The 144,179-nt window shown below is 42.8% G+C and overlaps 1 protein-coding gene across 1 annotated transcript; it reads left to right on the plus strand.

Moving 5' to 3' along the window:
- Positions 1-3,249: 3,249 nt before the first annotated feature.
- Positions 3,250-74,396, plus strand: PAH (phenylalanine hydroxylase; the record flags this gene model as incomplete). The annotated part of the gene is made up of 13 exons (XM_079714131.1): positions 3,250-3,309; positions 10,705-10,812; positions 23,932-24,115; positions 39,196-39,284; positions 51,434-51,501; positions 58,753-58,949; positions 61,069-61,204; positions 62,270-62,339; positions 65,849-65,905; positions 68,262-68,357; positions 68,844-68,977; positions 72,182-72,297; positions 74,353-74,396. 13 exons carry the CDS (start codon positions 3,250-3,252, stop codon positions 74,394-74,396), a joined length of 1,359 nt encoding a protein of 452 aa, XP_079570257.1.
- Between the last annotated feature and the right edge of the window lie 69,783 nt (positions 74,397-144,179).

The following is a 144,179-nucleotide window of genomic DNA, read 5'->3' on the forward strand; positions in this document are numbered from 1 at the left end:
AGGACGTTTACTGCAGTATTGTTTGGAGTGGTGGAAAATTAGAGATAGCCTAGGTGTCCATCACTGGGGAATGGAGAAATCAAATGTGGTGGACACACACTGTGGAATACTCTCCTCCAGTTAAAAGTACAAAGAACCAGTACATTCATCAGCATGGCTACATCCTAAGAACATAGTGGAAAGAAAAAAGTTAGAAACCATGAAATCTATAGTACATGTATATACTATAGTAAATCTATACCACAACATCACTCATATCCATGAAAAATACATACACACTCCAATATTTCCCTGCACTTAACAAATCCATGGCTAAATATTAAAACATGTTAAGGATGTTGCCTCTGGGGGAAGGGAATGGGAGTGGGGAATGAAGATAAAAGAGAATGAATAAATAAAACAAGAGGGGGTCCTTGGAGGCTTTGATTTTTTGCCATGAACTCAGAGATTATGATTAACTTACATCTCTACCTTTGAGGTTAAATGAAAAGCGATTGGTAACATGCAGTGATTGGGAAATCTTCAACTTCCAAATCAGTGAAGGTCAACCCTAAGTTTACCAGGTACACAACTGCACATCTTGCGACATGGTGCCCACCTCTTTCTGGCCATTCACAATATCTCAGTGGTCTATCGGCTGAATTCTTGGATGTTCCTTCTACATCAATTTTCTTAGGACTCAGCACTGCCCTTGTTCATAACAGCAACACATTATATTCCATCCCAATTAAAATGATAATTTGAAAATCATCTACAAAATTCATGTCACCATCAGTCTCATCTTAAGTGAGGTTTTTTTTTTTTTTTTTTTTTTTGCGGCACGCGGGCCTCTCACTGCTGTGGCCTCTCCCGTTGCGGAGCACAGGCTCCGGATGCGCAGGCCCAGCGGCCATGGCTCACGGGCCCAGCCGCTCCGCGGCATGTGGGATCTTCCCAGACCAGGGCACGAACCCGCGTCCCCTGCATCGGCAGGCGGACTGTCAACCACTGCGCCACCAGGGAAGCCCTTAAGTGAGTTTTTATCTTATTTCATGGATACATGTTCCCTTTTTGCCAGAATAATTTTTAAAAGAAGCTATTAAGTGATTTTCTCTGAAGTAGCAGACAACTAGTTGCGCTCTCCTCCCAACACAGATCCGGGGCATTTTTATGTGAGAGAAAATTAAGAATTCCATTTTTAGTAGGTGTGAAAAGAAAAGAGAAGTGCTATTATTTTGTTGTCCTAAAAGTCACTGTTGTTCTTATTTTAAAAAGGGAAGGAAGAGTATTTATGAGCCAGTGTCTTGGAATTGGGTGAAATGTAGTTTGACTTTGAACTACTTATCTAAACTTTCTGTCTCAGTTTCCTTATTTATAAAGTGGGGATGCATGGTTCAAGTTTCTGAGGGAAGAAATGAAATCATGCATGGGGAGAGCTTGGCAGTGTCTAACATACAATGTACATGTAAGTAAGTAGCTGTTACTGCTGTTTCCATTCATTGCATGCCTGTTATATGGCAATACAACAGGCGCTGTCACACTCATTGCTCTCCTTAGTGTGCCAGCAACATCAAGGGATGACGTGATGTTTGCAAGGCAATCCTAGGGTGGAGTAAAACTCTTCGTTTCATGTCTACCTCACTAGAAAACCACTGGAGTCAGATAAAGGATACCGATTCTCCTGAGGGTGGAAGTCAAGGTCTTGCCCTTCCATGTTCAACAACACTGATCTTCCAACTTACCATAGAGAATATTAATCACACACCCAAGGACTCCTTTTGGACAGAAATTACACCTAACGTATGTCTGTCTTCTTAGCAGCCAGTAGAAAGCCTGGCACATCATACAGGCTCAAAGAATCCTAAACAACAACACTTAAAGTCCCATTTTAAAGACAAAGAAACTGAGGCATGGACTTGACCAAAGTGAATCAGTGGTGGAATCAGGAGTTCACCTGTTTGTTTTGAATCCTGAATCTGAGATTTTTTTTCTCTTTTGGCAGGTGCTTGGTCATTCCGTCAAAGAATTATGGGAGGGGAGGGGGCGGATTTCTAGCAACCTCTATTATTGGCTTATTTTCTCTTAGCCCATTGCCCTCTCCTGGCTAAATATTAGGCAGGCGCTCAAGGTCTTGATGCCTTTGATATTTTTCACATCCTTTCTGAACTTCTGACTTTGCGGTGCTCTTTTATATTTTGTTTTGCCTGGTGGCAATGAATGCCTCGTCTCAGTTTCTGGGTCTGAAAAAACGGAGGTGAATGACATTTTCCTGCCTACTAGCCCATCTCCCTATTTTATTTTCTTCAGAAGGCTTAGCTCTGCCTAAACTTATTTATTTGTTTGTTTTCTGTCTCCCTCCCAGAATGGCAGCATGGGTGGGGGCAGGAGGCAGGGTCCTCCACTTCATTCACTGCTGTATCCCCAGTACCACCTGGCATGCAACACAGGTCCGCAGTAAGCATTTGTTGTTGCATACTTTTAAGCAATAACTTCTAGTTATAGAGTGTTTAACTATATGGCATGAACTGTACTAAGTGTTAAATGCATCACCTCATTCTTTCTCTTATCCACATTCTTAAAACATTCTGGCAAGACTGAGCTTCCATCCTCTTCTGGGTGCTCCCAGCGGTGATGTAAGCAGCTCCGGGACACATGGCTGCATTTCAACCCAGGTCGTTTCTCTTATTATTATCTTTGCTCCTTAGCAACTGTGCCCAGCGTTCACAACATCACCTATATGTAGTTTTCTGAAGTCAGAGCACAAAAAAGGCAGTTTCCTTAGTGTTAGCATAGAAAGGAATCCCGCCTCCCCCATCTCAGTCAAGATCTCGGCTGTTTCTTATAATGGGTATCATCAGGCTGTCACAAGTTTACATCAGACGCAGAGAACCCGTGTCCAGGCTTCTGAGAGTCCCAGAAGTGCCAAACCTGTCTAATCGCCAGGGCACATGTAGCCCTGCGTTCTCTTGTTGGCCTTCCTCCGTCCAAGGCAGGCAAGCCAAATCCGTACTCCCGTCACCAGCCACACCCTCCCCGGCCCGCTCCCCCTGCCCCTCCCCTCCGAGCGGTCCAGGCCGGGGTGACCCGCGTCAGGACAACGCCCACCGGGGGCGTGACTGTGGCGGGTAGGCGTGGCCGGAGACACCTTGGAATCTCTCCTCCCTAACGCCAGGTTAAAAACCTCAGCACCACGTGCTGTTTGCACTGTTTGCAAACCCCCCTGCGACTGACGCCCCAGAGCTCCGGAGACCACACGCGCTGGGAGCTAGCATGTCAGCCGTGGTCCTGGAGAACGGAGGCTCGGTCAAGAAACCCAGCGACTTTGCACAGGTGAGCCAGGGCGGGCCTTAGCTGCGCAGGGAGGGGAGTTTGGCCCCCGGTGGAAAGAGGTCTGAGGAGTGTTGGGTTTTCCTACTCCCGTGAGCTCACCAGGAAGGCTGAATTCATATGAAGATGATGAAAATGTCTAGGAAGTTGACAGATAACACATGTGCTCAACAAATGTTTCCCAGTGAGAGGACATCTGTCCTGTGTGGCTTTCAGGGAAAGAGCACGGCTGGAGGAGTCAGGGATCTGGCTTCCAGAGCTGCCACCAGCTAGTTGCCTGTCTTTGGACAAATCACTGCCTGTGTGGCCTCCTTCTTCTTCTGTAAACTGGTCCTTGACATCTGGAGTGGCAGTTGGGGTCCATCCAGATCTGCTCTGCTTTGATGTTTATAAGTGTTCTCAGCCAGGTATCAAAATGGCAAAATTATTAGAAATTGTAGCTTTTTTGCACCTTTGGGAGAAAATGGGGTATGAAGACATCTCAGACTTACTCAGACCTGAGGAAGAAGAAAATTAAAAAGAGAGGAAAATGCACAAGAGTTAGCCTTGGGCTTGGAATGTAAGAGAGCCCTAAATGTGGCAGGGATAATGTCCAGGGTGTATTCCGTTCGCTAGAATTTTTGCCTTTCCGTTGAGGTGAACAACTGCAGAATACACTCTTTAATCGACTGATCACACTCCCAGATTCTGGGGTCCAGACTTAAAGCCCAGCCCTGGGAGATAACGTGGGTCTAAGGCATCTGTCAGCTGTAGGATTAGTGAGAACAATCTAGAGAACAGGGAGCCGGGACAGCAGAGGATGATTGATGTTTTAGTATAACTAGAGACTGCAGAACTTTGGACTAACTTTTTCTGAGTCCTGAAAGAAAGACTTCCTTTGAAAATGGTACGTAGGGCTTGGGAGACAGAACTTCATGTTGAAGAGGGACAGCATGGGCGTCAGACAGATCCCAGAACAGATGCCAGCTGTGCCATCATGTAGCTTCTGTGCTGCTGGCCGTGGGGCCCCCGTGACTATGGCGGGAGGTTAGGGGCAGCGATCTGGTTAGGGAGCTCTGGGGACTAAAGTTCACAGGCTCCGGACGCGCAGGTTCAGCGGCCATGGCTCACGGGCCCAGCCGCTCCGCGGCATGTGGGATCTTCCCGGACCGGGGCACAAACCCGCGTCTGCTGCATCGGCAGGCGGACTCTCAACCACTGCGCCACCAGGGAAGCCGGGACTAAAGTTTTATTTGTAGAGCGCTTAGAAGATGGAGAACCACAAATCGTCACTGTCGATGACTGGGGGTAAAGAGGAGGGTTTAGCGAGTGCTCGGTAACACCCGTGTGTTGAAAGCAAGGGATTTAACTTTGCAGATCCTCAGGTCTATTCATATGAAAAACTGGAATAAAAATATCCACATTCTAGAGTTAGTATGAGAATCAAGTGAAATAATGTCTATAAAGGTCTTAGCACACTTCCTGGAGCATAGGCAAGTGCCAGGGGTGTCTAGCCAGAAATGATTTGTTTGTTCAACAAAATGTAACAGAACATTGGCAGGAGGAACACACACTGAGTCAAGCACAGTGGCTGGTGGAGCTTTGCAGTGGAAAGATTTCGGACCTGGAATTAGGAGTTGTGGGCTCTCGTGTTGCTTTACTGAAGCTATGTACTGGGAAGTCACCTAATCGGGGTGGAGAGGCTCAGTTTGGTATCTGTAAAGTTGGGGCGGGGGGGTGGATTTTGAACTAGAATAGTCTTCAGGACTCCTTCCAGCTCTGACAATCTGCAAAAAAGACACATTTATGCCTTCTTGAAGCTCCAACCCAGATGAACAGAACACACTAGATGTAATCCTGACATAAGGCTGGTCTCCACCTGCAAGCACAACAATCCTGTGAAAGGTGTTCAGCTCGTTCATCCACTCCACAAAGACTTACTGAGCACTTACTCTGAGCCAGGCACAGTAGAACCTCTGCCCTGATGAAAATGACATTTTTGTGGGGGAGACAGACAGTAAAAAAAATTAACCACATGAACATATACTGTCATGAAGAGATAAGTGCTGTAAAGAACATAGAACAGGGGGATGGATTAAAAGATTAAGGGAACTCAGAAATCACAGCTCTGAATGGCACAAAGCCAGGGTTCAAACCCAGATGTGACCCCAGCACCCTGTGTACTCCTCCACCACACTGCTTCCTCCTGTAGATAAATTCTGGAATACAGAGGCAGAGTATGTCCAAGGCAGGATGTCTGCATCTTGGTTTTGGGTGTCTTACACTGTAGATGTGTGTATGTATAATCACACATGTGAATACACACCTCCTCCCATGACCCCAAAAAGCACCACGATTGAAAGTCAGTGCCACTGGAATATCCTTGCTGCAGATTAATTGTTGGTAATTGTGAAAACTGCTCTTTTCCAAAGATAACAGAATGTGTTTATTAGACACAACCGAAGAGAATGTATTTCTATTGTTAAGGGTGTTGCTCAGTGATCAAAATCCTTTCCTTCTTGGTTGCTAGTAAAGTTTTTTCTCCCTGTCCTCTTCCTTCTTTTCTAGTTTTGGAGCTTCTTTTCTCTACCTTTATGCATCCTGAGTGTACATGTCTTTCAAAGTCAACTCATATGTCTATTGGAAACAAATAAAGTATAGATTATGAGCCATTATAAACATGTTCTGGAAGAGGTTTGTCCAAGATCTCATGCTGATCTGCATAACAATGCTGGAATCAGAATCCACTCAAGGCCACACCATTTCACAAAATTCCATGAGCTTCCTTTCGTTTCAAGTCCCTCAAGCTTTGAAAAGGGGAGCTATTGTCCCAGTTGGGTCACTGGGAGGTGGATTAAGGATTTTGGAGTTGTTGGACCCGGGTTCACATACGGACTCTGCCACTCATTAGCTGAGTGTCCTTGGACATGCCACTTAATCTTGCTGAGTCTATTCCTTTATTTTCAAAATAACAGCACCCATCTCATGGGGCGATTGTGAGGACTGAATAAGCTATTATATGTAAAGTCTTTTTTTTCTGCCAGTGCTAGTTTCTACCAATGGTCATGTTTATTAACTGTAAAAAGTACCAGATATGGCTCCGGGCACATGGTGGGTATTCAGTCATGGCCAGCTCTACTTTCAATATGAATAGCAATAAAGAGTAGTGCCTTATGGTAAATGTGAATTTGCAGACACAGATGAGAAAAGTCATAATTTAAAACAATAGGCTATATATTTATCAGTGGTTTCAAAATCTTCCATGGTTAAGAGTCCTCTGCGATGCTTTTGAAAATGCAGATTCTAAGATCCTACACCAAAATTCTGATTTGGTAGGTTTGGGTGGGGCCCAGGAATCTGCACTCAAACAAGGAATCACGAGGTGATTTTGGAGTGGAGACCCAAGGAACTCCCACCTAGAAACCCTGATCTAGAAAGTATATGGGAGAATGACGAAAGTGAAAGGGGACAGACGTGGGTAAGGTATAGGCTGTTAGGAGTGGTATTGAGTAAACTTCTGGTGATTGGACCAGAGTACAGCCCTTACTATGCAAGAAACAGAGGCTTTAATATGGACATTGTGTCCATAGCAGAGGGAATTGTATAGAATGAATGACATTTAGGAGCCTGGGTTCTCTTTTTGTTAATTAATTAATTTTATTGAAGTATAGTTGATTCACAATGCTGTGCTAGTTCCTGCTGCACAGCAAAGTGATTCAGCCATACATGTACATATATACTCTTTTCCATTATGGTTTATTACAGGATACTGAATATAGTTCCCTGTGCTACACAGTAAGACATTGTTTGTCCATTCCATATATAATAGTTTGCATCTGCCAATCCCAAACTCTCAATCCATCCCTCCCCCACCCCCCCCTCCCCCTTGGCAACCACAAGTCTGTTCTCTATGTCTGTGAGTCTATTTCTATTTCTTGGAAGTTCATTTATGTCATATTTTAGATTCCACATATAAGTGATATCATATAGTATTTGTCTTTTTCTGTCTGACTTACTTCACTTAGTATGATAATCTCTAGGTCCATCCATGTTGCTGCAAATGGCATTATTTCATTCTTTTCATGGCTGAGTAGTATTCCATTGTATACATATACCACATCTTCTTTTTTTTCCCTCCGTCATAACACTTCTTTTTTATTTCACTTTTTATTTTATATGGGACTATAGTTGATTAACAATGTTGTGTTAGTTTCAAGTGTACAACAAAGTGATTCAGTTAGACATATACAAGTATCTATTCTTTTCCAAATTCTTTTCCTAATTAGGTTGTTACAGAGTATTGAGCAGAGTTCCCTGTGCTATACTGTAGGTCCATGTTGGTTATACATTTTAAATACAGCAGTATGTACATGTCAATCCCAAACTCCCTAACTATCCCTTCCCCTCACAATTCCCCCACTGGCAACCATAAGTTCATTCTCTAAGTCTGTGAGTCTGAAATAAGTTCTTTTTTTTTTTAAGATTCCACATATAAGCGTTATCATATGATATTTCTCTTTCCCTGTCTGAATTTCTTCACTTAATATGACACTCTGTAGCTCCCATCCATGTTGCTGCAAATGGCATTATTTCATTCTTTTTAATGGCTGAGTAATATTCCATTGTATATATGTACCACATCTTCTTTATCCATTCATCTGTTGATGTACATTTAGGGTGTTTCCCTGTCTTGGCTATTGTGAATAGTGCTGCTATGAACATTGGAGTGCATGTATCTTTTCGAATTAGAGTTTTGTCTGGATATATGCCCAGCAGTGGGATTGCTGGATCATATGGCAATTCTATTTTTAGTTTTTTGAGGAAACTCCATACTGTTTTTCATAGCAGGAGCCTGAGTTCTTAATCTGCCACTCACTGCCTGTGTGATGATCTCAGGTGGCCCATAGTTTCCCCATCTGAAAAATGAGAGTGTGGAACTAGATGAACTCTTAAGACAAATCCACCTCTTTGAGTCAATTACCAAGTCCCATGTGGGTATCAGAGGCCAAATGGAACAAACAGATCAAGGAAGGATTGTTCACCTTGGCTGAGGAGTACATAGGTTTTCTGAGAGAAGTGAGACCCAAGAGGGCTTTTGAGGAAAGATGATGTATTTGAAAGGGAGAGAGGGAGGGATGCAGTGCATTTACTCTAATGAGGAATTGAAAGGGCAAAAGGAGGAACCAGTTTTCTGGAGGGGAGCTTTCTGTGGGTGAAGCTCAGGAGGTGGGGTACTAAGGGGACTTTTGAATATCAGAAAGAGGTCTTGTATCCTGTTGGCCATGGGGAGCCCCTAAAGAATTCTGAGTAGAATAAAGACACGAGCAAAATTCTGCTAGGAGGGCTCAATCACTGCAGATCACTAAGAGCTGGATTATCGTGGTGGCAGTGGGAAGCAAAGAAGGACCTGACCCCGAGAATCATTTCTGGAGAAGGTCAGACTGGACTTGGTGATTGGCTAGACACACACAGGAGTGGGAAAGTGGTGGATGACAGAGTTTCGAGCACGGTGCATTCACGTCTGAATTGCCGCAGTCATAGGTGACATCCATTGAGGTGTGTCAGAAATATGCTCCCTTTCTTGGAGGCCAACAGGAGAGGAGAATGTTGCCAAGTGAACTAGAAATGGAAATCTTTTGTCATTTCAAGGAAACTGTAAAGTACTGAGGGCTCAGTGTCCTCTCCTAGGAAGAAGATTGACATCAGAGACTGCTCTGCGTGTCTCTGGCAGTGTTTACTAGAGACGGAAGGTAGAGCAGAGCCTGCAGGAAGCTGTGATTCATGGACAGCATGCTGGGATCCTGTGGCATGGGTTCCACTGCTAACCGTCCAACTCTGGACAAGTTACTTAACTTCTCTAAACCTTCATTTTGCCATCAATAAAAGGGGCACCTGGAAAATAATAAAACCTACTTTCTAGATTGTTATCACAATTAAATGAGATTATCCAAATCAAGTGCTTATTATAATATCTGGGACATTATAGGGGATTTTAATGTATGGTAGATTAAAAAAATTTTAGAAAGATAATATTATGGTCCATATAAGGATATATAACAGTTCAGTTTTGCAATTCATGTAAGGCTTCCTCTAATTACACTTGCTGATAATTCTGGTTCTTCCCCTGCACCTCTGTTTCAGGTGAGGTTCTGGGAAAATCTGAATTAAAGGAATTTCATCCTGAGGGTCATCCGTGTTCATACAGGGCTTATGATACCAAGTCACTGAGACACTGCCCAGCACAGCCTTCTCATGGAGATGATGCAACAGCCATTCCACTAATTTCATTAACTTGCTTACAAGAGAGTAATTGTTCTGCATGGGGTTGTTTTTTTCCGCAGTTTTAGGTATATGCTGTTTATTTGAAAGCACGCATGGAACTCTATGTATTATTGTAAAACTTAATTTAACACTTAACTTTAAAATTTTAAAAGATTTTGGCAAACCCTTTCTGGAATGGCAACCCTAGTCCCACCTTAATTTGCTGTCACGTGCATGTAGAAAGTTGCGAGGTCCTTGACATTCTTTGCTGTTTTAAGGCATCCATCTTCCAATAAGTTATATATGTGCTCTTATGTACTTAGTGACTCTTTTTCAACAACTGGTGTCTCAGATCCCAGCATCTGGGAACAAATTTAATGTTCCCGTGACATCTTTGCCAAAGGCCAAGAAGTCATTCGTGGGTATTCTTAATATTTCCATCATTTTTACATATTTCTCTTAATATTATATTTAAACTATTTTAGCTTTATCTTTTTCATCATCTAAATACTGTTTTGACAGGGTTTGTCATGATTACAGATTAGCCTGCTTTCACACATGAGGAAGTTAAGAAGCCTAAGCTATCCCAAAGTGTTCTGGTTGGTAAATGGAAGAGAGAGGATTCCAACCCATGTCTTTGGACTCAAAAGCCTGTGTGTGTTCTATTTTTAGTATTTTCCACCCTGTATTTCTCAATGTTTTCCAGGAACAATTATTGCACCGTATTATACCACCTCTAAGATCTTTTAAAATTTATCTCGTTTGTTGTGTATGTGTCTACTAAGTCAGAATTTGAACTTCTGATGAATGGGGCATTCTCTTATTCATCTTTATTTCTCTCAGAGCCCTAACTGTACCTAGCACTTGGTAGGTGCTCATTAAAAAGGTAGTGAATCTATAGTGTAACTGGTGACATTTGTGAATAATTAGAGCTTTCTAAAATTGAAATCTGATCTAAGAGCACCACTGAACATTTTACTTCCCTTGATTTACTTATTTTCCACCACACATATACTTCTGTATAGAATATATGTAGCTCATTGTATTCCAAGACTAACTAGAAGAGAAAGTTCATGCTCGCCTCTTCCTTGGAGGTTTCACAGGAATGAACTGCTGAGCTGTGAAAAACATTTTACCCAAATGCATTTAATCCTGTAGGAAACAAGCTATATTGAAGACAACTCCAATCAAAATGGTGCCATATCACTGATCTTCTCACTCAAAGAAGAAGTTGGTGCACTGGCCAAAGTCTTACGTTTATTTGAGGTAAGTGCTTTATTCATTTCTGCCTTGAATAACAGCATAGCAGACTTCTGTGTTATCTTCTAGCTTGATGTAGTGAAAAGGACATAGGATCTGGAATTGGAAGACTTGATTTTCAGCTTAGGCTCATACATGACTCATCTGTGTGAACTTAGTTAAGTCTTTCATTCTCTCTGAGCTAAGGCTTCTCCATTTCATAATTAGGATCATTCAAAATCACTGGCTGCACACCAGGAAGCCAGTGTTGGACTCACTCTTCTTTCATCAAACTTTCCTTGAATTAATTACAGTCAAGCCTTCATGTTTGCAAGCCCTACATCCCTCGGATTCAACCAAAATTTCGATCTGGGTTTGGCTGAATCCGCAGGTATGCAACCCATTGGTAGGGAGGGCAGACTGTATTCATTGTACCACTATTACCATTTTCTATAAGGGTCTTGAGCATCCCAGGATTTTGGTACCCATGGGGCCCTGGAACTGTTTCTGCATGGGTACAGAAGGACACCTGTACTATCCTCTCAGTGTTCCCGAAGCACTCTTTAACTTTTAACTGCAGCACTTATTTGCCTTGTGAAATGTATATATTTCTGTCTGACCCTGAGGATAGTTTCTTCAGGCAAGGAGCCTTGTGTGAGTCATCTTTGTGTCAGACTCAGTTTTTGTTTCTTTGTTTGTTTTTCTTTTAACATCTTTATTAGAGTATAATTGCTTTACAGTGTTGTGTTAGTTTCTGCTGTATAACAAAGTGAATCAGATATATGCATACGTATATCCCCCTACCCCCTCCCTCTTGTGTCTCCCTCCCACCCTCCTTATCTCCCCACCAGGTAGTCGCAAAGCACTGAGCTGATCTCCCTGTGCCCTGCAGCTGCTTCCCACTACCTATCTATTTTACATTTGGTAGTGTATATATGTCCATGCCACTCTCTCACTTCATCCCAGCTTACCCTTCACCCTCCCCATGTCCTCAAGTCCATTCTCTACGTCTGCGTCTTTATTCCTGTCCTGCCCCTAGGTTCATCAGTACCGTTTTTTTTTTTTTTGGATTCCATATATATGTGTTAGCATGTGGTATTTGTTTTTGTCTTTCTGACTTACTTCACTCTGTATGACAGACTCTAGGTCCATCCACCTCACTACAAATAACTCAGTTTCATTTCTTTTTATGGCTGAGTAATATTCCATTGTATATGTGTGCCACATCTTCTTTATCCCTTCATCTGTCGATGGACACGTAGGTTGCTTCCACATCCTGACTATTGTAAATAGTGCTGAAATGAACATTGTGGTACATGACTCTTTTTGAATTATGGTTTTCTCAGGGTATATGCCCAGTAGTGGGACTGCTGGCAGACTCAGTTTCAATATATATATTAAATGTTCAATTAAGAATGAAATTTAATTTAAATATGAGCAAAGGAAATTAGACTTTTCAAAAACACTTTTGGGGGCTTCCATGGTAGCGCAGTGGTTAAGAATCCGCCTGCCAATGCAGGGGACATGGGTTCGAGCCCGCGTCCGGGAAGATCCCGCATGCCGCGGAGCAACTAAACCCACGTGCCACAACTGCTAAGCCTGCGCTCTAGAGCGCACGAGCCACAACTACTGAAGCCCGCACACCTAGAGCCCGTGCTCCGCAGCAAGAGAAGCCACCGCAATGAGACGCCCATGCACCGCAACGAAGAGTAGCCCCTGCTCGCCGCAACTAGAGAAAGCCTGTGTGCAGCAATAAAGACCCAATGCAGCCAAAATTAAATAAATTATTTTTTTAAAAAAGGTCTTTAAAAACAAACAAACAAAAAACAACACTTTTGCCCTGGATTTTAAGAAGGAATATTTTTTTTTTTTTTTTTTTTTTTTGCAGTATGTGGGCCTCTCACTGTTGTGGCCTCTCCCGTTGCGGAGCACAGGCTCCGGACACGCAGGCTCAATGGCCATGGCTCATGGGCCAAGCCGCTCCGCGGCATGTGGGATCCTCCCAGACCGGGGCACGAACCCGTGTCCCCTGCATCGGCAGGCGGACTCTCAACCACTGCGCCACCAGGGAAGCCCAAGAAGGAATATTTTTGAAGCAAGTAATTTTTTACCCCTAGTACTTTAATTAAATTCTACCTGGTGACTACATACATAAATAGATGGAGAAGAGACAAATCTCCCAGACAGAGGAATGCCAAATAATTTAAGTAGATCCTCTGGAGTCAAAGAAGGAGAGCATAACTCCCCACTCCCTAGATCTGGGCCATGAAGAGTGACTTGATGAAATGGCCCTTTACCTCTGTGGCCTTCCTCCCCCAAACCCATAACCGCAGTCTAACCATGAGGAAAACATCAGGCAAACTCCAATTAAGGGACAGAATACAAAATACTTGACAGTACTCTTCAAAACTGTCAAGGTCATCAAAAACAAGAAGTGTCTGAGAAGTTGTCACAGTGAAAAGGAACCTAAAGGGATATGACAACTAAACATAATGTAGTGTCCTGAGTGGGACTGTAGAGCAGAAAAACGACATGAGATATAAACTAAAGAAATTCAAATAAAGTATGGTCTTTAGTTTGTGGTAAGGTATCAACATTGGTTCATTAATTGTAACACTTGTTCCATACTAATACAAGACATTAATATTAGGGGAAACTGGATATAGAGTATATGGGGATTCTCTGTACTATCCTCTCAATTTTTTCTATAAATCTAAAATTGATCTAAAAAAATAGTCTACTTTAAAGAAATTAAACTTGGTTATCCAAAAGGAGGAAGAAAATGTCTGCCTGAATGAGAGCAAGAAATGAGTGTAGAAAAGAGAGACGGAGTGCTGTCTGAATGACAAGCTGGTTGTAAGAAAGAATATATCTGTAAAATATAGGAGTGTCACATTCTAGTCTTTGTGTTATACAGTTCATCATCATTTTCCTCTTAAGAGGTCAGGCCTTAGTCAGGGTTAATAAATTAAATAATGGTAAATTAACAGGATGTTTTCAACCTAATAAATAAGCCACAAGTAACTAAATTACTAGGATGAATGCACCCAAGGAGCATGGACTGTATGTGGGATGGTTGAAGCCCAGAGTTCATGACCTTGACAGGTTGTTTAACATGTGTGCCTTTGTTTACTCATCTATAAAGTAAGGCTAATGATCCATACCGCCCTGGGGCCATGAGACTTTATGTGCTATGTGAAATGCATGGTATGACTGAGCCCACAGATGATGCTCATACGATATCTATTCCTTTACTCTTTTCACATGTGTTCTATGAAACCTATCAGAAATCTCTGAGAACATGTGAAGAGGAGAAAGATGACTAGAGACAGTCAAAAGCCTTGATTTAAAATTTTTTTTCCCAAAAAAGTAAAAAAAAAAACCCAAACTTAGAATGAATTACTTAGTATATTTTGTGAACATTTATAGCAAATGGCAATGACCAAGAGTCAGGGCAGCCCCGTTAAAGAAAAGCAGAGTAGCTTAGTAGAACCAAGGGATTATGGTGGCCACAGTGTATTTGTGTACTTCATGTCTTTCATGGTATCTTGAATGAGATGGAGAAGTAAGTGCTAGATAAAATTACAGACAAACCCTTTAAACTGTGTAGTTGACACTAAACTTCTAGACCATATAAAATGAAATCAAAGGTAATAAATGGCAAAAAAAGAAAGAAAAAGAAACAGGAAAAATCTAAACTACACTTTTGGGCAGTGTTGCCTAAGCAATATTCTATTGAATGCCACAAGTTAGTAGATGTTTTACTAGAGAGTTACAGGGGAAAATATGGCTGGAAAATTCTGCGTCTAGATTTTGGAGAGCCATCATGCCTGTGAAAATATTAAAGACTATGGAAAGCCCTGCAGAGTGGAAACCTATTCAATGCTATCTTACTCAGAATTTCCCAAACATTTTTGGTCATGGAACCTTGTTCAAGAAAGACCTATTACCATTTTGCAGGCACTCGTATTCCACTGAACTTATGCTATTTTAGAGTTAGGAGCTCCAGACTATCAGTTATAACCTAGGTCTGGGACCCCGAGGAGTAGAACAGCATTGGGATTAAGACTATATTGTCTGGAACAAAACTGTTTCGGTTGAAAAACCAGTTGTGCCACCTATGAGCTGGGTCGCCTTAGGAAAGTTATTTATCCTCTTGGTGGCTTAGTTTCCTCATTTTTAAAATGAAGGTAATAATAAGCTTGCTTTATAGGGCTGTTGCGAAAATTAAATGAATTAATACATGCAAAGTACTTATTATAGTATCTGGCACATAGTAAGAGCTCAATAAATGTTTGCTCTCATTATTTCTATGCACCATAATTTTGGAGAGTCGTGGAGCATCAGAGACTCTTAAATTCTTAGCTCTATGAGAAATAGTTAAAGGATTAATGGGACTTCCCTGGTTGTCCAGTGGGTAAGACGCCACACTCCCAATGCAGGGGGCCCAAGTTTGATCCCTGGTCGGGGAACGAGATCCTGCACGCATGCCGCAACTAAGAAGCCCGCATGCCTCAAGTAAGACCTGGTGCAGCCAAAATAAATAAATAATAAATAAATTATTTAATTATTTTTTTTTAAAAAAAGATTAAGTTTAATTGGCTTGAAGAGGGAAGATGGGGTGAGGAAACAATAGGTTCATTCACATATTTGAAGGGCCATTGTGGAAGGAGAATATTAGTTATTTTTTATTACTTCAGTGGCAAAAGGCCAAAGCATAGAAATTATAGGAAGCATATTTCAAATCACTTGAAGGAAACATCTCTACTGTAGAAGGGTGCTGGAAGCCATTGATTTCAAGCATTATTACTATCAAAACAGCTAATAAAAGGCAGGGCAGAATCAAAGCAAAAATTATGGTATAAATAAACTTACCTTTCCTTAATAAAGACAGAAGATAAAAATCTATTCCAAGGATTCCCTGGTTGTCTAGTGGTTAGGATTTGGGCTTTCACTGCCGTGGCCCAGGTTCAATCCCTGGGGGGGAACTGAGATCCCGCAAGCTACACAGTATGGCCAAGATAAAAAAAAACAAACATTCCAGCTCCTCCAAGATTGGCAATGGAGGAGAAACATGCCATATGGGAGAATCACCTGCTCCCTGTGAGTCCCTTGCTAAGTACTCCTGCAGTCACCTCCATGCTTAATGAGCACTGCTGTCTTTTCCCTAGATGATCAACACCAAAGTCATCATCCCATTAAGGGATGATGTTGCCTTCCAATGGGCTTGTGGTCTATTAGACTTCAGCTAGTAACAACATCAGAATGCAACACAATAGGCTTGATTATTATAATGAAGATACAGATGTATAGTGTTTACATGTATTGGGTGGGTGGTAGGGACAGTGAAGCAGATGGTTTAGTGAATTGGGGCCAAACGATGAGAAACATACCCAACCCTCTATCTGCCAACCCACAAACATCCCACTGTCCTCAGCAGATTGATCTCTCAATTCTCTGCATTTTCCATACCTCTCTATATTTTTAGCCTCTACGCGCTCACATCCCACGCCTTCTTAGAACAGTAGTCTCCTGAGAGCCTTTACTGCGAGTGGCTTAGTAATGGGCTATAAAATTAGAAGCAGGCTCCTGGGGGAAGTTGCAAAGAAGTCTCCCTTCCCCTGCCAGCACTCTGCTAATCGTTTTACCGTGAATTCGCCAGGGGAGGGAACAAGCAAACAGACAGATATACAGAGATCTAAAGTATCAATACATGGGTGTGTTCAGTTGTCATCACTTAATTGATGGAGACACACAGGTTCAGACTAAGCAAGCTGCCCAAGGCCAGACACTTAGAGGTAAAAACTGCTTCCAAGTTCACCTTCCATTTTCATGGTAGATTGGTCTTTTGAAAACAAATCTATATATTTGTTTATAGTCTAAATATGACATATACAGTCTATATTTGTCACATTCACTTTCTATGTGTGACCTCTGCCCAGATGACCCACGCCTTCCCCTCATCAGATAGTCAATGAGCTCTTATTTTCTCATTTATTCATTCAATTAATGTACTTTGAGTATCGGCTGGGTTTATCTGTTTGTTTACTTGTTTTTATTGGAGTATAGCTGCTTTACGATGTTGTGTTTCCACTGTACAGCAAAGTGAATCAGCTATGCATCTACATATAATCCCCTCTCTTTTGGATTTCCTTCCCATTTAGGTCACCACAGAGCATCGAGTAGAGCTCCCTGAGCTATACAGTAGGTTCTCATTAGTTATCTCTTTTATACATAGTATCAATAGTGTATATATGTCAAAATCCCAGTCTCCCAATTCATCCCAGCCCCCTTTCCCCCCCGGGTGGCCATACATTTGTTCTCTACGTCTGTGTCTCTATCTCTGCTTTGCAAATAAGATCATCTATACCATTTTTCTAGGTTCCACATATATGCGTTAATATACGGTATTTGTCTTCCTCTTTCTGACTTACTTCACTCTGTATGACAGTCTCTAGGTATCGGCTGTTGTCAGACCGTATATAGGTGCCGAGGAGACTGTGAAGAGCCAGGCAGTCAGTCTCTGCCCCTTTAGAACGTGGAGGAGCTCAAGCTTCCATGAGCTCTCTTAACCCAGGCTTAGGGCAAACTTGGCCAGGGGAGGTTTCTTGCAGATATAATGTTTAAGCTGAAACCTAGAGGGTTGGCCACGGGAGAGGAAGGGGGGACGTACATTCCAGATTGAAGAAACAGCAACACAGAGGTGACTTTCTAAACTTTCATCATGAAGTTAGATCCCACATTGTGAAAATGTAGACAGAGTGCTGTGGTCCGTTGATGGCACATGACTTGTGATTGCGCAACAGTAGCCTGGACTGAAACAGGCCACGGGGCCATTTTGATTTTCTCTCTCCAGTGGCAAGAAAAGGGAGAAAGGGGAACTCGGGACAAGAAAGCTCTTTTCTCTAAAGCCTTGAAAAGAGCCTGGATTAAGCTGCTAGACCGGCTCTTCGCCACGAAGGGGTTCCCTCCGAGCTGGACACAATCCCAACCACATGGAAGGGAGGGTGGGGGAAGAAATAACCTAACAAAGAGGGACAAGACCGAGGGAAGAAAAGACCAAGAGATTACAACAGAGACCCTTCCAGGAGAAGCAAGAGTGGGATCCCAAAAGATGGTCTCCAGGGCGTGAATCCTTCTGAAAGTTCAGCTTGAACCTGCCCAAGAACTCTCCACAGTAGAGTGGGAGATGATCTTGAGCTCCCTCTAGAATTTAATTGTGCTTCTCCTGCTTTCCTGTTCAGCCCAGTGGGTTTAATTTTCAGACTCCTGGTCAGCTAGGGCTGTTGCTGGCCCTCTCGTGAGCAGAGATCAGTAAAATATACAGGAAGCCCTGCCTGTACTTCCGTGAGACTTATCTTTGTAGTTACCATTTCTCACCCCAAATGTTGACATAGTCCCCACACTGTTTCTGCCTTTGTCCCACAACAGTCTACAGTCTCTCCTTCTCCTTCTTCTTCTCCTCCTCCTCCTCCTCCTTCTTCTTCTCCTTCTTCCTCTTCCTCTTCTTCTTCTCCTCCTCCTCCTCCTCCTTCTTCTTCTCCTTCTTCCTCTTCCTCTTCTTCTTCTTCTTCCTCTTCTTTTTCTTCTTCTTCTTCTCCTCCTCCTCCTCCTCCTCCTCCTTCTTCTCCTTCTTCCTCTTCCTCTTCCTCTTCTTCTCCTTCTTCTCCTTCCTCTTCCTCTTCCTCTTCTTCTTCTTCTTCTTCTCCTTCTCCTCCTCCTCCTCCTCCTTCTCCTCCTCCTTCTCCTTCTTCTTCTTCTCCTTCTTCCTCTTCCTCTTCTTCTTCTTCTTCTCCTTCTCCTTCTCCTCCTCCTCCTCCTCCTCCTCCTTCTCCTTCCTCTTCCTCTTCCTCTTCCTCTCCTTCTCCTTCTTCTCCTTCTTCTTTTTTTTTGACTGCGCCATGCAGCTTCTGGGATCTTAGTTCTCCGACCAGGCATCAAACCCATGACCCCTGCAGTAGAAGCGCAGAGTCCTAACCACTGGACCGCCAGGGAAGTCCCCAGTCTATTCTTAAAATAGCTGCCAGACTGCTCCTTTGAAAACATGAGTCAAAGGATGTCTCTCTCTCTGCCCTATTACCGCTCATAGCTTCTTAATATCACTCCAAGTGAAAATTAAAGTTAAGATGATGGCCAATAGGTCATGCTTGGTTACTTCTCTGCCTCGTGTCCTATTGCCTTCTGCCCCGTGCTCACCCTGCCCCTGTCACACTGGCCTCGTTGATGGTCCTCAGTCGTATTGCACAATGTCTGACCCCAGGACCGTTGCACTTGCTGTTCCCTCATGACCTACTCCCTCACTGACTTCAGGTCTATGCTTACATGTCACCTGTTTATTTTTTGAGGACTTCCTGACCCCATTGTTTAAATGGCACTTCCATTGAACCCCTGGAATATTCTGTCCCTCTTTCCTGCTTATTTTTGTCTGTTCCATCTGAAGGCAGTATATTTTACTTGTTTATCATAGTCATTGTTTGTCTTTTCCTTCAAGAATGTAAGCTTCAGGAGGGCAGCAATTTTTCCTGCTTTTTTGTTTTTGTTTTGTTTGTTTTTATTTTTATTTTTTTTTTGCCACGCCATGCATCATGTGAGATCTTAGTTCCCCGACCAGGGATTGAACTCTCACCCTCTGCATTGGGAGCATGGAGTCTTAACCACTGGATCACCAGGGAAGTCCCCAGGTTTTTCCGGGTTTGTTTGCTGTTGTAGCCCAGCACCTAGGACAGTGTTTGGTACAAGGAAGGTGTTGGATCGGCTGAGTTATGAAAGCCTCCTGTCCGTTTACTTGAGACCAATGACGTGGGACATCGTTTGTGACTGTCTTTGATGTTGCCCCCAGAAAGCTCTGAAACAGGCCAGGACATAACTTCATTTGCACTTATGCCAAGGCAACAGCATGTAGGGGGTCCGAGAGGCTCCCCCTTTCCAGTCTAGTCTCATCTAACAATATGCTCAGCATTTCCTTCTCCTTTCTAAAACATGCTCTCAGGGAAAAAGCTGAGAAAAGTTTAAGGTAAAGCAAATATGAAAGGGTAAAATGACTCATCAGCTTAATGTGTTTCAATTCCCAGGGAAATGTGTCTCTACACCAGGTTGAGAAAGGTAGTGTATAATGATTCTTACTGGGTATCTGTGAACAAAGCCACAATTGTGCTAGGTACTTTCCCTCTTTTTAATTCTCATTAAGCTGCCAGGTAATATTATGATTTTTATTTTAAACACAGACAAACAAAAGTTGAGAATGGCCAACTAAAGTATCCAAAGGTAGTGAACAGCAGAACAGAATTTGAACTCAGATTACTTCCAAAGCTCACATGCTTTTCGTTGTACCATTCTTCTTTCCTCGAGGAATGAAATGGAGGAGGAGAGGAAGGGGCCCTAAGCTGGAGGTCAAGAAAAGGTCCAGAAGCATGAATCTGTTTTTCACAATTCCTCATATTCATTCTGTGTATCTATAGCTTTATCCACTTGTGACGAATCCCCTTTTAGAAAGATTTCCTCATGGATCTGGTCAATCCTTGTTCAAATAGACTGTTCATTCCACTTTGCTTTTCTCTGATCCCCACACTGTCTGTTCAAGGGTCCTGAGTAATCAAGTTGTTGCTCAGCCATCTTGTACGCAGAAATTAACTACTGGACAAATTGTGAAATTGTCTTTGGAATGTTTAACTCTAAACCTTTCTTGCCTCTGCTAAGATGTCCACGTGTATTAACACAAAGAATTCTTTCTTTATCCCTCCCCCAAGACATGCTGACTGTGTAGGGGTCAATTTTTAACCTGCGTAGAGCCCTTGTTTAAAAATAAAAATTCATTTACTAAAAGGTAACTAAGATCATAATCAGGTTTGGAGGTTCATTTCTAAAGCCTCTCTTAGCAACCACCAAAGTTATTGGTATCTATCTAAGGATCCACACTATTAAACTGGAAAAGCTCCACCAAGGAAATTGCATGCCAAGCTAGGGAGTTAATTGTTAACAAATTGATTCAAATGGGAAAGAAATCGTTTAAAAAATTTGGCTGGATATTCTTAGCCAGAAATTTCACTCACTTAAAAGATATAATTTAATTTTCATTATATGTGTAATATTATAAGACATTTGGCAAATAAATAGAAGATACATATAATCTCATCATAACTCATCATGATGGATTTCATTCTAGCCTTTTTTTTCCTTGGCCTGGGCATAATTTTTTGAAACATATTTTAATGATCACATATCTATATCCATCGTATTTTCCCAAGTGGCTGTCATTATAACCATTTAAGAGAGAAAGTTAAATTTTCATTATAAAAGTAATAAATGTTGTTTTTAGAAAAGTTGAACTGTGATAAAAAAGAAAATAGAAAGGAGACAAAAATCAGCCCTAGGCCCGTCATCTAGAGACTATCACTCATATCTTGGAGTGCTTACTGGCGCTGTATTTTATGCATGTTGTGTTGGTTTCTTTCTAATAGTTGCATAATCTCCACTGAATGATTACACTGCAGTCCACCTAACCATTCCCCTATTATGGGAATTTAGTCAGCTTACAAATTTAGGTAAAAAAATTTTCCCATTAGTTAGGTCTCCAGAATTATAAAGACTGAGTCATGGGGCATACATTGTCTTATGGCTATTCCCAAAGTGAGAGGCTTCTCTCTGGAAGTGCTGTCACATTGCGAGCGGTGGGGTATGGGTGGGGAACATTATCAGCCTGTAGTCTGCCTGCCAGCCTTTTTTTCACTCTACACCCTTTCTCACCTCCTAGCCACCCGCCCTCCCATACTGTCTCGCAAATAACCATGCCAACGGTGTGTGCACTCCTGGTTCTTGGCTTTGCTGTTTTCTCTGCTCTACACAAGGCAGACATTGGTTATCTCTTCATTTGAAGTTTCAACTTAGGTAAATAGTGGACAGAGCTTAAGCATTCTCTATCATCCTGAGCCAACAAGGATGACATTGCGCTTGGCTGCGTTTAGGAGGTCACCTCTGTTTGCATAAAAAGCTTTAGAGCAACCGCTATCTCTCTGGCCTTCTCTCCTTCACATTCTCTCTCTCTAGTCGGGACTCTCACATTGGGTTACCTGGTCAGGGGGTGTGTTCTCTGCAGCTGGTGCCATAAAGAATAGCTCCATCATGTACCCCTGAAAAGTATGAGGAAGAAAGAGGAGGAAGGGTGCCTGCGTAGGAATGCTTATTACTGTGTTTACTATACCCAGAGGTTTCATTTGGGGGGGGGTTGGCATAATAGCAGTAACAATGATAAAAGCTGATATTTGAGGGATGCTCACTGTTATCTCTGGCAGGAAAGGCTGTGTGGTTAGAAGACCAATGTCTGAGATTAGAGGAAAAGGGCCTCCCTCTCCAGCCACTTTTAACAAAGCATCTTTATCTCTGATTTCATTTTTTACATGTTCCTTAACCTCTTCAGAGGTTTGTTGGGAAGGTCACAGAAAAGAATTCTAAACTGTAAAGTGAAATTCAAATGCAAAAAGGTATTTTTATTGTAATTATCCCTGTGCTCTTCAACCATATGCCACTAACCATCAAGAAAAAAGATACACTTCTTGAACTACAAGGTCGATGAATTTCATTTCTTTGAAATTATAGAGTTATTCAAGTTAAACATTTTTTCTGGGTACATTTTGTCCATTTCAATGTTTGGGGCAACCGCCTTTTTTTATTTTAATAAAGTAAAGAGGCTTGGTTTTCTTCACAAAGAACAGTACTGTCAATGAAATCAGACTTTTGAATAAGTAGCAGATGAGTACCACACATTCAAATTTGAGGACCAATTTAAGTAAATAGTTCTTCTTAAATGACAAACCCCATAATAACTAAAGTACCACCAGCTAAAGACATTGAAGTTGAGAAATTTTATTAAGTGAGTATTATTTTTGTGGCATTTAATGAATGCCTGTACATGAGCCTTCCCTTCTCAATGAGGCCTCATGTGTCCACCCTATTAAATACTGCAATCTCCCTCATTCCATCCCAGGACTGCCCGTTCCCTTCGTCCTGCTCTGCTTTGTATTTTTCCCTCAGCCTTAATCATTATAATCATTATAAAATAATACACAAATCGGTTGTCTTTTATGTTTGTTGTTTGTCTCTTCACAACCTGAATGGAAGCTTTGTAAAGGAAAATATCTTTGTCTGTTTTGTTCACTGATATATCCCAACCACCTTGCCAAGTGATCAGTACCTAGTAGGTGCTACATATACATTTGTGGCATAACTTGAATGAAAAGTAATTATATAAAAATATGAATGGTATTATACTGGATAATTTTAACTGAGCATTTACTAAGTACCTGGCAATGTGTTTGTATCATCTCATCCAATGTTTCCAACAAATTTATGAAGCAGGTACCATAGTACCACCAAATTACAGGTGGAGAAACTGACGGTTAGAAATGTGAAAGTACATTTTATAAGGTCTCATAGCCAATATAATTAAGAGCTTTGATTTAAACCCAAGAAGCCTGACTCCTGTGGACTCTATTCAAGCAGAACAATGTTGCTTGTATTTATTGATTTATTTATTGAGGTACTATTACTGAGATTCTGTGAGATGTCATTCAGGAAAAGAGGTTTTCCTGTGTAAATATTTTTGGCAACCACTGACCCAATGAAATCTTATGTTTGCAACTCTAAGCCTTGAGCAGATTTCCACGTGATTAAATTCTGTGGCATTTGAACTGTCTCCCCCACATCTTGTGATTAGTTATTTAGTTTTGCAGAAGAAAAGGTAAACAACTCTTGCAGTGTTAAAGACTTTCTTCTATTCTTTTTTTTTTTTTTTTTTTTTTTTGCGGTATGCAGGCTCTCACTGTTGTGGCCTCTCCGATTGCGGAGCACAGGCTCCGGACGCGCAGGCTCAGCGGCCATGGCTCACGGGCCCAGCTGCTCCGTGGCATGTGGGATCTTCCCAGACCGGGGCACAAACCCCTGTCCCCTGCATCAGCAGGCGGACTCTCAACCACTGTGCCACCAGGGAAGCCCTTCTATTCTTATATTTAAAAAACAAAAGACAAAAAAAAGAAGAACTCCTCTTCCTCATCTCTCCTCCTTTTGTTGTGTTTTGCTCTGGTTTTGAGTGTTTGGTCTATGTCAATTCCAGTGACAGCCCCCTTCATATACTCCCTTACACCTATTTTCTAGGAGAATGATATAAACCTGACCCACATTGAATCAAGACCTTCACGTTTAAAGAAAGATGAGTATGAATTTTTCACCTATCTGGATAAACGCAGCATGCCCACTCTGGCAAACATCATCAGAATCTTGAGGCATGACATTGGTGCCACTGTGCATGAGCTTTCCCGGGATAAGAAGAAAGACACAGGTAAGAGACAGAAATTTTGCAACACAGATGACCCTACATTCTCATCATAAAATAATGGCCAAAATAATCTCTACCCTGGAAAACCAGGATTAAGTGAGAGGATATAGGTTAGGGACTCAGACGAGTACCTGGCATATTTAGACATTTAATAAATGTTCTTTTCCCCCTTCCTCAAGAGAGCTGTTTCTTATATTAGTTGTCTTCTGCTGCAATTTTCATATATTTTTCATTCGTGGATTATTTTGCTCTCAGTTTCCTAATTTCTAGAGGTAGGATGATTAGGGTATCCAGGGTGCTTTCTATATAAATATAATTTCAAGACAAATTCTTTAGTTATCTCCATGTCATCTCATAGCCTCTCCTCAAGTCCTTCTCATGACATGTCAGTTCTGGAGCTGGAGCTCCTTGACACCTTGTTCTTAGGTCTTTCACTGTCTCTCTGTCTCTTCCACTAGATTACAAGCTCCTGGTGGGCAGGGAGAGTCTCTTACCTATGTTAATATCCTCAGAGTCTAGTACAGTGCTTAATACACAGCCCTCAGCAAATGCTTGTGAGTGAATGGCTAAACAGAGCAGTTGTCAAGGCTTGCTCTGCCCCCTTATTTACTTGCTGAAATTGCTACTGAGTCCAGACTTGTTCTCCTCAGGTCATGTCAGGCCAATAAATCAGGAGACGAGTTGTTAGGGCAAGGAATAATGACTTTATAGCAGACTCGTGTCTCAAAGAACCATCTTACCTTATCAAAGCCTTCAGGCCTTCTTTGATACTAAAAAGGCGAAAGGGTTTGTTTGTTGCAAACTTCGTGGTGCAGGAATCCTTTGTTCTTGCAGGTGTCCACATAGGTCAGGTCATGATATTCCTATAAACCTCCAACAAAACAAATACTATTCTCTGTTCTGTAACTAGTTATCCCTGTATGTATGAACTCTTAAAGGTCGGAGCCCTGAGAATAGGCTATCCTGTAAATTTCAGGCTATAGGCAACATTGTTTTACAAAAGGAGCAAAGCCATCATGACTAAGCACAAGCAACAGAGTACAAAAGTTAAAGTAAAAGAAACAGCTCTAATATGGAGTCAGATTTGTTCTTCCCTATTACAGAATGTAATTGATGTGCCCTGGAGGGGAGTAAGGCAGTAGAGTGTAGGAATTAGGAGTATGGGCTTGGGGTTGGACAGGCTTCAGTTCACGTCCTACTTTGTCCACTTATTGGCTTTGAGACCCTTGACAAGTCTCTTTAACAGCTCTGACCTCAATTTTTCATAGGGCTTTTGTGAGGATTAAATGAGATCTTCCATAGTCAGTGCTTAGAACAGTGCCCAGCTGGATAAATGAGAGTATGTGATGGTTGTTAAATTGATGAGCCATGCTAATACATTATTATTAACTAGAGGCTATACATTAGGGATCATGCTTTGTATTGTGTAGTTCTGTTGGTTTTGGTAAATGCCTAATGTCATGTATCCACCATTACGTCTCATGCAGAATGGCTGCAATGCCCTAAAAATGTCCTGTGCTCCCCCTGTTCAGCCCTCCCTCCTTATCCCCTCCCCCTGGCAACCACTCATCTTTTTATTGTCTCCATGATTTTGACTTTTCCAGGATGTCATGCATTATGAATATGGAATCATAGAGAATATATCCTTTTTAGGCTGTTTTATTTTTACATTTAGCAAGGTTCCTCCATGCCTTTTTGTGACTCGATAGCTCATTTTTTGTAATTACTGAATGATGTTCCATTGTATAGATGTACCACATCTTGTTTATCCATGGGTAAGGCTGTTAAACATTCATGTGCAGGTTTTTCTGTGGACGTAAGTTTTCGACTCATTTAAGTAAATACTTAGAAGTGTGATTGCTGAGAGGAACTACTTTTTTCCTGTATAATCAAAAATTTTTTCCTACTGTAAAGTCAAAAGCTTTTTTTCTTGCCAAAACATTGAAGACTAGCTCAAGAGGATTTCAGGCTCTGTACCTGAAAATAGTATGTTAATAGGCAGAGATGCTTTAAAATGAGACAAGACCCACCTCTTTGCATAGGCCATTTTCCAAAAGATACCTCCGAAGCCATCCTAGGAGGCCTCCTCTCTTCCTGCTCGTGTCCTCCTGTGGCTGTAACCAAGATGAGGAAGTCCATCCTGGGCTTCTGCCTTTGCCAAGGGTGGACAGCGATGCACAGGTCTCTGGTCCCTGGGGGCGGGTACTTGGAATTCCTCCTCAGATTAATCCTGTCTGCCTTCCTTCCTCTTCCACCTCCCAAGTGAGCTGCTGCCTGATGTCGGCCTTCTCTTGCTTTTCTGGCCACCTGCTCCCAACAGGAGCCACAGGCCCTCAGGGCAAAGCGCCTGCCATATCGTGGGTCAAGCTCTGCCTCTGCTCAGAGCAGGTAGAGGCCAGGCCAGCTGGGGCCCTGGGGTAGGAAATCAAAGCAACTGACAGGCAGGCTGGCAGCCCCCTGGGGAGACAGGGAAGATGCATAGAGATCAGCTGAAGGGCTGGCAGCCTGAACGGGAGGCTCAGAAATAAGATGTGAAAGAACAGTTAGGAGCCCAGACTCCGGAACCAGGATACACACTTGGTGTGACTTTGGGCAAATCACTGATCACCGCAGTCTGTCACTGTATCAGATGAGAGTACGAGTCTCTGCCTCGCAGGATTAATGAAATAACACCAGTGGAGCACTGAGAACAGCACCGAGCATGTTTAAGGGCTTAAGAGAAGTTCTCTATTCTTAGCATTATCATCCTTGTTATTATAAATTATGACCTGAGCACGGGAGCCATGAAAAGCCAGCCTGTACACAACTACGTTTTCAGAGATTCCGGGAACTAGAAAATAACCTCACAGGTCAGGCAGCCCAACAGACTCCTTAATTTTTCATCATAAAAAATGGAGGCCGTGACTTGCCTTAAGGCACAGAGTGAATTCTGTGCAGTTGCGGGCAAGCGGATGTGTAACACTGCTCTGTGCCTGGCACCGTGCTTGGAGCTGGAAGGAGAGAGAGTCAGCATGGCCTGTCCTTCGTGAGCTCATAGGCTGGCGAGGATGACGGGACAGCCAGGTGAATACAGAAGTGGGGGGGGTGCTGTGATGGAGACACGGCTGGTGGAATTGGGCCCCTTCTCCACTTTTGACTCTGAGGACCCAGCAAGAGTGAAAGTGAAGAAGCCAGCGTTCCAACCCAGAGGCGCCACGTCATCAGGGTGGGGCTCATCCGAGGTGGAACGTGGCACAGGTTTGATTCCCTGGCGGGGCTCAAAATGGCAGGGCGTTGATGTTTAACGTTGGATTGATATGTTACCTAGTGAGGAAAAAACTGCTCAGACTAACCCTTTAAAACAACACGTGTTCCTCGACCCTTATTCCTTTGGATGGTTGTTCACCCTGTCCCATATGGGCTGCCACTCCCTGACACGGTTTCCTGACCTTCATGTCCACATAACGGACCGGCTGCTGTCGATGCAGTGATGCTGAAACAGCCCAGCTTTGCACCTGCTGAGAGACACGGGCCCTTTGGGTTTCTGGGGTAGTTTTTGTGAACTGGAATCTGGGCCCAGAAACAGACCTTTTTAGGGGAAACAACCATTCCTTTGCGGAGTTGTTCTTTCTGTCGAACTCCACGGGAGGATGATTAGAAGAAGAAAAGCATCATCATAGATCCGAACCTTTGATTCTTTCACTCGACAAAATGCCCTTTCTATTGAGGGGCTCAGATCTCAGGGGCGAGTCTGACAGCAGGTTGAAGGGGAGAGATCTGAACCCCTCAAATCAATTAGGCTAAACCACTTTCCATTCTAGTTTTCAAACCGTTCAAAAGGCCGTGTGGGCGCTAGAAAATGAAAGTTTTCAGTTTCTTAATTGCTAAAGTTCCCCACCCAAGACAGCTTAAGGGAAGGCTAATTATGGTGACATGTTAAAGAAACCCCAACCTTCTAAAATGCCTCCTAGAGAAGCTGATGGGAGTTTAAAAGGATTTTAATCCAGAGAGTCTTTTGAATACTTGAGGTCTATTCTCCTGCTACCCTCTCTCCTGATGACCTCAAATCCTTCTTCAACCCAACATGAAAGAGCGTTAATATCTTCCATCGATCAATCTACTAATCCTTTTACCTTTCCCTTTGAGTCTTCTGCATGACATTACATTGAGCGGGGGTGGGGGGGATGGAAAATTCCTACATGGAGCCAGATTGCAGCCAGGAGAAGCAGATGGACAAAATGACTTGGCTAGACAGAGGTGTAGGATCATCACCTTTTGAGAAATGTATCTGTTTGGCGTTATTTTTCCAAGAGCAGTTGGCCACTGAGTAGATTTCGTTCATGCTGTGGTGATTGTAAGGGTCTGTGTGGAAACAAAGGGAGTCCAGACTGCCAGGACAACTGTAATTTTCTGTGGGGAGTAGAAAGGCTATTTATTTATTTAATTTATTTATTTATTCATCTATCTACTACCTATATCTAGCCTAGGGGCTCTTATGATTTTCTGTGTGCCTTCTTGTTTGGATTAATTCCTGAAGCAATGATTTAAGTGGAGAAGACAAAGATTTAATTGTGAGAAGACAAAGTAACATCCTTATATTTATTCCTTCCCTCCTGTATGCCCCCCACCCCTCCCAGCCCTCTTGAGTTTTTCCCTTTTCTGCTTCAACATTGCTGCCGTGAAAGGCAGTGCCATGATAAGGCTGAAGTTTCAGATCCATCGTGGGAGGAGGAAGGATAGCGCTCCTCGGAGGAGTCTGAAAAGCCCCTGGGATTTGGGGCAAACTGGTACATGTGCACCTGCATGCATATTTTTTAGGAGAGAAGATTTTCAAAAGGGTCATTGTTCCCAAAGACTTGAGACCCTGTAGAGAGAAGCTGCTTAGGGCAGGAGCGGGGCCAGATGGTCGGGGTTTTCCCCATTTCCATCACCTGTGCCTGCTTTTCCTCTCTCTCTCTCCCTCTCCTCCTCTGTTCTGTTTCCATCATCTTTCCTTTGTCCCCCTCCTCACGTCCAAACCTCCTCCCATGCGTTTCACTCAGCCCCAAGTGTGCCTTGGGGCCGTAGATGTTCGTGGCCCTGCGCCTGCAGGAGTCCCAGGGTCTGCATGTTTGTAAAGACACACAGGATTGATTGACAGCCTTTTCCAGTCTACCGGGATGCTTGCTGCCTGTGTTGATGTTGCCGGAAGTCCTCTGGCAGCTGAGGATGGGACTTTTGTTTCCACTCTGCCTCATCAAGACAAGCAGACCCGCAGCTGAGAGGATAAGCCCATTGAGGGGAAGATGGCATCAACCCTGCAGCTGGAAGCTGGTCCAGGGCTTGCTCCTTCGCAATCTGTCAGAGGCAGCTCTATTCGCTGGCAAGGGAAGATCCCGAGTAAATGCTGTATTTGGAGCCAGTCTGTTTGCCAGGTCGCAGGGCTTCAAGCTGAGGAAGATCATAAGATTATAAGCAGGCTTTCATTCTAACAGGAATTCCTTATTTGCATGCCAAATCCAAATGATTTTCCCCTTAGGTTGTCTCACTGAAGCTTTGCAACAGTCAACTCAGATAGCTGGGGCAACAGATAACATGATTCTCATTCTCTACATTAGGAAGGGAGACAGTGGTACACTTGAACCGTGGTGTGGATTTTGCAGTCTTCACTTTTCCAGTTCAGTTCCAGGGCTGTAGTTGTTTTGGCCAAGTTGCTCGCCCTCTGTAGGCCTAGCTTTTCTCGTCTGTAAAATGAAGATATCTGTGTGCCAGTACGGTTGTGTGGATTCTGTGATATACTCTGCACAATGTGCCTGGCATAAAGGATCCATGCAAAATGGTCAGTAAACTTGTCCCTGAGTCTTTTCTAAGGATACCCGGTGAATCTTACGGTTAAGGCAAAGCCAGAATCCCCAAACTCCTGATCTTTGGTAAAGAAAGGCCACTGTGATGTGCTTTTTGGATTGTGAATAATTAGACCGAGAACCCCTTTTCTGTCTGTGACAGGTGTGCTCCCTCAACTGAAGGGGTAATAAAGGAATATGAAATGATTTTAACTGAATGTCAAGTTGCCATTCATGCTGGATTGAGGGACTATCATAGCAAGTCAAAAAGAGCAATTAGTTTAGAGTCGAGAGCCAGGATTTGGATTCCTATTCTGTACACTGCCAGCTAGGTTTGAATCCCATCTGACTCCCTACCAGCTGGAAGACCTCTTTACCTCTCCTTCCTCATCTGTGAAATAGACCTAAGACCCACTTGGCCACTTTCTAGGGCTCATGGGGTCTTCGTGCAAGACACTCTGTGTGTTAGGGTGTTTGATGGATTGAGTTGAACTTGCTTGAGTTGAATAGGCCCTTGATCTTATTCCTCCTTAAGCCTCAGTAAGGGGGGAGCTTTATGATCCATAACCTCAGCTTAATGTCACACTGTTTGCCACCACCAGCTCCATCGGGTGGACACTGACCAGGCTAATAAAATAGAGGGAGTTGGTGGCAGTCACCCCCTCACTGGGGCCAGCCTCACCTGGCAGCCAGGGAGATAACTTCCTCTGTGGGATGATGTGAGGGGCCCTGGGAATGGTATCTCATTCTCAAAGATGACTTCCTGTGAACATGGTTTAGATGCTTGTCATTATCCACTTGGCCATGTGTTATGTTGGAAATAGCACTGGTCTAGGAAACAGCTTCACATTCAGGTTTCCTGCTTTTTCCCTCCCTCCTTCCCTTTCCCCCCTCCCTTTTTTTCCTTCTCTTCTTCCTTCTTCCTTACCACTCTGACAACATCCATTCCCAAAAGCAATAACCTCTTTCTTGTTTTCATCCTCTTTGAAATATTTGTAGCATTTGATGCCATTTTCCCCCTAGAATTCTCTTTTTCCTTAGTATTTTATGAATGACGTGACTCTTCCTTATTAAAATCCTGACGATTGGGGTTTTCTTCCTTTTTCTCTTTCTACTCCTGCTCAAAAACTAGAGTCTGCTTTACCACCTTCTTCTCTTTCATTCACATTTATGCCCTAATTCGGTTGATCATTCATTCATGAAACTCATATGTATTGAGCATCCATTCAGTGGCAGCCACATGAGGGATGCAGTAGGGAAAACAACACACGTGGTGCCTTGACTCACATGTCTTATGGTGTAGGAGGTAGTTGCTGTTTGGCCATGTCTGTGCAGGGACAGGGAAGTGGGCGTGTGTCAGGAGCACCTAGGAGATACACTGAAGTCATTCTTGGGCATGGTGGGGAGAGGGGCAGCAGGGCCAAGGAGGGGCTCCTGGAGGGGGACAGACATATGGAAAAGGCTTTAGATGCATTCTGTTTGATCCAATGGCGGTTGACTGTAACTCCAGCTGTAAGTAGCCAGTAATCAGATCTCAGGGCAATGTGAGCGCTCAGAAAACAGAATTCAGTATCTGGGAATATGGTGGACAACCTGCCAATAGGGAAGTTTATAAGATAAGTGACATCTTAAAAAGGCTATTAGGAGGATAGCTCCAGGTTAGATTGGTGATTGGAATCAATGCCCTTTGCTTTATTCATTATTTCCCTTGTATCTCTCACTCATTCCATCCATTTATTCATTTCCACACCATTTCACTCTTTACTTCCTGCGAGGTTCCTTTTATTCATCTGGTTCTCATTTTCATTTTGACATGCGGACGGAGAGATCAGAGGCTTTGCCTGGGCTGTCAGTGATAAAAGTGGGCCCTGCCCTACCACGCCTCCGTTCCATCCAGGAGGCAGGGACCAGCCTGGCTCCGTCGACCAGCGTTTGGCCCACCCGTTCTTGCCAAGACCTTCCTGAAGGGTTTTCCTTCTTCAAAAAAGAAAATGGAAGCTCCTTCAAAGAGAAAACTAACCCCCTCAGAAGTCTTCATTTGTTGTGATCAGCACAGCAAAGGCTTCTCTGCCCAGCTGGAGGCCGTCGGAGGCTTCGGAGGGGACATCCAGGAGCCTGGGAAAAAGGGGTGCAAAACACCCTTCTATTTTGGGCCTAGGAAGCCGAGGATTTATGGCTCTCCCTGAGACAGCCTGGAGACAGAAGTCTGGGGCAAGCCTGGGTGCCTTGTTGGCAACACCCTGGGGCTGGTGGAGGGAGGGGGTTAGATGGGACCCAGGATGCACCTTGAACTGCTATAAATTTAATGGGCTAGTTCTGACCCGCTGGCCGGGAAGCAGGCTCCAGCCAGGCCTGGGGGCTGTGGAAGGCTTTTGCTCAGGAGCACCCCTGAGCCAGCCGCTTCTCGGCGCCCAGGCTGAGCAGTTGACCCCGACTTAATGAGACCACGACGTGGGTGTCCAGGGCCAGCTCTCCCTCGGGCTGCTTCCCTTGGAGCCAAATCAATATTTATTAATGATCCGCACCCCGCCCCCACCCCGGATGTTTCTTTCTTCACAGAGGGCTTCTGTTGCCCCAGCCTGCTCAAGCCATTCATTAACTGCGGAGCCCCGCAGCCCGCGAGGCCGTGGAGGGGCTCACAGGGGCCAGCCCACCGCGGATGTATTTGCAAAGGTCATTAATGAGCTAATCTGATTTAACTTTTCAAAACAGAGGCCTGGGTCTCTGGGGTCAGTCTCGATTCCGGCTTTGTGAGTGAGACTGGGTGGGAGGGGAAGGGCCTGTGAGTGTCACTGAAGAAGAGAAAGAAAATGTGAAGGTGTCTTTGAGGAACCAAGGACTTAGGTGTTAAATAGTTACCGCCCCTAAAGCCAGGGGGGCCCGGGATGGAAGGTGGTGAGGACCCGGGGCTGTCTAGGGATTTTCTTCAAGCCCCTCTAAATTCCTGTGTTAGTGTGTCATCTTCTTCCCCCCTCCAGGCAGGAGAACAGAAATCTAAAGTCAAGGGCCGTTCACCTGCCCCTTTTTCTAAATCAGCCTAGCACAGCTCAGCGCACAAGTTCTGTGCACAAGCTACAGAGTTCGGATTCCCGCCCAGCCGGTGCTGTGATCTTGAACAAGTCGCTTCATCTCTCTGAGCCTCCGTTTGCTCATCAGTAAAGCGGAAATAATCGTGTCTACCCCACTAGGGTTACTCTGAGAATGAAAACAGACAATGGAAGCAAAGTGCTTAGTGCAGCATCTGATGTATAGGAAGCTCACAAAAAATGTAACTTTAAAGGACAAAAAGGTAACTGTAACTTTGGGGCTGGGGAAATTGGAGGAGCCCAGGTGTCGAGGATGCAGACACAAGTATGAGCCCTGGCCCTGCCACCAGTGGCCTGCGGAGCCTTACTTAACCAGACAAGTGTCCCTGGGACTTTTCTTTGAGAGGTTCAAGTGTAATGATGACACAGGTCTACCTACTGGGGGTCAGAGGCTTCTCATCCTAACCGAAGAGTAGGTGAGTGCTTGGCTGCCGCAGCTGTCTCACAGATGAGAAGCCAGAGACTCAGGAAGCAAGGAACTTTCTCTGTGGGAGGGATGGGTAGGAAAGCTGAAACTTGAACGCAGACCTACCGGCTTCCAGTCGCTTCTCTGCAGTCTCCTGCCTTTAGCGCTTGTGGTCCGCACCCTGTTTTGCTTCCCAGCCCCCCAGGCGGTGAGCCGTGGCAGGACCTTGGTCCCCCCAACCCCCCAACACCCAGAACTTGCCTCTCCTGGGTCTCGTTTCCTTAAGCCCTGCTCGTCCCTGCTCCCCAGGCTGATAGCTGGTGAACGACTTCTCTTAATCGTCAAGCCCAGCCTGGGTCCTCTTTTCTACCGCAGAGGCTGTACCCAGGGGCCTCCGGGAGACGACACCTTAACCTCACGTGAGGTCTGGGGAGGGGATGGGGGAACCGATTCAAAGGTAGGACTGGGCTGCTGCCTGGAGAAAGTGTGTACCAGGACCATCCCCCCTTATTACCTGGCTTTCTCTAATGATACTAATGATCACAATAGTGATAATAATACCAAATGCTCATAATGTGAGTATCTGTGCCAAGCACTGTCCTAGTCCTGCCTTAGCTCATTTAATCCTCACACACTCTGAAGTACATACTCTTATTATAGCCATTTTACAGATAGGAACCTGGGGAACAAAGGGGTTAAGTAATTTGCACAAAGTCTCAACATCTCAAAGTAGCAGAGGTGAGATTTGGACCCAGGCAGTCTGGCTCCAGAGTCTGTGTGACTAGCCACAAAGCTTTGCCACTTCTCTAGCCTGCTCTGTTCTGGGCCTTTTCTGGATGATGATGGGGCCCAGAAGCCACTGAAGGCCCCTTGACTTGGGTGAGCGCCCCATGGCCTCGCAGTGCCCCCCTCCCCTGGGGGCCCCTGAGAGTCTCCCTGACTAGGTCCTGGGGCTTGCTAAGCTGCTTCGACCTTTGCCTTCTCTTTGCCAAGACTTGAATCCTTTGAGTCTTTGCAGCCCTCTCAAGTTCTCTGATATTTTTTTCCACCAAGAGGTCTGCACCAAGCCATGTGGCCCAACTACAAAGTGTTTTCCCTTTGGAGGAGAGAAGAGAAAAAAAAAAAAAGTCAGCCAAAGCTGAAAATATGCTGTTTCTGCTGCCCTCTGGCGTTCAGTTGGGAGCCGGCCAGCACACCCAGCTGTGAACCAAGGCGGGGACAACAAAGCTTCTCTCTGGAATAGAGAGCCCTGTTTCTTGGGTGAGAGAAAAGGAAATGGTGGGGGCCATGCATTTTGGATGCTGAAGAAATGCAGTGGCTCTACTTTCAGAAACAAGCGAGGCCGGCACATTAATTGACTGGAAGTATCAATATATTTTCATGTGTCCTCTGGCCAGCCTCAGCCCTCCATAGTTGGAATATGAAACCCGAAAGGGACTGCAGCGGCTAGTGAATCCCCCAGCTCGAATTTTATACAGGGGGAAACTGAGGCCCAAGATCAGGAATCCTGGTAACATCAGAGCCAGATTGAAAAGGAGCTTCTAACTCCAGTCTCCCTTCCTTCCTCCTCTTCTTCCTCCTCCTTTTTCTTCTTCATCATCATCATTAAACTTTTTTCCATCTTAATTGTCAACACCGATTGAGCACTTACTGTGTGGGTCGGTCACTCTGCTAAGACGTGTCCCATTTCCTGTAGCATTTAATGTATGCAATGATGGCAATAATAGGGAATGACAGTTTTAATCCATTTTGTGGCTAAAGAAACTAAGGCTCTGAGCAATAAAATACGCACTCAGTTACACAACAGAATAAGTGGTTGACCTCCTGGCCTTGCTGAAAGGCTTTCTACTCTGTTCCCTGCACTATATTAACAGCAGAGTAAAAGGAAAAAAAAATCCCTGGAGCTTGCAGCTGAATAATAGTAGTACAGAAGTGCCTCTTCTACTGTGCTTTGGTTTACTGTGCTTCACAGATTCTGTGTTTCTTACAAATGGAAGGTTAGTGGCTGCCCTGTGTCAAGTCTATTGGTGCCATTTTCCCAACAGCATTGGCTCACTTCCTGTCTCTGCGTCCCAGTTTGGTAATTCTCACAATATTTCAAACTTTTTCATGATTGTATTTGTTATGGTGCTCTGAGATCAGTGATCTTTGCTATCACTACTGTGACTCACTGAAGGCTCAGATGATGGTTAGCATTTTTTAGCAATAACGTATTTTTTATTTATTGTTTTTTCATACATAACGCTATTGCACACTTAATAGACTACAGTATAATGTAAACATAACTCTTATATGTACTGGGAAACCACAAAATTCACGTGACTCACTTTATTGTGCTATTCTCTTTACTGCGGTGGTCTGGAGCTGAACCCACAATATTTCCAACATGAGTCTGTATTCACTATGTACCAGACACTGTTCTCAACAAATCACACGTATTAACCCTTTTAAACTTATGTTGTTTCTATAAAGTATACTTTATTATCCCCACTTTACTTATGGGAAGACTGGGGCACAAAGAGGAATAATTTGTCCTGGATGCCACAGAGGGTAAATATAGAGACGGCATTCAAGCCTAGGCTGTGTGGCTCTGTTATCCAGGCCCTTAACCATGACCAGTCTGTGTCTCCCTGAGGCAAATAGGCAACCAGATCTGGGACAGATCTAGGAACAGGCTCTGGCTATTACAGTCCCCTTGAGCCATGGCAAGGTCGTGTCATGTCTCTAGGACCCTCATCCTGGGGTCTGGAGCCACAGGATGTTATATAAAATAGTATCCCCATCTCCTTGCACTGCTTTGTTCTTCTTTAGGAATTTCCTGGCATTGTTATATATTTAAATTTATTTATTGTTTATTCTTTGTCACCCTCACTAGAATATAAGCACCACAGGCATGAAGACTCCACTGTATTCACCTCTCAACATCCAGTGCCTGGTAGTAGTGGATGCTCAGTACATAATCATGGAAATGCCTTTGGCAGGGCTAACGGCCGCCCTGCCCCCCCCCCAAGTCAGAAAGGGGTGCCACAGGAAAGGGCTGGGGGCAGCTGTTATTGCCAGAATTATGGATAATTTTTAGGCAAAAGAGAGACTATGAATGAGCGGGGACGGGCTGCCTTGGAAGTGAGGTGACAGGGCGACAACATGCTAGAGAACCAGGAAGGGTCTTGGAGGAAATCCCGAGTCCTGGCTGACTGCAATAGGATGTCCTTTCTCAAGCCCTTCCAAACTCGGGTAGGGAATAGACCCCATTTTCAGTGCTGACAAGAGAGGTCCATTGTGCAAGGGAAGGCGCTGGATTCAAGGAGAAAGAAAAGCTTGAGGAGAATTCAGGTGACAAAGTGGGAAGTCAGGTCCCATGCTAGGTGAGCAGAACATGGTGTTGAGTCATCCCAGACTCCAAAGTCTAGCCTTTGGGACCACAGAGGTCCATGAAGAGACTTACCCTCCCTGTTCCTCAGTTTCCTCTTCTGTACAATGAGGATAATAATAACTCCTACCTCATGGGCCTGTTAGGAGAATTGGGTGAGGTACGGTATGTAAAGTGTTTAGGACAGTGCCTGGCACACAGCAAGAGCTATATAAGCATTAGCTGGACTTAACTACGTCTGTTCCCATTGCTACTATCATAGGGAGCCCACCTTGAGAAGTGGGCTGGTTTTAGGGGCATGGAAGCCTTCAGGTGGGAAACTCTAAAGACAATCAGGCCGTCAGGCTCCAGCCCTCACAACCACTGTGCTCCCCACCCCCATACCTGGCAGGACAGATTTTGCGGTCCAGACTTGAGACCACAGAGTCATCCAAGCCCGAGTTTCAATCCTGAATCCACTGTTTCCTAGCAGTGTGTGTATTTGGGTTTGTCACTTAACCTCTCTGTATCTCAGTTTTCTCATTTTTAACATGGGGAGACCAACAGTACCCACCAATAGTACAAATACTAAGTAAAGTATTTACAATGATACTCAGTGTTCGTTTTTATTAATAACATAGGAAGTAGAAAGCTTAGCATCTCAGATCTATGGAAACGAGGCTCTAAATGGACCGTTATTACTGCTATTCAGATAAACATCTTCTTTTGGTGGAATGCAGCTGATTCCTGTCTGATGCCCTTATTACAGACCATGGGAGACAGTTCCCCACTCTGGCCACTAGATGGCACACATATTCTTTCCTGCCCCCCACCCCGGAGCAGGGCCAGAATTAGAAATAACGTGCAAGAGATGGAAAGCTACCTTTTGTGGGCCACTCGGCTGCACCCTTTGCCTGCATTCTCATTTACACCCCCCAACAATCCCCAGATTAAAGGAGATATTTCACCAAAAATGCTAAGCACAGTGCCTGGCACATGGTAAGTTCTCAAAAAATGTTTGGGATGCTTTCTATTGCTGTTGCTGCTATTCTCAGTTTTACGGAGTTGGGACTGAGACACAGAGAAGATGAATAGGCAGCTGGGGCCTGGATTCTAAGCCAGACCTAACTGGCTGTAAGTTCAGCATCTTTTCCCCTAAACTTTCCTCCCTCCTTTCCCTCCATGCACCTAGAACTACAGTGCACTCCTGCCTGGTTCCTGACTTCTTGGAACTTACAGTTCAAAATGTCCTCGTCTGTTCATTCTCAGGATGGTTCCCCTCCCAGTGTGTCTTCTTTCTTGAAGGCCACATACATTTAGGAGCTACCACCTGTGCTTTGCCCTGAGGTCCCTCTGCAGGACCCAGTCACTGTGGGTCACACAACGCAGACCCCATCTTCTCTCCCACTATGCTGCTGCTTCAGAACAAGCCCACAGATTTTTAGGTGCTGCAAGCCATCGTCAAACTGCCAGACTGCATTCATTCTATGTCACCAGTGGCTTTCAAATTGGCTTTGGCATCAAACGGTTTTGCCAGGGTCCCTGGGGGCCCTTGGGAGGGAGACTCATGATAGGAAGATGGGGTCATGAGAAAAGAACTCACGGGCTCATCTGTGCTTACAGTAGAACAGTTCTCTTTTACCTAATTTATATTCCAGAATATATCTGAAACACATATTACATGAAATATTCTGCTGCTACAGTAAACCTTCTAAAACCACTCCACTATGCCACGATAGGTGGAAAGGAGATGAATTCTGAGATAATTCAGAGAAAATTTCCAGGAAAGAGAGTATGTTTAGGAATGTGTTTTCAAATTAGTTTCCAAGGTGCTAAGTGAAATAAGGCAGACAGAAAAAAAAAAAAAGTTAAATACTACATGGTATCATATCTAGGTGGAATCTTCAAAAAGAAAGAAGGTAAACTCATAGAAACAGAGAGTAGATAACTGGTTGCCAGGGGCTTAAGGGTCGGGAAATAGGGAGAGGTCGGTAAAAGGGTACAAACTTTCAGCTATAAGATGACTAAGGTCTGAGAATCTAATGTAAAACATAATGACTATAGTCGATAACACTGTATTGCATCAATGAAATTTGCAAAGAGAGTAGAATCCTCCCCCCACAAAAGATAAATATGTGAGGTGATGCATGTGAATGGGGAGAATCCTTTCACCATGTATATGTCTATCAAATCCCCATGATATATGCTTAAAATACCTTAAATTTTTGTTGATTATACTTCAGTAAAGTTGAATAAGCAAATAAGTAAATAAAATTAGTTTCCAAGGAAAATAAGATTTGACTTTTGGGGGTTATCTGGGACCCCACTTGCCACCACCATGGACTTTAACTGGAGCTGGTCCCAAGCTTCTGATCTCGGTGAGGCCTTTGGCCGTGTCCTGCCAATCTGCTGCTCAGGACTTTGCCCTTTCTGTGTTGCAGTGCCCTGGTTCCCAAGAACCATTCAAGAGCTCGACAAATTTGCCAATCAGATTCTCAGCTATGGAGCAGAACTGGATGCAGACCACCCCGTGAGTCCATGGCCCCTCTGATGAGATTCTATTAGTACCTCCCCTCCCGCACCAGACTTCCCTCCCTTCCTTTGGAGCAATGTGTCTTTGTTTGCTTGTACAACAAACATGTATTGAGTGCCTACTTAGACATCTTCAGCATCATCATTATCATGGTTACTATTGTTGAAGCAAATACAGATCATTATCCACATCCAGAAACTATTGTTTATGTATCATATATGTATGTAAGTGATGTGTATACACACACACACAAACACACACACATATGTAAATCATCTTTATTTCTGACTTGGTCCAACTCCGGAGGTTTAAATCAAGCGTTTGGGAAACACTAAACTACTAACAACTCTGCCAGGTACAGTGGAGCTGTAGGGAGTGGTGACACTGGAACTGGATTTCAAAGCCTGAGAACAAGATGCTAGTCCACTAAGGAACTGAGAGGCTTTATGAGCTGAGGGTACTGCATATGCAAAGGCTCAGCGTTCTGAAAGTATCTGGAATATTTGGGGAATGGCTGGCTGGCGTGTTAGGTGTGAGCGTGAGAGTGTCAGAAGATGAGCCTGAGCGGTGGGTTGTGGTCAGAATTTAAAAGATCTGATGTATTTGACAGAGAACTCGGACTGTGTCCCGTGTCCTTTAATATTTCTAAGTGAAGGACCGGGGTCAGGGATCTTAATCATTCCCCTTTTCTAGGGCTGAGGGTTCCAGGGAGGAGCAGCCCGTAGGTGAGAAATGCCACCATCATGTTGACGGTCTTTTATTCTCTGCCCAGGCAAATGGTTCCTCAATCTTTAAATGATGTGGAAGCTGTTTTCCTTCACAAAAGCGATGGTTACTGTAATTTACTTGGAGCCTCTGCATTTCATCAGGGCTCTGTTTTCTTCTTCCATTTATGTGGTCTTAACAGTTGAGCAGGTTGTGAACTTGCTCTTCACAAGGGCTCTTTTCAGTAAGCAAAGCAGATGTTCCCATTTTACAGACAGATTCATTAAGGCCCAACATGAGTAAATAACTGTTCTAAGGTCCCATGCTGAACTTTGGATCCTTTGACTCTTACCTCAGTGCTCACAGTGCCTGAGGACAAAAGTCTAGCCAGTGGCAGAAAAATTCAGGCCCCTTCACAGAGACAAAGAGCAAGCTATTTCGGGGGTAGGCTGGCCTTTTAAAATATGAACAGTTGTTCCAATTCAAATCATAAACCCCTTAGAGTGGACTCGAAAATACAGAAAAGCATGAGGAAGAAAATGAAGATCATCCATCATCTCTTTTTTTATCTTATTTATATTTTATTTCTCTTTTTTCTCTTGGTACTATTCTGCATTTTTTTACACTGAGAAAGTATTTCATAAACAGAAGCAAAGGTGAATTCCCCCCCCGCCCCCGCTCCTAGGCTTCAGAACAGAAAAAAACAAAAATCACCTATTACACTGTCCAAAAATACTCAATATTTTATTTCTTTATTTAGACAGACATGAATATATATGTTTTAAATGCAGTGCCATAACTTACTAACCAGCCCCCAACAGCAAGCTTGTAGGAGGTTTTCAGTCTTTCACTGTTATGGTAATTTGGCAGTGAATCTTCCTGCCTGTGTGTGTGAATTCCCAGAGCTTCTTCGATTCTTACTTGTGAAGTTACTTAATCTAAGGATAGAAATTGGATCTCAGGCTCCTCATCTTTATTATTTAAATACCCTCTCCCTGCAAAAACTAGAGGTAAAGTCAGAGCGTTTGGATGCCGGTCTCATCTTCCTGGGTAGGATGCAACCCAGTCCCATGGAGCCCTGGGGATGGCAAATGTCGTACAAGGAGAAGCTTTACATCCCCTTTGACGAGTCGGTGTCGGGCCGCTCTGCCCTGGGAGCAAAGCATCTCTAAAAATACTGTTTCTAAGAAAAGCTGGCCACCCTTGACCCTGTACCTGGTATGGGCCCCATCGGGGTATTTTCTTCTCTTCCCCAGCTGCCTCCTCCTCCCCTGTCTCATGTCCCTTCTGTTGGCCATGTGCCTGGCTCATGTGGAACAGTGGGGGAAGAGGCCAGTCCTCAGATATGGCCTGTTCCCTCTCTTTATCTTCGTGTCTCCTCAGAGGCAGTCGGGGCTGGGCTTAAAACTCCACTGGAATTCATTGTCTTTACAGATCCAGCCCATATCTTTGGCTCCCTGGCCTCTCCATGGCATGCATTTTATCATAAAACTATAATTTATCAGGTACACAGTCCCCCTGACGAGGAGGCCAGGCTCTCTCTGTTCCTTCCTGTGGCTTCTCATCAGATCCCGGGAACTTACGGGCCAATGTCAAGAGTAAACCCTCCAGGGTGCTTCCCTGCAGCCTCTGGGCCTCACGGGGCCTGGCCTCACCGTGAGAAGTGGCTTGGGTGTTCTCCCCGAAAGAACCCTCTGTTCCTCCTGGTCCCCTCCATGCACCTCCTGGTGTTCAGGATGATATTCCCCTGACCCCCTGCCCTGGCAGCATGCGCTGACATTTGACCCAGCAACTCACTTCAAGGCCTCCAAAACAGCCACTTTGAGAAATGAGGCCAAGGAAGATTGTTCCTGAAATGCAGGGTAAAGGGCATTTGCCTTTCAGCTCGCTAGTGAAGCGGGACCGTGTAACGGGGTAGCTGACCTTTCTTCTGCCAGCAGTCTCCCGCCTTCCCGTCTCCCCTTCCTCCTTCCACAAACATTTATTAAGCAAATGACATTCACAGCTAGCATTTCTTAAGCGTGGACTGTATGTCAGGCACTGTGCTAAATGTTTTATCCACATTTCCCAAATTTAAACGTTATAACCATCCTGGAAGGATTGTATTTTCTCATTTTCAGAGGAGAAATCTCAGACGAAGAGGGCTGTGTGGACTCACGTGTATGTGAACTGTGTCCCAAGCCGCGTAGAGGAAAAGGGGGTTGAAATGATTAATAAGATATGGTTCCTGCCCTCCAGGGGCCTTCAGTCTCAGGGTAGAGCAGGGAGGGGTGCCCACTCTTCCCAAGGCATGCCGGAGGGGACTGGGATACAGCTTGGCAGGCGGAATCCAAGTGGGTCTGCGGGATTCCCATTTCTAAAACGGACTCTCCTTTCTCTGACCAGCCTCTGTGCTCCTGTTCATGTCATTTCCCTTCCCCGGGACACTTTTCCTTATCCTCTCACTTCTTTCCCTGCTGGCAGACCTCTCTTCATCTTTTAAGGCCCAACTCATATATCTAGGTTTCCGTAAAGCCTTCCCCCCTACTTCTTTCCCCAGGCCAAGCTTTTCACACTGATGCTGCAGAACTGTGTGCACTGTGTTTTATACTTTGAACACAGAGTATCAGATCAAAATAAATTCACTACCTCATAGGACTTCTACAAGGGTCATGAGCATGCTTCTCAAATTGTAGTCTTTGAAAAGAAATTCATGATCAAAGGGAGAAAGGCTGCATTCTAGAGCCTCATTTTAAGCATTTACAAGTCCCATTATCTCATTAGAGGCTTCGGAAAATCCCGTAAAAATGAAACCCATTCAACCAATGCCCCTTAAATTTATTTACCCATGGAACCCCTTTTTCATGGAATACCATGCAATATTATCTTAAATGGTAAGTGTTCCATGAAACACAGCTTGGGTAATATTTGGTTAAATCATAACACACAAAGTACATGATTAAACACCAGGTTTAATGAGTCAGATAGCATACACTATCATCAGTTCTAAGGTTCAGTCCAGTTTTGGGACTGGAATGGTTAAGGAGGACTTTGGGAAAGAGGGAGGTCTGAGGTGAGCCCTCTAGTAACAAGGTCAGTAGGGCCAACTGTTTATCAAACAACCCCCAAATCTCTATGGATTAACCCAATAAAAGTTCATTTGCAGTGTTGGTCAATAGGGAAATTGCTTCATGCAATCTTGGCAGAGACCAAGTCTCCTTCCATCTCATGGCAGCACCCTCATCCGGGTCCTGGAAGCTGTCTCCATTCTCCCAGGCATGGGAGAAGAAAAAGTAAAAATTACGCCTGGGAGGTTTTTTTTTTTTTTTTTGTGGTACGCGGACCTCTCACTGTTGTGGCGTCTCCTGTTGCGGAGCACAGGCTCCACGGCCATGGCTCACGGGCCCAGCCGCTCCGCGGCATGTGGGATCTTCCCGGACCAGGGCACGAACCTGTGTCCCCTGCATCGGCAGGCGGACTCTCAACCACTGCGCCACCAGGGAAGCCCCGCCTGGGAGGTTTTTATGATCCAGGATTCAAGGTGACTCACATACCTTCACTCGAATTCCACCGACTGCAGCTCAGTCACAGGGCTGCTACCACCTGCGAAGGAGGCTGGGAACAGTGGTTTAACAATGTTCTCTGAAAGTAAGGGGGCTCAGATCTTGGGGAGCATGAGGAACCTCTGCCACACAGACCCAAACCCCAGAGCTCCCTCCTCCAGTTTCCCTGGCACCTGCACCTGTGTCTAAGCTGAAGATCTGCACAAGGGGAGGCTTTCGGGTAGAGAAAATATTAGCTAATACAACTGCTTTTCTGTGTCTCTTTCTACTTCTTGATCTAAATCTCTCAAACTGCTTTTCAATCTTTCAGGCTGTGGAGATTGATTTTCCCTGCTCTCCAAAAAGAGCCCCACTCATCCTCAAGAGCAGGGAAGTCTTTCCAGTACTTCTCTCCTTCCCTCTTCCTTTGCCCATCCATCCTTCTCCACCCGAGGACCCTGTCAAAGTCTGTTCTAAGGATTAGTCAGCTAGTTGAATCATCAAAGACTTCCTTTTTTAAAACAAAACAAAACAAATATATATATATATATGTATATATTTATTTATTTATTTATTTGCCTTCGCTGAGTCTTAGCTGCGGCACAAGGGCTCTTAGTTGAGGTATGCATGTGGGATCTAGTTCCTTGACCAGGGATCGAACCGAGGCCCCCTTCATGGGGAGCATGGAGTCTTAACCGCTGGACCAGCGGGGAAGTCCCTCATCAAAGACTTCTTGCACTTCTACTAAGCTGCTCTGTCAAAGCATAATTTTTAAAGAGATACAGGTAGATAGTGAACATCTGTCAAAAATCCATTGACGGGCTTCCCTGGTGGTGCAGTGGTTGAGAGTCCGCCTGCCGATGCAGGGGAAGCGGGTTCGTGCCCCGGTCTGGGAAGATCCCACATGCCGCGGAGTGGCTGGGCCCGTGAGCCATGGCCGCTGAGCCTGCGCGTCCGGAGCCTGTGCTCCGCAATGGGAGAGGCCACAACAGTGAGAGGCCCGCGTACCACAAAAAAAAAAAAAAAATCCATTGACTCGGTTAGTAAGGGAAACAACAAAATGACAAAGATGGTGCAAAGGAAGATACAAGAGACCAAAGCATATATACGGTCATTGAAAAGTAGGACGCCGGAATGAGACTGAAAAGGTGAATACACATGATTAACGTCCTATAAAACAATAAGCCGTCACCATGAGTGTTTTCTATTGGACAGAAGTCATTTGCAACTCGATCATAAAATAAATGTTTTGAAACTTACCAATCTTCTATAAGTCAACATCTAACTTTGAAGAGTTTGGGCCTTACTAAGTAGTCAGTTGCACATCAAACAAATATACCTGCCCCTAGAGCATGCAGTGAGCTTTTTAGACAGTGATCTAATAGGACTTTGAAAAGGCACACAGTAATTTTTTTTGCCTAAGTTTTGCATAATTTTTCTTAACAGCTCCTACTCAGGAGTATGCTAAGTACGCTTTGCCCTGAAAATCCAGTGATAAGTAAGATAAACAGATTCCTGAGTTTAGTAATTATTAACAAATATAATGATTGAAAGGAGAAACACTCAGTTTGCCGAGGGAACCTATTGTAGAGAGAAACCAATAAACTTCAGGACAATCAAGGTAGGTTCCTAAAAGCTGAAACCAAGTTGGAAAGACCAAGTAGTAGCTTGTTTGTCTGAGAGAGTGTGGAAGAGTGTTCCAGTCAGAGGGAACAGCATGTGTGAAGGCCTTAACATGGGAAAAAGCATAGTGTGTTCAAAGAATTCAAATAAGACTGATTTGGATAAATTTGGAGACATAGTATACAGGCAATTGTAGTTGGAAACGTAAGCAGGGCCAGATCACGTACAACCTTGTGGACAGTGTTAAGGATTTTGGACTTTATCTTAAAAGTGGTAAGAAGCCATTGAAAGTTTGTAGAGCAGGGAGAGACCCTACCAGGTTTGTATGTTGTTAAGTCTCCTTGGGCTGAAGTGTGGGAGGGGGTTATGAGGAACAGACAAAGAAAGGCCACTTGGAAAGTAGTTGTAGTAGTCCAGGAGAGAAATGATGGGGGCCTGAATCAAAGTGTAGCAGTGAGATTAAAGTAAAAAGGATAAACTCAAGATATTTGGAAGGAAACATGGACAAATATTATCAAATGTGAAGAGGAGAGAGGTAAAACAATTCCCAGATTACTGACTTGGGAAGTCAGGTATCCGAATCTTTTCCAGAATAGTCTTCTTGGCCTTATTGGTGGTGACCATGGCCAGCAATGCAGAGTGGGCAAGAGGAGGGCTTGTGGTCAGCACTGTCCTTGTCTATTGACTTGCAAGTCTTTGGTGGGTGTCTACAGCATGGCGATGGCAGGTAGTTAAAAAAGACGACTTTGAACTTCTTGTCTCCTGTGTACCATCCTTCCTCCAGTAGGTGTGGGACTGATAGAATGCAGAAAGCCTCTCACTGTTGCCCTAGATGCAATATAAATAGCAAGGTAAGAATTCGGCAGATGCTCTTTTAAAAGCCCAGGGATGGGTGACGGGACTGAGTGAACCATTCCAGAGTACATCCTTTTCATATTCTGAGCCAGACTTCTCAGCTTGTGAATGTCCCACCATTTTGCACAAATGCATCATTTTTTCACTGTCTCCTTTGTACTCGGAATTTTACTTGATACCCTGCTTACATTACCTAATCTAATCCACCCGACACTGTGAGGTAACTACCATTACTAGTTTCATTTTACTGATTTAGAAACTAGGGCTCTAAGAGGTGAACTAACCAACGTCAGGCCATGCTCCTAGGGATTGAATGAGTGCGTAATCCAACCCAGCGTGTTCAACTTCAGTAGTCTAAAGATGGCATTTCTGAGGTTTAATCTCCGCCATGATATCAAGAAATGATAAAGATCTCAGTCTAGAAGAATACTCACTCGGAAGACTTTTCCATATGGTTACCGTCTCCCCAAAATCCCCACTGAAGCAAAAGCACAGACTTCAACACCACAAGTAACAAAAATGCTGAGATTAAGGAAAGTGATTGCATGTGGACCGCAGGTGATGTTACAACTTCGCACCCTGTAGAATTCTTTCCCCTTTCTCCCATCCACTCCTCCTCTCTTCCCTCTCCCCCTCACCACTCCTCCACCAACAATATATTTTCCTGTCAAAACATACTTGGTTACATGCAGTGCAACCAAAATTGCTGCTATTAGCTTAATTGAGACAGGGTGATTATAAATAAATTACATGCAGTGCTACTGAAATTGCTGCTATTAGTCTAAATTGAGACAGGATGATTAGTCATCACCAACTGTAGCTTAATTCAGAGTGTATTCCACATGTCTGCAGAGCCCTGTGGTCACCTGGCAGCCCAGAGGATGCAAGACCAAGTCTCTGAGAGATGGACTCCAGACTTTTGCTGCTAACTGAGAGAGCAAAAGTCTGTGCCGCCTAGTTGGCAGTGTCCCTTCGCAGGCTGATAATGAACTTCTTAGAAACTTGAGCTGGCAAAGGACCATGGTTAGAAACCTTCCCATCTAGAAAATCTTTGTATTATATTATATTTGGATGTGTTGATGTAGCTCAGTGTATGAATCTGCTGTCACCTCCCATAATAATTTGAGATGGATTTTTAATATTATTTTATTTTATTTCTAATTATAAAAGGGGTAGGGATAAATTAGGAGGTTGGGATTAACATCTACACACTACTATATATTGAATAGCTAACCAACAAGGACCTACTGTATAGCACAGGGAACTATAATCAATATTTTGTAATAACCTATAAGGGAAAAGACTGAAAAAGATATATATGTATATGTATGCATAACAATCACTGTGCTGTATACCTGAAACTAACATGATATTATAAATCAATTATACTTCAAATAAATAAAAGTGAAACAATAAAATAAACTCAAACTGTAAAAAGGAAAAAGAAATCCACACTCACAGTAGAAAAATTCAAAAGCCTAAATAGTACAGAAGAATAAAACAGTTCCCATTTTCATACCTTTTGTTGGATATGGTTGTATTTATTCCATCATTTCATTTTTATACTATTTATATAATCCCTCTGACATAGTTGATACCTACTGGATATATAATTTTATATTAAGCTTTTTTTTTTCACTGATGGAAAAGTCTTTAAACTGCCTAGACAAAGTACATTGAAGATTAAAGATAAATGGGAAGAGAAATCGCCATGGGCATCCCATTCTGGAGACAGTATAATGAAGTGGAAATCCACTGGTTAAGGGAATTCTTCGCTTGTCTCCCTGGTTACCTGTCTCAACCCTCAAACCTCAGCTTACCACCTGGCTAGGACCAGAAAACCCATGTGGAGGTACAGGTTCTGCAGTTTAGGGCCCCTGGGCAATTGGCTCTATGGGCTTCACTTTCTTCATATCTGAATCAAAATACAAATATAGATATTCTCCAAGGCACCTCAGAAGCGCAAAAGTCTATGCTTTGTACTTAGGGGCTAGAGAAGGCCATGACTGTTAAATAAGGCTTGTAGGTGAGGATGACTGTAAAGGTCAAGCATTAATGATTGACAAACATTAACGTTATATTTTGAGTCCTAAGTGTGGAGATGTGTTCTTCATTTAGCCCAGTAGACAGGTTCCTAAAAGGGTGTGTTAGAGCTGCTTGGAAATCAAATGATAGTGCCCAATCTTCTTACTATATCATCCCACAACAACTTACCTTCACCCAGTAGAACAGGGCCCAGCACAGTTTTAATTTTTCAGATTCCTAAGTTTGTTTATTCAAAACCATTCAGTGCTTAGGAGAAAACACGATAGTTATACTTTGTAATGACCATGTCCTGGAATCTTTTCTGAATTGAGTAATCACTTAATTTATCTGAGATTTAGTTTTAGAACAAAAAACTAAACAGTATGGTAATTTTACTTTACTTTTCCAGTGTGAAACATTTAGATTTCTCTGTTTCTCAAAATATATATCCTGGGAAACAAAATAGGGAGCTCCTTTCTTCCCTCCCTCCCTCCCTTTGTTTATCCCTCCCTCCCCCTTATGCTTTTCTTCCTTTCCTCTTTCAGCAAGTGTTTGTAGTTCTTTCTGTATGCCAGACTCTATGCCATGGATTCTCAGGTGAAATTGCATTATATACATGAACCCTGGTTTTTTGGAATTACTGGTAGAGCTGGATTTTAAAAAAACAAAAAAATAACCAACCAACTAATCAAACAAAACAAAAAACAATATCTGAAAGTCAGGGAGTACTTATCCTTTAAAAAAAAGTCCTTACATATTACTCTCCACGACATTAGCCTTTGTTTTTGATTCACTAATGTCTTGGTTTGGAGGGATGGTGGGACAGAGAAATTTCAAGCTAAAGTGATGGACGGCATGGTTTATTGGTAAATGCTTGGAGGGGACAAAGCAAAGTTCTATAGTGGTGACACCAGTGTCTTGTCTTACTAAAACTCAGATCACAATCAATTTTGGGGGGAAAATGACCTTTTTCCTAGCTTTATTGAAGTATAATTGACACAACATCATGTAAGCTTGGTGCTGATTTAATACATGTATATATTGTGAAGTGATTACCATAATAAGGTCAGTTTACAACTCTATCACTTCTCATAATTACCATTTTTTTCCTGTGGTAAAAACATTTAAGATTTATTCTCAGCAATTTTCAAGTATATAAAACACTATTGTTAACTATAATTGTCGTGCTGTACATTAGATCCAGAACTTGTTCATCTTATAACTGGAGGTTTGACCCCTTAACCAACATCTCCCTGTTTATCCCACTCTCCATCCTCTGGCAACCACCAATCTACTCTCTGTCTATGAATTTGGCTTTTTTGGATTCCACATATAAGTGACATCATACAGTATTTGTCTTTCTCTGTCTGACTTATTTCACTTAGTAAAATGTCCTCAAGTTCCATCCGTGTTGTCAGAAGGTTTCCCTTCTTTTTTATGGATGAATAATATCCCATTGTTTGTATATACCACGTTTTCTTTAGCCATTTATCTGTCAGTGAACACTTAGGTTGTTTATTATGTCTTGACTATTTGAATGAGGCTGCAATGAAATGGAGGTGCAGATATCTCTCCAAGGAAGTGATTTTATTTCCTTTGGATATATACCTAGAAGTGATATTGCCAGATCATATGGTAGTTCTATTTTTAATTTTTTGAGGAACCTCCATATTGTTTTCCAAAGTAGCTGTACCAGTTTACATACCCACCAGTAGTGCACAAAGGTCTCCTTTTCTCCACATTCTTGCCAACACTTATCTCTCGTCTTCTTGATAATAGGTATTCTAACAAGTATGAGATGATAGCTCATTGTGATTTTGATTTGCATTTTACTGATGATTAGTGATGTTGAGCATCTTTTCATGTACCTGTTGGCCATTTGTATGTCTCCTCTGCCTATTTCTAAATCAGATTATTTGATTTTTTTTCTATTGAGTTGTATGAGTTCCTTATATACTTTGGATATTAACTCCTTATCTGATGTATGGTTTGCAAATATTTTCTCCCATTTTCTAGGTTGCCTTTTCATTTTGTTAGTTGTTTCTTTTGTTGTGCAGAAACTTTTTTGTTTGATGTAGTCCCACTTATTTACTTTTGCTTTTGTTCCTTGTGCTTTTTGTGTCATATCCAAAAATTCATTCCCTAGACCAATGTCAAGGAGCAATCTAGAGGAAGAAGAACAAAGCTGGAGGAATCACATGTCCTGATTTCAAACTATATTACAAAGCTATAATAATCAAAACAGCATGGTACTGGCATAAAAGCAGACAGACTAATAGAACAGGATCAAGAGCCTAGATATGAACTCATGCACATACAGTCAACTAATATTTGACAAGGGAGCTAAGAATGCTCAGTGGGGAAAAGAATAGTCTCTTCAGTAAATGATGTTGGGAAAACTGGATATTAACATGCAAAAGAATGAAATTAGACCCCTATCTTACACCACTCACAAAAATGAATTTGAAATACATTAAAGAGTTAAATGTAAGACCTGAAACAATAAAACTCTAAGAAGAAAATATAAGGAAAATGTCCTTTTAACCAATTGGGATCATGTCCATCTCAGGGATGTGACCTCCCCCCACACCCCCAACACTGAAAGACACACTTGGCCTCTCTTCACCCAGAAGTGTGCTGCTTGAAAATTGCTGAGTAAAGGCTGCCCGCAGTTCAGCCTCAGAGTAGAAATTATTATCATCTTTTCTATGTACTGAGGCAGAATCGCAGTGAGTTGAGCCCCTGCCAAGTTGTAAAGGTTGACATTTACTGAAGTGAAGTGAAAAGAGCAAGAACTGGGTGATTCAAATCCTGGCTTCAACTTCGCCGGACTGCACTTCTCTGAGCCAGTGTTTATTCTGGAAGGAAAGGGATGATCATACTGATCTACCTTACACATTTGTTGTCAGCGTTATAAAGAAAATAAACGCATAGACTAGTACATAATAGACACTCAATAAATGGCATTTTTTTCTAAATTGCAATAGCAGTAAGCATGTACCTGTTTGTCTCTCAAGAAGTTAGGAGGCAGTGCTAGACACATACCATTGGTCAGGAATTTAGTGGCTATTGTATATCTTCTTCATAGACATTCATCCTAATAACTCTGCCAAGTTTAGTAAGTTTACAAGTTAGAATGCTGTAGATGAGATATCTTTAAAACCTGACACTGTTTGCACTTTGGAATCCCAAGGCAGAGGCTCACTCTGAGTTGAAAGCATTGCTACTAATGCGTCACTCATGATATTTAGTGGGAGAGCTTACCCTCAGTTTAACTGAGACTTTATTTTCAGAGTATAATCAGGGGAAGGAGAGATGCACTGTCAGAGCTCAAGGACTCCCATTCAACACATGCATAGATATGCCAGGTCTCTCCCAGGAAAGCCTGGAAAAATCAAGTATCTCCTTTCTTCCTAGGGCTTTAAAGATCCTGTGTACCGAGCAAGACGGAAGCAATTTGCTGACATTGCCTACAGCTATCGCCAGTAAGTCTGCTCTTCATGGTGGGAGGTGGAGCAGGGGTTGGGGGGCGTGAGAAGAACAACTCCTAGCCTGCCTCTCCCTCGCCCAAAGGGAAACTACCGGTGTGATGTAGAGAATCCTCCCCTGTGTGTGTGTGTGTGTGTGTGTGTTTAAACCCTCCCTTGAATAATACACATTTAAAAAAATCGACTGCAACACAAAACAAAATTACCCTCTGTGCCAGGGCCCAGCTCTCTCCCAGGCTTTGTTGTGTGATTACGCAGGGATGTCTGAAGTAATTATAAAAGGCCTCAGTCCTGAATAAAACAGCCTCTGGTATTCTCCACATTGAACCGGAGGCTGGCAAAAGAGGATCATTTACATTCAAGAAGGAGTTGGCTGCTGTACTGAAATAGTGAATCATTGGAGGTTTCAGGAGAGCCAAGCCTCAGGGTTCTACTTTTATCTGATGTGACCCAGATGTGAAGGGCAATTTTAGGATGAGTTTATTTTTTCTATCTGGGGTTCTGTGCTCCTCCTCTACCAGATTTCAGTCAAAGGAAAATGCATATATCAAATATGTCATTTGGGAAGAGAACCACTTTGCTATTTTGAGTCCTTGGAAACTACAGAAATGCTCCCATGAGAAACTCAGTGTTTTGGGACCTGAGCTCCATTCCTGAGTTAAGAGTGTGAGAAAAGACATGCCCAGGAAGAAAGGAACAGGTTGTTCAGAACACTGAGGTGATGGTATTTTAACAGCTTTGCTAGAATATGAGGGAGATAAAGGAGATGCTGTATACAGAATAAAAGCCTACCTTCCAAAGGGAAAGACTTCCAGAGAAAATGAGAAAATTCTTTTCTCTGAATGAGTCCTGGTAATAGAAAGATCCAGAATAGTGCAGACCTTGGTCATATCTAGACCCAGCTGGGCCTTGGCTTGTGGCAAGCAGGAATCACAGAACATGGTGACCTCTCTCCCCTGTCCCCACCGTGGCCCCAGCATGGACAGGTCGACACCATCAAATCAGGTACAGACAAGAGTCCTTGAGATAGTCAGTAATAATAGGTCATATTTATCATCTCCTTGCTATGTCTGGGGCTTTGCTAAATGCTTAGTTTACATTATTTCATTTAGTTTTAATAATAACTCCCCATTTTTCAGGTGGAAAAACTAAAGCTTAAAAAAGATTAAGTAACTTGCCAAAGTTATAGAACTAGTAGGTGGCATAGTCTGGTTTTGAACGCAGGCTTGTTTAACTGCAAAGTTGTTCTCAACCACTGCCCTGAGTGTCTGGGGATCTCTGAGTCAGGAGACCACACTTCTCCACATAATCCAGGAGCTGCTTATGAGATACATTCACTCCTTCTTGGCTGTTGGGATTTGAAGGGAAAAACTCAAATCCACCTCCTTTCCATAAAAATGTTACACCTGATGAAGACGTATGGAATTGGTTGAATGCCTCATGATTCTGGGTGGTCATCAGAGAAGTTAAACTGGTTTTTGAAAACTATTCATAGATGGCTGGTACTCAGAGGAATACCAAGAGATCTTCCAGTCAATTTTCCACCTTGTATAGATGAATCCCAAATGGTTCAGTGAGGTACTCAAGGTCATATATCTCATTAGGGACTGAACGTGTCCCCCAATTCAAAGCCCGTTTCCAGCCTCAGCTCAGCTCATCTCTCTTGAACTTTTGATGCTATTTGCTACCCCTTCCTTCTTTGCAATTGTCTTTTATCTCCGTATCTGGTACAATTGATTCTCATTCTTTGAAGATGAGTCACCTAAATTTATTTGAGACCCCCAAACTCGGGGCACTTTCACACTCATTCCCAGACATGCACAGAGCAGGAAAAAATGTGAGTCCCCTGCCACATTTGTTGAATTTTTGTTCGTTTTGTTGGTAATTTTGCTGTTTAAAATGGCCCTCCAGCGTAGTGCTGAAGTGCTGGCTAGTGTTCCTAAGTACAGGACGGCTCTGACGTGCTTAATGGGGAGAATGTGTTAGATACGCTTCCTTCAGGCCTGAGTTGTTGTAGTGCTGTCGGCTGTGAGTTCAGTGTGAATCTATCAACATATACGTCAACCAAGGTGTCTTTAACCAGAAGCACACACAAGACAAGGAAGGGATTATCAGTTGTGTCCTGCATTTCCCACAGGAGCTATGGTTCAGTACTCACTCAGAGTTCATGGTGACTTTATGGAACAGAACTGCCGCCAATAAGGAGAATCAGCTCTACTCTGCTCTGTGCTGGTTTCCCTCCTTCCTCTTTGAGACTTCTTCTCAGTCTCCTCTGGCCTCCTCCTCCCACCCCAGAAATTGGCATGCCTTTCAGGACTCAGCTTTGACCCTCTTCCTTGGGCTGTGCCACCCTACATGCCAACAGCCCCGCATTCTGGTCTCTAACACCTTCCCAGTCATCCTACCACATGGGGCTCAAGCTCCTGCCCCTTGAGTCCTAGAATCACAGGATCAGTTGATACCATGTGTTTACTGTGTTCCAGGACCCATGCCAAGAGCAACACCAACAGACTCTGTGTCTTCTGGGGGATCATTGAGAAAGACAGACAATAACAAAAAGAACAATAAATGCAATAGGTATGACTAAAGTCAAAACACAAGTGTCATGAGGCCACATAATTAGGAACTTTAATGTAGACCAGGGGAATTGGTTAGAGGAAGTGATATTTAGACTGAGAATTGAAGATTGAGTAGGAGTTTATCAGCTGAAGAGAATGAGGGTAGTGGATGAGAGGGCAGGTCTGGTTAGAAAAGTGGGATTTTGTTTTATTAGTAGATGTATCAGTATATATTTGGGGCCAGAGCTGAATTACTGGAGACAGTAAGGAAGCAGCTAAACCCTGCTCCTGTCTGCCACCCTCTTCTAGGCCCATCTACCATGTGATGCTTTGACTCTCCTCCAGAAGAATATTTAACAAAAGTCTTAAAACATCACTTTGAAGAGGCACTGATTACTGTTGTGTTTTGGGGGCACCAAATTATTTGTCCTGGTAATAATTCCATGTGTGGGGACTTGGTGTAAAATAAGACTGAGTGAGGAAGGCTATGCCAGGTGCTGGAGTACCTTGAATGCCATCTTTGGTTGGTGGAATAATTCAAAAGCAGTGTCTTCTCCTTAAAACATGTTTTGTTTTGTTTTTTCTTTTGGAAGAGGGATCCTAATTGGCTGAACTAGAAATCCTTTTATTTCAAGCCAAATTGATACTCTTCCCAAAATATCTTAGTTTATTTTACTTAATGAGATCATAGTTTTATAAAAATAATTGACAATATATTCAAAGGCTGAGGATCTTGTAGAACCTCAGGTTTCTTGGTAGAAGGAGAAGATGGAAAAAAAGGTGCTGAGTTCAATTCCTAAGTAGACCATGGAAGCTGGGATGGATGTGTGTGTGTGTGTGTGTGTGTGTGTGTGTGTATAAAGCTAAATTCTGAAGTATTTACTATATCCAGGCAGCATTTCACACACTGCTTACTTGATTATCACTACAATGTTACTAGGTAGGTCTGATTATCTTTATTTTGAAAAAAAAAATAGGTACAGATACAGATACAGGTACAGATATAGATATAGATATAGATATAGATAAAATCAGAGAGTGGCAATAACTTGCCCAAGGTCTGACACAGCTGGGAAGCTGCAGAGTTACAGCTCAGATTCTCCTGCCTCTTCCCAGGAAAACAGGGGCCCCTGGGCCACTCACGTCTAGGTTGGGATGAGCTGCCCCAGGAGGCATGTAAAGAGCACAGAGCTGTCACTGCCCCAGACTGTAAGGATGGGTGCTGTCAGGCTGAATCTGCAGGAAGTCAGAGTCAGAACCTCAAACAGGCAAATGCAGGTGAAAGGAGGGCTCCAGAGTGAACCCTCGCCTCCTTGGGTCTTTATTCAAATGGCACCTTCTCAGCCAGGTCTTCTCCAATGTCCCATGTAAGACTGAAACCCCTCCCTAACACTCCCCATAGGGACTTTTGCTCTTCTTTTTCTCCCTTACACTTTTCACCATCTAACAGAATTGTGTGGATTTTCTGTCTCCCCCGCCACTAGAAATGTGGGCTCCACAGGGCAGGGATGTTTCTTTTTTGTTGTGGTAAAAATATTTAACATGAGATCTAGTTTCTTAACAAAAATTTAAGCATACAATACAATAATATTAACTATAGGCGATACTGTACAGCAAATCTCTAGAAATTAATCATCTTGCATAACTGAAATTTAATACCCATTGAACCACAACCTTCTGTTTTTCCCTCCCCACAGCCTCTGGCAACCTCCATTCAACTCTCTGCTTCTGTGTGTTTGACTCTTTTATGTACCTCATGTAAGTGGAATCACGCAGTATTTGTCCTTTAGTGACTGGCTAGTTTCACTTAGCATAATATCCTCAAAGTTCATCCATGTGTTTGCATGCAGCAGGATTTCCTTCTTTTTTAGTGCTGAGTAACATTCCATTGTAAGTGGTAGGGATTTTTGACTGTTTTGTTCACTGCTATATTCCCAGAGCATCATGAGTGTTCAATAAATATTTGTTGAATGAATAAATGAATGTATGAACCTAAGAGACCATATGATAGTAAAGATTCAAAGCGGTAAGTCAGAGATGGAGCTGGGAATTGTGCCTAGAACCACCTAGAAGGCAGGTGCAGCAGGTTTGGATTATGTTACTGGGGTGGGGGTTAGGCTTTAAAATTTTATGTAAGAATACACTAAATGGAGTGTAGGGATTTATATCTTTCAGCTACAAGTCAACTCAAACAAAAAGGAGGCTTTTCTTGGCTCCTATAAGTGAAAAGTTTAAGGGAAGTAGTTGAGGCACAGGTGGGTCTGGGACTCAGTGTCTCATTCTCTCTCCATCCCCCTGACTCTGGTGTCCTCTGTAGTGGCCTTGCTCAGAGGCACTGGCCTCATGTCTCTTGGAGGTGGACCCCAGCACCGCCAGGCTGACACCACAGCCCAACCAGAGGTTCTGTCTCTTTTCAACAGAATCAACAAAAGTTCTCTCATTGGGCTTCCCTGGTGGCGCAGTGGTTGGGAGTCTGCCTGCTGGTGCAGGGGACACGGGTTCATGCCCCGGTCCGGGAGGATCCTGCATGCTGCGGAGTGGCTGGGCCCATGGGCCATGGCCGCTGGGCCTGCGCATCCGGAGCCTGTGCTCCGCAGTGGGAGAGGCCACAGCAGTGAGGGGCCCGTGTACCGCAAAAAAAAAAAATTTCTCTCATTGAGTCTCATTGACTCTTATCAGGACATGGGCCCATCTCTCAGTCAGTCACTGTGGCCAGGGAAATGAGACACTCTAATTGACCGGGCCTGGTCACATGCCCACCTCTGAAGGTAGGAGTGGTGGAGTCTCCTCTTACCTGGACCTACAGACTGAGATGGGAGAAGGGTGCTTTACTGGAAGAATGGGAATGGATATTGAACCCCTGTCATGGTAAATGTCAACCAGGGGGACAGCTCGGTGCCTAGGACATTACTAACTCTTGAAAATTTGTTGCAGAAATAGCAGATACCTTTCTTTCTAAATGAGAATCCATTATCACGATAATTACCAACTATCCAACGGTATTATTGTCAGCACCAGTGTTACGTACTTTATACATAGCATTTCTTTTTTTTTAATTAAAGAAATTTTTTTATTTTTTAACATCTTTATTGTATACATAGCATTTCAGTTAACTCTCCTCCATACCCTTCAAAGAGTTAGTTGGTATTAGCCCACCTAATGGCTGTGCAGACTAGGCTCAGAGAGGTTTACTAAATTGCTTGAGGCCATTCAGCTAGGCAATGGCTGAGCGAAGCAGTGAACCCATCTCTGTCAGTTTCCAAAGCCTGTTCTTTCCCTGCATCGGCACTTAGCCCTGAAACAATGGTGCATCCATAGGCAGGGGCTTTCCTGATGTTCTTTTCACAGTCCCTACGCCATTATAGAACCCTCTGGGCTTGTCTTGCTTTCAATTCTTAAGCAACAGTCAGTCTTTTTTTCCCTAATCCCTGCCCATCTTTCCGTGGAACATAACAATGACTTTGCTTTAATGTCCTTGGAAGAGCGACAACTCTGAAAGGGCAGGAGGGACCTAGTTTGTAGCCTGAAGATGATCCATAATTCTAAGGTAAACAGTCTCGCCTTGTCCCAGACACCGTGTATCCTGTTAGGAAACAGGCCTGTAGCCCAGAGAACAGTCACGGGTCTTTGAAGTCAGGCTTTGTTTGGTTTTCATTTGTTTTCACTGTTCAGAACACAGCTCACTCTTAGATGGTTTTCAAAAGGACCTATCGAACTAATGACTCTCAAATCATAGTGTGTCACCTGGGAGCTCATTGGAATCCAGATGCCCAGGCCCTCCCCTTCCCCACAGGTTCCAGATCTGAGGGCCAGGTCCAACACACATACTTTTATAAGCTCCCCGTACTTTTGTTATGTCATAGTGGAGGATGCTAGGTGAGCAGATCTTGTACCTAGCATGCATTTAAGTACCTTGACAACTTCCTAGGGGCAGAAATATCAAATCCAGCAAGTACATGCCCATTAAACAAGGGATCTCAAACTCATGGTACACATATTAAATCCACTTTAGCCAACAGGTAGAATTGCTTTAGTTTGCTTGAACTTGGATGCCTTTGTTTAGAAAGAGGGTGTATTCTTCACTTGACTCAGCCTCCACCCTCCTATTATCTAGACCTGCTACTTTACACATTTATCTTACAGGCTCCCGCAGGTAAGTGCGTTTCCACACTGGGTAAAGAATAGGAGATAGGAGAGCAGAAAAGCCAAGTGGTTACCCAAAGTGAGAGGAAATCCTTGGTGCAGTGGACGAGGTGAGAGCTTGTATCCTTGCTTAACCAAGTCACATGCATGTTTGCTGTATCAAGAAATGGAGGGGCTTCCCTGGTGGCACAGTGGTTGAGAGTCTGCCTGCCGATGCAGGGGACACGGGTTCGTGCCCCGGTCCGGGAAGATCCCACATGCCACGGAGCGGCTGGGCCCGTGAGCCATGGCCTATGAGCCTGCGCGTCCGGAGCCTGTGCTCCGCAACGGGAGAGGCCACAACAGTGAGAGGCCCGCGTACCTGCAAAAAAAAAAAAGAAAAGAAATGGAATTTTCGCCTTTCAAATAACTTATGAAATATGACATCCGCTGTGGTCGGGGGTGGCAGCTCACAGACTCTGAACCCGTCTCCCTCTGCTAAGGCTCCTTCATCCTCTACTCTTGCACCTGTCCTGATGCAGACAAATATTTCATGTCTGTATCCTAGTGGGCAGCCCATCCCTCGAGTGGAATACACGGAGGAAGAAAAGAAAACATGGGGGATAGTGTTCAGGACCCTGAAGTCCTTGTACAAAACTCATGCTTGCTACGAGCACAACCACATTTTCCCACTTCTGGAAAAGTACTGTGGCTTCCGCGAAGATAACATTCCCCAGCTCGAAGAGGTTTCTCAATTTCTGCAGAGTAAGTCCACATCAGGGTCAAAAGGTTGGTGTGGGGAGGATGGGGAGGGGAAGAAAAGTAAGTGGAAGTGAGTGTGTTCATGCTGATGCAGGCAGGTTGATTGTCCCAGGAAAACTGGGATTTCACTGCTGGCCTCTGCCTCCCCTCCAGCCCCCACTGTTAGTCCACTGTCATCCAAGAAAAGGCATCAGGTGTGGATTTTGCCATATCCATATTCCTGAAAGGATTTTTTAACACTCAAAGCCCAAGGGGCCTCGTCAGGGTTCTTCCTGCAGCTCCTGCTATGTTACGAGCTGGCTGCAGTGTGCGTTTGTGTAAGAAAATGAGATTTGTGCCGAGATACCTGAGCTCTAAGTCTATGCATCTGGTATCTGGAATCTCACTTTGATCCTCTCTAGTTGGGAGAAACTACCTCAGTTTAGTCATCTGTCAAATGGAGACTGTCAGCCTTTGAGCCTTTCTCCTAGGGAAATTGTGAGAATGAAATAAGATATTGAATGTGAAAGCACAGTGTTACCTAGCGTTACGGTAGGTGCTCATTGAATTTGGGCTTCATTGGAATCTGAGTAACTCAGTGGGTACATTCATGACTGGGTTGACCTGCCCATCATTTCCAGGGGAGATAAGTGTTTTCCTTTCTGCCAGGTGGTGTTGACTCAGCAAAATCAAAATAAACAGACAAAACATATTAAACGCCTATTATGTGCCAGGTAAAATGAGGGAAAGTGGGGGTACAGACCACAGGGTTATAGAAAGAGTTTTCTGTGCCTCTGAACTATGCAGAGATGCTATGGCCAGCTCTGGGGCAAAAAGCCAGGGAAGCTACGTGGCAGGGAGGGTAGCTAGGATAGATTGGGAGGGGGGCGGCTAGATGACCTTTTGAATCCCTTCCATTTAGAGTCTTTACTTCTCAGATAAAGAAAGGAGTGGGGGCCCAAGCAGAATGAACTTCAGCCTGAGGATCTAAGGCACATAAGCAGAGGGACAAAAGGGTCTTAAAGACATTCTTTGACTAATTACCCACGTTGCTATGGCCAATAACAAGAAGAATACAGCAGTCATACTAGCAGTTGGGGAGGTATAGAGTAGCAATTAAGGAAACAGACTCTGAAGCCAGACTGCTGGTAGCTATGACCTTGGGCAGGATCCTTAACCTCTGTATGCCTCAGCTTCCCCATCTATAAAGTGGAGATAATAAGATCATCTACCTCCTAGAGTTAGGCTGAGGATTAATTAGTATATATAAAGTGCTTAGAACTGTGTCTGACATGTGGTAGGTATATAGTGTTAGATGTTATTACCATGATCACTGTCATTACTATTCTCCTTCCAGATTTGGAACAAATTGAGAGACAGATATAGGAACCAGAGAGATGGGTGATCAAAATGTCAGCTGTATTACTGATAGAAGCTACATAGAGAATGTGGTATAGATGTGCAGCCAAAATGGATTTCCTAATATTTTCACCCCTGGATTAGGTAAACTTACTTGCCAATTCATTGGTGCAGTGTGTAGTCCATTGCCTGGCCAAGAGCAGACCAGAATGAGCTCCTGTGTGGACAGTGAAGAGAGAAAGGGCAGAGAGGGTTAAATTGAGAATATTCATTTCCTCTTCTCAAACCCTTCAATCAGAGAAGTCACTGTTCCTCATGGGGTGTCCTGTGTGAAGCACATATAGAAAAGCTAGAAGTGCTCCTTTCATACTCTTCCATCTTGGGAAGTAGAGTGAAAATTCCCTCCCCACTCTGGAAACATGAGAAGTAGGGAATAAGCATTCCACCCTAACAAACAATAATGAAAGCTAAATTTATTGGATGTTTCCAATGTGCTAGGCTCTAAGTATTTTCTATTTATTAGCTCTTCTGATTCTCAGACTAACCCTAAGTAGTATCTACCCACATTTTGCAGATGAGAAAACTGAGGCTCAGAGAAGTGAAACTACTTGACTCAGATCACCCAACTAGAAAGTACTGGGGCATAGATTTGAAGCCAAGTCTGCTTGGCATCAACACCCATGCTCCTGGACAGTTGAGTGTACTGGTTCCCTCCCTAAAGGTCTTCAGGCCCTTTTGGCTCCCTGTAATGGGTTTTCAGTTTTCTTTCTCCTTTGCTTCCCAGCTTGTACTGGTTTCCGCCTCCGACCTGTGGCTGGCCTGCTTTCCTCTCGGGATTTCTTGGGTGGCCTGGCCTTTCGTGTCTTCCACTGCACTCAGTACATCAGACATGGGTCCAAGCCCATGTATACACCTGAACCGTGAGTATCATCCTTCTGCTGTCAGTTGCCAGCCACGGTGGGTGCCATCTCTCCCTGCTCCAGGTACACTGTGGACTGGTCCATGGGACCAGTTGCCTGGATGACGACAGTACGACAAGGGAAACTCATCTCTTCTGGGGATTTTCTCTGTCTGAATAGATCATACTGATCGGAGATTTAGGTATCTTGTGACTCAAAGGTTCAGATCTCCTCTGAATGAGAGAATGAGATCTCACATTCAAATTCCAAAGAGACGGTAGAAGTCAGAGCTGTGAAGTGCCCAAGGGGAACAGGAACAAGTGACGGCCAGGCTGTCTCAACACCTCCTCATTCCCGAATCACACCTAGATGATTCTAATCTCTCTTTGCCTAGATTGTGTCTTGGCTGGAGGTAGTGAATGACTGGCCACCATGCTTTTAGCCATCTTCTTAGTCAGATAGAACTTAAGCAATTGATATGAAAAGCCAGCAGGAGGTCCCAAATGATCTTTCCCAGCCCTCAAAGTTCATTACTATAAATCAGAAAAGTCCTGTTCCTAATAAACCTGGTGCCGAAAGTGTTAAATAAATGTTAAGTTTTCTTCTCTGACCAATGGCTGCCCTCTCCAGAATAAGAGAGGACTCTGTTATTATTATTATTATCACTATTATTATTTAGTTCCCATGAAGAATAACTAACTGAGCATATTGTATCTGCCCCGGCATGTCAATACCAACGAGAAGACTTGGGATGGGAAGTGTCTGTGATCCACAGCTCGCTGAGGTGTTTGGGAGGATGCTCATAGGAATATCACCTCTTTTGTTCTGCATCCCACTGGGCATACACCTAAAACCCCTGACTGCCATGCCCTGCCCTGTTCCTTACTTTTCTTTCGCCTTCTCCCTTTTCTCTTGTACCTTGTCTCAACTGATCCCAAGCTTTACACACCACTTATTCTTAGGAATGAGTTTGTAAGACCGAATGAGTTGCTTCCTTTCTTCCACCCATTCCTCACATAGAAAGACTGAGTCTGTCATGGCTTAAAACCCTCCTCCCCTCCAAGCTCTGTGCTTTCTGTTTTTCAGTGACATCTGCCATGAGCTGTTGGGACATGTACCCTTGTTTTCAGATCGCAGCTTTGCCCAGTTTTCGCAGGTGAGGAACGGATCTCTCTAGCCCTCTACTTACAGGGGTGAGACCTGGACTGCTCAAGATAAATTGAATCCATGGGGGGGCCTTCATGTCCTCTGCAAGGGTAGAAACTAGGTACAGTTCTGTGATCCCATCACAGATGGGTATGTGGTCCCATGGAGCTGGCCAATTGCCAATCCCAGGGACCACAGCATGGAATTGGTGGCTCAGTCATCCTCTGAATTGTGTGTTATTGACTTAGCTAATCTCACTTGTCCTACCAGGTGTAGTTTAAGAGCCTTTTCATCCGTGAAAACCTCCCTGATCCCCATGCAGAAGTAACCTTACCATCTTCCAAGTTCTCCGGGCATTTTTTCCCATCCTCTTTAGGGCCTTTGCCACTTTCTACCCTGTCAGGCAGTCAGTTTTGTATATGCCTTAATTAAGTAAGATGGCATTTGACAAGAATCCAATGCCAATAGCCTGACTCATAGCTGACAAAAAATAAAGAGCCAGTTGCCTCGTCACCATCATCAAAGCAGCAGGCTAGGCTTTGATTCATCTAGCACAGTGGTGAGCAGGCTCGAAAATGCTTTTTGGATGAGTGAAAGGATCCTAGTAATTCTCTCCTTGCACTGAGAGGCAGCCTTAAACCATGACTGGGTAGCTGCGATCAGGGGAGAGTTGAATGGTGCTGCTGGGGGGCACGTTGCCAGGCCACCCTGTGCCTGGGTCACAGAGATGTGGATCAATAAAAGCCCTTCCTGACAGTCTTCTTCCTCACAAGGAAGAATAAGGATCAAATGGAATGACCCATGAGCAAAGGCTGGGCCACGTGTGTGTGAATTTCACAAGCATTTCCCCTCAGCAGAAAGAAATACCTATTTGCACTCTTGAATGAAGAGGCTACCACTGAGTAGCTGAAACAAACTAACAAACAGAAAGTAGAATTAACTGCTTGCTAACCAAGGGAAAACTGCTCTTGTTAGATACCGCCTCTCTAAACAAAGACAATGATTGCTTTTATGTGGGTTTTGGGGGATTGTGAAGTTCAGAGATTGTTGGACTTTTAGAAGTGGGAGTGTTTAGAAATTAGGTGAACTTTAACTGTGGAAGTGTCACCATGGGCCTGAGGCTATTTGCCAACCAGCTGACTTTCAGAAGTGTGGCTTCTGCTGCTAAGATGTCATTGATTGCTTGGGATAGCTTTCAAACCAGGATTTGTTCATATGACCAAAGGAAGATCAGTTTTTTCCTCGGGGAATAAGAACTTTTAATTCTTATCACCAGAGGTTATTCTGCCCAGTCAGAGGCTAAGTGGCCATTCTCCCCAAGCCGGTTCCATTTTGGGGGCTCCCCACAGAAGACAGGACAATTACCAGAGTCAGCTACTGGGTCATCAGTGTTCACGGTTCCAACTTTGACCTGGACAGTTCCAAGGCAGGGAGTCATTTTGAGTTCCCTGAGCATATTCCTTTTTGATCTAAAAGCAGGACACTCAAGTGCAGGATGGAGTGGGGATGAAGCACTTTGGGCCACTTGTTTTAGGCAAGATCTGGACTCACAAAGAATGGTGACTATGAGAACAGGGCACTCTTTCAACCTTGTATTTGTCTATGACTTCTGTTCAATTCAGGACTGTGGCATGTCTGAGCTGGGTCGATGGAACACAGATGGGGAAGCGGCAGGAGAGTGGGGCCAGGCTAAGTCAGTGTCTGAATTTGATTCACTCTAAATCAGACAGCATTTTCATTGCATGTAATGGACTTGGCCAGGGAGGGATACAGAGATGAAGACCATGTAGCCTCTTGCTTCCAAGTGGGCCCGGTCCTTGGTCCTTCTCTCCGTCTGCTTTAAGTACCATCTCCACTCTGATGATGAACACATTTATATATCTAGCTCAGACTTCAATCCCAAAACTGAGACTTACATATCCAACCATCTACTCAGTATCTCTGCTTGGATGTCCGATGGACATCTCTATTCATCCTGTCCAAACTGGAATTCCTGATCTTCCCACTCAAACCTTCTCCACCCACAGCTCTCCCTGAATTAGTTCATGGCAACTCCATCCTTCCAGTTGCTCAAACCTAAAGCATTATTGACTCCTCTCGGACATACCCCACAATCAATCTTGCATAAAATTCTGTGTTTTACCTCCAAAATATGTAGAATCTGACCATTGCCCATCACGTCCACTGCTACCAATTTCATCTCAGCCCTATTGCTTTTCATGCTGGTGACTGCAGTAGCCTCCTAACTGGTCTTTAGGCCTCTACACTTGACCCCCTACAGTCACTTCTCACACAGCAGTCAGAGTGAATCTTTGATGGCACAAATCAGATCTCGCCACCCTTCTGTTCAAAACCCTGCCTTGGCTCCCCATTTTGTTGAGAGAGAATCCTAAGCCCTAAAACAGCCAAGAAATTCCTACATGATTGAGCTGCAGATCCCTCTTTGCTGTCACCTGCCACCCCTACCCCTTACTCTGCTCTAGCCACAGTGGTCCTTCCCCATTATTTGGGCAACCAACATTGCCCCTCCTTCACGAGCTTTTTCATGGGCTGCACACTTGGCCTATACAATGCTCTTCCCTCAAATATCAGCAATGCCAACAATCTCTCTTCCATCAAGTCTTTGCTCAGATATCACCTTCCCAATGATGCTTACCCTGGAAGCTTATTTAAAATCCCAGCCTCCCCACCCCACCCCTGCTTTCCTGGTACTCCGGATCCCCCTTGTCCCTTCCTCCTTTTGTTTCTTCTTTCCAAAGAACTTACCACCTTGTAACATACCTATGTATAGGCTTATTATTACTGTCTTTTGCTATCCACTTAGACACTATTTACAAGGTCAAGGATCTTTATCATTTGGTACACTGCCTGCCACATGGAAGGCATTTGATAAATATTTTTGGAATGAATAAATGCATATAGTAGGAAAGAAACATATATATTTGCATATGTATGGTATGTCTGATACAAGGTAGGCTGGAGCAAATGCTATAAAAGAGACAGAGACCACTAGGGGATCCTGGATTTGGAGCTGTGATGAGAGGTGGTCCATGACATCTCAGACTCTCCAGCTATATATATACCTGGACAGATGTCAAGCACTTCTCTGCAAGTCTCCTGTGGTGTCTTCAGGGTACATGATTAAGTCTCATTTAGTGCTCCAGGAATGTTCCACTTGGACTATGGAAGAATAATCAGGACATGAAACTTTAGATGCCACCTATCGCGTGACCTTGAGCAGGTCGTCTCCCTTCTCTGTGCCTCCGTTTTCTCTTTTGCAAAGTGAATACAAAGGACCAAGTGATGGATAAAGCCTTCCCCCATTCTAGAGATCTGTGATTTTATGAAATGTGGTCAAGGAAGATTTGACAGAACAATGAGAGTCTCTCTGGACCCTTCTCAAGGCATCTAACCACCCATCCCTTTCCTGTGGTCAAGTTTGAGGTTGGACCCGAGGGTAAAGGTTGAAGATAGGCAGACCCCAGCCATGCCAGTGACTTTGTTTCTCCACAATTACAGGAAATCGGCCTCGCCTCTCTGGGTGCCCCGGACGAGTACATTGAGAAACTCGCAACAGTAAGTTCTCTCTCCTCCTGATAGATGGTGGCAGGGCCTCAGGTCTTTGAAGCTTTGCTCCTTCCCTGAAAGCCAGGTCATTTGCAGAAAAAAAATCAGAATGCCCTGGGTTACATTTGTGCAAGTGACATTTCACATTTTGACTTCTTAATGGTTCAATTGTGAAATCAACTGTATGCAGACATTTAATTTTAAACAGTGTCTTGAAAACACCAACAGGCTATAATGATAGTCCTTGAGAACTCCTTTAAGTAGGTGGGAAGTAGTCTGGATTCACAGCTTTGAAGAGGGAATATTTACTTTCTACCTTTACACTGGAGCCAGCATTAAGATCTTTCCTTTCTCAGACACAAGGTAGAAAAGGGAGTGGGCTTTCCCCTTCTAACTGAACACTTCCTTCCCCAGTGGATGTGATGACTCATCACATGGAAGCCATGGAGGCAGTGACTCTGCACAGCAGGGCTTTCCTTCCTACAGACCCCTTTCCAACTTGCGTGCATCCCTCCCCAGCCTCTAAGCCACATTTCTTATAATGTGCTCAGCTGGGAAGATGAGAAATAAAACTTTATAATGGAATTAGGGACCGCAGATGAATGCAGATATATCATGAAGATGTATCAGTTTAGAAGTTTATGAATTCAGTTTATCAGAAGGCCCAAAACTCCCAGATTCTTTCTCACTGACCAGCTGCTCTGAGACCCTGGGCAAGTGGCTTTTGCTTCCTCATCTCTAAAAATAGATACAATCATTTATATTCTGCCCATCTCAAAAGTATATCATGAGGGTCTTGAGGGTCTGAAGAGTTAAATTTGTGTGAATGTGAGTTTTTAAATGCCAGATGCTGTAGTGATACAAAAAGCAACTTCCAAAGAAAACTGCAGAGCTTGATAGAATCTCTCACTTGTAAGAAAAAAAGAAACTCAAATGCAGAGCATCATGTTACTTGCTGTAACAATGATAAAAGTACTCATTACCAACATAGCTTCTCCAAAAAAAATCTTATTATTGATATACTGAGCTGGAAACAGTCTTGGGGTCCTTGCTCTGCCGTTGAGATGCTGTGCCACTGTATGCATGTAGCTTGACCTCTCTGGGCTAAAGACTCCTCATCTGTATGTGCAGAGGCCAGACTAAGTTCTGACAGCCTTCACAGGTTTAGCATTCTCTAGTGCAATAAACGGACTTAACTAGAAACCCACACCTAATTCTCCAAGACTGTGACGATCTCTAGCACTAACTGGGCCTTGGCTTTCTCTTGGCTCTATTCAGTAGGGTGGTGCCAGAATTCCAGGACCTTATTGCCCAGGCCATTTATCTAGGGCACGTTGCACTGGGAGCTATTGAAAGAAAAGGATTTGGTTTTTGGGGAGGATAAGTGCAGTGACTGACAGGGTTTTAATACAGATTGTTGGATGGTAGGGATATTAAATAATAACCTCCGAACTGAGAAGGAACTTTGAGGCCAAAAAAGGAAGCAGGAAACTCCATAAAATGCAATGATGAAGTTTATTGTGGGTAACTTACACAAAGGCAGGGCCAGGTGGACAACGATCCAAAAGCATTTGCAGCCACACTCTGCGCCACGAGAAGGGTACAGGGGGATTTAAAGGGGCCAAAGCTAAAGATAGAATCTGACTAAGGGAGAAGCATGTCTGCTCCGTCAGGAGCCAGGGTTTTTTCATCCCCTCAGGGCGTCTCATGACTATTATTCCTCGTGAGCCATTAACCATCTGCGTCAGTAAAATTTTTTATATCAGGTGAAGTTTTTATATCAGATGAAGGCAAGGGTAAACGTAGATGAGGAACTTGTCTGGTGCATTCCTTGTGAATAGGCTAAAGCTCAGTCTTGCAGAAAGGGGAGGGGTTAGGACTGCAGGCTTAGATGGAGCTGACAAAATGGAGTCAGTGTGGTTCAGCCACACAGATGATAAGATGCCCCCTCACTGATTCTATCATGACCCAATCCCCTACCTCCCCCTGTGGAGCCTGATGGGATTGTCTGGTAACTCCAACCAACTTAGGGGAGCATCTCACTCTAGTTGATGCCATGGAGAAGAAGGCAAAAGGGGTGGAGGAGTTCCTGTCATAGAGAGAGTTGCTTGCTGGGAGTATCCTCTGGGGGCTTCCTCAGTACTCCTCCACTGCATCCCATCACATTTTGCATTCAGCCAACTCTTGATTCAACAGGTAACTGGATAGGGTAAGACATAGGGCACAAAACCATGACCCCAGGTCATGCTGATTCAGAGAACAGACCTGCACAATCTCCCACCTGGGCAGTCCTGTCCTTGGCCCTGGGTCATCTGTTGCCTTTCCCTTCCTTAAGGTATGCTCTCAACTTGACATTCCATTTCAGATTTACTGGTTTACTGTGGAGTTTGGGCTCTGCAAGCAAGGAGACTCCATAAAGGCATATGGTGCTGGGCTCCTGTCATCCTTTGGTGAATTACAGGTATGACCCTAACAGAAACCAAGGATGGATCTGAAAGTGGTGGGTGCAGCAGACCATTCTTTTTCTCTTTGTGCTGTTGAAACCCATTTGTATTCACTTTGAAATTCAACCTGTGGGCTTCTCCTCAAGCGATTGATCTCTTAGTGGCTGTGATTTGGTCATGACTGTGGGTGTTAGAGGTGGTACACAGGTCTCCAGTGCAGAGGGGCCTCCTGAGCCCAAGGTTGAACTGTACATTGGGATATATGCAAACACATGCCAGAATATGTGGTTGGGGTAGAATACTCCTTTCTATCTTGACTGCTGGCTTTAGATGAGTTATAAAGGTTATCTAGTATATGCATAATAATTTAGTTTATTGCATTTGGGCTGGGGTGTGGAAGGAATCAGGATGAGATGGGAGGGGATGCACCAATGGCCTCTGGGATGCGGCAGGGACCACCAGCCCTGATTTAACCATGAAAACTTTCCATCTGGGACCTGCAGTATTGCTTGTCAGGCAAGCCGAAGCTCCTTCCTCTGGAACTGGAGAAGACCGCTCTTCAGCAGTACACAATCACGGAGTTCCAGCCCCTGTATTACGTGGCTGAGAGTTTTAATGATGCCAAGGAGAAAGTGAGGTGAGGTGACGACCAAGGTGGGTCAAAAGCCCTTGGGACCCTCCTGATTTGTCCTAGTGCCACTGACCTGTGGGTGGCCTGGAGAGTGGACTCCAATGACTACAGCAAGGGCGTGCATCAGACCGCGTTATCTCCCCAGCCTCCGCACCTTTGTCTCTTTCCACTCTCTGTTGAGAGAAGTTGTTTCCTTCGCGGGACCCTATTTCATAGCTTATTGGCTGAACTGTGCCGAGCCCTGCAGACAAGGCTGCCAGCCGATCCTTGCTTATTGCCGCCACCCAGTCCACACCTGAACTCTCCTGTGTACAGGGCGGCCACAGAGGTCCCCCCACCGAGCAGCGCTAGAAGTCTTCTAACCTGGAGAAGTCCCTGTCGCTTTATTCTCCCAGATACTTGCATAACTCACCCCCTCCCCTCCTTCCAATCTTCACGGGCTTTTAACCTTCTCTGGGTGTCTTTCTCTAACCAGCTTATTTACAGTCACGACCCAGCCCTTTCCCGCCAGCACTCCTTATCCCCTTCTGTGATTTATTTTTCTCCTTAGCACTTATTAATGTCTAAACTCTTGTATGATTTAAGGTCCACGAGGATAGGGATTTTGGTCCTCTCTCTTTCCTGCTCTTTCCCTGACCCTAGCACAGCGCCTGACACATAGTAGGCCCTCAGTAAGGAATTAGCGAACGTGCCAGTCTCAGAGGCAGTTCAGCAAGAGGCTGATGGAGTGGTACCAGGACTCTAAGACTCTCAGCCCTCCGCGACGATGGCCCTGTCATCAACCTGCTTGAGCCACTCGGCTCCCAGCAGGAGGTAGGCCAGGCAGAGGGTCTACCAGCACAGGGCAGCCCTGATACCATTTTTTACCAGTTTTTTTATACCTTATCAGTGATGGATAATAAGCATAAGACATATAGGCCTCTGGGATCCTATGAAGCTGGGCATGTCAGCTTTCAATGCACTGGGCTTAGGTAAGCAAAGGCAAAATGCTAGCCCACAAATGCGCTTTGTTTGGCCCCAAATGACTCCCTTTACCCACTGTCTCCAGGGTCCTCAAGTCCTTCCTGCCATTCTTTTCCAGTTTTCTCCTAAACTTCTACCCTTACTGGGAGCCTAGTCTTCCTCTATCCCTAAAGGTTCCACTCTGCCATTCCTGGGGCCCCTTAGGGTTATGGATTTTAGTGGATTCATGCATGATTCCACCTAGGTAATTGTAGTAACAGGTAAGATGCCTAGCACCTATTTTGTACCAAACACTGTTCTAAGTGTTTTTCAGGTATTAATTCCCTTAATCATCAAATAGGGCTACAAAGTTTGCAGATGGGGGTGCAGAAACATAGAAAGGGTAAGTAACTCACCCAAGGTCATGCAGCTAGTAAGTGTCTGGCCCAGGTTTTGGACCCAGGCAGTGGGGCTTAGAGCCAGTACTCTTAACCGCTGTGTCACACTGGGATCCCACGTGTACAGGCCCTTCTGGAGACGACTCCCTAACCCAGGAAGTGATCAGCCCCAGGCCAGCAGGGAAGGCCTTGCCAGCACATGGGCTTCTCAGGTCTTTGAAGTTCCACCTGCTAGTGTCCAGGACCCAGAGGAGACACCCACAAAAGCTCCCATCTGCTGAGAGGTGGCTCGAAGAGCCAACGAGAGTTCTAAAGAACAAGGTTCCAAAAAGGAAGGGATCTGAGCATCTCTGGGATACCCTCAGAGCATCCCAGCTAAAAGAAACCAGTGCCAACCATTTTCAGTTTCAAGATTTAGTTCTAGCAGAGATGAGGCTGAGTTTGGTCACACACCCACTCCTTGGCCAGATGAGGACTGGGCCTGAGACTGACAGCCCAGTTGATGTAGCTCCAGTGGAGCAGAAGTAGATTCGCCAAAGCAAAAATGAGGTGCACTATGGGAATAAGAGGGAAGAGGTGAAGAGCAGGAAAGTCACAGGTATGTACTACCTGGTTTGTGTCACCATCTGGGCTGAGAAAACTCTTTTCAAAGAAGAGAGGGAGAGAGATACTTAACCATTTATTCTTCATGCATCCCCAGTCACTAAAAAAAGATAATAGCTAACACTCACATAGTGCTCAGGTTCCAATTTTATGGAAGAATAAAGCAACCGAGGTGCACAGGAGCCCCTTGCCTGTGCCACAAGGGCTGCGATTGGCAAAGGCAGGATTGGAGCCCAGCAGTCTTCTTATAACTATCTTCTCAGTACGGCAGCCTCTATTCTCACCAGAAGCCAATTAGAAATATCATTTGTGATGTCTTTGCATTTTATAAGCCATTTGGGAATATCTTCTTAATGATGTTGCTTCCTATGTTTCATAAAGCCCTCATGGTGCATTCCTCCCAGACCCAGGAATGATGCATCGGGGAGGCAAGGACGTGAAGGGCCCAGGCCAGAGTCAGGCTACCTGTGTCCTTCCCCAGCTTCTAATGTATTGCCTGCATGACCTTGGTAGTCACTTAGCTTCCCCAAGCCTCAGTATCCTCATCTGTAAAATGGGAATAGTAATGGTACTTTCCTCCTAAGGTTTTTACGTAGACTAAGTTAGTGATATTAGCTGTGAAGAGTATAGCACAGCGAAAGAGAGGCATGGACATATATACACTATCAAACGTAAGGTAGATAGATAGTGGGAAGCAGCCGCAGAGCACAGGGAGATCAGCTCGGTGCTTTGTGACCGCCTGGAGGGGTGGGATGGGGAGGGTGGGAGGGAGGGAGATGCATGAGGGAAGGGATGTGGGAACAGATGTATATGTATGACTGATTCACTTTGTTATAAAGCAGAAACTAATAAAAAAAAAGTATAGCACAGTTAGGACTTGCTATAGTTCTTGGGACATAGGAGGCTCTTGATCCATTTTTTTTTCTATAACATTTTTTGGCTGGATTTTACTTACTCTTCTTATTTTATTTCATGATAAAAATTTTGACCTTATTATATTGTGTGCTTTTATGGTAGGCTACTTCTGACTTTTTGGAGGTAGGTGCGAAAGTGTGTTTGTATATACACATAAGACACACCTGCACACAAAGGCTTCCTAAGAGGACCTCACTAAAGTTCCATTTCACTTCTCAGCCTGGTTCTAAAGCCCCTGTTCTAGTGAGGTTTCAGTGCTACCAAGAGCCATGTGAAATGCAATGGAAAAATCTTTTAAAATTATTTTTCCCCAAACGGTACCCTTCACTTAGATCTATGGGTTTGGTTTCAGGAACTTTGCTGCTATAATCCCACGGCCCTTCTCAGTTCGTTATGACCCATATGCCCAGAGGATTGAGGTCTTGGACAACACCGAGCAACTTAAGATTTTGGCTGACTCCATCAATAGTAAGTAATTTACACCCTTTGAGGCCATTCTCCCATAAATAGAGGATTGTGTCTTCTTACCTTCACCATGGGAACAATAAGAGATATATTAAATATTTAATTAAGAAGAAGAGCATCTCCAGGGAAGCCACTGATTTACTGAAAGAGAAAAACTTGGCAAAAAGGCCAGAATTGCCTTGCGTGTCCTTTCTCCTTTGACCTTCCTAGATTCCACCCCACCTCCTACCATCACACCGCTTTTCCACTCTGGCTTGTCGCTGCCACGTTCTTCTTTCTCCTTTGCATCTTCACCTCTTTCTCTCTAAGTGTCCACTGGATCTTGCTCTGCCTGGAATACCAACCCCTAAGGAATAGGTTCTATCTACTTTATCAACCATAGAGTAGCTCATCTATTGACTTTTTATTCTTCCTGGACAATGAGGATGTTATCATAGTTGCTCTTAAAAGATCACAGCGTTATTTGTTCATCGCCCAATTTTTTTCTAGCCTTCAAGCTCCCCTCCAGCAACAGCCACCATGCTTCCCCCTGGGCCCTGGCCTTCGCCCATACAGTTCTTGTTTAAAATAGTCTCCTTACCACTCTCATTTAGCGGTCCCAACCCCAGTTCATCTTTTAATCGTTCATAGATATCTCTTCTGATAGGACGACTGGTTTGGGTGGCCCTCCTACATCTTGGCATTCCCACAGATCCCTCTCTCAGAGCATTTAGCATTATATTTTTTATAATTTGGTAATTGTTTACTTGTCTCCCCAACTAGACCTGAGCAGAGGGCCATGTCAGGTTTGCTGTCAAACCCCTAGCAGTTAGCCCTATTCCTAAAAATCATACTAGGTACTCAAGAGCTATTGAATAAATGGCTAAAACCACCAAAGGATCAAGCCTAAAGGGAGGAGCTCTGGCCAAGTGGAGGTTTCTATCTCAAACAATGCTAACAAAGGCCAAAAGGGCAGGTGGGCTTGAAGTATCCCTCTCATACCCCTCTTATGTTGCCTGAGGCCACTTCTAATACATAGAGCTAGCCCATGATAGTCATTCCTCCTTAGGTATGTCCCCTGCAATCAGCCATCTTGAAAAAGCCCAAGGCTGATTCTCCCCCACAGACACCATTTGGACACTTGGCTGGAACAGATCTGCTCACCAAAGAGGCCAGCCAAGGGCTCTGGAGGCTGGGGTGTGAGATAGAAGGGTCAGGCCATAGCTGTTTTCTCTCTCTTTCTCATTTCCCCCGAGGAAGCAAAAATAACTCCATAGGCTATTGTTTATAAGGAAATTTTTTAAATCTCAGAACAACAAATTTAGGAACTGAAGGGTCCTTAGAGCTATGTGACCTAATATAAGGCCCCATCACCGCTCTGTACTTTCCTCAGGATCTAGGAAGGAGTGAGGCGGGTCTGTCTCCAAGGCCCCTTCCACTTCTATGAAGAGTCTATGTCCCTGTGGCCCCTTGGCATGTGAGAACATGTCACGAATGGAAGCAACTCCATTGTACCTTCCTTAGTCCAGTGGTCTGGCAATCTAGGCTGACTTACCTGCTTAGACCATGCCTTCTCAAACCTAGTGTCCCTTAGAATCACTTGGAGAGCTAGTTACAAATTAATAGTCCTGAGTCATATCCCCAGACTAAATTCACTGAATGTGTGATATGACTCAGGAGTTTGTATTTGTAATAAGGCCCCAGGTGATTCTGACACAGTGGGTTTGTGTGGCTTAGGTTCTGTGGCTTAGCTCCTTGCAAGCCTCTATGGTTGGTCGTGTAAAAGAGAAACAGAACAGCTAGCGATTTCCTAGGGAGAAAACGATTAACTCTTTCCCTGAGAAACAGCCTATGGAAAAGGGAAACTAATTACATTAATAGCTCTAGTGCTTCCTACAACTTGGAATTGCCTATAACAGCCCAAATCCTATCATCCTAACTAAGCTGCCAGCTCCTTGAAGGTTGTGGTGGTACCTAGTATATCCACACACCCCACTGATCGCCTAGTATTTTACACACTGTGGACCCTTGAAGGGTGTTTGTTCATGGTATGAGTGGCTCCTTTGTTTTTCTCTGTAGGTGAAGTTGGAATCCTTTGCAGTGCCCTCCAGAAATTAAAGTGAAGCCATGCACTGAACCTGATCCATCAACTTGAGAATGTGTTGATGGAAATCCAACTACTTCTTTCATTTCATCTGAAAAAGTCTGAAAAGCAAACCTTAATTCAAAATAACAGCCTTGAATCCTTTCTAGAACAAGATGGAGGATCAACAAATAAATCAAAATAATCTGAAACGACAGCATGTTAATACATACCCAAAAGCATAATGGTAGATCTTTTGGGGTCATCTTTCATTTAGAGATGATAATCCCATACTCTCAGTTGAGTTAAAAATCAATAACCTGTCACATTTCATCAGAGTTAATGAAAATTCGGGACCTGCTTCATTCAACCTTCCTAAATACTTTTGTTATTTGCTCTAGAAAATTCCTAAAGGAGTATATATCACTCGTTGTGAAACACAAGTCTGTCAGAATTGAATTAACACCTTTATTGGAGTATAATTACTTTACAATGTTGTGCTAGTTGCTGCTGTGTAACAAAGTGAATCAGCTATACATATACATATATCCCTGTATCTCTTCCCTCTTGCATCTCCCTCCCTCCCACCCTCCCTATCCCAGCCCTCTAGGTGGTCACAAAGCACGGAGCTGATCTCCCTGTGCTATGCAGCTGCTTCCCACTACCTATCTATTTTACGTTTGGTAGTGTATATATGTCCACACCACTCTCTCACTTCATCCCAGCTTCCCCTTCCCCTTCCCCATGTCCTCAAGTCCATTCTCTATGTCTGCATCTTTATTCCTGTTGCAAAGGTCATTTTCTATTTCAGGGAACTATGATTCTAATTACTGCTTTGTTATTTTGCCCGTGGAGATTTTCTTTAATTCAGGAGCCTATTAAAATAGTTATAAATATTAAAGTTCAAAGTGTAAAATCAAAATATTTCTGTATGCTTTATTGTAATCATAAATGCTGCTGTGGAGAGTAGTAGAACTCCCCATCTAACTCCTGCAACGTGCAGTGTCATTCTCCAGTTGATTGTCAAGTCTGTTTTTGGAGACATTTTGAAGACCCTTAAGATGCAATAGATGTTAATTAAAAGCCTGGCTGGTAGATATTCAGTAAATATTCATTAAATGAATAGAGGAATGCATTATTAAACATCAAATCTTCAACAGATGTGAGAATTTTAATTATGTTTTAAAAACTTTAGGGGTTACACAATTTTGTAGTTTCAAATATTTCTTGGAATGAAATAGTCCTCTCATTGCCCTTAGAAATATATTATCTGGATAAACTTGTGTTGAAAGAATGATCAGATTCTCAGATTTCCAACCCATCGTAGGGGCTCATTGTGATAATCCAAGTCAAGTCAACAGATGTTTACTTTTATTGGTTGTGCACTTTACATGAACACACGAATATGAGAAACAGTGGGGAGAGTGCCTTAAAAACTTTGCTTTAAATTTTCACACCACTCTACCATATTATTTTGGAAATAGTTAAAGGATTTTTATAATACTTCTTCAAGTGTGATTCTCAGACCTGTTGTATCATCATCAACAGTAAATCCTAGGTGCCATCCCAGCTTCTCCAAATAGAATATCTGGGGATGGGACACAGAGACCTGTGTTTTTAAGTACTCCAAGCGATTCTTTTATGCTCAGTCAAATCTACTGGGTACATCAAGTTTGAGAAAACCTGACTTCTGGTGGTCAGTTCTGCCACTTGCCAATTAGGTCACCTTGCATAAGTCACTTTCCCTCTTTGGACCTCAGTTTAACAATGAGGCGTTAAACTGGATGACTCAAGATCCCTTCCAGCCTTGAAATACATTTCACATGCTAACATGTGTCTTTAAACAACTGTCCCTAATGTATTAATAGGGTGTAATAATACCTGCCTAAGTATGCCAGCAGGGTAGAAAGAGCAATTTGGTCTGAATGTGTCTAAGGTTACATTGCTTTGAAGCTGGGATTTTCTTGTCTGTATGTTATTTCCTCATGTCTTTGAAGAACCCACTGACAAGCACTGATTCTAAAAGTGGAAGTGGGCTTTTCCTCTGGTGTTCCTTTAGTGCCCAAACACTCTGCAAAGGGACTATTTTGATAAATGTCTCTTTACATTAAATGAAAATTAGAAAATTTCTTGACTCTGGAACTGAAATATTATATAGTATTTTAGACTGGATATTTTATTTTATAGTGAGTTTTAGTCATACTGAAGATAATTTAGTATGTTCTAAGTCAAAGCTTAGGTTTAGGTTGTAATTTTGGCAGGAAGAAATTACACACTGAATGGAAGATATAGTCTCTGAAATTTTCATGTGTTACTCAGTACTTTTTATCTGGATATAAAAGCTATAGTGATGGAATTCAATATATTTCCATGTGTTAGTATTACTATCTATTTAATATATAGTAAACTAGCAGTTTTAAAAAAAAAACAATATTAATGTTTTATTGACAGCTAATCTTGGTGTGTCCAAACAAAAGAAATATATGGAAGAATATTAAAACTGCGTAGCATTAGTGTTCAATGAGTTTTTGAAAGGAGGAAACTAAATTTTAATTCTAGATTTCTAAGATATATCATTTAGTTGTGCTTCAAAGAATCTACCACTAAAATATCACCTTCATAAAAACAACAGCGTTGATTATCTTCTTCACCTCTGAAAGCCTTAGCATGTAGCACATGGTAGGTGCTCAAAATCTTTTAAAAAATTTTCTGAGTTGAATCACAGGGAGTGTAGTGAAGATTGTCTCTCACAAATAAACTATTTTGCGAGAAAAAACTGAGAAACAACTAAACTTGCAACTTTCCCTTTTAAAAGCTATTGAAAGTTTTGCATCTTAGTCTAAGCTATGATTTTTTTTTAAAGAAAGATATTATCCCTTGTATAGGCTAGGTTATGGCTAGATAGTTTGTATTTATACTGCTTCAACAACTGACATATGGTAGTGCTTAATAAATGTCAATTAATAAAGGGGACAAAATTGCATCAGTGAAACTTCTTAGTTATCCACAGTGGGGCTGAAATGGTCAGAAAGCAATGAGTGACTTGCCTAATAATTGCAAAAAAGCACAGAGGAGACAAAAGAATAAAGCTTAGTAAAAAATGGACTTTTCAAAAGAAAAAGAAAGAAATGTGATCAAACCTTTCTCTTCTCAATGGAGTATGCACCTACACACACAGTCACTGCTTTTTAATAGCTTTCCCATTCAGTTTCAAAAACTATAAACAGTGGTAGGTTTGATACATGCTATAAATGGACCTAGTAGTTTCTGTGCCTTGAATTTTCTCCTCATTTATAATCTTGCAACTTGGCTAGCTTCAAGACACAATTTACCTTCTCACCTGTAGTAAGCACAATTCCTTTAAAGCAGGAGTCCCCAACCCTGGGCCGTGGACCGATACCAGTGCTCGGCCTGTTAGGAACCGAGCCGCACAGCAGGAGGTGAGCGGTGGGCGAGCCAGCGAAGCTTCATCTGCCGCCCCACATCGCTCCCCATCGCTCCCCATCACTTGCATTACTGCCTGAACCCTCCCCCCCCGCATCCCCCTCCCCGTGGAAAAATTGTCTTCCACGAAACCGGTCCCGGTGCCAAAAAAGTTTGGGGACCGCTGCTTTAAAGAATAAGTTCAGAGTGATAAGCAATTGCAGAGAAGATGGATTCTAGCCCTCCAGGGTATATACAACTCTCCTCTATAACATTATTCATAATTGTTCAGGGCACTCTTTTTTTTTTTTTTTTTTTTTTTTTTTGCGGTACGCGGGCCTCTCACTGCTGTGGCCTCTCCTGTTGCGGAGCACAGGCTCCGGACGCGCAGGCTCAGCGGCCATGGCTCACGGGCCCAGCTGCTCCGCGGAATATGGGATCTTCCCGGACCGGGGCACGAACCCGCATCCCCTGCATCGGCAGGCGGACTCTCAACCACTGCGCCACCAGGGAAGCCCTTGGGTTTCTTTGAAAAGTCACTCATCCTATCACACACACACACACACACACACACACACACACACACACACACATCCATCATTCCTTTGACCTCTAAGAGATTTTATAAAAGATGAGTTGGGGCTGAGTTAAGGTCTCTGCCAACGAAGGCACAGAGAACATATTTGGAGGAGAACATGTTTTAAATCTGTTTCTTAGAGAGCCTCCAGCCATTGGCACCACCCAGAAGTAGAGAATCAGCCTGGAACAACAGCATTACTTGCAAAGGGTAACTGTTCGCCCAGGAAGGCTTTCAATCTCCTCCAGTGTCCAAATACTCCTCACGCCGCCAGGCCTAAAGCTGTGGAGCCCAATGAGCTCTGTTTCCTTGGCCTAACAAAAAATCAAATTTCCAGCAGAAACAAACACATCATTGTAAAGCAATTATACTCCAGCAAAGATGTTTTAAAAAAAAATAAATAGATGATCTTTGTGGAACTATATTTATGGGCAAGAATTTTGCCCCTTAAACAGAATAAAAATTAACTATCTAAAATAGGCAAAAAAAAAAAAAAAAATCATTTCCGAGTGAGGAAGGAGGAAACAGAACCTTTCCCAAACTTTCCATTCCCAGAATGTCCTGGTGAAAGGGAGAAAAAATCGCTTCCCAGCGCAAAGGGCAGGCTGGGATTATAAAAGAGCGGTTTTATGACAGCGAAGTGCCAGGTAAGAGAGCTAGAACGTGCCTGAGACTGGAGCGGAGGGAGAGGAACAGACTATCCGCGCCTCCCTAAGCCGCGTTTCTCAGCACCGCGGACAGTACCCACACCCAGCATGGAAATTACTGGCCTGGAAGAGGATGGAAAAGCCCAAAGTCTATCCTTTTACTGAGCAAAAGTAAGGAGGGGTAAAGAGTCTAGAAAGAGTAAATACAAAGATCAAGAGGCATGACTCTGATGATAGTCTTGCTCACTACAGAATCTGAATAAATTTTGGCTGGGGCTTCCCTGGTGGCGCAGTGGTTGAGAATCCGCCTGCTGATGCAGGGGACACGGGTTCGTGCCCCGGTCCGGGAAGATCCCACATGCCACTGAGTGGCTGGGCCCGTGAGCCATGGCCGCTGAGCCTGCGCATCCGGAGCCTGTGCTCCGCAACGGGAGAGGCCACAGCAGTGAGAGGCCCGCGTACCGCAAAAAAAAAAAAAAAATTTGGCTGAATATTGGAAAGGCAAAGTGAACAAGTGTGATGTGGTCCCCTGGGTGACAACGTCCAGTGTTTTATACTTTATACAAATGAAAGTTGGGTATCGTGTTTTCGTTAGTGGTGCACTCCCACATGATACTATTTGAGACCAGAAGATGTAGCATCTTTCAGTAGCACTGCTCTGGCAACCTCAAGTCAAGTGCCAGTTTTTCCAGCAAGTTGAACCTACTTGGACAGACTCTTAATCTCCCTGAGTCTCAATTTCCTCCTCTGTAAAATGGGGAAGAGAAATGTCTACCTTATAAGATTGTCACAAAAATCAAATAACATATTTTGTTTATAGATGCCTCTCAACCACTTTCAGTAACATTCTAACAATTTTAAATGTTTATTATGTTGGCATAAAGCACAAATGAACTCCCATAAGGACTGGTTATTATTATTATGGTTGTTTGGGTCCAGCAACATGATCCCAATTGACCCATCATTCCAAAGAGATGGATGATTGTGGAGGTGCCCTACATAAAGACTCTTTGGCTTACACTTGAGAAAGGAGTTTGACTAAAGCAGAATTTAAACCTTTCAACACAATCCAGCTGTATATATTATATACATTAAAGCTGTGAGCAATAAAATAATAAAATGTGCATCAACTTGAAGCTAAAACTATATCTTGAAAAAGATAACTTTGGAGATTGAGATGGAAATTTCCTGTTTAAAGCTCGCAATAGACCTTCACTCCTTTAATCCCATTTCTGACATTCCCACACCATTGTGTGTTCTCTTTTTCCTTCTGGACCTATGGCATTACCAGCACTCTTTTAAACCGTAACCTCAAAAAGCCAGCATTCACTCTGCTGCTAATGCCACTCTTTTCTGCTGGGAATATCATGTTGTGCTCATTCTGTGAAATGGTTAACATAAACGAAATTGTCTTGAAAATCATCATTCTCTAGATATGTTGTTTTACTGAGGAACCAACACAAGAAAACCTACCTTCACTTTGCTGCCCAATTTTAAGGTCGCCTTGGGACGTGAGAGTTGGCAGGCTTTTTGTCTTTCCAGGGGCAGGAAGTAGAGACCAATTTTTAAAATAAAAGTAGTTGGTACTATGGTCAAGCCATCTCCCGCTCTGAACATTTTGCTCCAAAGCCGACCCAAGAAACAGCCAATGTAGAGGGCCAAATGGAAATAACAATTCTTGCAAAATAGAAGAGAATGAATTAGTCCCTCAAAGATGCGGATGTTGTAAGAAAGCATCCTCATAAAAGGATCGTAGAATAAATGTCTCCAAAATCTGCCATCGGCTGTATACTTTGACAGAGGGAAGAGAGAATCAACTAATATACAAAGCTTTAAAATGCAATGTGTTACACTTTTTGCGTTTTATTCAACAAGTATTTATTTGCCTGTCTACTTCCAGCTCAGCCCGGGACCAGGCGCATTAAAATGATTACTGCGAGGGCAACGCGGAAGTTGGTTTAGCTAGTATATTTCCACATAAAACACGGGAAGTGCTCCATAAAAGGGAGCACTTCCCGTGTTTTAGTCCTGGCTCAGATTCAGCTCGGACGGAACCGAAACACACGCTCCATTTTTAAGGGGTTCAAACCTCACCGATCCAAAGATCCAGTTTCTATTTGGTGAAATTCAAGTTGCATCCCCCGACACACAGACCAGGGCTGTGGGTTTTAAGCCGGTCCCAGACTCATTCCGCCCTGCAGCTTCCAGGACCAGGCTGGCGGCTTGGGGATCACGAGTAAAGCAGGAAACGACCACGTGGCTACGCAGCCCTCACCTTCCGCTTTTCCGCCTGCACCGAGAGGCAGGGCAGGTAAGGGTGCCCGAGGCGGAATTGCTTCGAGGAGGAAGCAGGGTGAGAGTGTGGGAAGCGTCCACATCGTTTTAGTTCACAAGGGGAGATAGCACTGAGGGGGAAGTGAAAAGAAACTTTCAGATTCGCCCTGGCAATTGACACACGGTCGGGAGGGTGCGGAAACGCGGGACGCAGACTTCAATTAGCCCGCCTGCAAGCGGGTTCATTAAAACCATTTCCGGTACCACAGCCCCGGACTCGATCCGTTTTAGCGGAAGATGGGCGGGCTGCTGTTGGCCTTAAGTATCCGCGCGTTGACGTCGGGCAGGACCACGGAGAGCTGCCGCCTCCAGGTCCTTCTGTCCTCCCAGCCCGGGGCAATCTCCAGTCCCACCCGGGAGGACTGTGGCTCCGGAATCGGCCCTGTCTTGCTCTGCTCTCCCCGCCACCGCCGGTAACTTCTGGGAGCCTGGAGTCCCGCCTTGAGCTAAGCGCCCTATGAACGGTCAGAGCCGGAGAGCCAAGAAGGGGCGCCCCATGAGTACCGAGGTCTGCAGCGCTGGGAGCTCAGCTTCCGCGCCCGAGAGGCAGCACCCAGGGAGATGACAGAGGGGAAAAGGCGGCCGCAGGACCCAGGAGACGACAGGGCGGAGGTGACCTTGCTTTCCTCCCCGAGGGCGGCTGCCTTGTCAAAGGCTGCCCAAGTCATCAAGGTACCCCTTCCCTTCAAAGACAGGGAAGGGAGAGAGATGTGCTGGAAGCCTCTCTGTGCAGTGGAGCTGAGATGATTTCCCAGCTGAGCTTTCCCAGGTAAGCTCAGTCCCTCCGTTTTCCCCATCCACACCCCATCCCTCTTAACACGGCTCTTTGTGGGGGAGGGGTGGCCAGGTGTGGAATTCCCTCACCCATATTAGTCTTTCGTCCCAGTGTCCCCATTTCGCCAACCACTGGGTGATTGCCTCACGCCCACCTCCTCTCTTTCCAGATCCCAGGATCCCCAGGTCCTGTAGAAAGAACTGAGAGGGAGGTCTGGTTACCAGGGCCCAGCTGGGGTTGAGGTCTGGGGGTTCTTGCCTTTTGTTGGAAGGTGGGAAGAGAACGTGAGACCCTTCTGCTTCAGGTTGGCCTTCTCTGCTGGCTTCCATTCTAAGTGTAGAGGCAGAGCTCAAGGAGAAAAAGGCTTCCTGTTCATCCAAGACTGAAGAAGCTTTCCACAGATATAACCTTTGTTCAAGGAGCTGGAACTTTCTTTGTGTGTGGGGGGTCGGTGGGTGGCAGGAAGCACACGGGAGGCATATTTCAATTCAACTGAGCAGCATCTTCTAAGGTTTTGATCTCTGTGAACCCCAAAAGTACTCAGGGCTGGCCCAGGAGACAGTGGTCAGGGTGGAAGGCTGGACCTATGACGAGGTTGAGGCGGGCGGGAAGAGACAAGGGAGGAGGGAAGATGCCCACTGGATTTTCTTCCCGGTTGGGTGTCAGAATGGGAATGCAGACACACTCTTGCCTTTAGGGATTTATAATTTAAATTATTGCTACTGGTTGTGGGCATCTAAACTAGAATCAGAAGCAGGAAGTATTTGTGGAAGGGAGTCTAGGACTCTGAAAAGAAAATATTCAGTTAAGCTTTATCTGGGTGGTTCAAGGGGGTTGGAAATCCCAACCATCTGACACCTTCAGGCAAGTGCTAAATGCTCTAAAAAAAACCTGAATTGGGCAATGTAAAAAAATACACCAAGATGATTTCTGTAGCACTTTTTGTATTAATAAGTATTTTGAAACAAGCCAAATGTCCATCAATAACAGATTGTTTAGATAAATTATAATCTATATACTGGAGCATTGTGCAGGGGCTCAAAATAAAATGAGGTAAATCTGTAAATACTATCAGGGAAGTCTTAGGAGGTATGGTTAAGTGAAAAAAAAAGCGTGATCACATTTTCTTTTTTTAAAAAAAAAAGCTGTCAATGGTGTACATGTATGTACTTAGTTTATAGGTATATTTTTATGATCACAGAGGAAAAAAAAAAAGACTCGTGAGCACCAGAATGTTGACAGTGGTTACTTCTGAGGCTGGGATAGGGGGTCAGATACTGCTCTCATTCTTTACCTTATATAATGGTTTTAAGAAAAGAAAAAAAATGGTGCAATTAAAGACAAAATTTCAACTTTTCAGTTGATTTTGTTTTCTTTATTTCAATATTTTCTGTAAAAACAAATACCACTGAAATAAGAAAAAACAAGTACACGAAGATGTCAATTACTGATACATCTCTCCCTTTTAGTCCTTGGAAACAAAGTTCTGTGGTCTAGAATCCAAACCTGCTCCCAAGGCTAAGGGTGCTTTGTCCCAGCTGGAAATTTACATGAATATGACATTTCTAAGTTCAGTGTCAGCCTATGTATTGATGCCTTAAAACAAGAGCTCAGAAATACACAAGTTCGCCCAGAGGCATATCATTGTATTTCCTTGTTCATACTTTCTGAATCAAAACTGAGTAGAGATAACATTTTCTTGGATTGGCTATACTCACTAACTTTGTCTCTTTTTAAAGGTAGTTCCTGGAATTGCCAAGTGCCACAGCCTACTCAAAATTTTGTTCTTGTAAATCTTTCTGACTAAGAAGACAGCAGAACCTAGTGATTAAGCAAGGGAGTCAAGTCAGTTTGAAACTTGGGTTTTCCCATTCACTGAATATATGGCCTCAAACAAATTATTACCACCTTGTGCTTCTGTTTCCTCATCAGTAAGATGGGAATACAACAGGAAATGCCTCATGGGTAAACCTCTAAAGAGCTTAGGAGAGTGCTAAGTGGCAGCATTAATTATCAATAACCCTGCCTAGAAAAATGCTAATCAAGGGGCAATAGTAAACTGTTGGATTTTTTTTTTCCTGGATAAAAATACCCAGCATAACCAAGAGGGATGGAGCTAGAGAAATGGGAATTGATTAAGGAGACTGAAGCTACAGTCTGCCTACTTAGATGCAATAAGATAATGGGTTTTAGAGTCAGACCCACTGGATTCAACTCCTGGCTTTACCATTTACCAGCTATTTACATACGAGCAATTATGTTACCTCTCTGTACCTTTCGTTAATTACAAAATGACAACAATAATAGTGCCCACTTTATACAGTGGCTGTGATAATTGAGGCTAATCATTAAGAAGTGTTAGCTACTCTGTTTCTCTTGCCCTCTAAAAGCAAAATTACTTAGACACTGTCAGTGATCCACCCATATCCCTGTGCCCTATCCACTTCAGTGCAGGAAGGCTGACTCCCAGCTGCCAGCTCCTGCACTTTTTTTCCTGAAAGTTTCTTTTTTTTTTTTTTTTTTGCTGTATGCGGGCCTCTCACTGCTGTGGCCTCTCCCGTCGTGGAGAACAGGCTCCGGACGCGCAGGCTCAGCGGCCATGGCTCACGGGCCCAGCCGCTCCACGCATGTGGGATCTTCCCGGACCGGGGCACGAACCCGTGTCCCCTGCATCGGCAGTCGGATTCTCAACCACTGTGTCACCAGGGAAGCCCCATCTGATGATTCTTGCTTTGTGAATGAGATTCCTTTTCCTCCCTGAAGACATGGGGTTGCTTTCTCAATCAAACCTGATAGTTGGACTTTGAAGACCATGTGGGCTCATACCTGAATATAGGATTATGGAGTGGACCTGGGAGTCCAGACTGTGAAATTTGATCGCTGGCTTGTCACTGCATGTTTGTGTGGTCTTGAGCATTTTCCTCATCTATTCAATGAGAATGTTGGTGATTTAGGATCCCTTTCAGTTCTTATACTCTGTGACTCCTTTTAGGATCATGGGAGAATCCACCTGTATTCTTTTTTTTGCGGTATGCGGGCCTCTCACTGTTGTGGCCTCTCCCGTTGCGGAGCACAGGCTCCGGACACGCAGGCTCAGCGGCCATGACTCACGGGCCCAGCCGCTCCACGGCATGTGGGATCTTCCCGGACCGGGGCACGAACCCATGTCCCCTGCATCGGCAGGCGGACTCTCAACCACTGCGCCACCAGGGAAGCCCTTCCTGAAAGTTTTAACTGGATTCTAAGGCACTTTGCCTGCCCTATGGTAGAACAAAAATGCCTAGAAATTAATAACCCTCCGTCAGTCTTCTACCAATGACCAATAAGAGGTGGTAGAGGATTTTTTTTTTTTTTTTTGCGGTACATGGGCCTCTCACTGCTGTGGCCTCTCCTGTTGCGGAGCACAGGCTCCGGACGCGCAGGCTCAGTGGCCATGGCTCACGGGCCCAGCCGCTTCGCGGCATGTGGGATCTTCCCAGACCGGGGCACGAGCCCGCGTCCCCTGCATTGGCAGGCGGACTCTCAACCACTGCGCCATGAGGGAAGCCCTGAGGATTTTTTAAAATGTATATATACACTGGCTCTCAGAGTTTCTTCAGTGAGGTTAAGCTCAGTTGCCCACAGTAAGAGCTGCTCGATAACACTCCCTTTAATTATTGCCTTTCCTTCCCCATCTCTCTTTCCTAATTTTCTGTCTTCAGTTCCTAAATAAACTATTTGCACTAGAATCCTTTTCTCGGGTTCTTCTTCTGGGAGAACCCAAAGTAAGAGAGGAATATAGTGTTTCAGTGATGACTATGGTGGTGCCATGTATTGCTCATATGAGCTTCTATATTTTCTTCCACAATCACTATCCTTAAACCTTATTCTATGACGTAATTGCTCTCGCTTTACTCAGATGTTTTCATTTCTCTTTCTTAAATTTGCTTGGATTCCAAGGAAAATATAAGCTCTCGACAACCGCCACCATCTGGCAACCAAGCATGGACACAGTTTGGACCACTATCACCCTGTTTGTCTGAAATTCATTCCAGAGCTTACAATTTACACTCTCCAAAGTTCTAAAATGGGACTCCAGGCAGCTTCTCATCTGCACTGAGAATAAATACAATCATTGTCCCTGTCAGGCAGGAATCTGTCATGTAGGCAGACCCCTATCTTTCCTAATAATAAGGCTGGAAATGTGAGCGTGGATTTAGGCCAATGTATATGTACTGCACAAACTCTAACCCCAGACATACAGATAAAGGGAAATTGAACTCTCTTGTTCATGAGTACCTGGGAAGGAAGAATTCCACATAGTAGAGTTGGTAACCTGAAGTCAGACAGGCTGAGATTTCATCCTGGCTCTTTCACAGCTAGCTGTGTAACCTTGATAAATTTATTTAATCTTGCTAAACTTTGGTTTTCCTCATTTGCAAATTGAGGATAATCATACATACATACATACCTCACAGGTTTTTTTTAGCAATTAAATATGCTAATACATATTAAGTACTTAACACAATGGCATATAGTGTCTAAGAAATGTTAGCCCTTGTTTTAACTATTAATAATAATAACAAAAACATCTTGTAGAAGAACCATAAAGGACCGTATAGTATACAATAAATTTACAGAATCTGGACATGGGAAGGAGACCATAGACATCCTGCAGCACAGCATTCCTCTGAGATAAAGGGAGGTAACACTCTACAGCACACATATTTGGCTTCAGCAAGCAAATGGAGTCATTTGTTCAGCACGTGTTAGATATGATTGTTGGTGCTGGTGCTGGTGTTGCTGTTGGAACTACAGGTGAAAGGTAGAGCTTGTTGATGGAAGGTATTAAGGCTACAGGCCAGTGCAGAGCCTATTCATTTTCACCCAGCAAGTGGCCATAGGTAACACCTAACACCAGCTGAAAAAAGGAGACCGTTTCTCTTCTCCAGGCCAAGAATGTGGGCAGGGACCTAGCTACCTTGGAAGGGGAGGCAGGGCTCCTTGGGTGCAGTTTGCCAGAGGGAAGGGTGGGTTTCATTAGTGTGACACTGAGATGGAAGTACACAGGAACAGAGAAGGAGCATGGCTTCTGCCTCAACACACTTACCGGGTAGAAATCTTGATTGGCCGGTTGATCATTTCCCAGGATAGAATGAGTATCCATAATATGTAGGTCCCATTGCTGCTGATGGAACACACACTGGCATCTGCCCTAGTAATTTCTTCCCCTTTATCTCCAAAGCCTCACATTTGAGGCCCTATTCAGAGTGAACTGCTGGAATGCTTTCAGAAATTTTAACCCAAGTAAAGCTGCACTGCCTTATGGCCTATCTTATCACAGTATTGCTTTCTAAAGAAACATCATACTGGTGGCAAAGAAGCACTGTTGAGCAATTTAATTCCTTACTGGAATCTTTGGAAAGGGCATCTAAAGGAAACCATTTCTTTCCTTACAGCAAAATACCCTGATACTCCACAAATTTCTCTCCTTTCTCTCTCCTGTACTTAATATCTCTCAAACACACACCCCATGAAACTTTTCTTTCTCTCTCTCGTATTTACCTTCCTATCTCCTTCCAAATTTCTGGCTCTAAAGATAACATAGTATCATGGTTCAAAGCATAATCTCTGGAATCAGACTGACTAGCTTTGAACCCTAGCACTGCCATTGTTTGTTTGTGGCCTTGGACAAGTTGCCTAATAATATTATTTGACATATATTGACTTTTACCTTGTGCCAGACAGGTTTTAAGTAACTTGCCCAAGGTGACTTAGCTAGTTAGTGACAAAGACAGGACTTGAGCTCAGGTGGCTTGACTCCAAAGCCCATACTATTTGAGACTATACTACTCTTCTATGCTATGCCTCAGTTTTTCATCTTTAAAATGGGGGTAAATATAATACCTCCTCATGGCAGAGAAGGCAATGTACTTGTGAGTGGTAAAGCTATAAATACATTAATTTCCTCAACTGAAGTTCAGAGAAGCTAAGTTATTTTCCTAGCACTGTAGTCACATTAGTAAATTGCTAAAGCAGGCTAGATTTAAATTTAAATCTATACTACTTCTAGACTAGGCATTCAAACCCATACTCAGCCATCTTTTAATGATATGATATTGAGCATATTTCTCTACCTCCCTGGGCTTCAGTTTCCTAATCTTTAAATTAAGGATGATAAAACCAGTCCTGTCCACCTCACAAAGCCAGGGTAAGAATAAAACTCAAATATGACAATGCAACTTGTAGACCTTCAAACGGCAAGGGGATGTAAGTTAAGGTACCATTGGAGCCTTCTAGAAGCTGTGGCACACAGTAGGGAAATGAGCAAAGTTTGGTGGACATACCAGACACCCTAAAATTACCCAAGGACACCATAGATGGCCATTCAGTCTACTGGGAGATCTATCAAGAAGACCTACTGAGGAGCAGACAGGGGAGGGCTGCCAAGGTACCTGAGGCCAGAGGTATAGGAGAATCAGAGAGCTGCCCCTGCTTCACATTTGAGGATGGGAAGAGAATCTCTGTTTTACTGAAACAACAGTGTACTTCAAAGAGGTTGCTTATGGAGAAGAAAGAAGCTTCAACAGTTGAGCTCACGGAGAACCCAGTCACCTATACATCCAATCTTTCCTCATCCCCTGTCCTAACAGAATCACTAGGATTGCCTCCCCTTAGGGACCAGGTTGCCTCAGTCATTTGTTCAAAAAATATTTGTTAACTACGTATTATGTGCCAGACATTATTCCAAAGAATGCAAACAAGTTTCCTGCTTTTGTGACGTCTGCATCCTGATATATGGGTAAGGAGGCAGGAGGGGAGACATAAAATAAAGAATGCAATTATTGGGTTGGCCAAAAAATTCGTTCAAGTTTTTTCCACACCATCTTATGGAAAAAAACCTTAACGAACCTTTTGGCCAACCCAATATTTTGTGTGATAAGGGCTATGAAGAAAATAAACATCTGATTGTTCATTAAAATAATTTCTGATGATAGATCACTCTATACTTTTGGCAAATAATCTGAAGGTGTTCAGATAATTGAGGGACATCACTATAATAAGCCTTATATTCTCATTTGCCTACTTACATCAATAAGGTTTCTCAGTACCTACAACTATAAGATTTTTTAAAACACACAAATAGAATCAATACTGGTTCCTGACTCATTCTAGCAATAAATAAACTAGCTCTATATGAACTAATGGAGGTAGGAAAAAAACCCCTCATTTATCTAATTAATAAATGCATTTCCAATTAAAGTGAACTTTTGTAGATTTTAACTATTTATAAATTGTGTATTAACATTCGTACATTTTACTCAATCCAAAAGAAATATTTTAACCCTTAGGATCTTATAGTTGCAGGAAATTTTTTAAAAAACATACTTACTTTTAATTTATATTCATATTTTTATTGCAAAGATCAATAAAATGCTTTAAGAAATGAAGTATACTGCATTAGGATAAAATTCCGCATGCAATATGGAATGGAAATACGACTTTTTTAAAAAATAGAAAGATATAAATTTTCTAACTATGAGCAAAGTGTTTATTCACATATTTTGAATGGATTATGTTGAGTACCAAATTGCAGTGGAATTCAGATTTCATTGGATACCTATAGAAGTATGGTCTACAGTTTTATTTTAAATGTCAATATTTTAATACACCAGGAATTATATTCTTTGCAACATATGATAAAATAATAACTTCAAAATATATAAGCGGGGCTTCCCTGGTGGCGCAGTGGTTGAGAGTCCGCCTGCTGATACAGAGGACACGGGTTTGTGCCTCGGTCAGGGAAGATCCCACATGCCATGGAGTGGCTGGGCCCGTGAGCCACGGCCGCTGACCCTGCGCGTCCGGAGCCTGTGCTCCGCAACGGGAGAGGCCACAACAGTGAGAGGCCTGCATACCGCAAAAAAAAAAAAAAAAAAAAATATATATATATATATATATATACATATACATATATATATGTGTATATATATATATATACATATATATATATATGGGGTATATGGTTTTAAAGAATTCTTTTAGGGAGTGTGTGAGATAAAAGTTTGAATAAAGACTGTGTGTGTTATCTGTAGGCTGTCTTATATTTAGTGGCCCCTAGAGGGAGTCCCTTCCCAGTTCCACTTGAGGACAGCTTAGAAGGGTAGAGAACTCTTACTTGCATTGATTGTTCCATAAATTATTAGAAAGACCCTGGATGGAAAATTCACTGGGAGGGAAAGGCTGCATAGTGGAAATAGCACTAGATCTAATGTGAGTCTTGAGTCTTCTCGTAACTAGGTCTTTGGCTCTCTGAACCATAGTTTCCCCATTTGAAATATGGGCATAAAACCTACTGTCCCTAATCCACAGTGTGCTGGAATATAGTGATAAAGAACACAGACCCCAGGATCTGACTGCCTGAGTTCAAATCCAGCTTTGCCACTTACCAGCTGGGTGACTTGAAGTATGTATTTTATACCTCTGTGCCTTCTGTCTGTCATTTAAAAGCATAATCCTAAAAAGCATAATAGGATCAACAATAGTACCTACCAAATAGAGTTGCTGTGATGATTAACCAAATTAATATTTATAGATAGAGTGCTTTGAATAACCCTGGCACATAGCTATTATTAGTACATATTACCTTAGTTATTACTATTATTATAATCATTCACATGTTTACTGACATGTAAAATCAAATGGGCCCTATGGCTGCTACACAAATAAAAGAAATACTGATAAAACTATATTGGTTTAAAAAAAAAACTATATTGGTTGTGGTGCTTTCAGCAGCAAATTACAAAGCAAAACTGACTAAAACTGGCTTAACCTGTAAGAGGATTTATAATTTCCCATAACAGTAAGTCCACAGATGTGACAATTGGGGCTCCAGTGACATTACTTTGGCTTTGCCCTATGAGTGTGCTTTGTCTTTACAATGACATCCTTCACGCTCACAGGATGGTTACTGAAAGAAGCTGAAGACTTGTTCTTCCCTTCCGCAATGGTCTGAATGTTTGTGTCCCCCCAAAATTTGTATGTTGAAACCCTCACCCCCAGAGATGATAGTATGAGGAGATGGGGCCCTTGGGAGGTGCTTGGGTCATGAGGGTGGAGCCCTCATGAATGGGATTAGTGTCCCTATAAAAGAGACCCCACAGAGATCCATCTCCCCTTCCACTATGGGAGGAAACAGCTAGAAAATGCCAGCTATGAACCAGAAGGAGGGCTTGCACAGAACCCTCTCACTAGGACTCTGGGGCCTTGATCTTGGGCTTCCCAGCCTCCAGAACTGTGAGGAATACACTTCTGTTGTTTATAAGCTACCCAGTCTGTGGTGTCTTCTTACTGCAGCCTGGACAGAATAAGAAACACCTTCCATCTGATTGGCCTACGTAAGATAGGTGCCCATCTCCGGATCAAAAACATTGGTTAAGGGAGTACCATGCAGTGACTGCCTTAATCCTGGTTGTCTGAACTGATGGCTGGCAAATGGGATACTGTGACTAGATTAGACTAATCAGGATCCAGCCCCTGAAACTGGAGATGTGAGTCACGTGATGTCTTAGTCAGGGTCCCAGCAGGAAGCAGATGACATATTAAAACTAGGTAAATGAGGAAAATTTAATAAAGTGACTGCTTATGAAGTTGTGGGCAAAGTTGAAGGAACACAGCAAGGGATGGTGCAGTGCCCAGAGGCTAGCAACTACAGAGAGCCACTACTGCCCCTCAGCCTGAGGAGTAGGGAGCTCTTATTAGAGCATACACACAGAGAACTGGATGGAGAGGGCTATCCAAGAGGATCTTTGTTTATAAAGGAATGCTGTCTACCTGCAACTACTTAGCCACGGATGAAGCCAACAGAATAAATACCCCAACCTTACTCGTCTTCCAGTTGCTGAAAGCCACAGTGCCAGGAGCCATTAATGCCATCAATGCATGCCCATCACCAGGTCAGGCACCCAGGCCCTAGGTCAGAGTGGAGAAGGATAAAATGCAGTTGGAGAAGCAATTGGAATAGTGAGCACAAAGGAATACTGAGCACACTAAGACTGCTCAAGGGAGGGGAATGATACCTAAACAAAACCATGTCCTCATAGGAAAGAAGGAAGGAAATGCTGGCTAGATAACTAACAGGATTCACCAGAAGTACCCTTGTTCAAAATAACATTGTTCTGGGGACTTCCCTGGCAGTCCAGCAGTTAAGACTTCGCCTTTCACTGCAGGGTGTGCAGGTTCAATCCCCGGTAGGGGAGCTAAGATTCCACATGCCTCATGGCCAAAAAACCAAAGCATAAAACAGAAGCAGTATTGTAACAAATTCAATAAAGACGTTAAAAATGGTCAATATCAAAAAAATCTTAAAAAAATAACATTGTTTTCTTTCTTTTTCAGATATAGATTATCTAAAATTGCAAACATCTCTTATTTGTAAGTAAAGTGCATCCCCAAGGGAGCAAGAAGATAACAAAAGACTGAGCTGCCACTACTTGATGAGGGATACAGGAAAGGGGGATGTACTGACCTTTCAAAGAAAAGTGAAGAAATCCATTCCCATAAGGGATTGCAAAGAGAAGTGGCTGTTCCCTTGATAAAGCCAAAGAGGGCAAGCCTAATGAGGCCTAAGCCAGTTACATGGTGTAATTTACTGAATGGTGTTGGCTGCCTTGCAATGTTTCAAAGCAATTTTTTTGTAATACATGATTAGTAGGAAAGGATTTGGATGTTGCCATTTTCCAAAGAAAACTTGACTACACTTAGTAATACAGAAAAATATTCTCCTTGGAAATTCTCATGTTTCTAGGCAAAGCGGTATCGTAAGTCAGAATTTACACAATGTATTATTGCCTAATGTATGAGGATTAATTGGGAACTAAATGTGAAGATAAACAGACCATCCCTAAGGGACTCCAAGACTAAGTGGCAACATCAAGTGCCCATCAAGGGCAAGGAGAGTCTACACCAGTGGTTCTCAACACTAGCTGCACATTAAAACTACTTGGGGAGCTTTAATTGTTTTCTACACCCAGACTCCTCCCTAGAGCAATTAAATAAGAATCTTTCAGTGAGGTCCAGGAATTGGTACTTTTTGAAAAGCTCTCTGAGTGATTATACTTATATCTCTGGTAGATGCAGCATGCCCAAATCAATCAGATCACTTGCTTTGCTGGTTAATTCATCAGTTCAATCCAAATAGCTATCCTGGAATGTGGTTGTGCCTTGCTGTGTCTTGCAGCCAGGTATTAAGGCTTTCCAATATAAGGGTTGGGAGCGGGGGCTCTGAGATCAGGCTGCCTGGGTCAAATTCTGAGTCCACTCATGGGCTTATGTGACTTTGGGAAAGTCATTTAACACTTTTGAACCTTAGTTTCATAATCTGTAAAATAGGGGAGGGGCAATAGTAGGAATTACAACATAGACGGTTTTGAGGATTAACTTAGAAATAACTTCATGTTTATGAAGGTTTTAGTGCAGTGCCTGGCACAGAGTGACGCTCAGTAGATGCAAACTATTATTAATGTGTCTAGATTTAAGCCAACTGGATGTCTCAGAAGTATCCCCACATTCTGCCCAATTGGCTTTCTGGAGTTCTCTATGGAATGGGCTTGGGAAGGTGGGGATGTTAAAGTAGTTGACCCTTCCAACTCAAAGTCTAAGGGTCTACGAGTTGCTTTGGGGGGTCACTTAGCATGAAAGGCAAGGACATTAACAATTAACAAGTAGAAAATGACTATTATTCCAGCCAATGGTAGTCACTATTTATTTAATGTGCCAGGCACCATGTTAGGCACTTTACATCTTTTCTCACTTAATCCTCACAAGAATCCTACAAAAATAGCAAGTATCCCCCATTTTGCTGATGAGGATCCTTTGGCCCAGAGAGGGTGAGTAACTTTCCCAAGATTATCCAGCTATGAATCGACTGAATTAGGATTTGAACTCAGGTCTTTCTGGCTTTGTAGCTCATCCTTTGTCAACTGGGCCATGCTGCCTCTCTTGAATGACACTCCTCAACACTAGGACTGCTGTAACTTCTTCTAGAACGAATGGAACCATGTCCCAAGGATGGAGCTCTCTCAGCTAGTCTCTTCCTTTCTAGGATAACACAGATCTGGAGTACAGAAGCGAAGAGCATACATTAAGGCTTTGGGCTACAGAGAGTAAGCAAACCACCCAGGCAGTGTTCCTGGGTCCAGAGCTTTTCCTGGGCAGAGAATTATTTTCCTCATGGGAATATTTTTTATCTTGTAGGATGGGCCAGCACGTAGTGTTGCTCCATGGAGAAGAAGGGGCAGTGTCTGCTGGTGGTGCTCTTCTGAAGACCCACTCTCATGGCATTCAGCAGTGGAGGGTGATTAGTGGGTGGATTAGCTGCTTGCAGCCCATCTCTAAGATATGAATATGAATCAATGCATAACTGCTGAGAACCTGCTACTTACCTACCACTGGGCAGGGCTCCAAGCCATTGTGATCCCACTTTCCCCTGCCCCAAGTATAGACACTTGGCAACACATACATTTTTCCTGATTTTGAAAAGTGCTTGTGCAAAAGTTCTCAAAAAGGTAACATTTTTAATCACATTTACATATATATATATTTTTAAAATAACCTCACTGCAAAGACAAAATAATAATAATAGCCTAGTTTTATTGAGAGTTTTTATGTGCCAAGCTTTACATGTATTATTAACTCATTGAAGGGTTAATAATTATCGGATTAATTAACCCAATGCCCTGTGAGGTACTGATCCAGTCTTTCAGCTGTTGAGACTGTAGCCCAGAGAGGTTAAGTAATTACCTGGTGGATTCTGTGGTAGGTCTCTGGTATCTATCAGGTCCCAGCAGGAAACAGAAGAGATACTCAAACTGGGTAAATGGGGAAGAGTTTAATATTGGGACTAGATACACTAGACAGTGTGGGCAAGGTATAAGGAAATTGAAAAAGGATAGCCAGTACCTTGGCCCTAGGCATAAAAGGAAAGACATCTGCCAGGAGTTATGACTTTGAGTGTGGAGAGGTAGCCAGGCCTCATGGCCCAGCATGGAGGGAGCTGGGAGAACAAATACCCCCAATTACTTGCCTACCTCCCTCCAGTCTCCTGCAGTGCTTTCCATCAGCTGAACCCAAATGGAAGTCAGAAGACAAGAGATCCTTGATTCAGTCCATACAGGTTGACTTCCCTGGGGCACAAGACAGGATGGAGAAGATTAGAGAATGGATCTGGAAGAGAAAACAGAAAATATTCAGTGCACATGTGATCTCAGTTTGGATAATTAGCTCTTCTCTTTCTAGAATTTGAGGTGGGAAACAGACACAGAAACTGTCCTTAAAAAGGAATACTGTTAATGGTTCATGACAGAATGTCCGTGAATTTATGCTGCTGAAGAATCTTGAGCTTTTCTGCTTCCATTCCTTCTACACATTGGCTGCTCAGCAATCCAGGATGTTTCTGACAAGTCTCTTATTTCTGCTTAACCCAGTCAAAGTCATTTAGTGTGGCTTGTAACAAAAGGTCCCTAATGAAACAATGCCCAAGTTTTCTCTCAGTCATCCTAGCCCTCTCTAGGGTTGGCATTTAGATCACTGCATTTATGTCTATATTCCCAACTGTGCTCAAGAAAAGAACTTATGTAGGGGGCTTCCCTGGTGGCGCAGTGGTTGAGAGTCCACCTGCCGATGCAGGGGACGCGGGTTCGTGCCCCGGTCCGGGAAGATCCCACATGCCGCGGAGCGGCTGGGTCCGTGAGCCGTGGCCGCTGAGCCTGGGCGTCCGGAGCCTGTGCTCCGCAACGGGAGAGGCCACAGCAGTGAGAGGCCCGCGTACCACACACACACAAAAAAAACTTATGTAGAAGAGGAGGAGGAGGAAGGAGGGGGAAGGAAGGGGAAGGAGGTGGGGAGGGAAAAGGAGAAGGAGAAGGGAAGGAGGAGGAAGGGTGGGAAGAGGAGGAGAAAGAGAACAAGAAGGATTTTAAGAACTTGGAAAGTAGGAACATCTTCGATGTGCTCCTGTTGAGAACCACTGGTCCCATCATCCACTTTCTCCTATAGCTCTTTCAGGAAAAACTTAATTACAGGCTTGTAAGTTTTTAGAGCTCGCTCTTCTGGTTAGTTGAATTTGCTAGTTAACTGTTCATCACCTTTGAATTTTAATTCTAGTTGATACCTTTGTTTAAATGCTATTAGCTTACTTCCCTTCATTAGTGTGTAGTGAATCATCCCAGAGAAAAAGCTTCCAAGCCATATTATCTGACATTTTATATAGATCGGCAGCAGTTGCTTAAGGTCCCTACAGAGCAGCTCGGAGAGACACAACCCAGTTGAATTTTCTGCCCCTCGTTGAGAGAAATCAACCAGGCAATCATTTATTCTGCAAACACTTGTTGATCACCTACGTTGTGCCTGCCTGGAGTGGTCCCATCAGGGCATATAAAAATGAAAACAGTATTTTTCATGGGAGGTGTCTTACAGCCTTAGCCCTTTAGTGTTCCCTCTGCCTGGTAATATCTATTTTACTCTCGGTATTTTAATAAAGAACTCTTTTTCAAATTATTTTAAGATATGTCTTATAAAAAAAAAACATTTGTTTGTGTGTTTCACTTTCTCCTAACTGCACCGGTGGAGAGCTTGGCTCTTTCAGCTCCAAGTTTCTGGCCAAGACCTTTCTGTCCACCTGGGGGCAGCATATCCTTACATAGAAAAGCACCTTGAAGGAAACGACTGGCTTTCTGAGCTCCTGGCTTTCAAACACAAGCCTTTCAAGAAGTGTTTCCCAAATGACTGACCCAATAAGTATTCAGTCTGAAGACTTATCCTTGAAGAAAGGGTTCCATAGTCAAATAAGTTTAGGTAACTCTGGTTTAAGTAAAGTTAAAAGGTGTCTTCCCTGCAAGACCTCTCAGAAACTTTAAAATACTTTTGTCACCAGGGCATGTTCACATTGTGCCTGGCACTGTGCGAAGTGCTTTACTTGCATTGATATATTTAAGCCTCACAGCCATCCTATGAGCAGGCACTAATACAATTCTCCATTTTACAAATGAAGAAACAGAGGGACGGAGCTCCTACGTGGTAGCTGAGTTTCAAACACAGGCCATCTAGCTACAGAACTTGCATATTTGACCATTACACTAGAATGTTTGCAATGTGAGACTCCAAGAGGAAGCATTTAATAGTCACTGTTTCCTACATTTATTTGGCTTTGGAACTCTTTTCTTCCTGCTGGTCAACATAGAGGACTGGTGTTTAACAGAACACACTGTGAGAAATGCTTCCATAATGTGATGACAAATGCCATCCCTCTTTAAAATTTAACCTAAAACCTAAATATAAATCCTCTTTAAAATTTAACCTAAATATAAATCCACAGGCCCATTATGTAACTGAATGGTGAACATTCAGTTGAATTCTGATTTGATGGGAAGGCTCCTGTCATGTTAGTCTCTATTCTCAAAGCTAATGTCACTAAACCAAGACTAAAGTATGTCTTTAAAGTATATCAAATACCAGTCAGAATTGAATTTTCTTGGGAAGAAAAATACAAAGTAGAGAGGTGAAGCTAGAAAGCCACAGGCTTCAGCACAGAAGCTAAACAGAGTGTGGAATGTTCTGGGAAAATGAGGAAATACTCACCTCTTCATGGGAATCCAAAACTAAGACCGAGATTCTAGATAATGTTGGAGCATTAGAGCTGGAATAAGAGTGGCACCTCTGACGAACACAGGCCATTTTAGAACAAAGTTAAAACATCTGTAAGACAAAAAATGTTGCTCACCATCCAGTTATACAAGTATCAAATCATTAGCCACTGCAGTCGTTGACGAACAGTTCACCCTGAAAGGAATTCAGGACAAAAAACAGGATGAGGCACTCTGTGCTTTGGAAAAACAGGCCCCTTAGAGAGCTGATGTATATCTCAGGAAGAACTTTAATGAACCCAGATTCTTGCATCTTCCATAGAAACATAGAAACACTCTAAAATCATTAACTGAGATATCTGTACCTTGTGACTAGCAGTAATATTTTACTGAGATTCATGCTTGACTACATGTATTCCCTAGTCAAAAATCATATATATACTGACTTCTCCCCTACCTGTTGGGGGCAGTTCCCTCAGAGCTATTGAGAGGCTGTTTTTCAGGCTATAGTCCTCAGTAAGATCCCTAAATAAAACCAAAACCCACAGCTCTTACATTGTGCGCTTTCCTTTCAATGGACAGCTTTTGATGACCACGAAGGGACCAGAGCAGACTTCTTTCCTTCTCCTGGACGCTATGAGGATCCAAAGCCATACTACCGCTAAGGGCCCCTTATGCCCATCTGCCTCCTCGGCAAGTCCAGACGACTCAGTAAGTCTCTCTTGTTCTCAGATCTCCCAGTTTGGTTGACGATCCTGAGTTTTATTCTGGGGTGGATAAAGAGGTACTTGACATAGTTGAAGGACACTGAGAAAGTCTTTGGTCATTTATAGGCTGTTATTATTTTAATAAAAATGCCTCTCTTCTAGAAGATTCATAGAAAGGACTTTTTGACAAGTACAGGTTTCTGATAACTTTCAGATCATACCACTGAACTGGATAAGAAATTACAGAGTTATAATGAAAGCTCTGATGGCTTCATAAAACTGTTATCAGAAGATCAACAAGAATTAGTTATGTAAGGCTGAACGATAATTTTATGACTTTTTGTCTAAAATATTACTTGCTTTTCATCTTTGTTTTCCAGATATAGAAAACATTTCCCCTTAAACTAATTATAGCTTACAACAATTTGGCAAATTATACTTCTGTAAACAGAATTGAAACCTTTATCTTTTTCTCTCTACCTGATCCCTCCAGAACTGGAAACTCTTAGTGAGAATTCTTATTTTCATGGTAATATTGTTATTTGCATAAGTTCAATAAGAATCTGTTCTTCTTAGACATAATTGGGAACATTGGTATGTCACCGTGGCTTTGATTGGAATGATATGTTTGAGAATATACACAAAATCAAATATGACCAGATAGCTTTCAAGAACTAAGGTGGACTTTATGGAGCCATGAAGCCCCTTGGAAAAATGACCTGATACCTTGCTCACAGGGTTCCCAGCATCCTTACAAGGTGAATAAAGGAAGTTACTTCCTGGCAAATGCAAGAACCTCAAAATATTTTGGGGCCCTCAAGAAGAGGGGAATTCACCCAAATCTGTAGGTACTGCAGGCAAAATCTGAAGTCAAGTATTTGGCGTGGCTTTCTTTGCCTTGAGAGGCCTTTTAAAGTTCAGTCTGAGATTCTTTATGAAAAGTTCCAGTAAAGCCAATTGAAAAGAGCCTATGATCAATTACACTTACATAAATAGTCAAACCAAGTTTATTGAAACCAGGCTTATTTTGCGGAAAACTTTGTCTTAATTCAGCTCTATTTGATAAAAATCAGGGTTAATTTTAGAGGGAAAAAAATGTTTCAGTGGATATTAAGTTCTAGTGTTGTTAATTGACTTTGCATTTTGGTGTTTACTGCTTAAACTCACTTCCTAGGTGGCTCCTTGTAACTATGTTGCATTATTGTAAAGCTTAATTGAATTAGGAAAAACACATTCTAAGCTTGTTTTTGAAGCTTATCTATCTTTTATTTAAGGTAATTTATCTTTGGATGAAGATAAGATGCCGTATGACCTGCAACCAGGAAATTGTGTATTGGAAAAGACATCATTTAAAGGACTCCCTCCAACCTAGATGGAAGGGCCCTTATCATGTACTCTTAACTAGCTTATGTGCAGCGCGGGGCGGGGGGGACCAGAAGGAAATTGGCTCTTGGATTCATATTTCCCACATTAAAGGGGACCCAGCACTGGACTGGTCTATAGAGAGGACTGCTGACCTCAAATTCACCTTAAAATAATGCTCAAACAGAGGAGAAATGACACCCATGCCAGGACCAGAAGATGACATAGAAGTAGACAGCTATCCCAAGGTGCTGGACCTGACCCATATGATTATTTATAGTACTTTCTTGATTTCTTGGACATTTTGCCTATGAATCAAGTGCTTTTCTATCATGGGCACGACCCTATGCAGAGCATAAAAATTAATCCAATTGTTGGGCTTATGGTCAATTATCTACATCTAGTACTTCTGGTTTACCTCGGTGGATTTCTCCTCTCCAAGGCTCTGATTAGATGGTCCTTAGAAAATTAGTTTCGAAGAAAGAAGTTATAGGTCTATTCAGGATACTATTAATATTATTAGATGAGATCCCCTCACTTGGCCAGTCAATCATACTTGCTATGACTCTGGCCATAAATACGAATTTTCTTTAAAAGTTACTCAGGCTAAATCAGAGCGATGAGCTAAGTTTCAGTCAAAAATCATAACCAGGGCTTCCCTGGTGGCGCAGTGGTTGGGAGTCCGCCTGCCGACGCAGGGGATGCAGGTTCGTGCCCCAGTCCGAGAGGATCCCACATGCCGTGGAGCGGCTGGGCCCGTGAGCCATGGCCGCTGAACCTGCGCTTCCGGAGCCTGTGCTCCACGACGGGAGAGGCCACAGCAGTGAGAGGCCCACGTACCGCAAAAAAAAAAAAAAAAAAATCATAACTACCCGTTTATTATGAGGGACTCTCCCTCAACTATGGGATGGATACATACAGGCTACAGCCATTTAAGTTTAAAGATCCCCTTATGTTAGAGCAATTAGATCATACTAAGGATAATCAGCCTAATAACGCTAGGAAACTGGGCTAGATCCCTTATGAACAATTCCAGTATATCATTACCCTTAAAAATAGCAATGGGTACGGAACAGACTGGATCAGACAACCGGGGATATACTTGGCTGCATCTAATGGAAATTCTTGGCTTAAATTCTTACTTATGACCTAATTTACGCTACTAGCTATGTTATATACTGTATTCTGCCTGTTTTATAAGATTGTTGTTTCTTGTATTACCTAATGCATAACTGAGTCTCTGACAAAAATAATGATGACTAAGAGACTCAAAATGTTTGGCCAAATATATAGTTCCATATAAGATTAAAATTATTGTAATAGTGTAACTCTAGATGTGGGAAGAAGCAACAAGGGAGAATCATTTCCTGGACCATAACAGACTGGTAAGGCCAGTGGTCCAGAGACTCTTATGACTACCATTAACAAGGTCCAGTCCAGTCATAGCACATTGAGTGGCCTATCAAAGAAACCCTCACCTGACTTAGGAATTAGCCTTCACAGCACTATGAGACTGTGAGACAAATTGGTCATGAAATGCTTCCCACACCTTGGTCGAATTTATGACCAAAAGGGAGGACTGTAAAATAAAGAATGTTGCCCATCATCCTGTTCTACAAAGATTAAGTCATTAGCCACCGCAGTTCCAGAACGACAATACACCCTGAAAGGAATTCAGGACAAAAAACAGGGTGAGGCACTCTGTGATTTGTAAGAATAGGCCCCTTAGATGGATAGATGTATATCTCGTGAAGAATTTTAATGAACTCAGATTCTTGCATCTTCCCACACATACAAACACTCTAAAGTCATTAACTGAGACATCTTTGTGACTAGCAGTAATCTTTTACCCAGATGTTTGCTTGCCTGCATATACTCCCAAGCTAAAAAGCATATATATACTGGTTTCTTCCCCCTACCTCTTGGGGCAGTCTCCTCAGAGCTACTCAGAGATTGTTTCCCAGGCTATCATCCTCAGTAAGGTTCCTGAATGAAACCAAAACCCACAACCCTTACGTTGTGTGTTTTTATTTCAGTCAACACATCTAAGGGATAGTCTACCAGATAAGACTGGTAGTTACTTTAAGCAGTATTTCCTAAACCTTAGTCATTTATATACATACTAACTTCATGATTTTTTTCCTATCAGGATATCACTACTATTATTTATCCAGTATTTTCCATAAATTGTCCTATACTTTTGTATAAATTAATTTTTTAAAAAGCTCATTATCTGAGAATTCATGGTTTTGAAGGAATAATTATCTTTTTCTAATATGTAAATTTTAAACTGAAGAAATAATTGTGTTCCATCTAAAGTGATCTGTGTACCATTATTTTGGAAATGCTTTTCTAAAGGATAAAATCCTTCCACTGCTGTGAAAAAAGAAAAAGTTAGAATTGAGACTGAGTTTTAAAAGGTTAAAATATATTTGAAGAATAAGACTATTGGTGAGAGATGAAATATATATATATATATATCTACTTTGAGGTACAATTTTAAATTCCTTTCTAAGGTTGTTTTAAAAATATTATCTATTCTTTTGCTTGTATTTTAATACTGTGTCTGAATAAACAGATTACCTACTTTCATAAACAGATTATCTTTTTCTTAGTTCTAATCACTGCAATGACAATATCAAATATACTTGAAATAAACTGTCAAACCAAAAGAATGTTTATTATATGGGATATCTATATTGCAGCTTTGTGTTAATATTCAATATCAGCTTCATGGCAATTTTGAATTTTTAAAAACTCATCTTTTGCTTCTAACAAGTACAATATATATTAATATACTACAAAGTTCACTTTACCAAACAGCATTTCATCTATCCATAGATTAATCATGGCACCAAACATTTCTCCATACTGTATTTGACACAGAAATTGAGATACAGATAATTAAATCTGTTCCAACAACATGAACCAGAAGATTATTTGACAAAAACAAGAGACAGGGACTTCCCTGGTGATCCAGTGGTTAAGACTTCACCTTCCAATGCAGGGAGTGAGGGTTTGATCCCTGGTCATGGAGCTAAGATCCCACATGCCTTGCAGCCAAAGAACCAAAGCATAAAACAGAAGCAATACTGTAACAAATTCAAAAAAGACTTAAAAAAAGAGACATTTCCTTATAGCAATACTGTACAATAGAACTTTCTAGGATGATGGGAAAAGTTTGACATCTGCACGTGTAACAAGTAGCTACTGAATTGGAATTGGCATAATGTGATGTAGCCCATGCCCAAGGCATGAGCAGTGATAGTCATATACTATCATTGCTCATGATGACCAAAATTAACCTGAATAACCAATAAATTTTTCATTATTTCTGTCCAGACCCCAGATTTATAGAGCCAGTGCTAACTTGATTTAGCCAGAGTCACATACCTGTCTCTTGTGGTAATGTTATTTTCAGATTTTCTAGTAGGCATAAATTCTATTTATTTTCTTTATTGCCACTTGGTAGTACTATAAAAATTGTAAAAGCAACTTGAGTTCATTCATTTGATAAATATTTATTGCAAGCTTATTCTTGGCAAGATCCTGGAGATGCAGTACTAAACAAGATAGAAATGGTTCCTGCCTTCATGAAACTTAGACTCTAGCTGGATGAGGCTTGGTGGTATCATTAAGGTTCATCAATGAGAAAACAACCTTGTGAAAGCATTGTCCAGATTGTTCAGAAACTAAGGTGTCCAGAACTCAGACATGTATGCTTAACTCTGGTACCCTTGTGGGAGGAAACTAATCTAAACCAGAAAGTGAGAGTCTATTTACAAAATGTGTTTTATCTTTTTCCCTACTTTTCAAGTGATGATCCCTTTCCAAGGGTTAATTATACACCCCAGAAAATTTCAACTTGGTGAACCCCATTTCTTTTTTCCTCCCTCCCTTCCTTCCTTTCTTTATTTTTCTTTCTTTCTTTCTTTCTTTTTCTTCCTTTCTTTCTTTCTTTCTTTTTTCTTTCTTTCTTTCTTCCTCTTTCTTTCCTTCCTTCTTTCTTCATTTATTCATACATATTGACTTTATACTCTGTGAAGAGAGTTTCTAAAATTATCATGAATGTATTTTTTTATAACCTTTTGATGGCTCCACCATGCAGGGTTAGAGAATTTATTGCTCTATATGTCAGTTGCTTTGGCATTTTGAGGCAAGTTAATAGAGAGGTTAAGGCTTGGATCTAGCCAAACATGTACTCTGTATCACAAATGGATAATCTTAAATGATAGAATAGAGCCACCTGTTTACCTCAGATATACTAGTCAATTTGATGTGCAAGACCTATGCTTCATAGGCAGGGAAGTTACAATTTATAACATAATAAGAGTTGGGGCTGGAAAGCCATCTTAAAATCTTTCTCCTGAAAGATAATATGCAAAAATCCCAGGGCTAAGTAGACAATACGAACACTTGTAAACAGACAGTGCGTAAGACCCCTGAGGCTAAACTGCTTTTATTCCTATTAAGCTAGCTCCTGGCTAGATTTGTTGCCTGTTAAAATCTATTGGCCAAACAAAATTAGGGGTGTTTTGTCTAGTAGGTGCTACTAAAGGCATACATAGTACCTAGGACCTAAGATTTTTTTAGAGCCTATAAACATGTTTGAGACCTAAAAAGAAAAAAGTTTTGACTCCAAAACTTACAAAGTGTAACATACCAACCAATCAACTGCAATTCAACTATTTTGTAGCTAATTTAAATTATATTTAATTTGGGATATGGGTTATGGTTGATTTTAACATGCTTGATAGATTTGACAGGCCTAAAAGAGTAAGAATACCTAGAACTCCAGAAGAAATGGCAATACCAAACTTTTCTGTTTGTCATCTTGAGTCACCAAGTTGCTAGTTTGCAAGCCCTGAATTATGTGCTGGTTGTCCAGATAAGGATGTCATATCTAGGGAGATCAAGTGAATTGGACAAGTTCCCATAGCTACACAGAGGCATGTCCCCAACTAGAACTTTCATCTCTGAGTCCTGCATGAGGGCTTTTGCACCCAGTGTCATCCACATCCTATTAATCGGGATACATGTTAAAATGCATATTCATAGGCTCTACTGAATTAGAGCCTCTAGGGTTCAAACCCAGGAATCTGCATTTTGTCCCACACAAAATGTATCATTTTACATTTCCAGGGACAGAGCTATTTAACTAGTCAGCTCTGGTCAGTTCATTGAGCCAATTTGTTTCCAGTGAGTTGATGAATTGTATTCAGTTGACTTGCTGTTATAACGTGGACAAAAAAGTCTAAAAGTGGGGTTGTTTTTTTTCTTTTAAATGACCCTAAAATGGAGAAACAATAATGCTTAGATTCTTTCTTCAACTGTGACATTGGACCAAGTATTTCAAAGCTCTCTTGGAAGAAGAGCCTTGGACCTGCTGGTAAAAATACCAGGGGACAACTGTCATGGAGGGGAATTGTGGGCCGAGATGAAAATGCTGGAAGGTTCAGGGATAAGCCACTCACCCTTTTGGTCTCTGCCTTTCTGACTGTTTTTCCCTAAATACATTAGTTCAAACTAGTGAATGTACAAATGTATGGAATGTTCCAAATGTGTAAGTACCAGGCACTGTCCTAGGTGCTGAGGAATCCATGATGACCAAGACAGACACAGTCCTTGACTTAAATTTGCTTACAGTCTAGCTCAGAACAAGGTAAACAAGTATTTAATCCCATTTCTGCCAGTAATAAGCTGTGTGACCTTGGGCAGGCTACTTCACCTTTCTGGATTTCCATTTTCTTATTTTAACCTCTAGTTCAGCATAGCCCCTATAGGAAACACCAACGGCCTTAGAGAGTGGTGGGCTACCATCTGCATTGACATTTCTTTGCTGCTTGTGCCTCTGTCTTCCTACCAGTCAATTTTTGTTTAATTCAGAGCTAGACCATGCCAGACCAGTGAAATGGCTGTCTTCTCCACACGACCCCACCCAGGGGCCCCTGGGGCCAGTTACATCAACCTTTTCTCGAAATTTTCTCTCTAAATTAATTCGTATGTGCTCTGGCTATGTGAGAGGGTCACATCCATTACTTCATGGGTGTGATGGCTCCAGCAAAGCCCCCAGGGAGCTGTGCAGCCCACTGCAACCTCCTCCAAGGGCTTTCAGAGGAGCAGCAGCAGGAAGCTTCCCCTCTGCTGTGCCACTGGTCCATGAAAAGAAAAAAAATGACACCAGAGTCCAAAGATTCACTTCCAAAACAGCCCCAGGGCTAGAACAAACTGTGGTGGCTGACTGGTGGGAAGAAGGAGGTAGGATGCCACCACAGAAAAAACAGTGACCTTTGTGGATATTAAGGGAAAATATGCATTCTTCCAATTGCAAGGTTAATCAAGTCTGGCAAATTCTGATGGGGGCATTTTTATGAACATGTAGGGTTAATCTGGGCTTCCCCATTACTGAGTTACTCCAGAATACACACTCTGGGTTATATACTGGGAGTAATAGTAACACATAATAGCTGTTGATTTAACTAGTATATGTTGAGCAACCATTACGTGCTTAGTATCATTGTGGGCATTGGGGATACAACGGTGAACAAAGCAGTCTTTGCCTTCACAGGACATACATTCTAGTTCAGGGAGACAGAAAATAAAACCAAACTGATTAAGAAAACGCTATATAGATATGACATAATTTCAGGTAATGATAAGTGCTATGAAGAAAAGGGAAGCAGGGCAGAGGATAGGAAATAAAGGAGAGGTGGCGGTGGGGGGGAGGAAAGACTTCTTGACTGAGGCAACATTTGAGCAGAAACTTCAATGAAGGCAGGGGATGATCTAGAGGCAGATATCTGAGGAAAGAAAGAACATAAAATACCTGGCAGAGGCTGCTGAGTATTTTACACACATTATAAATATTTGCTGAATTAGTTCATACAGTATGAGACAGGTATTTCTACCAACATTTGAGAAAACTGAGGTTCAGAGAGGTTAAGTGATGTATCCCGAGCCACACAGCAAGTTAAGTGACAGAGCTGTAAGGTGGCTCTACCTCAGTGCTGTCCCTTCCTATGTCTCATTGTTCCTGGGATTAGTCATCTCTAAACTTCACCTGAATCCCCCCACATAAGGCACACCACCCTAAGTTTCTACCAGCTCTGAGTTCTGGAATTTGATGCAAATCCCTAGAGACAGAGCTTGGTCTTAATACCTGACTCCCATAAAAGGTTAGATAAAGAGCCCCTGAAAAACCACCTGCAGGCTGTGCCCAAAGATGTTTGGGTCTGAAAGCTTCTGGAGGCATTGATGGAATTTGTCCTCATGGTACTGTGGGAGGGAGGTCAGCCTCTCCCAGGCACTTAGTTAGGCTGCTGCTGCCATTTCTTTCTTTCCGGGGAGAAATGGATGTCTGGGGGAGATGTCAGTTACACTCTCCCTGACTAAGGAAATGTGCAGAATAGAAAGACAGCCATTACCCCAGGCTGGCCATTGCACCCTTAGCAACAACAACCATGTACACATTCACACACAAACACTGCACCAAAACAAGCAAAGGTCACTCTCTCTGGTCACTTCCAAGAATGATCTCAATTTTTCATAAAACAATGTTTATAAATTAGATGGAATTCTGGAGCAGTCCGGGAATAGAAATAACCATTTTATGAGGCTTACTGCCATTACATTATTGCTTGTTTGCCCTGAATGAGCAAAATAGTGTGCAGCCCGCATCTTCCAGAGCCAAGCAAAAACCTTTTACAAAGGATCCAGCCAAGCAAGTCTGAATGGGGAGGTATCCTTGGTTCTAGTAGGGGCTTCCATTTACAGCCTTTTGACCAGAAGCACCTTGAAGTCAGGGGCTGTGCTCTATTCATTTTTCCATTCCAGCACCAAGCACAGTCCCTAGCACAACATAAGTATCTAAGAAATGATTTTGATTGTTGAATGAGTGAATATGTAACTGAATCAATGAATGAAAGAACAAATGAATAATTTGATCCCCAGGGCTAGTACCAAAGAAAATGAAGATACTCAACAAGACTACAAACACTTTTGAGCCCTTGTTACATGTCCAAGCTTTATTTGTGATGACACTGAAGAGGTATCCCATGTTCTTCAACCTGCTTCCTGCTCTCACTGGCTTTTCTTTGGTCCCTCAGGGCTTCCATGCTGCTTGTCGTAACTCTTGACACAGGTTGTTCTTCAATCCTAACTCCAGAATATACTTTCCCTCTCTACCTATAAAAATGTCCACTGTCTCAGTCCCCTGGATGTAACTGGCTGGCATATTGATGAACTAAATGCCTTAGCTGAGTTCCCTCAGAAGCAGGGCTTGAGGCAAGGATTCAAGTGCATATGGTTTATTTGGGAAGAGAGGCTGGAAGAAAAGACAGCCAATGAAGGGTGCATTATTAAGCCAGTTACCTTTATGGACAAATAGACTTTAGTCTTATGTGAAAACTATGAAAAATGACACAGGAAATATGTCACCTTACTACAAGTTATTCCACCAGGAAGCAAGGGAGTGTGGTATTTGTTCACCATCTTGTTGGTTGCTGGCTGAGAGGTGTTAATTCTCTGGCATTTCCAGGCTTCCTTGCACGTGAGCAGATTGGCCTTCCTTGGCTTTGGAGAAAGCACTCAGACAAAGCAATGCTGATGTCTATAGTTGGAAGTAACTGGAGCACAGTGAAGTGGTAAAGCTGAAGGAATGTGGGTGGGCCACTGACCGCACTGGCCACCCTAACTCTTAAAGGGAGAAATGGCTGATCACATCCACCACAAATACCCTCCTAGAGGCACCCAACTTTCTAAAGAATAGCTTGAATGGGATAATGTCTTAACGCAAATGAATGCTTCTCTTATTCAGGCTGGAAGATGAGAGAGGGAGTTGAGATTTGGTAGTGGAAGGGGGCAAATGAGTCTCCACTTAGATATGGCAGATGCACAAGCTTTTCTTGGAATTCTGGGTGAGGTGAGCTCAACTTTTGTAAAAGAGTTATAATGCAGCCAGTATTCTTTACAAGAGAGAGGTCAATCAGAAATTAAGTAGCCTCTATCAAACCTATGCATGTAAGCAGTAACTGGATGCCTTTCAGCTACTGGAGAAATTCTGTGGCTACTCAGAGGACCACATCCCCGAGCCGTAGGATGTATCTAGGTTCTTAAAAGTCAAGCTTCCCTTCTTTTCTCCTCCTTCCTTGCTCACAAACCTATGAGAGAGGACTTACAGTTTCATGGAGTTTTACTGATATTAAAACCAGAAGGAAACTGAGAAGTCATCTCCTCCAAACCTGTCATTTTACAGCCTGGAAGCTGAGGCCCAGAATGTGGAAGTCACTTGCCCAGCATCACACACTGGTGAGTGATATGCTCGTTTTACCAGGCAGAGTTCAGCCAAGAAATTAAAATCGCTTGATGTTTGTCAAGCAAAAAGGGATTTAACACAGGGCAATAAATACTTTCAAAACCATTGGAAAGGCGAATGGGGCAAGAGTCAGGAAGACTGTCACTAGCTTTTAAGCTGTGGTTCCAACAGCCATAGAACTTTGGAAGCTGTCCAGAGCTTGGAAACCAGTTCCTTCCACAGACCTGAGGCATATAAATGTCAGGAGACCGCTGCAAACCCTCCTGTGCTTAGCATCACATGCTGATCCTTCCAGAAGAAAATGATGGCTTCCATCTCTCTTCCACCTTCCACATCTGCCAGTCCATCTGGCTGGTGGACTGTAAATCATACGTAGCAGTGTGGTGAGCTCCTGTTTGCAGGTATATGTGCAAACCTAGGTGGTAGAGGGAACAGCTGCTCAGTGGTGTATTCTTTTCTCAAAGAACAAGTGAGGAAGAGAGATGGGAAAGAGGGCCATCAATGGCTGGAATTCTGTGCCTGGTCCCACCCTTTGCAGGAGTTCTAGAGACCCTGACACAGGAGTACTTCCAATGTCATTCAGTCCATCAAGTTCATTGTCTGAGTTTTTCTGCCTCCCCCATGTATGTCAGTCTATAATGCTCTATTATGGGTGTGAAGTGACAAATCTTAGGGGAAAACTGGGGTTCCTCAGGACCTGTGGTGGCTACAAGTGGAACAACTTGATATGGGAATCCAGAAAACCTCCCTTGGTAGAGCCTGCAGGTGTTCATCAGGAACTGTTTATAGCACTTCATCGGTGTGTAGGAATTTGGAGTGACGTGGCTTGTTGATATTAATAAATTTAGGGTAACTTGGTTGGGGTTATGCCTCTTACACTGATTTGATGCATGGCTTTAGACAAGTTACCTCAGGGTCCTCATCTCTAGGGGGAATGTTGTTGGACTACATTGTCTATGTCCCCAGTCCTGACATTCTAGTACCTTGACATCAAAGCATCTTAACTGTAAGGTTGCAACATTGTCCTGAACCCCAAAGTACGGCAGTATCACAACAGTCTAGAACTTTCTATCTTAAGGGGAAAAGTTCTGTCTAGACAATTCCCACCTGATCCTCTCTCCCTTAACCAGAGTTAGAACTGACTCTGTGAGGCCAATGGGGTCACTATAGTGTTTGGTTCACAAACAAGTGTGTAAATTATAGTACACAGTATAATTGTGAGCTATCCATTAGAAACCACTCCAGGGCTCTGAATCCTGTGTTCAGAGCAGTCCTTGTGCCAAACTTTGAGATGAGGCTTTTGGGAGGACAAGATTGCCACTTCTTTTTAAGCATCCCATGACTTCCTCTTACCCTGTTTTAAACCCTTCTGGAGGCATCACATGTTCCTAATCTCTTTCTCACTAATCCACACTTATCAAGTGTCACTTCTTCCAAGGTTCTTGCTCTCTGTTCTGAGATGAGGGTGGAATTATCAGATCATTAAACCCCTGTTAACTGATTACTGCATTAATGTGTGATCTCATCTAATTTATGAAATATCAGAATCAATTTCAAATGTGGTGATCAGGGTGGATTTATTATTAGTACTATTATTGTTATTATTACCAAACAACGATACTATTATTGAGCAATAGTAATAATCACTAATGATGAAGAAGATGATGATAGCACTTAACCTCTGCAGAGAGTCTTGGGGGTCTTCAAATTATTTTATTATTTATTTTCAAAGGAGGGAACTAAGACTCAGATCAGTTAAGAGATTTGCCCAAGATCACCCAACTGATTGGCTGTAGAGCTGGAAAGAAAACCTAAGTCTCTTGGCTTCCAGTTCATGCTCTTTTAACTCCATATATCACTGCTGGGAAGAAAAGCTTACAGAAGTTCCTGAGTAAGGCTGAATGAGGAAGATGGATGAACTGAATAAAAGCACTGAGGCCATGGTGGGTGCCTATGTGGCATTAGACAGACTTGCAGTCTTTCATACCAAAATACCCATCCTGGTTCACAGGGTGGTCTGATTTCTGAGTTTTAGAGGGAAACACTCATTTCTAAATCCATCAGTCAGGTTTCCTGCTTAGGAAGCAGTCAGGGCCACCATCTCTGTGTGGGTTGGACACTGCACAACCCCAGGTGGTACCATTCCCACAATTAGGCACTGTAGATGTCTGTATTCATCATGAAAGCTTTCTGGAAGATGACAGTAAAATGTCTTGCTCTAAAAAATCAGTGCATTCTGACAATTTTCTGAGAGCTGGAAGTGGGGTTTTTTGAGGAAGGAATTTTTTTTTTTTTACATTTTTATTGGAGTATAATTGCTTTACAATGGTTTGTTAGTTTCTGCTTTATAACAAAGTGAATCAGTTATACATATACATATGTTCCCATATCTCTTCCCTCTTGCGTCTCCCTCCCTCCCACCCTCCCTATCCCACCCTTCTAGGTGGTCACAAAGCATCAAGCTGATCTCCCTGTGCCATGTGGCTGCTTCCCACTAACTATCTATTTTATGTTTGGTAGTGTATATATGTCCATGCCACTCTCTCACTTTGTCACAGCTTACCCTTCCCCTTCCCCATATCCTCAAGTCCATTCTCTAGTAGGTTTGTGTCTTTATTCCTGTCTTACCCCTAGGTTCTTCATGACATTTTGTTTTCTTAAATTCCATATATATGTGTCAGCATACAGTATTTGTCTTTCTCTTTCTGACTTACTTCACTCTGTATGACAGACTCTAGGTCCATCCACCTCATTACAAATAGCTCAATTTCGTTTCTTTTTATGGCTGAGTAATATTCCATTGCATATATGTGCCACATCTTCTTTATCCATTCATCTGTCAATGGACACTTAGGTTGCTTCCATGTCCTGGCTATTGTAAATAGAGTTGCAATGAACATTGTGGTACATGACTCTTTTGGAATTATGGTTTTCTCAGGGTATATGCCCAGTAGTGGGATTGCTGGGTCATATGGTGGTTCTATTTGTAGTTTTTTAAGGAACCTCTGTACTGTTCTCCATAGTGGCTGTACCAATTCACATTCCCACCAGCAGTGCAAGAGTGTTCCCTTTTCTCCACACCCTCTCCAGCATTTATTGTTTCTAGATTTTTTGATGATGGCTATTCTGACTGGTGTGAGATGATATCTCATTGTAGTTTTGATTTGCATTTCTCTAATGATTAATGATGTTGAGCATTCTTTCATGTGTTTGTTGGCAGTCTGTATATCTTCTTTGGAGAAATGTCTATTTAGGTCTTCTGCCCATTTTTGGATTGGGTTGTTTGTTATTTTGTTATTGAGCTGCATGAGCTGCTTGTAAATTTTGGAGATTAATCCTTTGTCAGTTGCTTCATTTGCAAATATTTTCTCCCATTCTGAGGGTTGTCTTTTGGTCTTGTTTATGGTTTCCTTTGCTGTGCAAAAGCTTTGAAGTTTCATTAGGTCCCATTTGTTTATTGGAACTTTTTTTTTTTAATCTCATTCACTCAAAGCTGGGTAGGTGCATGGTTATCATGTACACAATCTAGGGTCCAGAAGGATGGAAGATATGGAAAAGAAATGTGCCTTTCATTTGTGTCCTTATTGATTTACTCATAGTTCATTCATTCATGCATTATGCATTCATTTAAATACTAGACTTAGGAGGATAGCCTGTGCTGGACACTGTGCCTGACACTGGGATGCTTAAGACCAAGTTCCTGCTCTTGGGAAACTCAGCCTAATGGAGACTCAGACAGGTACCCAAAATACCCTATAGTAGTGGAGTGTTTTACGGAAACCCAGAGGCAGGAAATGTAACCTAGCCTCACATGGGAACAGACAGCGTGGGGAGAGTCAGTGAATGTCATTTTCCTACCCAGGCGGCCTGAGGGTGTTCCAGGTGGAAGGAACAGCATGTGTGAGTCCCTGCAGGTAATAGGCTGTGTCCTCAATACCTGACACGTATTAGCTCATATAACCTCAGAACAACCGTAGCAGGCAAGCACTATTATTATTCTCTTTTAACAAATAAGGAAAGGAAGGCACAGAGGGATTAAGTAACTTGCTCAAGGTTACACAGCTGATAAAGAACAGACCTAGCATTTGAACCCAGAGAACTCCACTACAGAGTTCACACTCGAGAGAGACACCATGGGGGTTTTAGGAGAACCCAGTTTGGCAATTGTTCAGTGCTGGGGTTGAAGGTGGTGAGACACGAGGCTGGAGAAGTCCGTGGATATGAGTTAAGGGGACCCTTCATGACTCGGGTGGTCTGACTCAGGACTGGTTGTAAGAACATGAGCCTTATCTTTTCTTTAGCTCCAGCTGGTGACTTCCCCTTTTCTTGTGGCTGCTTTCCAGAATCAACAGCCCAGTCTCCCAAGGGGCATACCTAACAAACTGTGAGGACCCAGGAAATTACTCATCTTCCCATTCTATGTCTGTACTGACTCCAGAGACATTTCCCAGAAGTTGCTTTGTCAAATTTTAAACTAAATTTCCATCTCTTGTTTTGTTGCTATGAAGCTCTTTTTCCCTAAATGTTGAGTGATGGAAAAAGGTGACCCAAAAACTAAATTTCAGTTATTTGAGGGCTCTGGTTTAGATTGAGTCCAGTTGATTGTGAGTTTACTCTATTGGGTTATTTTATTATTTAAGTTCCAAAAAAGCTGGAAGGAATGCATAAATTTCAAAAAATCTGTTACTTGCTCTCAGAACTTTTGGTCTATTTGGTCAGAGTCAAAATTTATCCTTGAGAGATTATTAGAGAAAAATCAAATTAAAATTTAGCTGAAAAACAACTTACTCTGTACCTATTATAATAGTCCATTAAAATCACTATGCAGGTTCTTGCCAGTGTTCATAGACTTTGATCAAACGAACAGAGAGCACATTTTTTTGGCTCTATCCCGGGTTCAACAATTGTTCGACCATCAGATACAAATACTCAAATATTAAAACACCAGATCATTGCACAGGTACAATGAGCAACAAAACATATTTTACCAAACACTAGAGTATTCCCATGCAAAACGTAGCAAAAAGATCTTAAGAAATTGTCCCTCTGAAAACCAGTCCAGAGTGGGTATTTTGCTGTTGATCATGGAAAGCAAAGAGCTATCCCTTTGGTCCATTTGCTGTTTGGGTTAGCAGCCCATGTGGTGAAAAGGGTACCCGCCTGGGAGTCAGGGGAGTGGGGAGGAGAACTCAATACTAAACCCAATTCTACCATTACCCAACCCTGAAGAGTCCCTTTACTTTGGGAACATCAGTTTCTTATCTAAAATGGATTGAACTCTATGATCTCTTGTTTCAATGGGGAAACAAGACCAAAGATTTGATATTGATACAGATAGGCAAGCCTCAAGTAACCTTACATTATATTTAATCAGGGCTCCACAAACTTTTTTTTGTAAAGGACCAGGTGATAAATATTTTAGGCTTTGCAGATGCAATATTGTGATTTGTAAGAAATATATATATATTTGGTCTTCATCCACAGTTACTGGCTCACAGGTCACAAAACCGTTGGAATTTCCTAAGCTATAATAATAATGGGAGTATCTTTTGTTATGAGGTTTGGTCTCCTGTCCTCAGCTCCTGAAAATGCTTCAGAGCCATAAAGGTAACACAGGCGTCTTGTTATTCATAACTAGCCCCTTTCCACCACTGCTGGGTTTATGTTAATGAAGATGACTTTGGCCAAGTACCTAAAGATGGAGGCTGGTTGCCAAGGGAACCAACTTGAATAAAGGGTTGGAATTTTCAGTCCAACCCCCTGATTTCTGGGGGGAGAAGAGGAACCGGAGGTTGGACTTAAGGCAAATGAATTAATCAATCATGCCTACTTAATGAAGCCTCCATAAAAACCCAAAAAGGAGGGGGCTTGGAGAACTTCCATGTTCCACCATGCGGGGCCCTAAGCTCCACGAGGACAGAAGTCCCTTTGTTCGGGAGGTTGCCCTATGTATCTCTGCATCTGGCTGTTGATTCCTATCTTTTAATATCCTTCATAATAAGTTGGTAATCTAGTGAATAAACAGGTTTCCTGAGTTCTGTGAGCCGTTCTAGCAAATTAATCGAACCAAGGAGGGTGTCATGGGAACCTCGGATCTATAGCCTTCGGTCAAAAGTACAGGTAATAACGTGGACTTGCAAGTGGCCTCCTGAGTTGGAGGGGGTTGTTGGAACCTCCAACTTGTAACCTGGGCTTATGTTTGGTGTCTAAAGTGGAGGGCAGTCTTGTGGGACTGAACCCTTTACCTGTGGAATCTGATTCTACATCCAGGTGGACACTGTCGGACATGAGTTGAATTCTCAGACGCCCTGCTGGTGTCTGACAACTGCTTGTTGGTGTGGGGAAGCCTACACTTGCACACACACACGCACACACACACGTTAGGATTGGATCCAGGAACCTAACTTAGAGGGCCATAGTATCTGTGTCACAACTACTCAACTCTAATGCTTCAAGAAAGCAAACGTAGACAGTACATAAGTGAATAGACGTGGCTGTGTCCAAGTAAGACTCTATTTACTAAAACAGGCAACAGGCAGGACTCCAGTTTACAGCACGACGGAGAGGATGGCTGTAGGGATATGATTGGGATAGGGGAGGCCCAGAACCCTGCTCCAAGCCCACCACGCAAAGGCCACCAAAGCTGCCCAGCCCATTCCACCTGCGAGGGACCAGAGAACAGACTTGGGGTGTGTCTCCCTCCGGGATGGGGATGAAAGAGTTAAAGCAGCAGGGGCAGACACAATTGTTTCTTTCTAGGGAAACTATTCAGACTTGGGGCTTTGCTCTGTCACACAGCTGGAAGTCATTACTGCTGAAGTTTTTAAGTGAAAAAGTTTTATTTAGGCCCTCGTGAAGGTTTACTTAGGCCAAGGGTGAACTCTGTGCTCACATTGCTGCCATCCCCAGCCAAGGGCTTTGGTCGGTCCTGCCTGTGAGCTATATTCTTGAGCCTTCCTTGCCCTCCTGCTGACCCTCTTGCCACTTGGCCTCGTCCCTCTCTCCTCCTAGCCTCTTTCATAAACTATCAGTCCACATAGATCCTCTCTGGCAAGTGGGACCAGCCTGTGCCAGCAATATGGAAAATTGCATAACTCAACAATGGGAACGTTCACCTTCTTGTTAGCTGGTGTCCAAAAATGCCAATGTTTTAGATTAACTCAAGAATCTCTCACCTGGAGCCTTGGGTACAGATACAGTGGGTGGGGTTCACAGACCATCGAAAGTCAAGTCAACACACATAGGGAAAATCAAGTGGAAAAAGTAGACTCTTTTTCCTTCTTTCAGATTGATTTAAATAAAGGAGACAAAGGGGTGGTTTGCCTAGTGTGAATGATGGTAAGCCTCTTAGTTAACTAAAACCCAGTGAGCAAATGCCCTTAGTTAACTAGACACCTTTTTTTCTTTTTCTTTTTTTCTTTACTTTGAGGCTAAAGAAATAAGGATAAGGAAGCAGCTGGTGGCAGGGCTTGATAAGCAGTGTTTGCAGCTACCCTCCTAGCATCACTGTGTCTGGGATCCCGTCTACACACCCAACTTGGCAACAGTTGGTTAGAATGGTTATAGTTTAAGTTCAGAGTAACCCTCTTTGGCACTGCAGGCTCAGAATCATCACAATTCAATGGCATTTTCCATCCTGTGTGTCAACAAAGCAAGGGGGGGACCCTCAGACTCCTAATAGGATCATCTGTAAGACTGGCAGAGAGGGCGTCTCTGGTGAACGTCCTAGCTCATCAGAAGACTGCTAAAAGGAGCAGCCCTTTCTCCAAGCACTAGGTTCAGGGTTTGGAGACTGTTAACCCAGGGTTAACGGTGGGTAACCCTGGGCAGGTCAGCTGTCCTTTCAGAAATTCAGTGGCAGAGCTACATGTGGCTGGGATAGAAAGAGTGCACAGAGGATTGAGAGGCAAAGATTTGGGTCTGAGCTCTCACCCAATAAATTCAGCATTCAGTATGCAAATTTGGAGTAAGTCAACCAAAATATTCCAGAATCAGGAAGGAGATAATAAGAGCAGTCATGTAAGTGATGATGAACATCTGCTGAGTCCTTACAACATGCCAGGAACTGTGCTGAGTGCTTTCCAAGCATTATGTGAAGCAGATGCAACTGCTCCCATTTTCCAGAGAGAAACTGAGGCTCAGAGAGAAAAAATGGCATACAAAGTGACACATGGTTACCACACAGTACAATCAGAATGCTGACTGAGGGCTAGCTGGTTGCCAAGCCCACGTTCCTATCTCCATGCTCTGGGTGGACAGGAGAAAGGGCCCCTGAATTAGATCTGGAACCTGGATTCTAGACAGAGCTCTGTCACTCAGTAGCTGGGTAAACACTTTCTCCTCCCCGGGCCTCCAAATCCTCCCTTACAGAGGGGCTGTCCCGGTGAATCTGGGAGTGTCCCAGTGGCCTGGGATTCTGTGTCAGAGGTGCAGCTCATTCTCTTCTCTGCATACAGACAAAACAGACTTTTAGCTGCAACCCACTGAGGACTGCTGTCAGGTCAGGGCTTCCTTGCCAGCCTCACATTTCGGTCATCAGACACCCCTAGTTCTCAGTACACTCTCTGAACCATAAGTGCCAAGGATGCTCACTCTGGCCCTGCCTGCTGTGTGATGTGCATCCCTCCAGGGCTGAGCCCTCAAGCCTGTTCTATGAACACTCCTAGGAAGGGCCACCACCTTACAGGGGCACCAGGCAGGGCTGTGATTCAGGATAGAGCCAGGGTGGAGATGGAGTGGTTGATAAAATATTTAAATAGTCTGAACAGCTGTTATAAGCTTCCTACATGATCCCTTATGATCCAACCACTCTCCTGGTGCCCCAGAACATTCTGGAAGCCAGCCACTGGAGAGTTAATACCTGGCCCAGTAACCTGATCCGGTCTACCACTGATGTCAAAACTAATGGGTGGATGCCACCAGAGCAGTTGTTAAATATTTTGAATATCATCCCTGGCCCCAAGCATGGGCAAAGCAAGGGGTACTCTCTGGGAAACTTTTCCAAGGATGACAGAAAAGCTCCTTTCTCCATCCACTTGCTAATGCTTAAAACCAGACAAAACCTTTACTGCAATTAGAAAAGATTCCTACAATTTATTCATTTATTCCTTCATCATTGCTATTGTCTGAATGTTTGTGTTCCCCCAAAATTCATGTGTTGAAATCCAAACCCTCAAGTTGATGGTTTTAGAGGATGGGCCCTTTGGGAGGTGATTAGGTCATGAAGGCAGCATCCTCAAGAATAGGATTAGTGTCCTTATAAAAGAAGTTCCTTCTACCATGTGAGGACACATGAGAAGATGAGAAGGTGCCACCGATGAACCAGAAAGCAGGGCTTCCTCAGACACAGAATCAGCCAGCATCTTGATCTTGAACTTCCCAGCCTCTAGAACTGTAAGAAATAAATTTCTGTTGTTTATAGGTCACTGAGTCTATGGTATTCTGTTATAGCAGCCTGAACAAACAAAGACAATTCAATATCTGAGACACTCCTATTATGTGCCAGGTACCTGATTAGGCTCTGAACAAACAGCAGAATACAAGGAGAAGAGAGTGAGAATAGAAATAGAGAGAAAGAGAAGGAGAGGGAGAAAAAGAAAGACAGATACAGACAGAGAGACAGAGAGAGGCAGAGAGAGACTGGAACTTGTCACCTATGATTGAACATGCAAGCACTTGAGCAATGTTCAAGACTCATTTATTCAGCACCAGTTATCAGCCCTAACAATGCAGCAGGCTCTGTTCTAGGTGCAGGGAAACCACAGGGAATGAGACCAGGACCCTCCATGCCTGGAGTTTCCTTTCTCATGGAGAGAGACAAACAATAAACATGAACCACTTGTACTGATAATACAGTAACTGAAGAGAGTGAAGCAAGAACAGGGAGGGGAACTGATGTTCAGCCTGTCCAGGGATGGCTGTTTTATTATGATAAAGATGATCTTGTATCCACCTTCAATATTTCAGCTACTATTTAGTAACAAACTATTAACTGGTAGTGCCTATAATGTGACCGTATCAGTCCCGGGAAATGTGTCACAGTAATTTGTAGCCTGTGAGTAGTAGTACAAACTATTCATAGCCTTCCCAGTTATCTCAAGACATGATGCAAAGGTTTCAGTAATAAATTGTGTCTATTAACTTTCTAAGGTTCATGAAGAGTTGGTGAGTGCCTGAATTTCTGATGCCTCTGAATCATCGTTTTGAACCATAGTTGTTATTAATCATATCAACTGCACTGAACACTGAAAGTACAGAAAAGACTGAGCCGAAAGGATGTTGGACCCCAGATACTCTTTGTAAGTAGTCCTTTCTCCTTATGAAATTATTTATGTCACTTGCTTGTCTTATCACTTCATTTTTTTTAAAGTAGGACAAAAAATGTCTGTCTAATGGAAAGGTCTTGTTACTTTGGTTCTACTTAATCAGGAAGTTGTTGTAATTCAGATATAAGCAATCTTCTTTTTCCAAAATTTGAGGTGAACCTCCTCTACTTTTCTGATGAAGGCCGGTCAGGACTATTGCTCAAAATCTGGCAAGCCATAGAATGAGCCTTCTTTAAAACTGTTGAAAATCCTGGGGTCAGCTCCAGAAAATGTTGGGCAGAGAATCCCATTGTCATCTTTGAGTTTCAATATTGAGAACGCTCACTTCAGTGCCTCTTAATTTTAGCTTTCATAACATTGGCACTACCAAAGGGTTCCCATCTCAGTTGATAATCCTAGTATTTTTTGCTTCTCTTTTGTTATAATGCCCTGGCTTGAGAGGGGAGCTTGAGGAAGAGGGACAGCTTGGTGCTCCTGACTATGAACTTGATTTGATCCATATCCATTAAAGAGAAACTTTAAGTGTCAGGGCTTCCAAAGCAGATTTCCTGTTCAAACAGCATTGGCTGCCATGTCTTTAGACAGCCTGATGGGTAGAGCATAGATGAACTCATTAACTGTCTGGGACTGTGCTGGATTCTTCTCTTTCATAAATGTTCCTTGGCTACAGGTAAAGAACACTACTAAGCAAGGCAAGGTCTATGAGAACTAATTTTAAGCCGACAGACTTCCTGAGTCCTAAAAAACCTTTGATTTTGGCAGTCTGTAGGAAATGGAGATTTCCTTTCAAGACCATCAAACTTGGGATGGATATTCTCTTTCTTGACAGCTACGTACTTTGAGCCACTGGGAAAGTGTACTTGCTCACTCAGATGGATACAATATTCTATTTTTGCATTGTGCAGAGACATGATCTATAACCCAACTGGAAGTGTATTTTTTTAAATTACCTGTTTCCTTTTATAAATATTGGAACATTCAATAAATAGTTTTTGAATGCCGAATCTATGAAAGCACTAATTCTAGACCAAAAGTTCTCAAACATTTTGGTCTCAGGATCCCCTTACACTCTTAAAAAATTTTGAAGACCCCAAATAGATTTTGTTTATGTGGGTAGTATCTATCAATATTTATCAATTTCTAAATTAAGACTAAGACATTTAAAAAATTGATTGATTGATTTTAAGTCAATAATTGCATTACATATTAATAAAAATAACATTGATAAATTTTATAAAAGGGCTCCATTTTTCAAAACAATAAAAAAAACTAGTGAGAAAAGTGAAATTGTTTCAAAGGGAACCCTCTTGCTCCTTTGGTGGGAATGTAAATTGATACAGCCACTATGGAGAACACTATGGAGGTTCCTTAAAAAACTAAAAAGAGAACTACCATATGCCCCAGCAATCCCACTACTAGGCATATATCTGGAGAAAACCATAATTCAAAAAGATACGTGCACCCCTATGTTCACAGCAGCACTATTTACAATAGCCAAGACATGGATGCAACCTAAATGCCCATCAACAGATGAATGCATAAAGAAGATGTGGTACATATATACAATGGAATATTATGCAGCCATAGAAAGGAACGAAACTGGGTCATTTGTACAGATGTGGATGGACCTAGAGACTGTCATACAGAGTGAAGCATGTCAGAAAGAAAAAGACAAATATCATATATTAACACATATATGCGGAATCTAGAAAAATGGTACAGATGAACTTGTTTTCAAGGTAGAAATAGAGACCCAGATGCAGAGAACAAACGTATGGACACCAAGGGGGGATAGGGGGAGTGGGATGAATTGGGAGATTGGGATTGACATATATACACCAATATGTATAACATAGATAACTAATGAGAACCTGCTGTATAGTACAGGGAACTCTACTCAGTGCTCTGTGGTGACTTAAATGCGAAGGAAATCCAAAAAAGAGGGGATATATGTATACATATAGCTGACTCACTTTGCTGTACAGTAGAAACTAGCACAACATTGTAAAACAACTATACCCCAATTAAAAAAAGAAAAAAAAAGAATGGAGAAAAAACAAGTGACATTGGTTCACATTTTTGTGAATTTCTTTAGTATCTGGCTTTGTCTGACAGTTCTGTCTTTGCACTCTGCATTCAATCTGTTGTGATATGTGTTTTGGTTAAAGTATATTTAAAAAATCTGTTTCTCGGGCTTCCCTGGTGGCGCAGTGGTTGGGAGTCCGCTTGCCGATGCAGAGGACACGGGTTTGTGCCGCGGTCCGGGAAGATCCCGCATGCCGCGGAGCGGCTGGGCCCGTGAGCCATGACTGCTGAGCCTGTGCATCTGGAGCCTGTGCTCCGCAACAGGAGAGGCCACAGCAGTGAGAGTCCCGCGCACTGCAAAAAAAAAAAATCTGTTTCTCATATACTTACGTAACTAGAAAAGGGAAAGTGATTTGGTAGCCTTTTTGGATAACTGTGGATAATCTTTGATGCTAAAATAAAATTTAATTAGTAGTGAGTTCTTAAAAGCTAGCAGCAATGAGGATTTTGAAACCATATCAATTAATTTTTCATACTCTATTACATTAAAATCCATTGGTCTATCTTGCACTCAGAATGGTTCCTTTTACCATGCGTAATTTTGTAACTTCATGCATTGTTCACTATGAAAATGATAGTTTCCTGAGTTATTCAGGTAGTCTAAACGTTGACACATTGCATCACACTATATATGCTATATTTTTGAAAATCACATATTTGTTAATATCACCAATTTCATCAGAAAAAAATCTTTAAGTAGTGGGAAGCTGTCAAAATGATGATGACAGATGCAAGTTTTCCAAAATTCTAATTTTCACTTGAAATTTTGAATTTTATCATGGGCAACTATACTGTCAGCTGTTTTCCTTGCAGTGGCATTTTAATTCATTTTTGAGAAAATGTCTGTCAGATACCCAGATATAAATAACCATAGTTTGACTGTTGGTCGTTCTTTCAAGTAACAATGGTGTTTCATGAAAACTGCAGCTAGTATAGCTCATACCAAACAAGCACACAAATGCTTTTCTTCAACACAAAGTTTCTTTGTCACTCAAGGGGAATACTTCATGGTTGCTTTCTTTCCATCACATAAAATATTAAAAGGATGTGTACTCAAGGGTCACAATTTTGAAACAATAATTTTTATTGCTTCATCAAGGACATTCTTTAATGAAACTGGCTTTTTTCCCCCCTCTAAGGACATTAAAGTGAGGAACACAATGAGTAGTTGTACAGTTTGATGCCACTGCTTGATTCATGCTAGGGAGTCAGCAGCTTTACCCACCACTGCTTTCATATAATCATTGCAAAATGTTGACATAATGAAAAAGACATGTAATGTCTAAGTATCATTATGAAAACAGTTTCATTGGTGGTTCATGGACCACGCTTTGAGAACTACTGTTCAAAGTACTGAGAATATTCATAAAGTTCCTGCTATCATGGGAATTACATTTTTCTGGAGGCCAAGCCTTGAGGGAGAAGATAATACACAAATAAATGCATAAGCTAATGTCAGAGAATTAAGTGCTAATATGGACATATAGCAGAACAGTGTGCTAGAGAAGAAAGACTAGAACAAAAGGATTACCTTATATTGGATGGTCAGGATAGGCACCTTTGAGGGGATGACCCTGTAGCTGAGCCCTGAAAGACAAGAAAGAGCCAGTCATATAATGATCTGGAGGAAGAAATTTCCAGACAGAGGGAAGAGGTAGCACAAAGCTCTGATGGGATTGGGTTTGGTGGGTTCAAGGAAGGCAAAGGAGGCCAGTGTGACTGAAGCTAGCAAATGCGGTGCCTAATGGCAGGGGATGTGAATATAGAGGTCACATCCATTCATAGGCCCACCTGCCAAGTGGCATATTGGTGTGCTGACAGAGCATGGAATTTGCATTCATGTTATGGTTCTGTTATTTGCTAGTAGGGTGACCTTAGTCAAGTTAGAGTCGTTAGGTTGGGTTTCCCAGGAACCAGGCTCTGAGGTGGAGATTTGCATGCAGGATGTTAACTGGGGAGGCCCTGGGGATCCACACCTAAGAGAAATGAGAGAAGGAGAACTGGGAAGAGGCAACAGAGGCTCAGGAACTGTGATGAAGTTGTTACAGTAGGTTCAGAAACTGTGAATCTGGGCTAGCCCTTCAGGGATGTCCCGAATCAAGCCAAGGGGATGAAGCTTTGTACCCTTTTCTTGACAAGTCAGTAGATGTGGGCTATCCTGGGAGGCAGATCTGCCTTTGTGCAAGACAACTCCCTTTCCTGGGGAGGGACTCAGTGTTGACCCATCAGCAGCCTGCATTTTGGCAGGAGGAAGGGGGTGTCTTGGTGCTAAGGGGAATCTGGGTGGCACACTGCAACATCCACTACACTTAGCTTCTCTGAGTTTTCGTGTCCTTATCTATAAACTGGAGATAAAAACCAGAATAATGGAGTGACTCAAATAGGATAATGTATAAGAAAGGATTTTATTGACAACGTGATTATGCAAATGGGGGTTGTTGATGTTACAGGGAATTTATGTGACTTTAGTGTTTCTGCCATGAATCCTTTACGATATTTGAACCTACTTGCAATAGTTGTGTCATGTAGGAATTTATCTTCTGAATAGCTGGACTTTCTGAGATAACATTATTTTAACAAGCCAGCAGGTGAACTGCTCTAGAATCATTCCTGAATGTCAAAATGTAAATCATGTTTAGTTTTTTTTCCATAGATACCCCTATATATAGCCTTTTCTAGTTGATTAAAAATCATATTTATCACCTCTTGTTTTTCTCCTCTAGGGACTGTTGTCATGAATTACTGGATCATATTCTCATGTTAGTAGATAAGAAATTTGCCCAGTTCTCACCGGTAATTATTCTTTTCATTCTTTATTGTCTTGCTAATAAATTTGGTAAAACTAGGCTAGGGATTTCTTACAGGAAAAGAAAAGATTCCATGATAAATAAGTTTGGGCAGCAGCTGTTTAAGCAGTTTACTTACTGCAAAACTTCTTGGGGCCTTTAATAAGGTAATACATTGTGATCCCTAAGTATGGAATATTGTATGAGGCATAAGACAATGTACAGTGAAAGAAAGCATAGATTTTTCTCCTAATAACTAGAATTCTGAAAAGCTGACTTTGAGTCATTTTGGTTAAAATTGAATATAATGATTATAGGGCTTCAATGAATCTCAAAGTTCACCTGTCATCTAGTTCATCCACATATCTACCCACCCTTATGTTATAGATGTTCAAACAAAGGCAAATTCAAGAGTTTAGTACAGTGAGGTAATTCTATTTCCAGGAAGTAATTTCTGGAGAAACATACTAGGCTGAGCATGATCCAATATTCAGCCCATCACACTGTCAGGCCCATCATCACCTCTTGGTCCAGGCAAATCACACTCCTATGTGGTTGCTGGACTGTGCGGAGGGACAACAATTTCACTTTCAGTTTATTATTTGGCTCCTCTCAACACACCAAGCAGAAGTTTAAATTTTATTTCAAGATGTGAATTGTAAAAACAAATTTTATTCCAATCAAAGCCTAGTCAATTCTAGTTTCTTAAGAAAATACTTGGCTGTTGGCAACCAGGACCTGGATGCAAGGCTCAGACATGGTGTGGACAGGGCCTGGGATTAAGACCTTATGATTAACTAATGGGTGAGAGGAAGAAGTGGAATTTGAAGGGAAAGTAGAGCAAATGTGAAAGAAAAGCAGGTATCACTTGATTTCAGGCTATTGGAAAAGCAAGTGTAGATGCTTGTGTTAACTCTTGTTTGCTCACTAGAATACTGGACTGAATTATCTTAGATCATTTAATGCCGATTTTAAAATTTAGCAATGGTAAGTGTGCATGATGGTTGGTGCACATGTGAGGAGATGGGATAAGAGAAGACTTTTTTGGTGCTATGGCCCATAAAATTAGCCATGCATGTGCTGTCCTTTTCTGAAGAGTGGGGAATACCAGACTAGGAGCCAGAGACCTGAGTTGAAGTCTTGGTTTTGTCATGGATTCACTGACATTGTCTCTTGGGCAAGTCACTTCATTTCTCTGGACCTCTGTGTCCTCTTCAATCCCAGGTTGAGGCTGAAGTGGATGAGGTAACTTCCAGCTGCAACATTCCAGATTTCTTTGCCTCTTTGACTCTTAAACATTTCTTAGGTTCTTACACATTGACCCACTCCCCCATTTCTTGTAGGATCAAGGTCAAAGCTCTTCAACTGCTGTTCAAGGCCCTCTAGCTTCTGACTCCAGCCTCCTTTGTCAGCCTCATCTTTTAAGCTAACTTATTCTTCCAGTGATGTGTCTGCTTTCCTGCTACCTATTCAGGTTCAGTTCACATGTAAGGCCAGCCCAAAGTACTACCTCCCTACTGAGTCCTCCTGGACTACCTTTTCTGGGAAAGATCTCTACCCCTCTATTGCTGATGGCCATTGCTGTGTCTTTGGCCCTACCTGCTTACTGTAGAGTGCTCTTGGTTCTTTTTTCCCATATAAATGTTTATCTCCACAAATATACTGGCAAGATCCAATGGAAATTTTTTTTTTTTAACTCATGACCTGGTAATGAAGAGAACATAGTGGAAGTTTGTTAACTAATGCTTTTTGATTGATTGATGATTTTGAAGATTTCTTATTGTTTTTAGCAATGGTGATGAATGAATTCACACATTCTAACTTGGGCCAATGGAATGGTGACACACAACGCAGCTGATGTGGGCCTCTTTAGATTCCTACTCTCGATAATTATACTACCATCTCCTTATCATATCTAAATGTTCTGTGCATTCTCATAATATTCACCAGTGCTTCATGAACATAATTTCATTCACACCTTACAATCACCCTCTGCAGTAAGAACTATTTGGTGATTAGAAAGTCTTGTCAAAGACATGTTTAAGTCACTTGCCCTTGGTCGTACAGCTAGCCTATGTAACAAAGATGAAATTTGAATGAAGACCTTCTGAATTCAGGGTCAAAGTTCTTTCCTGGAGTGGTCAGGAAGGACATACAATAAGAATAAGAAAGCATTATAAATTGTGCTTCATACACAATATGCTATAGAAAGTCTACTTAGAATGTTCTCATTTACAGAATTTCTTTTTAGTATCTGACTGCGCTGGGCTAAAGGAGAGCTCCTCATCTCACGGGTCCACTGTGGACAGAGAATGAGTTACAACATGGAAAAGTATGGGTCGCTACTTTAGAAAGCCTAAGAGAAACTATGGAAGAAATGCTGTTAACTTCAGTCTGTAAGAATTGGTGTGGAAGGGACTAGCGATTATTAGAAGTGTGGTAGGACTGTACCTGAAAGCTACTGATTTTAGGAGACTTGGTATTGTGGCAGGAGAAGCAGCATAATGATGCCCTGCAGTAAGTGATCAGGCCAAAGAAAGATCAATGACTGTCAATGTGACCTGGGGCATGTCACTTAACATCTCTAAGCTTATTTTCTCTATCTGTGAATGGATACAGCAGTATGTGCTTCACACGTTTGTTGGAAGGATTAAATGGTATAATTCATTTATGGAACACATATTTGTTGAGTGCTTATTATAGATCTTTAGATCTTGGGGATTCAACGGGTAACAAATTAGACAAAAATCTTTGCTCCCAGAGATTGTCCAGCAGAGACAAACAATAAATAAAATATTAAGCGAACTGTATAATATATTAGACATTGATAAATGCTAGGGTGAAACGTTAGGTGAGGAAGTGGAGGAGAGGGTGCTGTTAGGTGAGGATGGGTCAGAGAAGGTCTCTTTAAGAAGATCAAATAGGAGCAAATCTAGAGTGTATAAGGGAGCAAGCTATGTAGATAAGCAAAGAAAAAGTAAGAGGCAGAAATGACCCTGAGACAGAAATGTGTCCAAGGAAGAGCAAGGAGGCCACGGTGGCTGAACAGAGGGGATACAAGGAAAGAGTAGTAGGTGATAAGGATAGAATCAGGGCTTACACGTTACCATGAGGACTTGGGCTTTTAATTTACTGAGTGAGGTGTGAAGCCTTTGGAAGGTTCTGAGCAGAGCAGTGACATGATCTGACCTAGGTCTGAACAGCATGACTTTGGCTGCTGTGTTGAGAACAGACTGAGAGAGTAAGGGAGAAAGCAGGGAGGCCACTGGGAGATTGTGACAATAATCCCAGCCAGAGATGGGGAAGAGCCTCAGAGCAGCCAGTCTGAAAAGTAACACAGTTTCTCCCACTGTACTGTGTGGACACCTCTTAAGTACCCCCCTAGTTCTCCTGTGCACCAGGGCATACTGAGCAGTTGTGGAGACAGACTTCCCTTGCTGTTAGGTTGGGGCCAGACATGGAACCCCAAATGCCAACCCCCATAAGCCAAATACAGAAAATTCTCTGAGCTAGCTAGCCGCTGTCAAGATATGCTGGTGACTTCAGAGGCATCATCCAAAACAGGGAAGTTTCCCTTCACCATGTGAAGGGACCACACCCAGAGGGATGTCAACTCAAGTCTTTCTCTAGTGCAGGATGTGGGAGAGCCTTCTGTTTGTTTTAGCAATCAAGCAGATCACATTATAGGTTAGGTCAGATTTCAGTTTCCCTTAGGATCAGGTTAGCACTGGCATCACTGATGTAGTACATCCTAGGAAGTCCTAGCCTGTTCTCTCTTGGGAGCATGGTTACCAAAACCACGGAAGAAAACAACATGTGCAAGACAGTTTCCACTGTAATGAAATTCTCGTTACATAGACTTGCCTCCTCTGCTATTTAGAGGCTGGTGGAAAGGGCTTTTTAATGAAATTACTATTTAAAATGTTTCAGATTACCTTAAACAAGCATTGGTGGATGACTGGCTCCCTTCCACACGGACCAGCCATCTGATCTGACCAAGACGTTCCATGCTTTCAGCTGGACATATCTTGCATGAGGTCTTCGACATGGCAGCTATGTAGTTGGCTTTGCCAACCCCGACAGAAAAGCCAGGCAAGCTTTCCCCATGTTCTGATGCTAAAGCACTTCATTTAGGGATTTGGTGAGCAATGCAGCCTGCCCCAGGTTATCTCAGACCTAGCAACCCATAACCATGCAAAAACACAGAGGTTCCTCCAGAGACCTTCTGCAGCAGTTCCATGGCCAAGTGCATTTTTGGCACCTGGAAACACAGACTTCTACTGGAAAAGTTTGCTTGCTACCCACCTTCTAAAAGCTAAGAAATAGGGCCAAGGTTGCAGAGAGCCTGTACCCATTGAAAAGCAGCCATCTCAACTCTCTTCCAAAGGGGTAAATGTCCAGGAACTGAAGTTCATACAGCACAGCCACTAGTCTGCCTTTCCTTTGGGAGTCATCAGTCTCCTACATCACTTTAAATAGTTCCCAGGTTGACTGGAGCTCTGTAGCCTGTGTAGGACGGGGTGAAGAATGCAGCTCCCTTTCTAGTACAGAAGCTCTTAAGGGAAACGACCTGGGTTGCTTTTGTGTCCATGAATGTGGTCGGAGAAGTCCAGAGAGATGGCATTACTCTGTTATTCATCCAGTAGAAGCAAGATAGTGGTAGCTATAGTGACAGCAGCTGCAGGATCTGGAGGCTCAATCTAGACAATATTTATTTCTTCTTCCCATGGAATTGTACCACAATTAAAGACCATAACTAAACTCATTTTCAATTCCAGTTTCTGGAATTCACCAGCCTTCAGAAGTATTATTCTCTAATATGCAGAACTAAAGCATGTACCCCTCCCGATGTTGCTCTCTGCTCCTGGCTTTCATACTGAGACTCCTCACACAAAGTATGCCACATCTTTTCTTCTATATGAACCTCTCTTCTGTGCAGATTATGTGACTAAGGTTTTCAGTGTTTCCAAATCAAAGCCCTTGGCAGAGGTTTGATATTTTTCCAGGATAGCTGTTACATATTAGCTTTGCAAATGCAGACACTCTGCTGAGAGCAGGCATGCCTATCTGTCCAAACTCAATTCCCATTCTGAGTCTACCATTTTAGAATAAAAGTGGATTGTGGGGCTTCCCTGGTGGCGCAGTGGTTGAGAGTCCACCTGCCGATGCAGGGGACGCGGGTTCGTGCCCCGGTCCGGGAGGATCCCACATGCTGTGGAGCGGCTGGGCCCGTGAGCCATGGCCGCTGAGCCTGCACTTCCGGAGCCTGTGCTCTGCGGTGGGAGAGGCCACAGCAGTGAGAGGCCCGCGTACTGCAAAAAAAAAAAAAAAAAAAAAGTGGATTGTGCTATGATGTCAGACAGACCTGCGTTTAAATCTTAGCTTCTCCAACTACTAAATGGGTTACTTTGATGGTTTTATGACCTTTCAGAAACTCCTCCCCTCTATCTTAGGGGCAGTAATACCTACCATGATGAGCAGCATATGTCAAGTGTTTTGTTCAATGAGTGGATAAATAGGTACTTTATAATAATAAACCTTATTATAACATCCAGTGGTGAGTGGCCTTTAAGAAATTCTTTAATAATCTTACAAAAATAAAAATGTGCTTATGAAGCAGTACTTAAGTATGTCAAAAGTGATTACCAGAGTATTACATAAACAATATTAAATGACAAAAGTCTCTAGAAGATTAATAATGAAGAAACATAATTCAATAATAGAAACTAGTACCCAAAGTAAGATGATTGATGAATTAATATCAACCTGGAAGCAAGTTTCTAGGACCATATGCCTGTCAATGATTTGGATGAAGATACAGAATGCATGTTTATCAAATCTGTAGATGGCAAGAGGCTAGGAGAGAGAATGAATATTTTAGGTAACAGAATCAGAATCAGCAAGCATCTTTACAGTTAAATTGATAGGCCAAGATGAAATATAGTAAAGATCAATGCAAGCTCTTGTACTTGGTTCCAAAAGAAAGAACAAGGTCCATCCATGTTGTTGCAAATGACAGGATAGCCTTCTTTCTCATGGCTGAGTAATATTCCATTGTTTATACATACACCACGTCTTCTTTAGCCATTCATCTGTCTATGGACACTTAGGTTGTTTCCGTGTCTTGGCTATTGTGAATAATGCTGGAAAGAACATGAGGTGCAGATATCTCTTCGAGATCTTAATCTCGTTTCCTTTTGATATATAATCAAAAGTGGCATTGCTGGATCAAATGGTAGTTCTATTTTTAATTTTTAGAGGAAACTCCATTCTGCTTTCTGTAGTGGCTGTACCAACTTACATTCCCACCAACAGTGCACAAGTGTTCCCTTTCTTTACATCTTCGCCAGCTTGTTATCTTTTGTCTTTTTGATGATAATCATTCTAACAGGTGTGAGATGATATCTTGTTGAGTTTTTTAATTTGCATTTTCTTTTTTTTATTTTTTTTATTAGTTTCTGCTTTATAACAAAGTGAATCAGTCATACATATACATCTGTTCCCACATCCCTTCCCTCATGCATCTCCCTCCCTCCCACCCTCCCCATCCCACCCCTCCAGGCGGTCACAAAGCACTGAGCTGATCTCCCTGTGCTCTGCGGCTGCTCCCCCTATCTATCTACCTTACATTTGGTAGTGTATATATGTCCATGCCTCTCTTTCACTTTGTTTCTTGATTATTTGTGATTTTGAGCACATTTTCATGTATTTCTTGGCCATTTGTGTGTCTTCTTTGGAGAAATAGCTATTTAAGTCCTTTGCCCATTTTAAAAATAGGATTATTATTATTATTATTGCTATTGAGTTGTATGAGTTCCTTATATATCTTGGATATTAACTTTTTATCAGACATATGATTTGCAAATATTTTCTCCCATTCCATAGGTTGCCTTTTTATTTTGCTGATTGTTTCTTTTGCTGTGCAGAAGCTTGTTTAGTTTGATGAGTCCCACTTCTTTACTTTTGCTTTTGTTGCTTGGGTTTTTGGTGTCATATGAAAGAGCCTTCTCCCTATATTTTCTTCTAGGAGTTTTGAAGTTTCAGGTCTTATGTTAAGTCTTTACTTATTTCTGAACAATTTTTGTGAATGGGGTAGGAAAGGGGTCCAATTTCATTCTTCTGCAAAAGAATAGCCAGTTTTCCCAGCACCATTTTTTGAAGAGACTATGCTTTTCCCACTGAGTATTCTTGGCTCCTTTGTCAAATATTAGTTGACTGTGTATGCCAGGATTTATTTCTGGGCTCTCGATTCTGTTCCATTGTTCTATGAGTCTATTTTTATGCTGATACCATAACGTTTTGATTCCTACAGCTTTGTAGTACAGTTTGAAATCAGGAAGTGACTCCTCCAGGCTTGTTCTTCTTTCTCAGGATTGCTTTGGCTATTTGGGGTCTCTTGTGGTTCCATACAAGTTTTTGTTTTTTTTTTTCGGCACGTGGGCCTCTCACAGGCTCTGTACGTGCAGGCTCAGCAGCCATGGCTCACGGGCCCAGCCCCTCCACGGCACGTGGGATCTTCCTGGACTGGGGCACGAACCTGTGTCCCCTGCATCAGCAGGCGGACTCTCAACCACTGCACCACCAGGGAAGCCCCATACAAGTTTTAGGATTGTTTTTATATTTCTGTGAAAAATGTCATTGGAATTTTGATAGGGATTACACTGTCTATAGATGGCTTTAGATAGTATTGGCATTTGAACAATATTAATTCTTCTGATTCATGAACCCGAGATATCTTTCCGTTGATTTGTGCCTTCTTAGTACAATTTGGCATATACTAAGTGAAATAAGTAAGAAAAACAGTGTATGATATCACTTACGTGGAATCTAAAAAAGCCAAACATAGAAACAGAGAGGAAATGGTGGTTTGTCAGGGGCTGGGGCATGGGAGGAAATGGAAAGATGTTGACCAAAGTGTACAGACTTCCAGTTATAAGAGGAATAAGTTCTGGGGATCTACTGCACATCATGATGAGTACAGTTAAAAATACTGTATTATATACTTGAAAGTTGCTAAGAGAGTAGATCTTAAATGTCTTCACCACATTAAAAAAATGATAGTTATGTGAGGTGATGGGTTAGCTAACGTAATTCTGGTAATCATTCTGCAATATGTGTGTCATGTCAACCTGTCCATATTAAACTTACACAATATTATACAACAGTTTTATCTCAATAGAGCTGGGGGGCAAGAAAAACATTCTCTACTGGAAAGAAAAAAGAATGAACAAGATGGGAAAGGATGTTATAACATAGCTGTGGATAAAAAAAATGCTTAAGGATCTTAAGGACCAGTGAACTCTTTAGAAATACATACAGTAGTTCAACTGTCCAGAAAGCTAATGAAAACACAGATTGTATTAGTAAAATCAGAACATAAATAATTACAGAATTTTATATGAAACTGGTTCCCCCAAACCTAAGTAGGCATGTAGACAAATCAGAGGCAAACACCTAGGATGGTAAATTAATTTTGCATAATATCATATGATTGAAAGTAATGAGAATGTTTGTTCTAATGAAGGCTGTGGTTGTAATTTTCAAATACTGTATATAGAGAAGGAATATGTATGGTGTTTCCCAAAATGGGGTAGTCATACCACCACCAATACATTAATAATACATTAATAATAATGTTAGTTAATAATACATTAATACAAATAATACATGTAATTAATAACATACTGATAATATAGTTAATATTTATTAGAAAAAATAGAAAACAATCATATCAAACCTACAATTTCATGGACATTATTGCTCAGTTTTGAGATTAAAATAGGTGTTTATTTACAATGAGTTGAAAGGAAAAGGATTAAGTTTATAATAGCATGAGTGTGTGGTATGACAAGTATCATAGGAGAAATATAGAAATAAGAATCATGTGGATAGCAGATCATATTTCTGGGTGACCCCAAGGGAGAAAGTGAAAACCAATGAGTAGAAGCTGCCTGAAGCAGATTTCAGCTCAACATATAGTAGACTTTCCAATCAGCTCATTCCAAATAGCTTACCCTAAATGTGAACAAGTTCACCAACCCATAGGCTAGAGGGTACTTGGTGGGGATGGAGTAGAGGAGATTAAACAGTCAAGTAAACAGTTGGACTAGGTGACTCTCAGGCCCCATTATTGTGTGACTGAGTTCTCCATCAACTTCACTCAGCACAGAGACTCCTGGCCTTTTGGTGTTAAGGAAATCTGTTGTTTGCTTCACTTTATTTGGAAAATGTTGGGAGGACATCAAGACTGCATTATCAGAGATGCTCTGGGTTCCTAGTAGACTGGGGCTGGTAATGACTGCCTTCAGGGCCTTAATTTCAGCTAATGGCCATGGCACCCATCTCCAGCTGTGACATATTAGGTGGAAGTCATCCCCTCATCCGTTCCCACTTAGTTTAGTCTGGAAAAGAAGACCGTGTTCCCCAATAATAAAAACGGGATCTGGGGAAAGAATGTAGCTTCCCCCTAAAGGGGAAGGAAAATGTGTGTTCTCAGGCCACTGGTTCCTTTACTATCTGTGTGTATAGGTTTGAAGCCCTGGGCAAGTTACTTAATATCTCTGAACTTCATTTTTTTTCTCACCCTTAAAATGAGGTACATGATGTCATTTATCACAGAATAGGAGTTCATTAATTCATATGTATTCTTATCACCCCTTTCTTTTCATCGTGATTATATTTATGTAGCAAATGGAATTTTAGTAATAATGCTTCTAATTAATTTGTCCACTCATTAATTTGTTCAGCAGACATTTCTGAAGGTCATGAAACCAGGCACAGTGACAAGTAAGCACAGTGATATTCTCCATTCCAAAGACTAAAGGCCAAGATTGACAGCAGTACTGTTGGTAAGTTGTTAAATTGTAATAACACTCTACATTTACCCCTGCCTTGTATGTCACAAAATACATTCATATAACATAATTTTGTTTAAATTTTCTCCCAAGTCCTGGGCTATAGCAAGTTCCAGGAAAGCAGACACCATATCTGTCTTGTTGATTACTATATTCCCCATCCCTCGCACAGAGTCTGGCACATAATGGGGACTCCATAGTATTAGTCAAAACAATAAAGGAAGGAATTGATGAATCAATGAAATAAGCCAAAAAGAGAGTCATCAGTAGCATCATTTTACAGTGTCACTGGCTTTGGTATTTATCAGCCACTGAGTAAAGGAGTAATTTCACCAAGTAAACCACTTGTGGGAGAGATGGCATCTTACCCTTCCATTTTCTTGGACACTTACAGCATATTAAGAACCAAGTAATGGGACTTCCCTGGTGGTGCAATGGTTAAGAATCCGCCTGTCAATGCAAGGGACATGGGTTCAATCTCTGGTCCGGGAAGATCCCACATGCTGCGGAGCAACTAAGCCCATGTGCCACAACTACTGAGCCCATGTGCCACAACTATTGAAGCCCCTGTACTCTAGACCCCATGCTCCGCAACAAGAGGAGCCACCACAATGAGAAGCCCACACACCGCAACGAAGAGTAGCCCCCGCTTGCCGCAACTAGAGAAAGCCCAGGTGCAGCAACCAAGACCTGGCACAGCCATAAACAAAAATAAATAAATAAATAAATAAATAAATAGTATCTGGTTTATAAAAAAAAAGAAAGAACCAAGTAATGCAAAAAAATGTAATCTGTAATAGCAGTGGTAGTAATAACAACAATAACAGCTAACATCTACGGAGTGCTTACCATAAGCCAGGCTTTGTTCTAGGAACTCCATGCAATCATGTTGACAACCCTCTTGGATGGTATTCGGCAATGTCTTTGTGGCTTATTGTATCTTCATCTGCTTCAGTGGAGTCTGCATTGTCCCCTTTTCACATCTCCCTTCAGTGGCAGAAATTATGAGCTCCTCAAAAGTATGCTCTTTGTCTTATTCAGATCTGCACTCCCAGCACCATGTTGTACATATAGCAGGTGTTCAATATGCCTTCGATGAATAAATGAATGATCTAACTGAAGGTCAGAAATGGAAATGCTCAATGGAGCCTAGAGTCAGGAGAAAAATCTGAAGGGGACACTTGAACGAAGCCTTATTCAAACTTTGATCGACAGAGAGTGAGAATGACACTTTAGGAGAACTGTAAGAAGATTGCGTGTCTTGCCTAAAGACTTGGGTGGGATGTAGGGTGGGATGGAGCTGGATGACCTCTTAGCCTCTTATGGGATCCTCCAGTCCTTGGTGCCATGGATCAGATACTTGGTTTCAGTCATCACCCTGTTCTTTTGCCCTTTTGTACCTTGGTCAGCTCTACTGGGTTACTATTGAGTTCTATCTTTGCAAGCAAAGTAGAGTAATCAAACCCTATGAGGCAGATCTTCTTTCATCATAGGAGAGCTTAAGGTAAGAACTCTGTGTTCTTCCCACTAGCACTGGCCGATATATGCTCTAGGAGCAGTTCTCCCAGGGGATAACATGGATTTGTGAGAAAACAAAACAGAAAAGGTTACAGTGCTCAAATATGTGTGAGAAGTAGAATTTCATCATTGCATAACTTCCCAGAGCCTTTACTATACAAGCCTTTATTAAACACTGATTCTCTAACGAGGGCTTGAGGAGCATGGTGTACAGAGAATTCCTAACTTTTTCACCATGGGCCTCAGGATGGTATGTGGATGGAATATCACATAGGACTGGTACTTTACAGAACATGATATTCTATGGGAAGTACCATGTTAGACCTTTCATCAGGGAAGTATTTGTCTGTTTCTTAGAGTCCTTGGATACTTTTTAATTCATGGACCTTCTGAAAATACAAGAATGTTTCTTTCTCCTTACCTTCTCCAGTCTTCTTCCAGGGGTTTTGTCACGAACGCTCTCTGATCCCCACATCTGCCCATTTTGCACACTAGAGGGTAGCGTTGAGCCTATTTGGAATTTCCCACACTTGGGACTGAGAAAAAGTATGATGAAATTGTCCTTCCTTTTCACATAAATCAGGGGGACTAAGTACCAGCAGCTGTTGCTCTGACTGTGAAAACCATCGTGATGGGCAGGATTTTGTTCAAAATCCCGAAATTCAAAAGTTCTCGAAAACCCCAGGCCAATTCTTCTCAGAAATTTCTCTGTCTGTACTTGCGTGCCTGGGAGGATCAAGTCTTCATCCGGGTTCTCTAGGGCTTTGTGAGTGAGGGCAAAATAATGACAGAGTATACAAAACTCACTAAATAAATAAAGATATTTCTCTCTTTTATCCTATCTGGAGTCTTACAAAGGTTGGAGTGAACTTGAAGCATGCAATAGAGATTAGTCACAGAGATGCTTCTTAGCCTTGATTTAGTTTCTGCATAAGGTCTGTGTCTTTCTCCAGTTCTAGCCTTCCCATCTTCTACTCAATCTTCAAGACTCACTTCGAACTCCATACCTCCTTAAAAATGTAAAACCTGAGGGAGTTGCCCCCTAAGGACTCTTATGCTTAGCCCTGGATTATTAGAATCTTAGTGTGACCTTTTAAGAGTTTTCATTTATGTTCTTTTTTTTTCTATCAACATTATTGTAGGGCCTCCAGAATCTTAGCTATATATTACACTTGCCTATGTTCCCCTGTAAGGATTTAGAAGCTTGACTGAAAGAAAGAGACATCTGTTGAGCTCCTACCATGTAGCAGGCCCTGACCTAAGTGCTTTCATGCTTTAGCTCAATTAAGCTGTATTTTGACTGGCTGCAACATCTGTGCCCTTTTCACAAAGTTGTAGATCATCCAAAAAGGTCATTTGAAATGGCAGAATGCACAGGGTGACCTTACATCCTGGTTTGCCTATGACAGTCCTGGTTTACATCTGTCGTCGGGCATAATCATTAATAATGTTTCCTTTCACTCTCAAAAGTATCCAGGCTTTGTCTAGAAATTCTATGATAAACAGGCTCCGGAGTCTGACATTTGGGGTTTGGATTCTGGCTCTGCCACTCACTAACTATGTGACTGCGGGCAAGTTACTTAACTTCCCTGGGCTTCACTTCCCTCCAGGTAGAAATTAGAGGTGCTAATGACTTCCTAATAGGGTTGTGATGAAGATCAAAGTTAATATAGTAATGTGTTTACATGAATGGCTGGCCCATAGTAAACAACCAAAAAAGACAGTTATTATTGTCCAAATGGATTTGATCACGTGAGCAACCCCAGAAGGGCCCAAAGTGACGGCTGTGTGAAGTGACTCAGAAATGCGAGAGGAGCTAAGGTGTGAGCGCTGATTTAAGGAGAAGGAACATTATAGGCAGTGAGTGGTGCTTTATAGTGGAGGTTCTTAAAGCATCAAGCCTAGGCCAGCTGCCTCAGCATCCCTCGGGATTTTGTTAGAAGTGCAAATTTTCAGATCTTTTGAATCAGAAACTTTGGGAGTGGGGCCTGGTAATCTGTATGTTAACAAGTCCACCAGGTGATTTTAATGTGTGCTAATTTTTAAGAACCTTAGTTCTTCTGAAAAGGAGAGGGGACAGCAGAGAAGCTTCAGCCAGCCACAGAACAACTTATTAAGCCAGGAAGGTTCCAGGTCAGTGAATCCCAGCACCCTCGTGCTGAAGACAACCCTAGGAAGCTCTAGGCCAGATGTTGCAAACATAGACTCACAGTCTGAATGTGTATACTATTTTGTTTGGCCTGTTAAAAAAAATTTAGCCAGAAATTAAAAATCAGAGAAATTTATGTACAAATACAGATTTCTAGCATTCCTTACAAATTCAGAATATTTGGCGCCTCTGGGTGGCCTTCCCCTCCAGCCACAATTGAGTGCAGTGGAGAAGCAGCTGCCCCTTTAACCAGAGCAGGTAGCCTCCTGCTTCCCCTAATTCCCATCAGGTCAGCTGAACTTCTGTACTTGTTACCTGTCCTGTCCCTGTTCCCATTCACGACTTAGACACCGCCCGCTGCTTTTAGATGAGAAAGTGTAGGCCTGGAGGGTTTCCACGAGTTGTGTAAGTGTGTGACCCATTCTCTGGACACAGCATGTGTTTAGGGAGGGTGGTCTCTGATCTTCTGAACAGGGTCTTGAAAGAGGAAGAATGTGAGACCCCTGAAGGGCTGCTCTTGCTGAGGTTCTTAAACTGTCCTGTGTATCAGAATCAACTGGGCCGAAGATTTAAAATGTAGTTTTCCACAGTGGCCCCCTCCCCAGCCTGGTTTAATAGGGTTGGGTGGACTGGGCCCAGGAAACTGCATGTAAAAAAGTCTTCCTTTCTTCCTCCTCCTTTACCCCCATCCGGGTGATTCCGAAGCAGGTGGTCCAGGGAACATACTTTGGGAAACCCTGAGCGATGTGTAACATTCCATGTGGGATCTATACCTCCGGATGGAGTGGGACGGGGTGGACAGAGGACAAGATCTCATCACAGGCTGTGTGCAGAGAAGAGGGCCAGAGACATGGGGGAAGTTGAGTGAAGAGATTTAAGAGTGGTAGGGTCAGATAAAGTTGGGTTCGAATAGTCTGACAAAGGTTTGGGGTTTTTTTGAAATATATTTGACATATAACATTGTGTAAATTTAAGGTGTACGCATATTGATTTCATACATTTATATATTGTAATATGATTGCCATCGCAGCGATAATTAGCGCCTCTGTCACATCCCATAATTATCATTTCTTTTTAGCCAAACTTGTAAAAACAGAGAGTAAAATGGTAGCTACCAGGGGATGCAGGGTCAGGGGATAGGACAGATGTTGTTTAGGGGCACAAATTTGCCACAAGTAGTAAAAAAGTCCTGGAGATCTCATGCATGGTATAGTGAATATAGACAATAATATTGTATTATACTCATCAAACTTGCTAAGAGACTAGATCTGAATTATTCCAACCACTAAAAAAATGTAACCCATAAAAGGTAGCTGCCCCGAACCAGATAGCCTAGCCTTTGACAGAAAGTAAAGAGCGTGATGGTGGCAGAAAAAAAATATAAGGGCGAGATTTCATGGTGAGAGTCAGCAGCAATTTATCAGGGCTAAAGGGTGAGACCCAAAATGTCACCCTCTATGCCTCTTGCAGGATGTAAGGGTGTGTACCACCTAAGTTCCTTTTGAAGGATACTTCGACCATCCTTTAGTATAAAGCAACAAAAAGAAGGGGGAGCCCTGGCCTGAGGTTCTACCTCCATCCTTGTCTGACTTCCCACCCCTTTCTTTACAGTTCTCTGCTCCTTTCCAGCTACTTATAATTGTGGGGGTTTTTCTCCCTTACCTTCTCTATTTCTTTGTCTCTCTGTATCTCTCTGTCTCGTTCTCTTTCTCTCTCTTTTTGCTCTCTCTCTGTTCCTTTCTCTCTTCTGACCCCCTCCCAATATGTAACTCACAAACGACACCAATAGTTAATAGCATCAAAAAATATTCAGGAATAAAACATCCATCACCATGCAAGGAGAATCCAGGGGAAGAAACCAAACCCCTGAAAAAAGTTTCTAAAGTAATAAGTCCTTGTCAGATTCCAACCAGCCTGGGCCTCCAAACGGCGAGGCAGAGGTATTTGTCTCCTGTTCCAAAGGCATGAGCGACTTCCCACAGAGCAGTTCCGCTCCCACTGTGCTTTTTCCTTTGACCGTTGCTGTCAAATGTGCTTTGTCATGTCCTTTTAGCACCAGGCCTGGCACATTTCTCTGTATAGTAAAAGTTAATGAGCCGTATGGCTTTTGGCAGCACTGGGCAATATACATGCTCCATTTGGAGCAGAGGAAATCCTTGGAGTCTATAGCTGTGTGTGCAGCCTCAGGCTGTCCCCTGTGCTTCATGGGTCTGTAAATATCATAGCTGTGGTCACTGCTCAGAATTATTAATATTCCAGAGGCCTGCTTTGACCCTACCCCCTACTGAGCAGGCTTCGGTAACACACAGCTTCGCATTGGACCACATCCAATTGGAATTTATGACTGGAAGTGGCAAAAGGCCCGTGTTAAAGCAATGTCTCACCTTCAGCTGGCTCTACGTCTTGGACACTGAGGACATCGTGGCATTTATTCAGTTCAAATCCCATTTATTTTGCTTCTAACATGCTGCGCACTGAGTTTAGATGCTAGAGATGGTGCCATGACAAAGACTATGTATATGTATAACTGATTCACTTTGTTATAAAGCAGAAACTGACACACCATTGTAAAGCAATTATACTCTAATAAAGATGTTAAAAAAAAAAAAAGACTCAATCCCTGCCCCGAAGAAAGTGATCTGGGAAGAGGACATGGACTTGTAATAAGGTCCCTGTATGCTAATAGATTTCAGGTCCAGCCCTTGGCAGGTTTTGGAGAAAAGCCACCCATTCTTCCATTTGCATCCCCTGAAGACTTTGCTATTCAAGCTTGGAAGGCAACAACACCTTGGGGCTTGTTAGAAATGCGGAAACTCAGGCCCCACCCCGGACTGAATCAGATTAAAGTTTGAGAGGCCATGATCTAAATCAGGCCTTAGCAAACCTGGATAGGTTAAAAAATCACCTAAGTCTTCCATTTTTAAGTGCTGACACAGCAGATTTGATATAGAGCTGGAGATTTCTTTATAAGCCCTACAGGTACTCATGATATAGCTGATCTGTAGACTGACATTTGGGAACTAGCCTCTAACCCTGTGGTTCTCAAACTTGTTTGAACCTTAGAATCACTGGGAGAGATTTTAAAATCTGGATGCCCAGCCTATATACTCTGAGCAGTTAAGTCATAAACCATGGGCATGGGGTTGAGGCAGTAGGAATTTTTTTCCAGTTTTATTGAGAAATAATGAACATCCATCACTATGTAAGTTTAAGGCATGCAGCAGGATGGTTTCATTTACATATATTGTGAAATGATTATCACAGTAGGTTCAGCTAACATCCATCTTCTCATATAGATACAATAAAAAGCAAAAAGAGAAAATAAAAAAGGAAAAAAAAATTCTCCTTGTGATGAGAACTCACAGAATTTACTCTCTTAAAAAATTTCCCGTATATCATACAGCAGTGTTGCGTATAGCCATCGTGCTGTAAATTACATCCCTAGTACTTATTGATCTCATAACTGAAAGTTTGTACCTTTGGACCATCTTTCTCCAAATCTCCTTTCCCCCACCCTCTGCCTCTGGTAACTGCAAGTCTGATCTCTTTTTCTATGAGTTTGGTTTTCTGTTTTTGTTGTTGTTGTTTGTAAGATTCCCCATACAAGTGAGATCATACAATATTTGTCTTTCTCCATCTGGCTTATTTCACTTAGCATAATGCCTTCAAGGGCTATACAAGTTGTTGCAAATGGTATGACCTCCTCTTTTTTTATGGCTGAATAATATTTCATTGTATATATACCACACGTCTTTACTCATTCATCCACTGATGGACACTTAGGTCATTTCCATATCTTGGCTATTGTGGATAATGGCAGCAGTAATTTTAAAGTTCCTCCAGGTGACTCTAATGTGCAGCTTAGGTTGAAGGCCACTGCTCCATACCAGTGCTACAAAACCTTTAATCAGTATGAGGACCGCTCCCTACACAATCCCACAGGGTCAGCAGAGCTCCAGTGGCTCCTAATTGAAAAAGAGGTAGAGCTAGGGCCGAAACCCAAATCTCCCCCCCAGCCAGGGTACTTGCCACCTGAGAAACTGCCAGGCAGCATGGTGAAGGCTCCCTCGGGACTACCTGGATCCCTAGTACGGGGCCAGTTGAGGAAGCTCAGACCTATATGGTTCAATAGCCTTAGTCTTTCTGGTCTTAGCTTGGAGGCAAGTTTCAATGGCTTGTTCCTTGTCTTGTTCTCCAGCGTGCTCAGAGTCCCAGGGGTATTTTTCTCAGCACACTGGGCTGTAGACATATTGGCTGTCTTTCATTTTCTCAAATGTATCCTATTCCTTCCACCTCAGGGCCCTTGCTGTTTCTTCTGCTAGGAATGCTCACTCTCCTTCCCTCTCTCCAGTTCCTCCTTCAAGAAAGCCTTTCCTGACCCTCCAAATGAGAGCAGATTCCCCTATTGTACACTTGTAGAGTATTTTGTACCTTTTCTTCATCACAGCTATCACAGTTTTAAATTATGTGTTATGTTAATATTTGAATAATTTCTCTAAACAATTCCAATTAAGAGAGAAATCAGGGCTTCCCTGGTGGCGCAGTGGTTGAGAGTCCGCCTGCCGATGCAGGGGACACGGGTTCGTGCCCCGGTCCGGGAAGATCCCACATGCCATGGAGCGGCTGGGCCCGTGAGCCATGGCCGCTGAGCCTGCGCGTCCGGAGCCTGTGCTCCACAACAGGAGAGGCCACAACAGTGAGAGGCCCGCGTACCGCAAAAAAAAAAAAAAGAGAGAGAGAAATCACAGCTCTTTTGCTTAGAACTATATCCCAGCCACTTGCATTGTGCCTAGAACACAGTAGGGATTCAATGAATACTTGAGTATTCATGCACCACTCTTCCCAGCATTGGAGGTTCCAGGTCCCTTACGTATTCTCCCCACCCCACCCAAGAACATCGCCATTTGCCAAGGCAACCACTTTAGCCCCTGCTGATCTTTAGGTATACACCACCTCCTTTTTGGATCATCATGAGCTCCCCAATTCTAGACACAGTCTACCTGAGACCCCTTCTCCATGTCCGGATATTATTAGCATCCCCCTTCCAACCACCCAAGCGTTCTGAGCCTCCTCCATGGACCCTTCTTGTTGCTGCCACTCTGGCACTGGCCTGGCAGTCCCCTAGGTGTTTTGTCTTCATCACAGTATTAAGCAGGAAATATTATTGTCAGTGTTCTAGGATATCTTGTGCTCTTTTTGTGTAAAATGAGAATAATAGTATCTACTGCAAAGGGTTGATGGAGAATTAAATGAGGTATTCTGCATCCACAATACACTGCCCAGTCAATAAATATTTAGAATTTTTATTACTACTAATAACTGCAAAAATCCCACTGGTGCTCACTTCGGCAGCACATATACTAAAATTGGAACGATACAGAGAAGATTAGCATGGCCTCTGTGCAAGGATGACCCACAAATTTGTAAAGCGTTCCATATTTTTAATAAAAAAAAATCCCACTGGACCCCGCAAAATGTTTTAGTGCTGCAGTTTGTACTTACTGAATAAGATGATGGGACGCTAATATGGATTCGATAATAATTTTCAATGAGCTCACGCTTTATTGGTTGTGACAGCAGTAAATCCAATAGTATATCTAGAAGTGGAAAATAATGCTTATTTCCATTTTCAGAAAATGTGTGACATGTCTAAGGATTTAAGGTTCTTTTGAAACAGTTCCGTGCCCTATTCCTCCCACACTGGGTTCTCAGGCTGTAAGCTGAAAGTACACACTTCGGGAAATGTTACACATACAGTCTCTCCTCTCTTATTTTCATCTTCCTTTAAGTATGCTCTGTCAAACAAGCTGGAATACTAGCCCTTTCATTAGAAGTTGCTGCTGTTCAGTCATATGAAGGTCAGTACTTTCAACCCATCTACTTTGGGACAGAAAACTTGGAAGAGGTCAAAGCTGAGCCTTAGTAAGCATGGGAGTAGGGGAAGGGAATCTCACTGTGGTTTCAACCCCGCCAGAGAGGTTGTGGACAAACTAGAGAGGAAAGCAACTCATGCATTTATTTTTTTTTCACTCAACAAATCTCTATTGAACACCCTACCATGTGCCAGAAACTGAACTTAGCACTAAGGGCTTCCTAGCAGTGTGACCTGAGGCAAGTTAATTAATTTTCCCATCCTCACGTCGTTGCCTGCAAAATGGAGATGATAATAGGTTTGAGATAGGTATTAACTAAGATAATATGCTCAGGGGGTGACACATAGTCCGTGTGTGATGCAATGAGTATTCACTGCTGCTGGTGCTGTTCACGTGGAACAAGGTGGATGCAACGTTGCCATCATGACATTTTGAGTCAAATGGGACACAGAGAAGAGTATGCAGGAAATTACAA

The sequence above is a fragment of the Hyperoodon ampullatus genome, assembly GCF_949752795.1.
Source record: "Hyperoodon ampullatus genome assembly, chromosome: 11".
NCBI classification, from domain to species: Eukaryota; Metazoa; Chordata; class Mammalia; order Artiodactyla; family Ziphiidae; genus Hyperoodon; species Hyperoodon ampullatus.